The 144,179-nt window shown below is 39.0% G+C and overlaps 1 protein-coding gene and 1 long non-coding RNA gene across 2 annotated transcripts; one reads left to right on the top strand and one right to left on the bottom strand.

Moving 5' to 3' along the window:
* The first annotated feature begins 37,259 nt into the window (after nt 1-37,259).
* On the top strand, nt 37,260-48,386 carry LOC120852497. Its single transcript, XR_005718575.1, has 2 exons — nt 37,260-37,503; nt 48,142-48,386. It is a non-coding gene; the product is annotated as an uncharacterized LOC120852497 (long non-coding RNA).
* A 16,777-nt stretch (nt 48,387-65,163) lies between these two features.
* CEP128 (centrosomal protein 128) lies at nt 65,164-138,796 on the bottom strand. Its single transcript, XM_040227570.1, has 5 exons — nt 138,758-138,796; nt 96,308-96,385; nt 91,906-92,019; nt 72,769-72,877; nt 65,164-66,312 (listed from the first exon to the last, which is right to left on the bottom strand). Exons 1-5 carry the CDS (start codon nt 138,794-138,796, stop codon nt 66,185-66,187), a joined length of 468 nt encoding a protein of 155 aa, XP_040083504.1. The 3' UTR covers nt 65,164-66,184.
* Nucleotides 138,797-144,179: the final 5,383 nt, after the last annotated feature.

The raw sequence follows: 144,179 nt of genomic DNA, 5'->3' as shown, positions 1-144,179 counted from the left end.
GAAAATGATTCATTAAATCAGAAACTTCAAGTATGCAGGAAGTGAGGTTTTGAAAAGATGGATCATCAATGTAAAGAACAGTTAATAAGATGGGCAGGACTTGTCAGGGATGTCAAACAGGGGTCTACTGGCACTTCCCTGTAGTCCAGTAGCTAGGACTCCATGCTCTGGGGCCCAGGTTCAATCCCTGGTCAGGGAACTAGGTCCCACAAGCCCCAACTAAGACCTGTAACAGTCAAATAAATAAATATTTTAAAGATAATAACATCAGCATTCTACTGTGGTGGCCCAGGCAGAGGTAGGTAATAACCGTACCAGCCATGAGAATACAGATCAAGGCTCTTGGAATCCAGGAATCAAGGTCACAGTGGAAGCTACACTCCAACAGTTGGTTACTTTGATAGCATCTTTCTCAGCACCCTTTTGGTCCATCATTCTTACCACATCATTCCCAAACTGATACAAGGAGTGCTCCAAGATACAAAGACAGCACCAGCCCTGGAGGAGGAGGGCGGCCTCTTTCGAGGGTCTTGGGATGCACAGCTTTGAGCCTTTTTTTCCATTATGTTCCCTCCACACACAGGTTTTATAGCATCCTACTGTCCCCTTAAAATCTTCCTTTCTTTCCGCTAAACCTGGGGAATGCTTATCCTTCCTGCTTTCTGATTTGATGGAAAACAAAGGGGCACTGAAGATCCTAGCTGATCCCTTCATGTTTTCTTCTCAAACCCCCAACTCATCTAAAACATCTGGCTCTTTGCACAATAGAATATATCTTTGTTTCACCTGACTTTTTTAGACACCAGCCTCCTAGCTCTCCCAAAGCACCTCCACGTATTTTATAGGTTCTCAATGTTTTGGTTTGGTCTTGGTCTTAAGCAGTTTGGTTATATACAACTGAACTCAACTGGAATGTAAGTAAACAAGCTAATCTTTTGCATGTTTACGTCTCTTGCTAAAGAGCTGCAGATGCTAATGTCGATGTCTTGATAAGAAACTAGGATTTCTAAACTTTAAAAGGCATGAATTTTGCTAACAGGTGAGTAAAATTTCATGAGAGTGTCTTTTTCTTTAATATATGCTAAAAGATAAATTGCATCTAGGCACAAACCCTCAGGATTTGAAATGTCACTTTTAAAAAAGGCTCCTACAGTAGTGCTTGGAAAATAACTTTAAAATAAAACAGAACCCAACCCGGACTGTTTCTTTCTTTTTTATACGTCATTTGTTCTCTAGCACAACAATCCCAAAACAGTAATTTATAATATTGTACATTCTAGCAGCATAAAAACTCAGACTATTCACAGTTAGTAAACCATTAGCTTTTCCTGTTTGATCACCAGCCACAGATTTTCATGAATTTTCTTTCCTATTCTTTCAGATGGTGCCTCCCCTCCTATTCTTTAAGCCAGTTTGCTCCTCACAGGATCCTACTTCTGAAAAATTTCTACAAAACACACCCAATTTCTCAATCTGTGTGCTTCTAGTTGCAAAATTGTATTGTTACCACCTGTGATGATTATTTAGACAAGCAAAAGATATTCATTCAATCTGGCTATAGACTTACAAGAAACTAAACTTTTTTACCAACTACGTTTGCTTACCAACCCTGCACTACTTAAACAATATATTCTCAAGAGCCCAGTTCCTGATACCCACCCTTCCCTGCCTGGATTAGAAAGTGGAAAAAAAAAAAAAAAAAGATTGCTTGAAATATCTTTGATAATTAGACACCATGGAAGTAATAAATGTAAAGTTGGATAAGAAGAATATACAAAAAATGTTATTGAAAGGTATGTGTGTGTGTAGTATTTTATATAATAAAGGCATATAAAAAGAAAACAAGTGAAACATCTTAGGTACAGCAGGAAAGTTTAAGAATAAATCATTTGTTGCAAAGAGATATCTAGTCATTTAAATATTTTCCTTAACCACCTTCAGGCAAATGCTCCTGTGTAGGTATCCTGGGTAGCCTATGGAGATAGTCAGAAGAAAAAACAGGCTCTTATCTAAAATAATCTGACAATTCAGTTGGAGAGAAAACACAAGTAGAATAAATACTAAACTAAATTATAAAAAATCTATCACAGGTGCATGCCTTATGACCCAGATATGCTACTTCTCAGATTTCAACCCCAAAACAATCATGAATATAACCATACAGATTTATAGGATAATTTTTAGAATAATTCATCTTGGATAAATGGCAAGATAATTCAGTTTTTAAAGTGCAATACAATGGCATGTAGCCATTACAGTGATATACAAAAAACAGATTAATGACAGAACTGTTTGCGGTATGTTGGGTAGAAAACTAGGCTAAAATTTGCAAACTTGATATGATCCCCTTGGTGTGAAAAACATACAAATAATCATCCACATAAAGTTTACAGTTAATACATTTATAGGAGTGCTCAGTCGTATCCAACTCTTTGTGACCCCATGGACTATAGCGAACCAGGTTCCTCTATCCATGGGATTTTCTAGGCAAGAATACTGGAGTGGATTGCCATACCCTACTCCAGCGAATCTTCCCAACCTAGGGAATGAACCTACCTCTCTTGTGTCTCCTGCATACAACTTAGCAACTGAACAACAAATGAAAAATATCATATTAATGGTGTGAATGAAAACTAGAAACTAAACAATGGTGTCTTCTCTTTCCACTCGTATGCAACATTATAGTGGAGGTCCTAGCCAAGACAATTACACAAGAAAATTAAATAAAAGACTCCAGATTGGAAAGGAAGTAATAAAACTGTTTCTACTTGCCAGTGACATAATCTTGCATATAGAAAATTCTGTAGGAATCCACTAAAAATCTATTAGAGCTAATCAATGAGTTCAGCAAAGTTGCAAGATATATATCAGAATGTGAAAATTAACTGAATTTCTATACAGTGCGTGTGTGCTAACTCACTTCAGTCTTGTCCATCTCTACGACCCTCTGGCCTGTAGCCCTCTAGGCTCCTCTGTTCATGGGATTCTCCAGGCAAGAATACTGGAGTGGATTACCAATAACTTCTCCAGGGGATTTTTCCAACACAGTAGCAATGATCAAATAAAAAATGAAGTCAAGAAAATAATTCCATTTAAAATAGCATCAAAAAGAATAAAATACTTAGGAATATATTTAACAAAGGAAGGGTAAAACTTATACTCTAAAAGCTACAAAACATCACTGAAAGAAATTTAAGACCATAATCAACAGGAAAACATTTGCTTTCATGGAAAATATGTATTGCTACAATGCCAATATTCCCAAATTGATCTACAAATTCCATGCAATCTCTATCAAAATACCAGCTAACTTTTCTGCAGAAATGGTCATGCTGATTCTAAAATTCATATGGAGATGCAAGGTATGCAGAATAGTTAAAACAATCTTGAGAAAGAAAACCAAAATTAGAAGATTCACACTTCCCAATTTCAAAACCTGCTATGAACATATAGTAGTCAGGACAATGTGGTACTGTTATAAACACAGACAAATAGGCAAAAGGAATAGAATCGAGGATCCTGAAATATACCCTTATATTTATGATCAATTATTTTTAATAAGAGTGCCAAGTGTTGGATCACATACACACATACATCACACCATACACAAAAATTAGCTCAAAATGGATCAAAATATCTAAATGTAAAAACTTAAACTATAAGACTCTAGAAGAAATGATATAAGTAAATCTTCATGAACTTAGAGTAGGCAATGGTCTCCTAAATATGACATCAAAACAAGAACAAAAATAAATAAACTGGACACTGCCATTTTTTGGTTAGTTTTCTGTTTGTCCTGTTTTTTATTTCTGTTTTCTTTTTCTAGTCTTTTTATTGGTTTTCTGTAACAGTTTTTAGAATCGTGCTTTTGAACTGTGGTGTTGGAGAAGACTCTTGAGAGTCCCTTAGACTGCAAGGAGATCCAACCAGTCCATCCTAAAGGAGATCAGTCCTGGGTGTTCATTGGAACAACTGATGCTGAGGCTGAAACTCCAACACTTTGGCCACCTGATGCAAAGGGTTGACTCACTGGAAAAGACCCTGATGCTGGGAGGGACTGGGGGCAGGAGGAGAAGGGGATGACAGAGGATGAAATGGCTGGATGGCATCACCGACTCAATGCACATGAGTTTGGTGAACTGGGAGTTGGTGATGGAAACAGGGAGGCCTGGTGTGCTGCGATTCATGGGGCTGCAAAGAGTCGGACACAATTGAGCAACTGAAGTGAACTGTTAGCATTTCTTAGTTTCCTTGTTTAGTGTTGTTAGGGGTTGTTCTAAATACTACATTGTATACACATAACTTATTACTATTTGGCATTGTCATTGGACTAACTTAAATGGTACATAGAAACCTTACCTGGCTTTACATTCTTTCACTCTCCTCCGCTTATAAATGTAATAAATGTTTCTACATATGTTCAGAGCCACATCGGACAGTGTTACAATTTTAGCTCAATTGTCAAGCAATTTTCTGTTTAGAAAACTTCCTTTGGCCGTTCATTTAGGGTAGATTTGCTGGCAACAAATCTCTTAATTTTCCTTCATTTTAAAATGTCTTTATGCCTCCTTTCAGCCCAGAAGTATGTCTTCTCTAGGTACGCAATTTGGGGTTGACAATTCAGACTCCTAAACCCTAAGTGCATGGAACAGAGCATCTGCACCTCTGAACTTGAAAGGATCATGGACTCTTCAATGGTAACCAGTGAAGCCTACATCTCTGAAAAGTCTAGCTGGCCAAAGATTCCTTGCATAATCCATTAAAATATAGAGAGAGTCCCAATAAATTTACAGTCTGTGGTATTGAAGCTTACAGATTTAATTTGGTTTGATTTAAAGGAAATAGATATTATGTTCTTGCACATTTAGCTTTGTAAAATACAATATAAATCTCTTATATAGCTTTTGCTGCTGTTGTTTAGCCACTCAGTTGTGTCCAACTCTTTGCCACCCCATGGACCATAGCCCATCAGGCTCCTCTGCTCATGGGATTTCCCCGGCAAGAATACTGGAGTGGGTTACCATTTCCTTCTTCAGGGGATCTTCCCAACCCAGAGATCGAACACACATCTCCTGCATTGCAGGTAGATTCTTTACCACTGAGCCACCAGGGAAGCCTTTTTGCTTTTTCCAATTTGTGTGTTTAATTTCTAGATCACTGTAGCCTTCTGCAATACCTATAATGTTCTTGGTTTTTAAAAAAGAAACACCTAAAATAAGTCAGATTTTCTTACAGAGCTAGCATTTCACACTGTAGAACTACCTTAGCCTGGGCCCCAGTGTTCAAAGGAAATTTATCAAAGGGAACACAGGTTTCAAGTGTGATGTTTCTCTCACCTTGCACTGGAATGTCATCTGGGACTTTAAAGGTAAAAATTCCTCCTGTGGTCCTCTCTATCCCCTCTGTGGTCCGGGAAATGCAGACTGTGAGTAGACAGTGTGAGTATACGTTTGTAGTAGACAGATTGGACATTATTGGTTTTCCCTGAGATTTCTGATGTACTATATTCTCCTCCCAAGGCTACATTCTTTATTGCTTTTTTCTGAGTTCTCCCGAGAGTTCCATCCTCCTCTTCTGCTTAAAACCTTTTTAGAGCTATTCTTGTATCCCATTTTTTTTCTAATTATTTTCTCAATTACTAATTTTTTTTAATGTGGGTGTCCCAAAGATGCTAGAATTGTAAATATACTCTTTACTATGAGATATTTATCTCAAGGCTCAGTCTTTACTCCAGGTGGCACAGTGGTAAAGAATCTGCCTGCCAATACAGGAAACACAAGATAGATTCAATCCCTGGGTTGGGATGATCACCTAGAGTAGGAAACAGCAACCCACTTGAGTACTCTTGCCTGGGAAATCCCATGGACAGAGGAGCCTGGCAGGCTACAGTCCATGGGGTCTTAAAGAGTCAGACATGAGTGAGTCTGTCTCTGTCTCCCTAATGCCAGAACTCTCCAGCTACATATGGAAATCTCACTGGGGATATTGCAAATGTATCTCAAACTCATTACTTTCACAACCAGACTCTAACTTTCCCATTAAAGTCAGCACCTCTGTGATCAGCCTGTGATCCTCATCTCAGGAAACAGCACGATTGCTTAGCTAGCCAGTTATCCAAGCTATCTTCTCACCCACTTCTAAGTCAAACTGTTACTGAGAATTAAAGCCTAAACATCATATAAAATTCCTCCTGCATGGCTCCGACCCCTGTTGCCACTCCCTTGGCTTAGCTTCCATTCATTTCTCGTCTAAAATCAATAGCAGCTCTACTGCTACTTCTAGCACTCCTCTCTGTGCTACCACTGCCGCTGCACCTGCTAATAACAGTACTAACCAAACAGTAATAAAAGCCAGCATTTACTGGGCCCTTTCTATAAGCCAATGCCTGACATAATTTGATTAAGGCTCCTCACACAACCTTTGAGAGTAAGTTCCACTTTCATCCCCATCGTATAGACAAGGAAACTGAGGGCTCTGGGAAGTTAAATATTTCATGCTAAGTGAAATAGCTAGCTAAGAGGAAATTCAGGAATTCAAGCCCAGGAAATCAGGCTCCAGAGCCAGGAGAGTTAACCTACACCATCGACTCCAAAATCACCTCCACTCTCACTCTCTTCCGACCTCACTTCTGAACACGGCAACCGTGATGACGTTAAAATGGATATCTAATCATGCTACTCACCTCCATAAAATCCCTGGGGCTTGAGGACAGCATCAAATGGCTTCCTGTGTCACTTAAAAACGTTCGTCCCCTGCACCATGCAAGTTCGTACCCCAGAGGAATCAGGATCTTTTGCACAGATTTCCCTGACTTCACTGCTTCCGCCATTTTCTTCCCCTGGGTGGAGTCTGTTCTTACTCCAAGAATTAACTGGGTAGGTCGTAACTTCTCAGTAATCTCCAGGGCAGGTGGCTTTCATTCATTCTTTTTTCCCTCCAAAAGGTGGCAGGTGTATGGCTTTAGTTTAGCCTTGGCAGCAGCTGAGGAAAAGGTTTACCAGCCAAGGAGTGGATATATGGCAACAGTCGCGTCTCCCACAGCCTCTTTCATGCTTATTGCTCTAATGCAATTGTCTTTTTCCTTGTCTTCACTCCTACACAAGGAATTTCCTGAACACAAGGATCGCAGATTTTCCCCTCTGGATCTTATTTGCAAACAGATTGTCCAGTAAACTGATGAATGAATGGGTTAAAGATAATTCAGTGCATAAGGAAATCCCATCGTAAGTGGAAAGTGAAAGTGTTAGTCGCTCCCTCTTGTCTGACCTTTGCAACCCCATGGACTGTAGCCCACCAGATTCCTCTGTCCGTGGGATTCTTCAGGCAATACTGGAGTGGATAGCCATTCTCTTCTCCAGGGAATCGTCCCAATCCAGGGACTGAACCCAAGTCTTCTGCTATGCAGGTAGATTCTTTACCATCTAAGCCACCAGGGAAGCTCAGTCATAAATGGGTAGATATACAAACAAATTCTTATAAAATAAAAGTGTGTAGTATAAAAGAAATAGAAAGGAGTGACTTAGCCTTAGGTTCAAGAGCAGCCTCATGAGAGGAGAGTTTCTGATAGGCCTATTCTCCAATGTATCCCTGGAGATTGATAAGAGTGACTAGCCTTTACCTGGCACTCAGTAAATACCTGTGATCAAATAAGAGAACTTCTGTGAACTGAATTTCTGAAATCCAACTGATTAAAATTAATTTCTTGTACTAGCTTGTACACATCACAAGTCAGTGACTTCCAAAACAATTCTCAAAGGGAGGTTCCAACATAAGCATCACCTGGATAACTTTTATAAATGCAAATTATGGAGTACCATTCCAGACCTAGCAGAGTAATGCTCAAAATTCTCCTAGCTAGTCTTCAACAGTACATGAACCAAGAACTTCCAGATGTTCAAGCTGGATTTAGAAAAGGCAGAGGAACCAGAGATCAAATTGCCAACATCCATTGGATCATAGAAAAACCAAGAGAATTCCAGAAAAAACATCTACTTATGCTTTACTGACTATGCCAAAGCCGTTGACTGTGTGGATCACAACAAACTGTGGAAAATTCTTAAAACGATGGGAATACCAGACCGCCACCACTATCTGCCTCCTATGAAACTTGTATGCAGGTCAAGAAGCAACAGTTGGAACCGGACATGGAACAATGGACTGGTTCCAAATTGGGAAAGGAGTATGTCAAGACTGTATATTATCATCCTGCTTATTTAACTTATATGCAGAGAACATCATGCAAAATGCTGGGCTGGATGAAACACAAGCTCAACCAAGATTACAGAGAGAAATATCAATAACCTCAGATAAGCAAATGATACCACCCTTATGACAGAGAGCAAAGAGGAACTAAAGAGCCTCTTGATGAAGGTGAAAGAGGAGAGTGAAAAAGCTTCCTTAAAACTCAACATTCAAAAAACTAAGATCATGGCATCGAGTCCCATCACTTCATGGCAAATAGGTGGGGAAACAATGGAAACAATGACAGACTTTTTTTCCCTGGGCTCCAAAATCACTGCAGATGCTGACTTCAGCCATGAAATTAAAAGACACTCACTCCTTGGAAGAAAAGTTCTGACCAACCTAAACAGCATATTAAAAAGCAGAGACATTACTTCGCCAACAAAGGTCTGCCTAGTCAAAGCTATGGTTTTTTCAGTAGTCATGTATGGATGTGAGAGTTGAACTATAAAGAAGGCTGAGCACCAAAGAATTGATGCTTTTGAGCTGTGGTGTTGGAGAAGACTCTTAAGAGTCTCTTGGACTGCAAGAAGATCCAACCAGTCCATCCTAAAGGAAATCAGTCCTGAATACTCATTGGAAGGACTGATGCTGATGCTGAAACTCCAATACTTTGGCCACCTGATGCAAAGAGTCGACTCATTGGAAAAGACTCTGATGCTGGGAAAGATTGAAGGCTGGAGGAGAAGGGGATGACGGAGGATGAGATGGTTGAATGGCATCACCGACTCAATGGACATGAGTTTGAGTAAGCTCTGGGAGATGGTGAAAGACAGAGAAGCCTAGTGTGCTGCAGTCCATGGGTCATGACTGACTGAATGATGATTCCAGACCTAGAGAGTTAGAGACTCAGGGGTGGTGCCTATATATATATATATAATATATATATGTATTTATTAGCAAGTTCTTCAGATGGTTCTGACATATGAGAAAGTTTGAAAGCAATTGTTCTGAAGCAATGATTTTCAAACCTGCCTGCACATTCGAATCACCTGCTGTGTTTGTGTCTGTGTGTGTATCATAGACTGAATATTTGTATCCCCCTAGTATTTATTTATATCCTCCTAAAATCCACCCATAGGGTCACAAAGAGCCAGATATGATTGAAGCAACTTAGCATGCATGTGTGTGTGTATCTATAAATGTACACGTATGTGTATATGTATGTGTCTGTGCATATATGTACACACCTACCAAGTTGGTTTCCTTGGCCGCTGTAACAAAGAACACTGGGTGACTTAAATGAGAATTTATTTTTCACTGTTCTGGAGGATGGAAGTCAAAGATAAGGATGCTGGCAGGGCCGCTGCTAGTGAGGATCCTCTCCTTGGCTTGCCAATAGCCGCCTTCTCTCTTGTGTTTTCACCTGGTGGTGGGTGTGGAGAGGGAGCGGTGAAGGGACCAGGGAGAAAGAGCTGGAAAGGAGGAGAGGGAGAGGGAGAGGGGGCTCTAGTCTTTGTCCTTCTTATAAGGATGCTAACGCCATCAGGAGGATGAGCTGCCCCCTCATGAATTCAACCTGAAACCAGTTTATCGCCCAAAGACTCCTCCTCCAAATATCGCATTGGAAATTAGGGCCTGAGCATATGGGGACCTTCCCAACTCAGGGATCGCACCCGGATTTCCTGCATTGACAGGCGGATTCTTTACCACTAGTGCCACCTGGGAAGCGCACGCATTTATTCAATCCTTGCTTTATCCTCAAGGATCTTGATTTAATTTGCATTTGCAAAAGCACTGGTGTTTCCTGGGGCTCCCAGTGCTTGGGGCTAAGTCTCAGAAGTCCCAGGTTTGTTCTAAGAATCAAGCATGTGTTCTGATGCTCACAGATTTTTACTGTTCCCTACAGCAGGGCATTTTCTTGTTCTTGGCCCCTCACCCTTCACTTCCTAATTCTTGGACACTGTGAGCTGGTAGAAAGAACGTGGAGTTTGAAGCCAGAGATACAGATCCTGTTTATCCAGTTCTACTACTGTGAGCCAGAGCAAGTCACTTAGTCTTTCTGAGCCTCAGTTTCTCATCCCCACCAAAAGTAGAGGGGGGATAATGGGATAACACCTACTCTCTGAACAGTGTAAAGATTAAATTAAGATCATATATAAAATTCTAATCTAACATTTAATGTAAAGCAAATATCAGTTATCACATAAATAGCAGTCTTCTTAAAGATCATATTATAAATTTAAAGACTTTCCCAAATTTCATAATCATAACAAAAAATAAAAGGTGTATTTTTGTCATTTCTGACGTGTATATTGAAACAATAGAATACAGAGCACTTTTATTTTAGAAAATATGTTTTCTTTAATGAACATTATTATATTTGCATATTTACTAATAAATAGAATTCATCTTGGTATTCCAATTATTAAAATATCAAGCGATAACAAAGCTTTAAGCACTAATTTTAATAAGGGATTTTAATAAAGAATCTGAGACATGTTCCAACAACCTTCGAGAGAGTCTTTACCGTAGTCTTACTCCCTTGGTGAATTAACACAGGAAATTGCATTTTACAGTTATCCTCCCCTAAGCTTAGAGAAATTTTCAGTTTCATTTTCTTACACTCATCTTCTTACTTTCTCACCTCAGAAACTGACCAGAGGCATTAGGTAACAACCCTAGAAAAAGGGTGAGTTATTCTTACTTCCATGAAAAATAATTTAGTTTTCTTTTGCAGTTTTTTTTTTTTAATTTAGCTTACTGAAGCATAATTTACATACAATAACATTCACCAATCTAAATCAGCAATTTGATGAGATTGGATAAATGTACCCAGTTGTAGAAATACTACACAATCATGATATAGAATATTTCCATCACATCAAAAAGTTCTTTTTATTTTTGAGGTTGATTCTCCCCCACCCCTCAAACTTTAGACTTTAAACCCTAAGGGTCTGCTTTATATCACTGCAGTTTTGACTTCCCTAGAATTTCGTATAAATGGAATCACATAGTCTTCTGTATTTGACTTCTTTTATTTTAGCATTATGTTTTTGAGGACATTGGATTTGTTTCCAGTTCTTGGCTATTATGGATGAAGTTTCAGTGAATATTCCTGTACAATTTATTATGTGGACATGAATGTGTTTTCATTTCCCTGGATCCTTAGAGTGGAATTTCTGGGTCATATGGTGGCTATATGTTTTGGCTCATAATAAACTGCAAAATTGCCAAAGTGGCTGTACCATTTTATATGTACATAGGCAATGTGAGAGTTTTGTTATTTCCACACCATACCAGTAGTACAATGTGTGAGAGTTTTGTTATTTCCACACCTTACCAGTACTTTGTATTGTTATTTTTATTTTAGCCATTACATTGTAACTGCAGAGCATCTACTGTGGTTTAATTTTATATTCCTCTGATAAAATAAGTTTTATGAGAGATTAATTTTATATTAATACAATTTTAAAATATTTTAATATTAATTGTATTAATTTCACATTATTTTAATTTAATGTCTTAATTTCATAATATAACTCATTTGACATTAATGCTATATTTAACTTATTTCAGCAAATATTCATCCTATTTACAGTCTAAAGTGGGCTTCCCCAGTGGCTCAGTGGTAAAGAATCCACCTGCTATGCAGGAACGGCAGGAGACTCGGGTCCAAGCCCTGAGTCAGGAGGATGGGTCCCCTGGAGGAGGGAAGGGACAGAGGAGCCTGGTGAGCTAAAGTCCATAATGTTGCAAGGAGTCAGACACGAATGAAGTGGCTTGTGCATGCATGCACAGCTTTAAGTATATAGGTCTTACGTATATTTTATAAACTCCTTCCTAAGTGTTTTATGTTATTCCAAATTATACTCATTACATATTACTTTCCAATTTATCATTTCTCATATATGGAAATACAACTGACTTTTGTTCATTGGCCAGGCATCCTGCAACTCTGCTAAATTTATATCAGTCAGTAATATTGTACAATATTTCTTAAGATTTTCAGCATAAATTTGTGGTCTGAAAATAAAAGCAGGTACACTTTTTCTTTCCCAAAAGCTCTGAAACCACAAGTGAAGTTTTATCTCAGGTAATAACTATATTCATTTAGCAATGCTTCATCATTTTAGCTCCTGAAAAATTGCATCACATTTTGAACTTTTTTTCAGAATAATATATTTTTTCACCCACAGTCACACTAAATAAATACACAATGAAATGTGATATTTTGACATTATACTCTGACTTATTTTCTTGGTACCATGGTTTCTAGCCAAGGAATATTCTATGGAAACAAACATAAATTGTGTGCCCATTTGGATGACCCCAAAATATTTTGTTTATATAAATACATGTGCAGGTGTACAGATGTTTTGCTTTTACACACAAACACAGAGCAAGAGGGCTGAAAAAGTAGCATCTACCACGTTTCTGGCTAAGTTGGATGTGTGCTAGTTTCACTCGTTTTTAAGAATTCAGTCTTTATTTTGTCCTAACAGGAACTTTCTGTGCTATAACTTCAAAGTGTAGTCTGATTGTAAGATAAGAATGAGCCCCAAAGTACTGTAAATTTATTTGCTATAGAATTCCCATTTGCTTCCTTCCTGTTCTTGCTACTGTAAGCATCTGCTTAACAACGCTTTTTACCTTGGAAGCAGCAGTCGCTTTCAAACACAGCAGCTGAATCCAGTTTTCAATTTTTCTAATATTGGTAGAACCATCTTCATCATCCACCCCGCCCCACCACCCACATCCCAGCCCAACACAAGAAGATATCCGCAATAGCTAAGCAGAGTCTCTTTGTCATTGAAAGTCTGACTTTCAGCATCACAGGCCTCTCTTCCAGCTTCTAGGACTTAAAATTTCCAACCTCTCCCCCTTGCCCCCCAACCCCAGCCCTAAGAGTGGTGGCTGCTTCCTTCAATAGCTACCTCTGTGACACAACTTCATGCTTTGTCCCTCTTTCTCTTGCTCTCACTCTTTTCATTTTTCTATTCCATAAAATAAAACTTTAAACACAGTGACTAATTCATTCAATGAAATCACTTCATTCCAAAAAAAAAAAAAAAAAGGTTGATATGCTTTGTTTTTGAGGAACCCTGAGTGATAAAGATATTGGCACGAGGCATAGTCCCAGACCATCAAACATTGTCCATTAGAGTTAATTTGGTCATTTTGTAGGCTGCAGTGAGTGTTGAACTGTTTGTTAATGTGAAATGGCTAGTTAGTGATCCATGATAGGAACTGGCATATGACCAATCAAGGCATTGCTGGTGATTGATGGTGAAATGCCAGGGGAAGCAGGTCCGTAGAAAACCAAATGGTTACCCTCCTTCAGCATTGTGGCAATGAAGGTAACAAGGACTATGGTGAGGGGCAGATTTTGAGTGTGTTGGAGCATTTACAGAGAGGAAATGAAGAATACTGTGAATAGATCCTAAGGGTGTTTGACCAAAGAGGATGGAACAGGATTCCAGAAAGATCCAAGCGTCTTGATACTGATGGTTTTCTGAGTGTTTCTGGATGGAAAATGTCCATTGGAAGTGGTTCTGATAGTCTGTTTTGATTGAGTGGCATTTGACTGATAGCCTGCCTGTAACAAGACTGAGATGCCAGAATATCCCTGGGAAAATGTAGAAAACCAGGTCTAAAGGGCTTAGGGTAGGGGCAAGACTGTTCAGGAGATTTATCACCTTTGACCTACATTCCCACCCCCCCACCCCCACTACCTTTACCCCACAGCACATTCACCAGAGGGCTCCAAGGTCACTCTGTTTACACTGCTGAGGGGAGACCTGAACCTTGGAAAAGCTCTCTGGTCGCTGTCATTTATAGCAGCGAGAGCAAGAGCTGCTGCCATTGAAATGGGTTCTCTGGTTTTCAATAGGAAACTGCACTGAAGTGGCTTAACTGACGTTTAACCAAGTGTCTGTGCTTAACTGACAAAGACAACATGGATGCATTTACCATAATGAGCAGAAGGAATAAACTGGTAATCAGTTTGTTTTGACTTGCAAATATATCTGGCAGTGGAAAACTGATTAGAATGTCTCTAGGGAAAAGACCCTGATGCTGGGAGGGATTGGGGGCAGGAGAAGAAGGGGACGACAGAGGATGAGATGGCTGGACGGCATCACCGACAAGATGCACATGAGTTTGGGTAAACTCCGGGAGTTAGTGATGGACAGGGAGTCTGGCGTGCTGCGATTCATGGGGTCGCAAAGAGTCAGACACGACTGAGCGACTGAACTGAACTGAACTGAACTGAAGGATGACAGAGACAGGTTACTAAAATGCTACTTGATCTATAAAATACGAATAATTCAAATGTCTGATACAAACTAGGCAGGGACTGATAAAATGCAGCATCAAAACCTCCCACCTAGTTTCTGTACACAAGACTGGAACCCCTTGATTAAAGGGGAGAGCCTAAGTTTGCTTGAAATTAGAGCCTGCTACCCTGCCATACATATATACTTATGAACCTTCCTTCAAGCCTTTTCCAAAGGAAACTGTAGGCATTTATGAGTATGATTGTGCTATGGCAAAAAGAAATATCTGGATCTTTCAGGAGCTATGAGGCACTGGCTTTGAACTGGCTCTGAATTCTAGGAATCTTAAATGCCACTTGGTCCACCAGTCATATTGAGGGTTTACAGGGGCCATGTAGCAAACAGAGTCGGTGCTGGAGAAACACGTGAGATGGAGATATAATTTTGGAGTTATTAGAACACAGACAAATATTTAGAACTATGAAACAGGATGATATCACCAAACAGTGGTGTGGATAGAGAAATGAAGTCCAAGGGTTAAGTCATGGTCACACTTCAAATTTTAGATATTGATAATATGAGAAGGAACTATCAAAAAAGATTGAGAGGCAGCAGCCAGAAATAGTTAGGGGTAGCAGTGTGGTGTGCTGGAATCCAAGGGAAGAAAAGAGAAGAAGCAAGTGTTAAATGCTGGTAATCAGGCAAATAAGAAAAGGACCGAGAAACTGCAACTAGGTTTTAGCAACACTGATAGCCTGGAGTAAAGGAGATTCAGAGCAATGGTTGGTGCAGAAGTTCAAGGAAAAAAATAAGAGGATACACTGGAAACAGCAAGTACAGACAGCTTTTTCAAGGAATCGTGCTATAGAGAAAAGGAGAGAAATAGGGCGACATCTGGAAGTAATGAGGTCAGAAGAACACTGATGTTGTTGTTGCAAATTGAAGAAGTAATAGCATATTTTATGTTGAGGGAAATGTTCCAGTAATAAGGGGGGGACTGTGATGATGCAGGAAAAGAAATGAGAATTGTCAGACCAGTGTTCTGAGTAGGAGAAAGGAATGAAGTTTAATGTACAAATGATGGGGTTAGACTTTGCTTTGAGTGCAGAGAGTCTGTCCACAATAATAGGAGAGAAGGTAAAAATTATTAGTACAGATTTAGGACCTACATAAAATAGAAATGATCTGCAAATTTAAAAGGTTCTTATGAAATTCTTATAGATTTATAAGCCATTTACATATTTAAAAGTTCTTATAAACTTACAAAATTGACAAAACAATCGCAAGATTTATCAGGAAAACAGATAATGCTTTCATAGGCAAAATTAGGAATAAAACAGAAGTCATAACTAGAGATGCTGAAGATATTTCAAATATAATAAAAGAATATCACGACCAACTTTATGGCAATGGATATGAAAACAAATTCTAGGAAAATGTAACTTAGTAAAATTGACTAAGGAAGAGAAAATTGATCGTCCTATAATTGTCTTAAAAACTGAATCAGTGCTATAAAATTGTCCTACAAAGTTTTATTTAATGACGAAGTATTGAAATTATTTTCTTTAGGATGAGGGTAAGAAAAATTAATCTATTGCCATTTATATTCATGACCGTATTGGAGAACCTATCCAAAGGAGTAAGACAAGAAAAAGAAATAAAAGCTTTGAGGGGGCTTCCCCCGTGTCTAGTGGTTAAGAATCTGCTTGTCAAGGCAAGGGACACAGTTTTGATCCCTGGTCTGGGACGATCCCACATGCCGCAGGGCAACTAGGTCCATCTGTCAGAACTATTGAGCCAGCACTTCAGAGCCTGTGAGCTGCAACTACTGAGCCCACGTACCTCAGCTACTAAAGCCAGGACACCTGGGGCCCATGCCCCGAAACGAGAGAAGCCACTACGATGAGAAGCCAGTGTACTGCAACGCAGACCCGCCCCTGCTCACCACAACGAAAGAAAGGCTGCACGCAACAACAGAGATCCAATGCAGCCAAAAATAAATAAGAAAACAAGTCTTAAAAAAGAAAGCTTTGAGACTCAGAAAGGAAGTAAAAATAATTCTTGATATTTGCAGATGCCATCATTGTCTACATAAAATAATCTCAAAGAATCAATAAAATCTAAAAGAATTATTAAAAGGCACCTGGATTAAAACCAGTATTTAAAAATCAATTGCATTTTAATACACTGTCAACAGAAAAACTATTTTTGGAAAAACAATATCATTTCAATAGTAAAATCATAAATACTTAGAAATGTACAAGACCTACATAAAGAAAATTCTAAAACTCTTGACATTAAAGAAGACCTACGCAAATGGAGATATACCATACTCGTGGTTCATAATTATCAATGTCATAAAAATGTCTTTTGTTCCAAAATTAATGTATAGCATCAGTGCAGTTTATCCAAATCTTAACAGGTTTTTTGGTATGTGTATCTGTGTGTGTCAGGGTGCAACCATACATGTGTAAATGAATAAGTTAAACCTGAAAGCTAATTCTAACTTCAATAAAGAAGTTCAAGTTTATAAGAAAATCTAAAATTATCTTAAAGAATAAGTAAGAATTGACAATAGATTTGAAGGGAAAAATGATAAAATTTATCATTTATAAAAATTTCTAAAGAATCCTGTGAAAGTTTTAAAAATAGTGTTATTGAGGTAAAATCAAGTACAATAAACTGCACATGTATTAAGTGTACAGCTGAATAAGCTTTGTCATATGTATACCTGTGAAACCATCACCCTCCGAAAGTTCCTGTATATTCCTTTGTGATGCTTCCCTCGACATCCCCGCTCCATTTCCAGGCAACCAGTGATCTACTTTACGTCACTATGGATTGTTTCTTTTTCCTAGAATTTTATATAAATGGAGTCATACAGAATGTCCTGTTGGTCTGGCTTTCACTGGGCATAATTATTTTAAAACTCATTCACATGGTACCATGAATCAGTAGGTCATTCCTTCTCGTTGCTGAGTGATATCCCCAAAGTGAAAGCGAAAGTTGCTCAGTCGTGTCCGACTCTTTGTGACCCTGTGGATTGTGGAATTCTCCAGGCCAGAATACTGGAGTGGGCAGTCTTTCCCTTCTCCAGGGGATCTTCCCAACCCACGCTTCAAACCCAGGTCTCCCACATTGCAGACGGATTCTTTACCAGCTGAGCCACAAGGGAAGCCCAAGAACACTGGAGTGGGTAGCCTATCCCTTCTCCAGGGGATCCTCCCGACCCAGGAATCGGACTGGGGTCTCCTGCATTGCAGGTGGATTTTTTTACCAACTGAGCTATCAGGGAAGTCCTCACGTTAGATTTAAAATGGCAGCTTCCTGAAAACATGGGCAAGTGGAGACCAAGTGGATGACCTCACATTCTAGAAATCCTCATACCAATGGACCTTTACAAATTTTCTTATGTTGGCCCTAATTTGGCTGCTGCACTTTAAGAAGCTGTGGTTTTAAGGAACCAGATTCTCAAAAGAGCCTGTTTCTGAACATCATCTTTCCTTTTCACAAACTTTATTTAGCTGAATACAGTTTATTACAAATTTGTCACTATGAATGTGGTTTCCCTATGGGCCATTTAGGCTTTACTTTATTCTGTTTCTATAAACTGTAGCCCTGTGCTACAGTTTATTGTTAGCTGTTGATCCCAAGAAATGGTTTATGGAGAGGTCAGCCGTGTTCAAGCGACTGCAAGAAAAGCAGTTCAAAGAGCAAGCTGACTGATTATCAGGAGAGAATTCTCGTACAAGAATTCTAATGGATACGTCATTTATTCTAAAGCAGTCATGCAACCAGCATTTACTTGAGTATGTTCTATGTACTTGCATCGTTATCAGAGTTTTACATTGCATTGTCTCCTTTAATCCTTAATTCCCAAAGAGATTGATGCAATTAGCTCTCTTACTGTCCGGTGCCTTAAACTGAGGCACCGGACAGTAGGGTCACAGAGGAAACGGCAGAATGCAGAACATAGCGTCCAGAGACAGATATACTCTGCTATATTCCAGCCCTGATATTTTAGAAGCAACCAGCTTCCTTGGTTAAACAGACTCCTGTAAAATATATACTATAAAATAATAGTACCAGCTTATAAGGTTGTTGTTTGGCTTAAATGATACAATACTTGCAAAATGTTTGGCAGAGTGTTTGGCACCACGTAAGTAATAAATGGTAGCTATAGTAATTATTTTATTACCACTATTATTATCATGACCAAGAATAATACTTTCAACCATTATCACCGGGAGCCAATCACTCAAAAGTAAAATGTTTCCAAACCTCCTAATCAAAAAGGAGATTGTGTCACATCTAAATACTGGACATTTAAGAACCATGGGAGATTAACGTTAATTAAAAACATTATGATCTTCCACAAAACGTGTTGATTTATACTGTGTCACTAATCATGTTTTCTTAGTTGGAGACAACTAATTAAAAAAAAAAAAAAAAACCACATCCAGAGAGAAACACACCTGATATTTTAATCCTGTGACAATGGTCTTCACCACGTAGGTATTACCTGAAAGTTAGCAGTTTGCCTCCGCAATCAACAATCCCTGCTTTACTTTGTTCATTTCAGGCAACTCCCATTTCTTTTACATTTCTCAGCACATAACGTGATGAGTGTCCCAGCTGCAATCTGATTCACAGGGGACGTGTGAGGTTGTTGAGGCACAGATACAAAGTCTCCCTGGGAGATGAGGAGGGTAATGTACCCAGGCTGCCATGGCATTCTGGGGTTCTTCTTGACTGGGAAAAGCTTGAGAGCTTTCTCTGAAAGACAGGTAACCTCGTGGTACTTGGGAGTATAAATGTTTTCTTCTCCTACATCCGATCACAGCCAAGGACTCTGGGCTCCTAGCTTAGAAAAGTAGGAGACCATTAGCCTGCCACTTGCCCTTGCATGCCACATGACAAAATTAGCCTTGCCAGTTACATCTCTCTCTACCCTCATTCCAGCTCAGGATTAGTGCAATGACCTTTTCTAATTGGATGACACAGATTCTTGTCTGGAGTCTTGCTCTGAATTGTAGCTACCAATCATATGACTGTAATAAAATACTCTAAGCTGTTAGCACCCGGCAGCTGGAGACGGAAACCTAGGTAGGAATCCTTGTTCTACAAAGCTGGCCTTGGCGCTTCCTTTAGAACAGAACAGAACTGGAAATGCTGTCTAGTCTTGTGGGAAAATAAAGACAAGCATTTGGCTATTGTCACTCAGAGCCATCAAGTCCTTCTCTAATTTCAGCCTCTGTTGGAAACAAGAAAGTTGGAAGTGACCTTAGCCTAAACCCACCACCTCCTCAGCTTAGGTCTATCTATTGCCCCAGTCATTGGCTTTCAGGTTCCATCACATTGCATGGTTATGTCTCCCTCATTAGCAGCCCCTCCTGGAACTTCCCTGGTGGTCTAGTGGTTAAGAGTCTGCTTGCCAGTGCAGGGGACATGGGTTCGATCCCTGGTCAGGGAACTAATATCCCACCTGCCACTGAGCAACTAAGCAATGCAACTACTGAGCCTGTGCTGCAAGTGCTGAAGCCCAGATGTCGAGAGCCCGTGTTGCACAACCAGAAACGTCACAGAAGGGAGCAGCTGATGCACCACAATGAGAGAGTAGCCCCCACTCGCTGCAACTGGATAAAGTCTGCATGCAGCAACAAAGACCCAACAAGCCAAAAAGAAATAAATAATTTTTTTAAAAAAAATTAGCTCCTCCTGAAAATCCCATGGATGGAGGAGCCTGGTAGGCTGCAGTTCATGGGGTCACGAAGAGTCGGACACGACTGAGCGACTTCACTTTGACTTTTCACTTTCATGCAGTGGAGAAGGAAATGGCAACCTACTCCAGTGATCTTGCCTGGAGAATCCCAGGGACGGGGGAGCCTGGTGGGCTGCCATCTATGGGGTCACACAGAGCCGGACACGACTGAAGTGACTTAGCAGCAGCTGTGGCCTCTTTGCCATCAACATTTAAACATTCTTAAATTTGTCTTCTCATTAAAAAAAAAAAATTTCTTCAACTATATTCCGCCCACCAGCTAGATCCTCAGAATCTTGTTTTCTATTCTACCACAATCCCCTGAAACAGTTCTTGTGAAGGTCACCAAAGACCTTGATGTCCTCAAATTTAATTGGTCGAGCTCTGTTTCCGGGCTTCCTAGGGACTCAGTGGTAAAGAACCTGTACGCTAATGCGAGAGATGCTGGAGATGTGGGTGTGATCCCTGGGTTGGGAAGAGCCTTCAGAGGAGTAAAATGGCACCCCACTTCAGTATACTTGCCTGGAAAAATCCCACAGACAGAGGAGCCTGGGGGCTACAGTCCAAAGGGTTTCTAAAGAGTCAGACATGAGTGAGCACTCAGGCAAGCTCTGTTTTCCCGATGTCTCCCTGGTATCTGACACACTCCCTTCCTGCTGGAGACATTCTTTACTCTTGACTTCAGGACACAGCAATCTCTTGTTTCCTCCCATAATTGCTACCTCGACCTTTTCTCAGCTTTCCCAGCTCATCCTGCTCTACCCCACCAGTCAATGATGAAATTTCCCAAAACTTCGTTCTAGACTCTCTTCTCATGTAAAACTATAAATTCTCCCTAGATGATTCCAGCTGTTCTACACATTTTAATTTATCATTAATATGCTAATTAGGCCAAATTAACTTTGCTGCTAGCCTTCTATGAAGTCCATTTCTAAACTCTTAATTATTTATTCATCCTTGTTCACACATTTCAAAGGCCTCTTAAAGGTAACTTGTTCAAACCAATCTCACTATATTTTCCCAGAAATGGGTCTATAGAACATTTCCCCATCTAATAGCAGTATAGTCTATTCAATTGCTCTCACAAGAAACTGTGGAATTATTCTTGTTACTTTCTTCTCCTCAACTGTCATATCTAGTCAATCATCGGGTTCTCTGCCAGCAAGAACCTCTATTTTCCTCTGGTCATGTCACCTGAAAGGAACTTCTTAGTCCTAGGAAATTGGATAGTTGAATAATACTACCAGTTCTTGTCCCATCCTGCCTCCTCCAAGGATGTTCATCTTAACTCTAATGACTAAAACGTAGAAAAATCCTAAAAATCCAAATAAAAGAAAATCAATGTAAGACTCCACATAAACAGTCAAGTGATGTTCTAGAAATACTAAAATGTTCATAAAGAGTTTTTAGTTGCATTATACCATAGACATTTTCTCATTTATTATGTTCTAGGCCAGGGCCTGGCAAGCTATGTTAACCCATGGGCCAAACATATTCTGCCACTTGTCTATGTATGGCCAATAAGGTAAGAAATCATTTTTACCTTTTCATGACTGAGAAACAGATCTAAAGATTTTACTATACAGGAAAAATAGATGAAATTCAAATTTAAGCCCCATAAATAAAGTTTTATTGGGAACACAGCCAAGCTCGTACAGTTATGTATTGTTCATGGTTTATTAGACACAACTGTAGAGTTGAATAGATGTGAAAGAAATTTTGTGGTTCACAAAGCCTAAAACATTTATTATGTGGCCCTTTACAATGAAATTGTTGCCAAACTCTGTTCTAAGAATCAGTGCTATTTCAGGTTGATCTGCTTCCAGAGCTCCTTCCTCCACGCCTTGCTGCTCCCTAATGTGCCTATGGGGTCCATATAGTAGCAGGAGAAAATTACCCTCGTCAGAACGGCGTCTGGCCCATGATAGACACTCAATATTTTTTGCATGAATAAATGTGTGTATGGATACTGATGGACACAGAAGGATTGACATGGAGTAAGTGTTCTTGAGTAGACCTATGTCAGTCTGTCTCTTGGCATCATCTTCAGAGAAGTGGACTTCCCTGGTAGCTCAGACAGTAAAGAATCTGCCTACAATACAGGAGACCTGGGCGTTCCATCCCTAGGTTGGGAAGATCCCCTGGAGAAGGAAATGGCAATCCATTCCAGTTATTCTTGCCTAAAGAATCCCATGGACAGGGGAGCCTGGTGGGCTACAGTCCATGGGGTTGTGAAGATTCAGACCTGACTAAGCGACTTACACTCACTCACTAAGAGAATTAGCTGCTCAGTGAAGAAGCCAACAATTGCTCAAAGGAGTCTTTGGGTTCCTTATGATAGTCAAAGTGTCGGTTGCTCAGTCATGTCTGACTTTTGTGACTCCATGGGTTGTAGCCTACCAGGCTCTTCTGTCCAAGGGATTCTCCAGGCAAGAATACTGGAGTGGGTTGCCATTTCCTTGTCCAGGGGATCTTCCCAACCTAGAGATTGAACTTGGGTCTCTTGAATTGAAGGCAAACTCTTTACCATCTAAGCCACTAGGTAAGCCCTATTGTGAGATGATGCCCTGTCTAAAGATCTTCTAGAGTCATGGAATAATGGGCGAAAAGTCTTCTCCCACTGAAGTCTGATTTCCAGGAGGGCCCGTCTGACCCTCCTGAGTTCAGCAAGCCAGCATAGCCATTGGAATTAATGCTGCTTAGTCCAGAGGCAATGAAATAGAAACTTCTGGTACAAGTTGTCTCTATACCTAGGCCACTAGCAACATGTGGCTCTTGAAATTTCTATACAAATTAACTAAAATTAAATAAGATTAGTATTTTAGTTCCTCAGGCACACGTCACCGTTCACTTGCTGATTCACAGCTCGTGGCTTTTGTTTTGGGTGGTTCAGAATAGAACATTCCCATCATCACAGAAAGTTCCACTGAACAGTACTGCTCTAGAAAACAGAACTGCTCTTTCATGCGATTGATAGTACTGTGTAGGGTTGAGCATTTTTGCCCTAAGTCATCTGTGTAATTTGTTAAGCTTCTGTTCCCAGTATTCTCCACGATGACACATCTCTAAATTTAGAAATCATAGGGAGAGGAGATTTGCTTTCCAAAATTCTGTTTTCCAAATATCAAGAATCTCTGTATATCTCTCTTACTTTATGCTTGAGATCCAGAGATTAGACATGGCTCTCCATCTCACATTAGGGACACAAAGGCGGACTTTGTCTTAATTCTTAATTCTTCCCATGCAATTATGATACAGGAAAGTCTGTGGATACACATTGGCAATCACTTCTTTCCTTTCTGTACTTCTCTATTATGTGTTCAAATCCTTGTGGACTATAAATCAAGTAATTGTTGAATGTGTCCTGGCTTGCAACTTTACTTAACACTTTTCTCTAATCCCAAGGCCTTTTATCCAAACTGAGAGTACTTTATATTTCTGTACTCACTAGAACATCTCATTCTCCTGGGTAGATGATAGAGATTAAAATCTGCTCACAGATGGAAAGTCAAGGGAAAGAGAACTAGATGGTCACTTTATGACACTCACCATTCTGAGAACTGAATTCACTAAACCAACAATAACTGATCCAGTGCTAAAATTGATGACTTGAACTCTAAAGAACATTCCTCATCCAAAAATTTTCTGCAGGTATTTTTAATTTCTGGAACTACTTTCTACATCTGTGGAAAAGGGCAAGCAAGTCTTTTTTCTCTCATTTCCTTCTTTTTAGGAATTGCAAAAATAATGAATACTCTTTTTTTTTTTAATTTAAGCAAGAATGAAGGAGAAAAAAATCTAAAAATCACTTGCTAATTAATTTACTTTTTCATTCAAGGAAATGAAAGCATTTATTAAATGCTTATTACATGTCAAAGACCTTTTCACTTAGAGACAATTTTCCACTTGACCTGTTTGTGTTTACTCTTCCCTTTGTATATGTTTGGAAGATAGCATGATATGGTGGAGACAGCATGAGCTTCAGCATCAGACCAATGTGTGTGTCTAAATCCTGACTCCAACACTGTGTGAAGTTGGGTAAGTCATTTAAACACTCTGAGTTCCATTTCCTTACATGTAAAATCAGTGTGTTAATAGAGCATGCAGGCTTTCTAAGGATTTGAATAATTTCTGCTCTGCTGGGCAGTAGCTAGGCTGTGCCCATCACAAACCCACTAGCCCCACCCAGATCTTTGTTCTCCACCAACCTGGAGCAACACAATTAAGCAGGATCTTTTTTTTTTCTTTTAATCATAAAAAGATGACTGGAGTAGGGAATCAGGGAATATGAGCCACTGGGATAGTGGCCAAGTTTTTCCAAGATTCCGAGAGGGAGGACAGATTTCTTTTTCCCAGGCCAAACTTGCAAATTCCCAAGTGTATCACCAACTACAAAGCCCTCCACGTCAACACACCATTCAAGGCTATTAATGTTAGGTTCTCAAGCAAGTTGTAGACTCAACACAGAGGAGGATGTATGCAGGGCAAGTAGGGCTGTGTAATCTTAAATTATAGTGAGTTAAATGGGAGCCTTTGAGAAATGATTAGGTTTATCCATAGTATTTGCAGGTCTCTCTTGCCAGCTCACATACTGCGGCCACAATGAGAACGAAGGAATCATGGAACCTTCCATACAGCCTTGCCAATTCTCTTTTTTAGTAGGAAGCTGATTATTCAGTTTGGAAATTAACCCAGATTCCTCGTTTCTCTTTCTGCCTACTTTCCTCCACTGTTTTCTGATCAGTTGGCTTATTAGAAGCTCTGCCAGAGGGTAGAAAGGAACACGTTCAGGAAGCACTGAGTCAGTGTTTCATTGTTTTCTGGTAACACAGATAAAAGTTATTTGGAAGACTATACTCTAAGATTGTCCTTTACTCCTGATTATGCAAATGACAGACCAATCAAAGCCCTGGTAGGATTATCTGGTTTTCTACACTAATACTCCATTCTTTAGAACTAGACATTCAGGAGTTACCATCTCCTTTTCCCCTCATTACCACGGACAAATTAAAATCTGGGTGTACCAAAACTCTCCCAGAGGTTTTATATTTATTTTTAGCTCTATGCATTGATCTGAAACTAGTTTAGGAAAACAACAAAAAAAGTGAATTTCATCTTTGAACTGATGAGAACAATTTACAACATATTGAATAACTTAGAGAGTTTCCAATGTGTAATAAGCCAACAGTTGATATAGTTTAGTTTCCTGCCTTATAACTTGATTTGATGAAAAGTATAGCTGGCTTCTCAGAAAACGTTAAAGGACATTATTTTCTAACCACCTAGCCACCATGCAATATTTATTGTTACTGCAGAGACTTTTTTTTTCCCCCTTAGCCTCAGCCTGAGATCATTTTATGCCCTAAAGCACATCACAGTATGCCCTGAAGCATTCCTGGGAATCAGAAGTGAATCTTTAAATCATCTAATTTCACATCCCAGCAGCTATGGTTTGGTCAATATCTGTGCAGAGTAGACACTGAGTCAAAGGTTAAAAACACAAAGACAAAAACCCCAAACTGAGTGGAATAAATAACTTGACTTCAGGTGGAAAGAGTCTGTATTTTTGTCAACTTTGCTTCCATAATACCCATTTCTAGAAACATTAGCATCTCAACATCCACAGAACAACCCTCCTGAAGTACTTTTAGAATAATTAGGCACTGGCTTTATTACACGTGAGTTGTCAAATAGAAAGAGACATGGCTCTGGAGTCTGCTTCTAGGTGATCTACCACTTTTGATCTTTATTTGTTCAAATTTGAAGATTATTGCTTTTCATATTGCCTGCGAGCCCTTGGAAGCTAAAAATGAGATCCAGCTATCAAGATCTAGGCAAGCTATTGATTCAGAATCCTTTAAAAGTGCTCAAATGTGTAGACTTAACTGTAGCCATACATATAATTGTATTTTATTCTTAAAATGATAGAATATACATGGATTTTGGAGAATGGCAAAAATTGTTGTGTGACTTTCATCAATTTAATTAGGCCCAGTCTTTTGTTTTGCATAAAGGATCTAGAAATACTTATTTTGTAAGATGTTTGTGAAGTATAACACAGTTCTCATTGTAAACTTTCCAGAATATTACCTATTATATGCGAGACAGGCAAATTTTCCCTCTCTTTATAAGCAAACTTGAAAAGTTAGTTGAATATCTTTTTCTTACATTATGGGCTAACAGGACAACACAATTTGGAAAAATAAATTTTTTGGAGTGTTTTTGAAGTATCCAAAGGAGGAAGATTACTTTGTTTGGGTTTGGTTTATTACTTCTGTGTGAGGTCCTGCTATGTAAACATGGTAGGCTTGCTGTGGTTGTTGTTTGGTTCCTAAGTTGTATCCAACTCTTTTCGAGCCCATGGACTGTAGCCTGCCAGTCTCCTTTGTCTATAGGATTTCCCAGGCAAGAATACTGGTGTGGGTTGCCATTTCCTTCTCCAGGGGATCTTCCAGACTCAGGGATCGAACCTGTGTCTTCTGCATTGCAGGAGGAATTTTTTTTACCGCTGAGCCACCGGGGAAGCCCACACACAGTAGGCTAGCCATTCAATATTTATCTCTATCTGGACTAGAGCACGGAGAAGGCAATGGCACCCCACTCCAGTACTCTTGCCTGGAAAATCCCATGGGTGGAGGAGCCTGGTAGGCTGCAGTCCATGGGGTCGCTAAGAGTCGACACGACTGAGCGACTTCACTTTGACTTTTCACTTTCATGCATTGGAGAAGGAAATGGCAACCCACTCCAGTGTTCTTGCCTGGAGAATCCCAGGGGTGGGGGAGCCTGGTGGGCTGCCATCTCTGGGGTCGCACAGAGTCGGACACGACTGAAGCGACTTAGCAGCAGCAGGACTAGAGCAATAGGAGCTGACTCCCTATCATCCACTCCATCCCCAAAGTATTCACTCAAGTAAATACTAATAAATTCATAACTTCTGTCAGTGATGGGGTCAGGAGTAACCAATCCTGAACAAAGAGATACTGGGGCAGGGACTTCCCTGGTGGTCCAGTGGCTAAGACTCCATGCTCCCAATGCAGGGGACTCGGGTCCCATCCCTGGTCAGGGAGCTAGACCCCACATGCTGCAACTAAGAGTTCTCATGCCCCAACTAAAAATCCTGCAGGCTTGCAGCTAAGGCCTGCCGCACCCAAACAAATACATTAAATACATTTTTAGAAACAGATTTGGGGCATATTTAGAAGAGAGGACACTTGCTAAGAGATTGCCACATGATATAATAACTTCTCTCCTACCTCTGGATTTGGTGATTTGGGGGCATCACTCTCAGAGTTATAGCAACTATTTTGATTTGGGGGCATCACTCTCAGAGTTATAGCAACTATTTCGTGACTAGCATAAGAATAACACAAAATCCAGGGGTGGCAGAGAGGTCTCCTTGATGACATGACGGAGTTGCTGAAACAACCAATCCTGGAGGCCACCCTGCTACTGGACTTTTTATATATGAAATGAAACGTGTCCTTTTGTAAGTCAGTCTGAGTAACTTGGATTTAACAAAACAAAACATCTTTCTAACTAAAAAGAGTAGCCTCCAACTGATCCCCTTGCTTCCAATGTTTCCCCTCACAGTTTATTCTCAACACACCAGCCAAAGTCATTTCTTAAACATAGATCTCCTTTTCTGGCTTAAAATCACCTGGTGGGCTCCTGTGACCTTTAGAATAAAATTCAAAATCAGTACCAAGGCTTCTGTAAGTCACCTTCTGTAAGTAACTCCATAGGGGCCTCCAGTAAGGTGGACGCCAGCGTCCTGGGTGCCCTGGCCCTTGTCCACTTCTCCACCATCAGCTCCTGTCCACCTTATCCTCTTTAGCTCAGCTACAGCCAAAGTGGCCTTCTTTATATTCCTTAAACAGCTCTTTCTCATCTCAAGGACTTTAGTCTTGCTGTTCCCTCTGCCTGGAATTCTCTTTTCCCAGTTCTTATGTCATTCTCTTCTCAGCTCAAAGTCACCTTCTAGAGGAGCCTTAATCATCCTATTAAGAATGAGAATTCCAGAAAGAAGAGCTTACCTACTCAACTAAACCTAGCTCTCTACCTCATTAGGCTACCTTATTTTCTTTACAGCATATATCATGATTTGAAATCATATTATTCATTTGATTTCCACACTAAAATGAAAACTCCATAAGAGCAGAGATCCTGGCTGCCATCTGTGCCCTTGTATCTCCAAATCCTTGATTAGTGTCAAGGATATAGTGTTAGTAGCTCAGTCGTGTCCAGCTCTTTGTGGCCCTACGGACTGGAACCTGCCAGGCTCCTCTGTCCATGGGACTTACCAGGCAAGAATATTGGAGTGGGTTGCCATTTCTTTCTCCAGTCGAGGATATAGTAGGCATTCAATAAATATCTGTGGAATAAACGAATGGAAGGACTAGTGTTGGTACAGGAACAACTCAACCTGAGACAAATAGACAATGCATAAAGATGAATCAAATGAGACAGGGAGAAAATATTCAAGAAAAGTCTTCACAGAGTAATTACAATGTAATAAGTATAAACAGAAACATGCATTACAAAAGAAATAGCTATAAATATCAATGGCTAAAAGCCTAGCTCTGAGAGAAGAAAAATAAATGGATGCTGTTTTAATACAACAACAAATCTTAATTTGAAGAGGAAGACATGGTACCCAGATTCCAAGAGGAAGTTCCCAGGGAGGAGTAAGCCCCATCAGCCCAAGAAGTCAAAAGGACATGAAATCTAAATTGAAAGGCCCACAAGTGTGAATTTAATTGTAACTGATCAAAGACAAAAAATTGGAATTATATAGTCCCTCTCTTCTTTATGGGGAAAAAAAATTAAAAAAGATTGGAAAGAGATATGAGCTCTGTCTCTAGGAAACTGCTGTAAATTTAGAACAGTATGTAAATATGGGGGGCACACTATTTTAAAAATACCCTTTTAAATAGTATTAGGATGACATGCTCTTTGAAAGAAACATACTATAAGTTAGGGAATTAGGAAAATGAACACAAAGTACAGGGAAAGAGATAAGGAGCCCAGTGAAATATTAACAGTTATCTCCTCCATTCATACAACAGTATACTCAAAAATCAGTTATACAACCAAAAGGAAAAGTGTGAGATGTGCCAGGAAGCAGTGAAAACACACTTGAGAGGAAGATCAAGATGCAAGCACTTTTTAACATATATTTTAAAATGCATCAATAAAGAGTTAAATTCAAAAGTTTAAAACACTGAGAGATCCCCATCCACATAAGTGGCTGGAAAGAAGGACAAAAAAAGCACTTTTCATGGACTTCAAGGAACATATAAAAATAACAATTGGTTTAGGAAAATGTACAGTGGTCTTTCTGAACAGCTGGTTCCCAACCAGAGCTCAGCACCTATGACTCTATGGTTACTTAAAAGATAGCCATTAAGTTAAGGACAGCACTGCCACTATAAATAAACCAAAGGGAAAATAATATTAAAACAGTAGTCTTCAAAAACAAACAAAAACCTTAGAAAAATGATGCTCACCTAGCAGACACAAGAAAAGGGGAAAATAATGAAGTCATCTGTCAACTTCCCTGGTATGTCCAGTGGCTATGACTCCATGTTCCCAACACAGGAGGCTGAAATTTGATCCCTGCCCAGGAAACTAGATCTTTCTGTTACTCAACTGTGTTAGCCTCTAGACTCTTCTCCCAGTAGTCTCTCCCACTGAGAGCTATCCCTCCTCGTAGCTTCAACTATTAGTTCCAGGCAGACAAAAGTCAATATTATGGATCTTACCTCTCCTCCGGAAGTTGGTGTTGGACAAGGAGGCCTGGCATGCTGCAGTCCAAGGGGTCACAAAGAGTCCGACACGACTGAGCAACTGAACGGAACTGACCTCTCAGTCAGTAGATAATATTGATAGTTGAGAGTACTGGTTCTGAGCTGTTGGCCTGAGGGAAACTTTATACTCTACTGCCCTACTACCCCACTACCTCTTAATTATACTACAGACAAGTGAGAAGAGGTCTACTCCTAATGACTGGAGGAGGCCTATGGACACCTTATCTTTGACAAAGGAGGCAAGAATATACAATGGAGAAAAGACAATCTCGAACAAGTGGTGCTGGGAAAACTGGACAACGACCTGTAAAAGAATGAAACTAGAACACTTTCTAACACCATACACAAACATAAACACAAAATGGATTAAAGATCTAAGTGTAAGACCAGAAACTATAAAACCCCTGGAGGAAGACACAGGCAAAACACTCTCTGATATAAATCACAGCAGGGTCCTCTATGACTCTATGACCCAGAGTAATGGAAATAAAAGCAAAAATAAACAAATGGGATCTAATTAAACTCAAAAGCTTTTGCACAATGAAGGAAACTATAAGCAAGGTGAAAAGACAGCCTTCAGAATGGGAGAAAATAAAAGCAAATGAAGCAACTGACAAAGAATTAATCTCAAAAATATACAAGCAGCTCATGCAGCTTGTACCAGAAAAATAAACGAGCCAATCAAAAAACGGGCCCAGGAACAGAACAGACATTTCTCCAAAGAAGACATACAGATAGCTAACAACACATGAAAAGATGCTCAACATCACTCATTATCAGATAAATGCAAATCAAAACCACAATGAGGTACCATTTCACGCCAGTCAGAAAGGCTGTTATCCAAAAGTCTACAAGCAATAAATGCTGGAGAGGGTGTGGAGAAAAGGGAACTCTCTTACACTGTTGGTGGGAATGCAAACTAGTACAGCCACTATGGAGAACAGTGTGGAGATTCCTTTAAAAATTGCAAATAGAAATGCCATACAACCCAGCAATCCCACTGCTGGGCATACACACCGAGGAAACCAGAATTGAAAGAGACACGTGTACCCCAATGTTCTCACGGCACTGTTTATAATAGCCAGGACATGGAAGCAACCTAGATGTCCATCAGCAGATAAATGGATAAGAAAGCTGTGGTACATATACACAATGGAGTATTACTCAGCTATTAAAAAGAACGCATTTGAATCAGCTCTAATGAGGTGGATGAAACTGGAGCCGATTATACAGAGTGAAGTAAGCCAGAAAGAAAAACACCAATACAGTATACTAACACATATATACGGAATTTAGAAAGATGGCAACAATGACCCTATATGCAAGATAGCAAAAGAGACACAGATGTAAAGAACAGACTTTTGGACTCTGTGGGAGAAGGTGAGGGTGGGATGATTTGAGAGAATAGCATTGAAACATGTATATTACCATATGTGAAACAGATCACCAGTCCAGGTTTGATGCATGGGACAGGGAGCTCAGGGCCTGTGCACTGGGATGACCCTGAGGGAGGGGGTGGGGAAGGAGGTGGGAGGCGGGTTCAGGATGGGGGACACATGTACACCCATGGCTGATTCACGTCAATGTATGGCAAAAACCACCACAATACCGTAAAGTAATTAGCCTCCAATTAAAATAAATATATTAATTTTTAAAAAAAAGAATACTGGAGTGGGTTGCCATTTCCTTCTCCAGAGGATCTTCCCAACCCAGGAATCAAACCCAGGTCTCCAGCATATCTCCAAGACCATTTCCAAATATCATATACATGTGATTTTCTAGAGAACCAGTATTTGGACACCTACTGTATATTTGGACACCTATAGTACAGCAGTAGGCCAGTTGCGTTGGCCGGAGAAGCAAAGACAATCTACAGAAAGAGAACAACCTGGGCAGGTTGAGTCAAGAGACACCTGCCATTCTTTCCCTGTTTTCCCTGACCCTCCCTCAACACTAGAGTTCATCCACCTTGAAAAGAGAATGAGAGAACCAGATCATGACCCTAATTACCAACCCCAATATACCCACACACAGTGCCAGGCCAGGAGTGGGTGAGGAGTAAGGATAAATCACCACTTTCTCCCTTCAGGTCTCTTGAATCCTGGATGTAGCTGTTGATCTGGGAAGGAAAGGTCTTACTCTAGTAAGACTGGAGTTGTAAATTGATTCATCTTTTAACACCAAAAGTGACTGTAAGTTATAATTCTGCTCAAGACATGGCTAAGGAATTTATAACTAGGAAAGGAAGGGGGCTGCAAGATAAGACACTGAGGAAAGTGTTTAATCAAAAATAAGTCCTGTTTCATCTTTAAGCTGACCTAGTTGAAACTGGTCAATAAATTGGGTTCTGCCTGCAGTGCAGGAGACCTGGGTCTGATCCCTGTATTGGGAAGATCCCCTGGAGAAGGAAATGGCAAACCACTCCAGTGTTCTTGCCTGGAAAATGCCATGGACAGAGAGCCTGGAGGGCTACAGTCCATGGGATCACAAGGGTCGGATATAACTTAGCAACTAAAGCACCAATAAACTGGAAGTTTCAAATTCTGGACTGTCCACTGGCAGCTGTTGACCTTAGGCAAGTTACTTAACTTACTTTTGTCTTATCCATGAAATGGGAATTCATGAGACAAGACATATAAAGCACTTAGGGAAAGGGATGAACCCATAATGTGTTCAATTCACACCAGCTTTCATCATTAGAATTCACATTATCTCATATTCACCTTAAAATCAATGTGCCCGGCAATAAGTGGTGATGGGGTTAATAGGGGACATAAAGTCAAACGCACTGCAAGGCAGTGGTTCAGTTGCTAAGTCGTGTCTGACTCTTGTGACCCCATGGACTATATCCTGCCAAGCTCTCTGTCCATGTGATTTTCCAGGCAAGAATACCGGAGTGGTTTGCCATTTCCTTCTCCAGAGGATCTTCCTGACCCAGGGATTGAAACTAGGTCTCTTGCACTGCAGGCAGATTCTTTACCTAGTGAGTAAAGCCTACCAGCAAAGCCCATTCTAAGGTATGGAGTGTCAAAAAGAAAATGTAGGGAAGCTAAGGAGCTGGAGAGTCAATGACCCACCTAATAGATTCAAATTCAAATTTTTAAAAATCTAAAGGGCCAAACAAAACTACTCTACAGACAAATTCTGCCTTGGAGACTGCAGTTTCCAGCGTAATTTCAAGATCTCACTCAACTTTAACCTGGACTGACCACCCAGCCAGCTTTGACCGTCTTCTCCATTTGTTGCCTCTTTACCCTGTCAATTCCCACATCCTATTCCTGCCTCCATTCAATGAATCCCTCGCCTTGTTTCCAAAATAAATTCTGAATACTTTCTCTCTCTGCCCACTTCCACACCTGTACTGGTCAGCTATTCCTGCAAACCCAGAGTCTTCAAAGATATATTTTTCTTGTTCACTGCCCTGATGGTCAGCAGAAGCAGATTTGCTTCCATCTAAGTTGGCTGGGCTCCAGGCTTTAGATCAGGAACAAATTTACATCATATATCCCTCATCATTCTTAGGCCAGCAGTTATTTGTGGCATGTACTTCCTGTGGCAAAGGGCAGGAGCACAAGAGATCATACAGGGAAAGCACAATTTCTCACATGGTCTTAGCCCCAAACTGACCAACTGTGACTTCTGCCCACATTTCATAGGCCAAAGCCAACCATGCAGCCAGTCTCAACATCACCGAGGGTGGGAAGTGTTGCAAAATCATATGACAAAGGATGTAAATATATAATTCTAGCAAAGGGAGGGTTCGTTTGTGGATTCTAGCAAAGGGAGGGTTCATTGTGCCAATGAACGAATCAGTTGGCAAAATCCCATCCTTTGGACACAATTATTCATGTACTTATCATGCTCAAATTACATTTAAATCCTGCCCTGATAACACTTCCCAGATGGCACAGTGGTAAATAATCCATCTGTCAATACAGGAGATGCAAGAAATGTGGGTTTGATTCCTGGGTCGGGAAGATCCCCTGGAGAAGGAATGGCAACCCACTCCAGTATTCTTCCCTGGAAAATCCCATGGACAGAGGAGCCTGGCAGGCTATAAGTCCATGGGATCGCACAGAGTAGGACATGACTTAGCAACTGAACATGCACACACACAAATAACACAAGGATGGCGACATGTGGAGCAGAATGGCACCCAACCACAGTCTAACGGCAACTCCAGCTGACTTAAGTGACCCGCAGCCTTTCACAGAGCTACTTGACTAATCCAGCTTTAATCAGCAGACCCGTAAGTGTGAAAACAAGTGCTCATATTAGACACTGAGTTTGGGAGTTATTAGGCAGTATTATGTGGCCTTGATGATTAATAGAATGAACTTTCTCATAACTTTTCTATGTCCTTGACATAACTTCAACACTTTCTCAATCTTTTTACATCCTCCCTGTGTCTCAGATTGACCCAAAGCTTCTCTCAGTTCCTATATCTTCATCTCATCTCCAATAATGTCTACAGAGGCTAAGCTACTTTGTACTTTAAATATAGTCATTCTGTGTATTTTTGAAAACTTATTATTCACTCACATTTCAACAGAGGTTTTTGAATCCTCACTATATGAACAATGACAAGAACTGGGAATACAAGGATGAAAACAGAATCCAGCAGCTTGGACTATACAGTCTAGCAGAAATAAAACAGTAACAATTAAGAAGGTACATGAAAGCTCTAATTCCAATACATCAGTCTTAGCTCCTTAATTAAATTTTAAGCTAAAGCAAAGAGTTAAAGGTGAGGATTATTTTATTCTTTCCTGATCCCCTTATAGTACTAAGAAACAGAGTTTAGGGTAAGTTTTCAATAAGCCGTTGATTTTTTTGTTATTAAATGACCCCTGTATCCCAGCTGCCTTTGTGCTGTGTCTAGCAGCTGAGTCTTTCATCCACTGTCCCCAGTCAAACATTTGCTAAATGGTTATTATGTGCCAGACATTGTGCAAGGCCCAGGTGGTCCTGGCTGTCAAGAAGAGTAGAGTCTGGCGGAGGCAGACATGTATACACATAAATATGATAGTACTTAAGACACACAAGATACTGGGAGAGCAAAAGAGAGTGCCAACGTTCATTCAGGAAACTACTTTCATAATTTTATACTTGGATCTTTTCCATGTAGAACTTTTCAGGCAGAAAAAGAAAAATGGGAGAGGCTACTTTAGGTCACAAGAACATCCTGTACAAAAGCACATAGGCATGAAAAAGCAGATGGGTTTGGAGATTAGCAAAGCACTAAGTATGGATAGAATTTAGGTTAGGTGGGAGCTGAGTGATGAGAGATGAGGCCACAGCTGAGTTGAGAAGAGCTTTATATGCCAAAGTAATAAACTGAGAAATTATTCTATGGAGATCCAGCCAGAAAGCAACTTTTTAAGAATGAAAGAATTGTGATTGTTTTGTCTACTTGAGGCCAACTACCTCACGACAATAGGGAGATTGGAAGAAAGATAACTTGATCATAGAAGGAACAGTTAGGAAACAGCTCCAGGCCCAAAGTGATAATGGCTCATCTAGACTGGGGGCTGGACTGGAGAGGTGTTTCTGGAAGAGTCGACAGGATGTATGAGACAGTAGATGGGAAATACAGAGAACAAGAGGGTAAAGCAGGTCGGCATTGTGTCAAAGCTTTGGGGACTTCAAAGACCATACAATAGGAGGAATGGCACGTTCTGAGCAGAAAGAGCCATCTAATTGTAAATCCTGGCCTACCCATTTCTTTGCCATTTAGGTATTTTACTTATCTGAACTACAGATGTATCATCTTTAAGTGGAAAAACAGCATCTACTTTATGGGATTGTCATGAGGTTAAACAGGAGCAAAAGATAAAAACATTGAGCATACTGCATGGAGAGAAAGGTCTTTGATAAATATATGTTGAATGAAGGAAACTGACAGAAGTATTGTAGAAGGAATAGTGAGATCAGGGTTTTACTTGGGGCTTCTTGATGTGACCTTGAGCACAGTACCTAACCTCCCTGACACTCACTTTCCTCACATGCCAAACAGGGAAAATCTGTCCTACCTCACCGGCTTGTTGGGAAGAGTAAATCTGAAATACTATGCAGAGTCTGATGTCATCACTGGCACATAATTGGTGCCAAATAAATGTGCATTGCATGAAGGTATAACCAACCTAGACAGCATATTCAAAAGCAGAGACATTACTTTGCCAACAAAGGTCCGTCTAGTCAAGGCTATGGTTTTTCCAGTGGTCATGTATGGATGTGAGAGTTGGACTGTAAAGAAAGCTAAGCACCGAAGCATTGATGCTTTAGAACTGTGGTGTTGGAGAAGACTCTTGAGAGTCCCTTGGACTGCAAAGAGATCCAACCAGTCCATTCTAAAGGAGATCAGTCCTGGGTGTTCTTTGGAAGGACTGATGCTAAAGCTGAAACTCCAATACTTTGGCCACCTGATGCAAAGAGCTGACTCATTTGAAAAGCTCCTGATGCTGGGAGGGACTGGGGGCAGGAGGAGAAAGGGATGACAGAGGATGAGATGGCTGGATGGCATCACTGACTCAATGGACATGAGTTTGGGTAAACTCTGGGAGTTGGTGATGGACAGGGAGGCTTGGCGTGCTGCAATTCTTGGGGTCACAAAGAGTCAGATATGACTGAGCAACTGAACTGAACTGATAAATTCATTCAGCTGTTATCTGGCTTAAGGAAGTAAATGGAAAACTACCTCAGTTTAGTAAATATTTACATTCACACTCAGACACATACACAAAAGAGAATCATATGTGTTTTACATTAAAAATGGCAAGCTTCCATTATTTGGAAAGTTAACTTAGAAAGGTTTATTCTTCAATAATGTTCAAAAAAATGGCATGCCTCTCTAATATGCTTGTGTTATATATTAATAAAAACTAGAAACTACCTTCATATCTTCTCATTAGAGACAAAGCCATGGACACAGCTAAATCTTTGTTCAAAAGGTAGTGATGGGTAATTTTACGCCAAATAAGTCATACTAGATTGAGAAAATTTGAGAGTCACTACTTTTAAATAACACAAGCACTCAGTTCAGTTCCGTCACTCAGTCGTGTCCATCTCTTTATGACCCCATGGACTGCAGCACACCAGGCTTCCTGTCCATCACCAACTCCCAGAGCCTACTCAAAATCTTTTTAAAAAATGGTCTCCCAGTCACAGACTACATTTCCCAGAATCCCTTGAAGCTAAGTAAGTTCATGTGCTAAAGCTCTGGGCAATGACAGAGGAGTAGAAGGATATCTTTCATTTCTGGATCAGCTCCTTAAAGACACTTGCCCTGGACTCTCTCCTATTCCCTTCTTCTATGGGCTGTAGCACAGACGTGGTAGAGACTCAGCTTTCGGTCATGCTGGTGAGCACATCAGGGAACGGTAATGCAGCAGAAAGGAAGGAAGAGACCTGTGTATTTTAATGACCTTCACCCCCTGGACCGGCAGGACTGTAATGTGAGAAATACACTTCTATCTATGTAAGCCACTACATTGGGTTTTGTTTGTTTTGTAAAAAAAAATTGGGGGGGGGGCGCAAGTTAGAGCATCTTAACTTCTACCCCAGGTAATGTAGGGTTTTACCTTGTTTTATAAGAAAAAACTTGTTTCAATTGTGAAAATTGCCCTTGGGACATTATGGGAGGAACAGATTTTTACATAGGACAAGTCTGAAGGGTCAGGCTGACCTTTCTGAATACTTATCATGCCAAGGTTACTATAAGGACTTCTTGACTGCTTCTTATATGTTAAGAGTATTTTGAATTCTAAGGGAGAATGTGTTTGTCAACTGGGTTGGTTTTGAATATGAGTATGCTGTTTTCTAATGAAATAGCAGTTTCCCATTTTTTTGACTAATCCTGCCAGCAAGTACCGGTTGAATAAACTAAAGACCTTTCAATTTGCCTGTCGCTATTAAGCTTAACCATAAATTAAAATGAATGGGTATCTCCAAAAAGAATGTCTAAAAAAATGGTTAATCAAATTTTAACCTTGCAAAAACTATAAATTTTGTAATACCATAATCTCTGATTTCTATTAAAAGTTTTTTGTTGACTAAAGGACAGTATTGGAAATAGACTTATCATATGATTTAAGGTTCTAGTTTTGTATACCTTCATTAATAGGATATCTTGCATCAGTATTTTCATTACTAGTGTAATGAATAGCAGCTATGTGATGTTTGTCAAAAATAAAGTTAATAAAAAGATAGTTAACATAAAAGAATTAGAGCAGCATCGCATAATATAGACAGAACACATCAAAGTTATCATACATGGTCCTTTACATAACTCACTCACACACCGGACCGTCTTAGATCATCTGGCTTTGGAAAATAACGGCGCTGATGATATTTCAGTCACTATCAATAATGCTCAACTTCAGAGAAGTTAAATCAGTTTCTTCCCCTCAGCTTCCCAATAACCAGTGACAACTGTTCCAGTGGAAAGAACTCTTGGCCAGCAATCAGGAAACTTCCTTGCTAGCCCTGGCTTTCTTAGTTACCAAGTGTGAAATTGGGCAGGTCATTTAACCTTTGCGCAGGTTAATTATGGAGTGCAGTAAAAGATCATCTATAAAAAGCCTTTTGCAAAATAAAAATCTTTATACCAATACACAGTGGTACATACATATATATATATATACACATGTATCCCTGGTAAAGGGAATGGCAACCCACTCCAGTATTCTTGCCTGAAAAATCTCATGGACATAGGAGCCTGGTGCATTACAGTTCATTGGGGTGGCAAGGAGTCGGACACAACTTAGCAACTGAGCATGTACATATGTTTAAGGAAAACATCATTAACAATATAAAGCCACTTATAAATGTATTTGTTCATATACATACAAACACATATATACATGTGTGTTTATAAAGATATACACATTAGCTAAATTTAAAAATTTTACTATTTAGGATTTATTTCCTGGCTGCTTCTAAAATGAGTTAAGGCATTTATGGGTTAACACACAATGCAAAAGTGCAATGAGAAGCTTTAAAACAAACCAAAGTCTATGCAGATGCCATTTAAGAAGCATTTTTTAGTGGAGTCCTCCTGTTCCCCCTTGATGGCTAAAAACAAATCAGATAAGGGGACTTCTGTAATAATAATAACAACAGATTACTAATAGTTTGTTTAACAGTTGTTAACTGTCCCCTACAAATAAAAGAATCTTAACAATGGCCTACATCTAACCGCACAGAGTCACCCATATGTCATTCCTCTATTGCAGTCTCCCTGGGTGATAAAGTTCATAAGCCAGATTTGCCAGAGTTTTCTGGAAGTAACAATTCAGAGTGTCAAATTCCCACAGTGGAGTCCAAGGCACACATTAGGCTTGTACCCTAAATTCAATAGGACTGTAACATTCCTTTGAACTTTCTTCCTTAGTGATCACCTTTAATCATGAGATTAAAGAATCGTGAGATGATAAGAATGAGAATGACTAATCTTTTCTTTTCCTAGACCCATGCCACCTGTTAGTATTAAGTGAGCTACATTCCTTTTTATATACAGGTAAATAAATTAGTGATTAAATTCATTGTGAGGTAGAGGGTAATATTGACACAAACAACTTTGATTCACCAGCTCAGGTAATACCATTCTATTTGAAACCATCCATCAGTTTCCTTGATCTTTATTTTAAAACTAACAGCAAAGCATTCCATTTTATGGCCTTAGTCCTTAACATGAACAATAAATATATTAGACTGTATTTTTATTAATAGGTTAGTATTGAGGGTCATCTAACTCAAACTGGAAGTCTCAGAGTAAAATCACTAGGTTAGCATTGGAGATTCTCCCCCAGGTGCCTGTCTTTTAAGAAATGACAAAATATAATGAAATGGGTTATAAACCTCTGTGCAGATGTCATGGAAAGAATAAAGCAAGAGCTGGTCATTGAATATCACTTTCATACTTAATCCTAATGGTATACTTGGCCTTATCGCTTAACCAAAGCATCACTCCAGAAGGGTCTTTGGGCATTAAAAAATGCTCACAGCTGGGACACAGGTCTTTCAGAAGTTGGAATTTCTGGGTGAGATGAATTGGGAGATTGGGGTTGACATATACATACTACTATGTTTAAAGTGACTAATTAGAGCCTACTGTATATAGCACAGGGACCTCTACTCAATGCTCCGTGGTAACCTAAATGGGAAGGAAATCTGAAAAAGAGGGGATATACGCATACACATAACTCACTCACTTCACTGTATAGTGGAAACTAACACAACATTGGAAAGTAACTATCCTCCAGTAAAAATGAGCTAAAAAAAAAACACAAAACTCCCCTACCCAAGTCTTGCAACTGATGCCTGAAATTCCATATTACAGGCTCCTTTCATCACTTCAGAACATTTGATCACTGAGTAAATAAAAATGCATACTAGACTAAAAATATTTTAAGCAATTATAAAAAAAAGAAGTTGGAATTTCTTCTCCAGACTAATATTTCTACTTTCTGACACTTAAAAGAAAGCAGTTCCTAAAGAAGAAATCTGCAGCAATATATTCAAAGTTTGCCACCCTAGAACCAAATCGTAACATGCCTTTCTTCCAAATGCAGCCTCATTTTGTATCACAGTGTACCAGCCAAATAGGCCGCAGACCATGCCAGCCCCATCTGACAAATGGAGGCCTGAGCGTCATCCCAGCCTCTCCTGATGCAGAGAAAATGAAAGGAAGCTGTGACGGCCATGTATTCTACTCATTTCTTGAAAATGCATTTGTGAGCTCACATGTCAATGGCCAACTCCTTTAAGCAGGTTCAGAGTAAACAAGTAGAATACACTGGAAAGGCTGGTCCTTATGATTCAGATTTAACAGTCTCGCAGAGCAACTGCAGAGGGACAAAATGCATGTAAGTCTAGTTGATCCCAGACTCACCTGACTCCTTTTGTCCTCTTGGAGCTGTAGAAATACCTGCCCAGATTGGCAGGCGTTGACTAGAACAGAGACAGTGCAGCAAGAGAGAGGAGCCCCAAACCCTAAGTCTTTATATACACTCTCTCTTTCGGTCCAAACATCCTCTTCACTCTGATTGGCTTCCGGTTCCCTCACTGCCCCTTGCCTTTGAAGCGTTCTGGACTCAGCAGCACCCAAGGTTAATGTCTCCAACTTGCCCACAGCACCTACGCATGTCCTGGGCATGCACGTGTTATTTCCAGTGACCCAGAGTGACAGTGGGAAGTAGCTTCTTGTAACTCCTTTTCCTGGAGACTTGTCTCTCCTTTGCACTGCTTGTCTTGGCTCTGCTAAAAGGCTAAGGGAGGATATCTATTCTTTTCACCCACAGGTTATAAAACACAACACAGTTCAGTTTTAGAAGGATGGTCGACCCGTCATATCACTGCCAGGAAGAAACCTCAGGTTCCGTATTTGAACCCCCTACCTTGTATTCCAAATCAAGCACCTCCGAAAAAATTATGCACCCATTACTGCCTTTTCCTTTGTCATCCCTCCTCCAACTAACAACATTTTCCTTTCCTAATATTATTTTTTCATTTTTCTTCTTTATAAAGTTTTCTTTATAAAGTTTCTTCACACCTCATTGTAGAATGAACACATGTGATTTCCAGAGAACAATAATTGGAATAATTCTGTTTGTCATTCTATCTTCATTTTTTAACTACGAAAATGAATATTCAGGTCAAATTCTGTTGTAATGGGGCAAGGAGTTTGCAAGCTCCTTCCTTAGGATGAAGTTTTATTATACACTTTATTGAGTGAAAGCAAAAGGGAAGCTTAGGAATGAGCTTCTTAGCTATGAGCTGTCTTTGCTCTTACAATGGTATTTGCTGAAATGGCAAATATCCAATATACCATTGTTGAATTTCAAGATGACTGTTTTCTGATAACCAGAATGTGATAGCACGATCACCTACATGGAATTGAATTTTACAGTTTTGGTCTACACAGTGACTGCAAAAACATTTTTTTAAAAAAATCATGTTTAATTGAATTTAACTGATTTCTGCCAACTAGATAAATATCAGCTTTCCCTGAAGTCTTTATTTTAGTGAAACTCAATTACTAATGAGATTTAACACTTCCAACAATAAATTTATAATGTACTAAATTTAATCTCTTGAAATTCTGGAACAAACTAACACATCCCTCCCTCCCAATTATTCTAGATGGAGATATACTGGATGTCCTCTCAGAATTCTCAAACGTGGAGTTATTTTTGATTCAGAACATTTCCACTGGTTGCCCTTGAGTAGACATGCCATATTATCACGTTACCTTTGGAATCTCTTTAGACTGTGACTGACATTCTCAGCAAGGCAACTAGATATGAACACCTTCTCTACCGACTATTTTTTTTCTTAATGACATCTCCCTTGAGGAAATGGTCACTTTGCATGGCCTCAATCTAGAGTTGAGAACATGTGTTACATATTCCAATGAACCATAGGAATTGTTTTTCTGTTGTTGTTGTTCAACTTAGAAGTAAAGAGAACTTTGTTAATATCTCCCCACATATATGAGTTGTGAAGTTTACAATATTATCCTAAAGAATTACATTCCTCAATATTTCTTGTACATTCTTTCTTGCATCCCAACTGTACACACACAAGTATCATTCACTTTTGGAAAGTTTGCTTTATGAAACTCTCCTTTTACAAAAGACCTACGTTAGTATTTGTTTTCTCTAACCAGAAGAAATCCAAAAAGGATTTTTGCTTATATTTACACACACACACACACACACACATATATATATTAGTATTTAACTATTTCTTTGCTTTATGTCATTTCAACTTATTATGAAATTCTCCAGGCAAGAACATTGGAGTGGGAAGCCATTCCCCTTTCCAGGGTATCAAACCCAGGTCTCTTGCATTGCAGACAGATTCTTTACTGTTTGAGCCATGAGGGAAGCCCCAAAGGTGTCATCAGTTCAGTTCAGTTCAGTTCAGTTCAGTCACTCAGTCGTGTCCGACTCTTTGGGACCCCATGAATCACAGCACGCCAGGCCTCCCTGTCCATCACCAACTCCCAGAGTTCACTCAGACTCATGCCCATCGAGTCAGTGATGCCATCCAGCCATCTCATCCTCTGTCATCCCCTTCTCCTCCTGCCCCCAATCCCTCCCAGCATCAGTCTTTTCCAATGAGTCAACTCTTCACGTGAGGTGGCCAAAGTACTGGAGTTTCAGCTTTAGCATCAGTCCTTCCAAAGAAATCCCAGGGCTGATCTCCTTCAGAATGGACTGGTTGGATCTCCTTGCAGTCCAAGGGACTCTCAAGAGTCTTCTCCAACGCCACAGCATCTCAAAAGCATCAATTCTCTGGCACTCACCTTTCTTCACAGTCCAACTCTCACATCCATACATGACTACTGGAAAAACCATAGCCTTGACTAGACAGACCTTAGTTGGCAAAGTAACGTCTCTGCTTTTTAATATGCCATCTAGGTTGGTCATAACTTTCCTTCCAAGGAGTAAGCATCTTTTAATTTCATGGCTGCAGTCACCATCTACAGTGATTTTGGAGCCCAAAAAATAAAATCTGACACTGTTTCCACTGTTTCCCCATCTATTTGCCATGAAGTGATGGGACCAGATGCCATGATCTTCGTTTTCTGAATGTTGAGCTTTAAGCCAACTTCTTCACTCTCCACTTTCATCAAGAGGCTTTTTAGTTCCTCTTCACTTTCTGCCATGAGGGTGGTATCATCTGCATATCTGAGGTTATTGATATTTCTCCCGGCAATCTTGATTCCAGCTTGTGCTTCTTCTAGCCCAAGGAAAACAATTTGTGTAATTATATATGGGGAATACTGGTCATCTCGCAAGGTCAGGTGGAGACAGATGTGGTGACAGACAGGTGTGTTGTACACTTGAAATGAATATAATGTTATATGTCACTTATACTGCAATAAACAGTAAAAATTTTCACTAAAAAATGAAAATTTTTATGAAGCTCTTAATATTGCTCTCTGCGGATACAGATCAGGTATGCTATCTTTCATAATCATCTTTCTCATATGGTCTATCTGAAAAAATATGTGAAGTCCCTTTCTCCTGTCTGCATCTCCCCCTCCTGTGTACCCATACTAGTCTTCAGGAGTATCTTTAACTAACAAAGACTTCAAAGGATTTGCCTTCTCCCGAGATTCCTTCATTTCAATCAAGGATGAATCTTACTGAATTTCTAAACAGGAGGTTTCTGGATACCCTTGATAGGGTAAGGGGGGACTGGGGTGGAAACATTGTAAGTGCTCTGAAAGGAAAGGACACAAAAAGAAAAGTGGCAAAATGCATAACCTGAGTGTGATTTTAAGGAACAAAAGTGTACCAACTAATGATAGTGTTTTGATACATTATTTCTGATCTGTACCCTGCACAGTGGGCATTATTATTAGCACCATGTTTACAAATAAGGAAGCTAAGGCCCCCAGTTTTCATATGATTGGCCCCAAGTCAGGTAGCAGAGAAATGGCAGAGCCAGGATTCACACCTAGTCTCTGGGTGGCCCACTCACGTGTGCCTGCTCCTCTCAGAAGGCTTCGGGGAAGGAAAGATGAGAGCTTGCGCTTGTAAGGTGGCGCTAGTGGTAAAGAACCCACCTGCCAACGCAGGAGACATAAGAGACGTGGGTTCGATCCCTAGGTTGGGAAGATACCTTGGAGAAGGGCATGGCAACCCACTCCACTATTCTTGTCTAGAGAATCCTGTGGACAGAGGAGCCTGATGTGCTACAGCCCATAGGGTTGCAAAGGGTCGGACCCGACTGAAGTGACTTCACACAGCACACCACAGGTGAGAGCTCAGAATCTCCAAGTATCAGCTACAAATGTAGAATTTGTACATAAGAGAGACTGGACCAGAAAATATATATGGAGAACCAAAAAATGCCCCTCCCACCATCTTTTTAAAAAGTCAAGGAAAGAATAGGAAAAAAATAGAATGAACATGGACTTAGCAGGCACTGGATCAAATTCAGTTACTGCCAGTTATTATACTAGCTCTTACCTTGGGTAAAATTACTTACTTTTTTGGTGCCAAACTCTTTTATACAAAAAAATGAATATAGCAATATCTATTTGATCAAGCTATTGTGAGGATTAAATGAAATGACTTACATGAAAGTCTCAAGATGAGTGCCCCACTCATTATAGGATTTCAATAAATGGTCCTTCCTAATCCTTTCATTCATTGTTATAGTTTATTTAAATAGATGCAAAGGAAGTGGCTTTTAAATCTGTAACAGCCTATTCTTATGAGCACTGGACCACAACTGTGCCATCACGCCTAAGAGAATGAATTCTAAATCCTAACCTCTGGCTCAAATCCTGGCTCTAATTTTTAAAACTTGTGTAATCTAAGCACATTTGCTCCAGACTCAGTTTCTTTATCTGGAAAAGAGAGTTAATAATGGGATTTACCCTGTGACGTTTTATAAGGTTTGATTTCATTAATGGAAGTGAAGTGCTTATTACAGTGACTGGCATTTAGTAAGTGCTCCATAAACACTACTACTATTAACCAAGTAAACAATAGAGTTAGAACACAATTCTCCATCAGGGATGATTTTGTTTCCCCTGAAAATATTTGGTAATGTCTGCAGACATTCTTGGTTGTTACAACTCATCAAGGAAATGGCATTTAGAGGGTAGAAGGCGGGGATGCTGCTATACATTTTAATATACACAAGACAACCACCATGACAAAGAATTATCCAGTGTAAAATATCACTAGTGCCAAGGCTGAGGAATACTGAGTTGAGAAAAGTCATCCCAACTCAGTAGGGATCCTGAGATATTTTCCTCATGAGGGCATAAGAGGTCACCAACCAAATACTGCTAGAAAACCAAATACCCCTACACCCCATTTAATATACAATGGGCTTCCCTGGTGGCTCAGATGGTAAAGAATCCACCTGCAATGCAGGAGAGCCGGGTTCCATCCCGGGGTTGGGAAGATTCCCTGGAAGAGGGCATGGCAACCCACTCCAGTACTCTTGCCTGGAGAATCCAGTGGACAGAGGAGCCTGAAAAGCTACTCTCCATGGAGTTGCAAAGAGTCAGACACAACTGAGGAACTGACACTTAAACTAACATTGGAAAAAGCAAAAATAATTATTGAGCATATGGAACTATAACAATATGTCTTAGAGTTATGGTAAAAATGCTCTTTTAAAAGGGTAATATTTCTTATTAGAATTGCCATTCTAAAATTCACTAAGAATTTGAGAATAGGTGAACAACGATACACAAGGGCTTTAGAGACCACTCCATAAAAAGTAATGCTTGCAAATACATCTGGATTCCCTCTGCTGCAGGAGTGAGCAAATGAAAATGGTCTGCCAATAATGGATATGGTAGGAAAGTGGGCACAAATTTTCATGCTCCTTGTTCATATTTTATCCCTCCTCATCCTCACCCAGATGCTTCATGGGTGATGGGATTACCTAGAGAAAGGTAAATGTGAAGGGCTCAGAGCATCTCTTTCTCGCAGGCTTAGTATCTCAGGTGAATTTAGCAGGATCTCTAGCTGAGAGCATTCCTTATTGATTCTGTGTGCTTTTGTACATCTCCTGCAGCTTGAATTGATAAGGGTACATTGGCAACTTGAACCAGAAACTAATAAGCCGAGGGGCTAGTTCTTCCTTACTGGGAAAAAATACAAACTTTCAAGTCTGAGGAGGAAAATAGGGAGCACTCCATGAGGAACACACACTTAATCCCGAACCTTGTTATTTAGGATTAATAGTTGGTACTCAGGGAACTGGAAAGTGACAACGAGTTCCTTTTTCCTTTTTTCAGTCATTAGCAGGGAGGGATTGCTCACACACAGAACACTGTTCCAGTGAACACCAGGCACATGAAGAGGTACCATTCCTTTCTCAAGCTTGCAAGTGAGATCCACCAGAGAGGCTCCAGTGTGTTCAGGATGGACGCAACGTTGTCTACCATACGTCAACGAAGGAGTCTTTGTAATATTCTGATTTTGGTGGCTGGATAATGGTGCCCAAATATGTTAGGTCCCAATCCCTGGAACCTGTAAATATTACCGTATTTGGAAAAAGGGTTTTTGTAGACATGATTAAGGATCTTGAGTTGGGGAGATTACCCTGGATTATTTAAATGGACCTTAAATGTAATCATGAGTGTCACTACCTTTTTTCCTGATGCACAGTGATTTACAATATTATATTAGTTTCAGGTGTACAACATAGTGATTCAATATTTTTGTAGATTATATTCCATTTATAGCTATTATTTTTTTAAAAGTTATATCTCCCTGTGCTGTACAATATATCTTTGTTGCTTATCTATTTTATACATAGTAGTTTGTGTCTCTTAATCCCATGCCCCATCTTGTCCCTCCCTTCTTCCCTCTCCCTACTGGTAACCACTAGTTTGTTCTCTATAACTGTGAATCTGTTTCTGTTTTTATACCTTCATTTATTTTTAGATCCCACATACAAGTGATAACAGAATATTTGTCTTTTTCTGATTTATTTATCTAAACTTAATACTCTCTAGGTCTATCCATGTTGTTGCAAATGGCAGAATTTCATACTTTTTATGACTAATATTCTTGTGTGCATGTATGTGTGCATGTGCGTGTGTGCGTGCGTGTGTGTGGATGCACACGTGTGTGTGTGTGTGTGCGTGCGTGTGTGTGTGGAGTGTCAGATCTTTATCCATTCATCTGCTGATGGTACTTAGGCTGCTTTCATGCCTTGACTATTATAAACAATGCTGTTAGGAACACTGAGGTGCATGTATCTTTTCAAACTAGTGTTTTCATTTTCATAGATGAGTGTTCTTGTAAGAGAGAGGCAGAGGAAAATCTGACATACAGAGAAGAGGAGGTCATGTGACCATGAGATGGAGATTAGAGGGATGTGGCCACAAGCCAAGGAATGCTGGCAGCCTCCAGAACTTGGAAGGGTCGAAGAATGGATTCTCCCTAAGAGCTCCTGAAACAAGTGCAGCCCTTGACTGCTGTCCAGTGAAAATGATTTTGGACTTCCAGCTTCAGGAACTCTGAGAGTATACATTTCTATAGTTTTAAGTCACCAGTTTCTGGTAATTTGTTTCAGCGACAACAGGAAACTAATACACCGGTCATAACTGTGGATTCTCTTCTCACAGACCTCTGTTGGCCTACTGAAGGGAAAGAGGAAGAAAAAAAAGTTAAGAAGCATGATCCAAGCAAGAGACAAAAGAAAGAAGGAAGAGGAGAAGGAAGAAGAATCAGGGGAAAGTGGAGGAGAAATAACTCACTGAATGGTTTAGGTCATGTGTGAATTACACTGGGGAGAAGTGCCCATGACCCCTAAAATCCACTTCTGTCAATTCGGTGGATATTAGGCTATGCTTAAGCCTGGGTCAGAAGAGGAATTTGTCTTTAAAACTTATGATTCATCCAATAGTTGTAATGTGGCTTACTGAAATTTTTCTCATCAAGATCACCACTGACCTCCTTTTGGTTAAAAAACAGTAACTACTTAGTCATCAAGTTCTTTAACCTGACTTGCCAACTTTCAAGATCCTGCTCATAACCCACTTCCTCTACAAAATCACCCTTGATCTGTGTTATTTTTCCACTTTCTGAATTCCTATTACACTCACAGGAAGTATGTCTGTTATTTTTGCCCCTCTAAAAAGAGGCCAGAAATGCTTACTGCTAAATACCCCAAAATGTATAAAACAACCCCCTACAGCAAAGAATTATGGTATTTCTTTACCCCTTCAACAATCTGCACAGGGCTGGTCTGTAATAGAGTCCTGTGGTGACTGGCTACCCACTATTTTGAGTCCAACAATATAGATGGTCTCACCTCCTTCATTTATATCTATTTATTATATCATACAATGATGACTGATATTAGAATTATGTCCCTGGCATGCTAGATCTAAATCATAAAAAATACACTGACAAAATTCATTGTCTTTCTAGTTAAGAAAAATTCCCAATTGGAAGAGTTGAGGCCAAAATCATTTCTTATTTGTCCTAATTTAACCCCCCAAATGCAATTAGCAGCAACCTCTCAAGTCTCTAATATTCAAAACATGTGAAGATTTACTTTATTACTTGAAGAGTTACAGGTTTGTGCTAGGGCACACCTGAAGGTACCTGCTTTCTGCTATATATTTCCCAATATGTGCCAAGTCTCATAGAATATAAGCTTATTTTTTAATTGACGTGTGTTCCTGGCTTAAAAGCTTCAAAAGGAAAGTCTGCATTTTGGGCCTATTTATACTTTAATATTGCTCACTTGCATCCTCTGTAACTGAAACTGAAGCTCAGTTCAGTAGACTATCCCACAGTAAGTGATCAGATAATTGCCCACGTGAAAACCGTTACGTACACACATGGCTAAAGAATCCAGTCAAGGACATACACCTGTTGGTGATCAGTCCTTGTGTTTTCACTTTTTTTATTTTTTAAGCATAAAAACAGCAAAGGCACATGGTGGCATTCCCCTCACTTAAAAGCAGTGGATATAAACCACACCATACAATTCAGAATCACCACACAGGCAGGATGGCAATAAATTAAACAAAACAAGTGAACTAATTAACATACTTCCAAAACAGAAGAAAACAAGTTTTAAAACACTGTATACCTCAGTGAAGTAGCAGCTGCTCTTATCAAGAACCATATATTTTCTTAGTACAGTATTTTGCAATTTATTGCCTTTCCCACCTTGGAAAAATTATGTAACAGCTATACTGCCCATATTAACATTTTTTGGCCTTTTATAAGTAACAGCTTTTGAAACTAGACATTCAGATATCCATTAAGTTAGCTACTTGAAAAAAGTTTTCAGTTTTTTTTTTATCTTTCAGAATGCTCCAAAAGAGGGATTCAGATAAAGTCATAAAAGGATTAATTCATTAACGATGAAAAGATGAACTTCATAAAATATAAATGTCCTCCTCCACCTAAGGTGTTATCTATGATTGTAAAGCATGATGCAGTCAGAACATCCACATGTTCAGTTCAGTTCAGTTCAGTTGCTCAGTTGTGTCTGACTCTTTGTGACCCCATGGACTGCAGTACACTAGGTTTCCCTGTCCATCACCAACTCCTGAAGTTGGCGCAAACTCATGTCCATCAAGTCAGTGATCATCCAACCATCTTATCCTCTGTCGTCCCCTTCTCCTCCAGCCTTCAATCTTTCCCAGCATCAGGGTCTTTTTTAAGGAGTCAGTTCTTTGCATTAGGTGGATGCAAAGTACCGGAGCTTCAGTTTCAGCATCAGTTCTTCTAGTGAATATTCAGGACTGATTTCCTTTAGGATGGATTAATTTGATCTCCTTGCTGTCCAAGGGACTCTCAAGAGTCTTCTCCAACACCACAGTTCAAAAGCATCAATTCTTCAGTGCTCAGCTTTTTTTATACTCCAACTCTCACATCCATACATGACTACTGGAAAAGCCATAGCTTTGACTAGACGGATGTTTGTCAGCAAAGTAATGCCTTTGCTTTTAATATACTGTCTAGGTTTGTTATAGCTTTTCTTCCAAGGAGCAAGCTTCTTTTAATTTCATGGCTGCCGTCACCATCTGCAGTGATTTTGGAGCCCAAGAAAAAAAAGTCTGTCACTGTTTTCATTGTTTCCCCATCTATTTGCCATGAAGTGATGGGACCAGATGCCATGATCTTAGTTTTCTGAATGTTGAGTTTTAAGCCAACTTTTTCACTCTCCTCTTTCACTTTCATCAAGAGGCACTTTAGTTCCTCTTTGCTCTCTGCCATCAGGGTGGTGTCATCTGCATATCTGAGGTTACTGATATTTCTCCTGGCAATTTGGATACATGTATCAGATTTCTATTTTGATGACCTTGGTACAGAATGATGATTAGGGTCAAAAGGCCCATGCATCCTGGAAAGCTTAGAGGGTTTTAAGTAGGGAAAAGGGTCCTTGAGTAGGGTGATATGACCAGGTTCCTTTTTCAACTTACCAAAGATGATTCCAGAGACTGTAGCTCGTTTTCCTGTTTGCTTATGATAAAATGCTTGGTCTTCGATTATCACTTTCTGACACTCAAACTTCACTGTCATCCTGAGAGAACTCTGTCCTGAAAAAGGAAAATTCTTTTCTTCACCCAAGGTCTTTTCCCCTTGTATTAATATCCCATGAGATTATTAGCTCTGGAGGAAAGAATTCAGTGGCAAAATTCCATATTTGCTCATGAAATTCACTCCCAGCTTCCACTCACACATCAATAGGGCGGTTAGAAGAGAAGCTCCTCACTCCCTCTAACCTCTCTGCATGTTTCCCCTCAGCTGCTTCTGACACTTACACTGTTTTTTTTTTTTTCTACTGAATCAAAAGTCCCTTTTATTAGCAGAGGCTCTTCTTTAGGCAGACTATATATATATATATATATATATATACACTCTGCCTAGTGAAGAGGAACTAAAAAGCCTCTTGATGAAAGTGAAAGAGGAGAGTGAAAAAGTTGGCTTAAAGCTCAACATTCAGAAAACGAAGATCATGGCATCCGGTCCCATCACTTCATGGGAAATAGATGGGGAAACAGTGGAAATGGAAACAGTGTCAGACTTTATTTTGGGGGGCTCCAAAATCACTGCAGATGGTGACTGCAGCCATGAAATTAAAAGACGCTTACTCCTTGGAAGAAAAGTTATGACCAACCTAGATAGCATATTCAAAAGCAGAGACATTACTTTGTCAACAAAGGTTCGTCTAGTCAAGGCTATGGTTTTTCCAGTAGTCATGTATGGATGTGAGAGTTGGACTGTGAAGAAGGCTGAGCGCTGAAGAATTGATGCTTTTGAAATGTGGTGTTGGAGAAGACTCTTGAGAGTCCCTTGGACTGCAAGGAGATCCAACCAGTCCATTCTGAAGGAGATCAGCCCTGGGATTTCTTTGGAAGGAATGATGCTAAAGCTGAAACTCCAGTACTTTGGCCACCTCATGCGAAGAGTTGACTCATTGGAAGAGACTCTGATGCTGGGAGGGATTGGGGGTAGGAGGAGAAGGGGACGACAGAGGATGAGATGGCTGGATGGCATCACTGACTCGATGGGCGTGAGTCTGAGTGAACTCCGGGAGTTGGTGATGGACAGGGAGGCCTGGAGTGCTGCGATTCATGGGGTCGCAAAGAGTCAGACATGACTGAGCGACTGAACTGAACTGATACACTTCATGCTTGTTAGGACAGACAAGTATTTAAGTTTACAAAAAGTGCATGGTACTGGCTAGTCCATAGAGACAGGAAATGGAGTCTGCTCAGTCCTCTAGGTGCTAACCCCACCTGATGCTCTTTCACTCCTCCTGTGGGCTATAGGAAGGATGTATCAAAACCTAATGCGTTATCAAGCCTTAGTGAAATTTAAGCAAGGTCAGCAGAGTTGACAGCTGTTTTGCCTCTCTTTCTTTTCCTAGAAATGTTGTGTAAATCTTTTTGGAAAAAACAAACAAAACCACCACCACCAACAAAACACAACAGCAACAAAACAGGACAACCCCCCCCAAACTTCTTAGTGCCATTGATTCCTTTGCATTTTAAACATTTCACTTTTGCATTTTTAAATAAAAGTGAATAAAATGGCTGTTTGCAAAGGTGACCAAGTGTCCAAGGGCATGCATTCATTCAACTGTTGGCTCCATACTTACAAATGCATGCCCTTGGGTATGGCAGTCAACCTCTCTGTGCCTCAGTTTCCTCATTTCAGATAGATTATTGAAGGAAAATGATAAATACTTACCTTATAGGGTTGTCAGGAGTAAATGAGTTAAACTATGGAAATTATTTCAGAATAGAGTTGGCACTCAGTAAATATTTGATTAATTAATGCAATTTAACAGAATAAATATGTTCTAGAGTAGTTTCAACTTTGATTTTTGTGCAGTTAGACACATTGCTCTTTAGTAAGTGGAGACAAGAATCTGAGCTCATGGGAGATTTTTACAAATGAAGTGGATCAGGCATTGATGTTAAAGAAAAGTAAGAAAACTTCATGGAGAATGATTGAATGCCACATTCTGAGCCTGGCATTTTTCAAGTACCATTGCATATAAATCTCCTAAGAGTTCTTCTGAAGTAGACACAATCAATTCCACTGTGCAGATGAGATAAAAGAGCTCAGAAATGTTGATTACCTCAAATCACACTTACCCCAGCACCAGTCAGGGGTAGAGGTAGGATTCTAACCCTATATCATTTAAAAACCAAACATAACATGGAAAAAGGAGGAAGGTAGATTGTGCAAGTGAAGTGATTTTATTAAAAGGTGGTTACTGAATGGCTCATTGACAAGGTTTATGATCCAAAGCTTCCCAGGTGGCACAGTGGTAAAGAACCTGCCTGCCAATGCAGGAGATGTGGGTTCAATCCCTGGGTCAGGAAGATCCCCTGGAGAAGAAAAGGGAACCCACTCCCTTTTGTATTCTTGCCTGGAGAATCCCATGGACAGAGGAACCTAGGGGGCTACACTCTATGGGTCACAAAAAATCAGACATGACTGAACCCAGCACAGTTACAATGATCCAAATATGGTTTGACAGCTCTTAGAACTAGCTTTGAGGTAGAGATTCAGACTACGCATGATACTTTTAGTCTAGTGGAGAATGCCATTGCACATAACAACAACACACTCACAAACCATCAGAGATAGAAAGCGACCCAGAAAACCATTTAGTCCAACCTCCTCCGTTAACAGCTAAGAGACAGAAGTGAAATGGCGAGCTCAGTGTCATATAGGTGATTAGTGGCTGAAGTAGCCAGGATTCCTCTGGTCCCAACACTCCTTCCCTTGGCAGCATGTGGGATAGCCAACTGGATCACCATGTTTTTAAACCCACCCATTTGGATGCATGTAAATTCTTGTTCATTTTAAATACCCCAACCCCTACTTTGGCATTTAAATCTAAAACAAGTATTAGAGTGATTCTTAAAATTCATTGGGAATATATAACAAATAATAAGAATATTCTCTAGTGAAAATAAAGTTTCTATGATCTAGAACCTTCTTTTTAAAAACTGACTAAAATTCTGGGATTGTTGTATTTTGTCAAACAAAAATAAAAATTAAATATTGTCTGAGTAGGAAAGCCCTTTAAAGGAAAATATTGCTCTTCTTCACACAGAGAGGCATTAAAAAGTTCCTAAACTTTTTTGTTGTTATTGTTATATTACATTCATTCACCAAATATTTACTGAACAGCTAAAATACCAGGAGTCCTACCTTCCTTGCATATTTCACAGCACCCATTACAGTGCTAAGCTTTCGGTAGTCATCGATTGATTGGTACTATCTTCTCCCACGTTCAATATATTAGAAGGCTTCAGGACAAAAGTCACTGAGGTTATGTCAGCTACTATTGATGTCCTGGAGGTGATGGGTATACAGGTTAAGGATATGGAAGTGAAGGAAGGAGACAGCTCTTGACTATTCAATGATTGTGTTGTCCTGAACCATGCAGAATAATATGCACTTTCTTAGTTATAATCAGTAATGCAAAGTCCAAAGTTTCATAATTTCTTTCATTGTGCATGCATCAAAAGTGTATAATCAATTGTACTACTTCTTAGGCTGGCAAGCATCAGGCTGTCTGATGGTAGCCATATTGAACAAAACGGCATTATCTAATTATGTCATAGTACACAGTTCTATCATAGGGCCAAATCTTGTTCATGCAGGTTATAAAAGACAGATAAAAACCACATTATCCACTGCTTCAGCAATACTACATTGTTATAAACATAAGGAAGCTAAAAGTGCTAAATCTTGGGCCACTCAAGCTTTTTGACCTAAACTTCAAAGCACACAAAACCTAACTATGGTAGGAAGGGTTTTGGATTGCTGGAATGTGGAGAGAAAGAAAGTACTAAAGGGAAAGATGAAGAAGAATGGAAGCACACAACTTTCAGTGATTTTTATAGTAGACACTTAGCTGGTCAGCAAATAAACTGGTAACTGACAAGAAATTGGCATATGAACTAAGTGAGTTTTTCAAGCAAAACATCCTGGAATAAAGGAATGCTAGTAGGCTGAATAGGCAATGAAACCACAATTAGCCACAGACTGGCTGGATATCAGCGGACCTATAAAACCTAGCAAAGATTTACCTGCCTTACTGTGTAGAGGGTGAAGCACAAGTTCCGGCAGATGATATTGAAAAGTCAATAATCATGGAGCAATTGATCTTAATTCATCACATGGGTCTCTCCACTTTCCTTCAAGTACCATAGCAAAATTAACTTGTGGTTTAAGGGACCAATGTTACAATCTCAAGGATCTTTGTTCTACATTAGCCATTCAGTGGAAGAGGCTTGGCGTGGCATCTCTAAAAAGATCCACAAAGGTGATATCAGGCCAACACACACTCAGGCCTCAATTATACACTTACAAACACAAGAGATGATACATGCCATGATAATGTAGATATCAATATTTAATGGATATTCACTATGGTAAATTCAGCAAATTTCACACTCAGTAAGTTAGTCACCAATACTGGTGATGCATGGTGCTAGCTAATTGGTTCTGTTTTCCTGCCATCACAGCTTTGAAGACATAGTTTAAACCCTTAGGAAATTCCAAGGACATTATGATTTGAATTTTCATGAATACACTCTGGCAACTGGTCTGTTAAGTGCTGAACAGTTCTGCAAATCTGGCTATCCAGATTAGTTAGTAAACACTGTCTGCTCACTGTCATAGGGAAGGATGGTTGACGGTGTACATGTGATTAGTTCAAATACATTCTGAAGACTGAAAATATGCCCATCCACTGTGCTAGACCAAACATGCTGCCTTTATTTAAAGAGCTTACTGTCTATTGAAGCATCCTGTAATTTAGAAATACAGTATAATTATATTTAAAGCAAATATACATAATTCATCAATTAAAGATGTTTTCTAGGTACCATTGATTGCATTCAGCAATTTTCTATGTAATTTTCAAAGATTCTGATTCTCAGTATAATATTGATTGTAAGAGTTAAGATGCTGTTTGATCTATTATGATATCAAAACAATAATAAAAACCTAATACTTGGTTCCTACTATCCACATTTTTCTCTATTCTAGACCTTTGGCTCATGATGACAAAATGCACTACAAATATTAAAGCAGTGATGAATTACTTTGGTCTGACCTTCCCAACACCTACATGGATTCCAAATATTAACAAATGTCTCTTCACATAAGTTATGGATAACTTGGGAATTAGCTCCCAGGATGCTACGAGCAAAAGGTAAGTCATTCTGTTGGTAACAGTGTCACTTTTGTAAATTGATCAAACATTGCTTTCTACAGTTAATAGACAAGTTACAGACCCCAGAAGATTTTAACGTTTTCTTCTTTCTTCTGTAGATGCCTACTTTGTTCCCAGTTCACTTATAATCACTGTCTGAGAAGAGAAATCAACACTAAATATTTAAGGATAATGAAAATTTAGCCTGAACATCTACTTGCATGAACATTGCATGGGAAAGTTTTCCTTTAGCTGCTCTGCAGTACCAGTATCTGAGCCCGTACATCCCACTGAGAAATATAAAAGAGTCCCAAAGGGCAAAATTAAGGGTAGACAACATCTGACCTCAATCATGGGCGTCAGGATAAGAAATGCATAACACATGGTCACAACTCAAAAGCAGTGATGTCAAGGTTACTGCAGAGGATGGCAGCTGTTCAGTTGGACATCTGGATCTCGGTGGCTCCAGAACCGATTGTTCTCACATGAGATCTGTCCATGAGAAGCTCAGCCCATCTTTAGTAACAGTTCTCAGAATTTTAATGAAATTTTCATGTAATGCCCAGCGAATAATACAATTTTCACATGTACAAAATATTCTTGTTTCTGGAAAGTAAACGTTGCCCAAAAGCAAAATATTAAAACAAGAAGGATTATTTTGGGTTGTATGGCTGTGCCAAACTGACTCTTCACCTTTAGTGTTTACAGTGGGAAGACATCAAGGACAATGGAAGGGTTTGGCTGTCTTCCTATATTATTTGATACTATCTAAATATGCACAACTTTGTACTTACCTTTTGAAAGTTCACTTTCCTTCTCTTTTCTGAGAACAATAATCAGCAAAATGTTGATAGACATGACAGGTTTAGCACGTGCAAGTCTGCTATATCAATTTCAAATGGTGTATAACTATTACAATTGGTATGCAGGAATTAAGAAGTATGAGCACATTTAAACATACATATCCAGCTAATCAAATATATCAGCACATTAAGTGAAGAAATTATATTTAAATTCTTTAAAATTATAAGGTTAAGATTGGTAATATGTACAGAAAACCTTTTTTAGCCAATTAAACAAGACACACTAGATTCACACTAATTAATGAATGGTATGGAAATGTGATAGACAGAAATTAATGGAAAAAATGCTTTCTTGGATAGAAGGTCACTAGTCCTGAGTAACTTATGAACATAACTATGTGGTTGGCACAGTCCCTGATCAACAATGGGAAGATTTTCCAAAGCGTATAGCAGCAGGTGTAATACATTTGTACATTCAAAAGGCTTTTATAAAAAAATTATCTATATATCTACCTGGTATGAATTTCAAACCCTAAAATTACTGAAGACATTTCAAACACAGTTGAGGTGTTATGCTATCTGCAACTTATTTGGTTTTGTTATTTATGCAAGACCTGTAAATTGCAGTAATTTTAGTGCTGCTGTTGGTTAGCTGGCGGTATAAGTTCCTCAGCAAAGTCTCTGGATGGGTCCTGTCATAGTGTGGTTGCTCAAAAAACAAGCACTCTTCCAAAAACCATACTTCCTTTGATGGATGGCATAGTGTAATATTTAATTCAAGTGTTCAGAATCTGAAAGAAGTGCTTGAAAAGCTTTAGTTAAGAGAACTGGAGACTTCTGGATAGATTTTGATTTAGTCCATTTCTAAGTATATACAGGGATGGGGAAGCAACCTGATTTGAAACCAGTCAAATGATCAATAATACATAATGGAGGGTAAAAAAATGTAAGATAAAAAGCCAAGACAAATTCTATTTAGCAATTAATTATCAGAGGATAAAGAGATGGAACAATGTAATAAATCTCTGGTCTCAGTTACAGACAATGAGGAAAAGCTGGATGAGACTTAAACATTCAACAGTCATTAAATCAAAATCTTTCTTAAAGTGACAATGTCAGTCTGGAAATGTTACTCTGACACACAATGGATGACTGTGAGCCATTGGTATAGACAGGAAAAATTGAAATCACATGTAAAATGACAATATAGAACAAATGCCCCAAATCTCTCAAGTTCCTGGGAGGAAACAGGATAAAAATTCAGCCCCAAAGAAGTTCACATCCTTTTGATAATCAAATATTAGTATGCATTTCACCAGAGAGAAGAGCTATACCTGATTTAATTAGATGTCCTGATGATGATTCTGAATGGTTGACAAGCTCTTGTTAATAGAAGCTTGTTAGGTGAAGCAAAGGAGAAGTGACCTCTAATAGTAAATCAAGCACCTTTGGAAGCTGCTTTATCTCCTTAACCTAGGTGACCTGAGGGAGTCATAGTTTGGATACTTGGGAGAATATATATTAGGAACTGGAAAATGATTGTTTTGTTGTTGTTGTTTTGGGATAGACTAAAACTCAGAGATGGCTGCAATCAAATGAACTTTTAAGTTCATATGACTCTTGAACTTTAGCATTCATCAGTATCACCTAGAAGACTGATTAGAACCTAGACTGCTGGCACTTCCCCAGTTTCTGAATCCTTAGGTCTGGAGATGAGAAATTTGTAGTTCTTACAAGCTCCTAGGTGCTTGCTATTGGTGCCACTGGTTTGGGGACCACACTTTGAAAACCAGTGCTGTAAGGAATACTGAATAAAAAGATATGTATTTTCCTCAGAAAACTATGATTTGTCCTCAGTGGAATCTAATCAGTAGGTTTACGCACAGTTAAAATTTTAAAAATGAGCAATGACCCACCACTGTTGATTTGGAACAGTCAAACTAACCTCACCAAAGGCTGCTCCAATGGAAAAAGCGGGAAACTCTTTCCACGGTACACACTGGCTTTACTGGCTGTGGTCTTAAGTCAAAGCACAGAATGAACCTTGGCCAGCAGCATGAGGTCTCGCAAGTTTGCAGCTGTTGGGAGGAGACTGCTCTGCCAGTGACTCTGGGCAGGAAGTTCCTCCTTAGAACTGATGCATCTATTTTATTCAGCTTGGAGTGAAAATAAATAAATAAATAATAAAAAAGAGGTCAAAGTCTCTGGCTTCTCTGAACTTCTTTCAACTGCCTGACCTCCCCAAAGCCACCATGTTAGATGGCTTTGCCGCCACGGCTGCTTTACTTCCGGTAACCGACGGCTCGAGGTTCCGCGGGATGGGAAGTTTTCAAAATGGCCGTCATAAATCACACCTGTGGAATAAATAAGATGAAAATCCCAAATGACAGACAAACACAGGGCACTTAGACTGAAAAAAATATCTGCAATAAGGCCACTCTGCATCCCAGTCCACACGGCCAGCGAGCAGGCCGTCAAGAACATTAAGGAACAGTGTCATTTTCATCAGAAATGGGCCTTTATGGTGCACAAGTTCAACAGCACTTCTCACAACGCTGCTTTCCAGGATCTTGCATCAGATAAAGGTTGGAGGGCTACCGAATTTTCTTCTTTCAAGTAAACACTTTAAGATATTGTTGTTGAAGGCGACACAGCTTCCTCTGTGTTCATATCATTTTACAGAACTCCTGCCACTCTCCATTCCCTTATTCAGCTAAGTGCTCAGCAATAACGGACAAACAAAATCTAAACTAGCGTTACCACTACCCTAGGGATAACACTGAGTAAGAGTTATGCAGTATGATCTGATAATAGCTGGCTTTGGGAGCTGAAAAAAAAATATCTTGTAAGGGGATGTATTAAGACATTTAGATTTTAAATCCTAAGTCCAACATGACGCATAATTTGGGAATTGCTCTGTTGGCTTTAAGGTTAAAAAAAAGGGATAGAAATAAGTCCTGATATATAAAATACATATTTTTGTTCAGTCGCTAAGTTGTGTTTGACTCTGTGACCCTATGCTGGACTGCAGCACGCCAGGCTTCCCTGACCTTCACTAGCTCTTGGAGTTTGTTCAAACTCATGTCCATTGAGTCAATGAAGCCACCCAACCATCTCATCCTCTGTCACCCTCTTCTCTTGCCCTCAATCTTTCCCAGCATCAGGGTCTTTCCCAATGAGTCAGCTCCTCTCATCAGATGGCCAAACTGCTTAAAAAACAGCTGTGTATCATCACACAAAGATGAAGAGAAACAATCTTGTCTTACCAAGAGAAGTCTTTCACACCTAGTTAACCGACCAGCCAGATCATTAAAAACAACTTGTGTTTCATGTGTTAATCTCACGAACGCTTTATGGTTGCATTGTCTTGGTATCTTGAAATGCATGCCCAGGCACGTGAGCATGACTCCGGTCTACAAGCTGGCCCAAATCAAGGACACAATTGGCTTCCAAAGATCCTTGAGGAAATGACTATGGATCCCATGGGAAGAAATGAGAGGAACTTGAAGGGAAAAAATATTTCCATTTGAAATATATTAAGTCAAGAACAAAGAGAGATGCACTATCTTGAGGTACAAGTTTTCATGCTATTGGCCAAGTTGGGGCTTTTAAAAGCCATTTGAACCCTTGGTGGCTTCAAATGATTCAGAGATAAATTGAAATATTTGCAAGAGGGGAAAAAAAAAGACTGTAATTTGATGGAAAACATATAAAAATAAGATGTGCCCCATTGTCACAGGCAAAGCCCATAAAAATTTCACAGGAAATAAAAATAGAATATGGGTAATAAAATAAAATCTAACTTTTTTCCCCTTGGTCCTTAGTCTAGTTCCACTTGCTTATGGTCCTCAGTCTAGTTCCACTTGCTTATAGCATGCAGAGGCCTCCAATCTGGCCTTTCCGACCAGAGTTCCCAGGGCCAAATGGCCATTCTGGACAGAGCTCTGATGGGCTATGCCGAAGGCAACTCACAACACTGATTCAAGATGATGGTAGTGGGCCGTGCGAAGAGACACCGCACCCAACACTGTGATCCGGGGTCTCAGCGGCCCAGCTGTGCCCCCCTCACCAGACCCCAGCGCCCTCCTCTCCCTGCTGCTGGGACCCCTATAAAGCAGCCCCACCCAGGGCCAGTCCAGGAGACTGTGTCCTCCAGAGCTCATACCTCTTCATTCTCTGATCAAAGAATAAAGCTCCTCTTTGCTTCTCATTCTATTGGCTTGATCAACACTGGGCAGAAGGACCCTTGCTGGGGGACCAACTCTGGAGGCTTGGTAACACTTTCAAATAAAGCATGATTTTATAAAAACATGAAGTCAGAATCTAAAGGAGATTGTCCAACTAGTTACAAATGAACATGTTATCCTTCTTTCCCTCAAAATAAGATATTTTCTCTTATGACATCTGAACTGGTGGTGGTTTAATATCCACTAATTTTGTTTAAAAAATACTGCTTCAAGCCAGTATTCTGATCTTTTATTTTCAGTCGAGTATACGGATGACACAGAGCTCCTATATTTAAGGATAAATGGTAATTTTTGCTTTTTACTTAAAATAATGCCAGTCAAAATGCTTTACCAAAGGATGAAAAATGAGAGTGTATCAACTCGTGAGGATCTATGGAGAGATGATAGAAGACAGTCTGGGCATAAATGTCCACCATCTGCCAGTTTGAGGAAAACAGCATTCATTCCAGGGAATGTATGCAACCAATGCTGAAGAACAGCAAGTTACTGTTACAATTACAGGTTATAAATGTATGGCTCTAATTTGACTACTGCAGCACTTTTTTCATGCCACCACCTATATGCTCAAAAGCATAAGGTTTTACATTCTGAAAGGTGGTATGTGCATGCTAAGTCGCTTCAGTTGTGTATTTTTGTGACCTTATGGACTGTAGCCTGCCAGGCTTCACTGTCCATGGGATTCTCCAGGGGATCTTCCCTCCTCCAGGGGATCTTCCCAACCCAGGGGTGGAAGCCACTTCTCTTATGTCTCCTGCATTGGCAGGCAGGTTCTTTACCAGTAGTGCCACCTGGGAAGCCCCTGAAAATCGGAGGTCATCAGATTATATGTTTGTTGTTTTTACTGTCCTCCTGAACAAGAACCAACCTGCTTCTATGTTTAGAAATATCACATATTCCTGCAGAGAGCAAGGCAGCAAGTTCAAGCCGATGACTGTCTCATGGCTTTGGACTATGTCAGAGTTAAGCTGTATTATGGAGGAAAAGATACCAGCCACAGAAGTATTCCTGGGTTTTCAACCAGGAGGACAGTCAAAGACACGTGACATTCAAATCCTTTTAATTGGCTGGTCCTTAAAGACATGAAGGTGTTACAAACAGCAGTCAGCCAGCCCCTTCACTGTAGGCTACAGAGACGTATCAGACTCCAGAGGTGAATACAAGAGGCTGACTTGGCAAAACTCCGAGTGACTTGGTTTGGGTTTGGATTTGGGTGGGACGTGGGCATGGGGTGGATAGAAGCACAGAGGCTAAGATGGGGACAGATGAGATTAGAACTTGAAGGTTCAGCTGGTTTTACCAGAGCACAGCAAATTCGTTTACTTTGTTACTGATCAAAAGCAAGGGAGACTTCCTTGAAATTTATTTGGGGGCTTAGAATCCAAAGTTCTGCTTCTAGATGTAAGCACTTCTCCTAGCCTTAAATGAGATGTGTTGTGTTTTGTACGGAAGTGAAACTAAATGGAATCTTTCATGGTTTAAATTTCTTTCCTCAAATAGGGAATAAGCTGATATGTTTTTACTGCTAAACTTTCGGGAACTTAAAAGTTGAAAGATGTGACTATTTTCGTATCATACTTCAGAGCATGAAATGCCTTTAAATACAAACTTTCCCAAACTTACTTTCCAGCTGAAGGTTCATGGTCTACTTTTGATCCAAGAAAACCAGATGCTTTCATGAGAACAGCTTCCACATTTGAAGGCCATGAAAATCACATTTTCTGTTTTGTTTTAAATTGAGAGAAAACACTGGGACAGTTTGTTTGGGGAGGGGTATAAGACTTTTGGAAAAGGAATAGCTTCCTCAGTGATCATTCCCATTCTTGGCCTTCACCATATAATGTGTAGTTGGGCTTATAGTACAAATTCTCAGTAAAACAATTTGAGATATTTACCCCTTCCTAAAAGGGGGTTGTAAAGTAAATACAACACCTAATTATATGGAAGATTTAAGTCCTACACAAAACAATTATTTGTTTTTTAATGAAAAGATTCGATATAGATTAAGGAACATGTAATCACTGTGATTATAAGAATGCTTTAATACCTCTGACCTGGGCTTTATGCATTTGCCACAGTTGAAAGGAGGAAAATGAAGAAAAAGAGACTTAACTGCATTCTTAGCTAAGCAGGGAGGTGCTTTTTATCCACATAACGTTTAAATTCAAACACCTTACATGCACGGTTTTGTTCAGCTATAGTAAAAATAGTAAATATATCTATTAGTAAAAAATATGTAAACTGTAACAAGAAGGAAGCTTCAGGATTCTGGTAAGCTGGATGCATAAGATGTTATATAACCAACTGGTTTCCAGCCTTCAAATCAGACATTAGTCAAGGAAATAGTAATAACCTTAGCCAATGGGAAAAACATCAAGCCAGATTTCTCCCAGCTGTGTTTCTCCCATCTGCGGCCTTCAGTAACTTCAGTGGAAGTTTAGTGTGTTTAGGGAGAAAGATGGCCAGAAGAATCAAAATTATTAAACTGGAAAGGTCAATCTTCAAATTAAGTCTGGGATCACGATCATTTCCAGAATAAGGTTTATCCTGTCCAGTGTCCTAGTGCTACAAGCAACATGGCTGACCAGCCTCAGCTCAATGGGGCTGATATCACACGTTATCCTGCCAAAGGGGTGAGTAAAGGGAAAACCATTCTGGCTTCTGAAATGTACAAACCAAACTATTAGTGTTTCCTTAGCATTCCTTTTAAATTTCCAACTCAAGCTTATGGTGCCTGCAAGAGATAGGAAAAATCTTCAGAGAAGATAGGTCCTTGGATTTAACTCCACATAAACAGAGGGCCAAGGTATTTCAACAAAACTGTTGCTCACAAAAAGTTGACTTTGCCTTTGAAGTTCTTGTGTGTTCCATACTTAAAGTCAGACACCTTCATTCATCCAACCATTGTATAGGGACTTCAGTAATATACAATGCTTTTTTTTCCAGATTAAAGAAAAAAAAGGCCTTTTATAAGATCCTTTTCTGTTATAAAATCATCACCTAACTTGCTTTCAAGGATGTGCCAAGTACATAATCTGAGCTACCTCCACTTTTCAGGCTTAACTGGCCTGATGTAACTTTTTTTAATGACCACAGATTTTTAAAAAATGCTAATAATGCTTTTTTCCCCCCATGAAAAGCTAATAATGTTTTAGATCAGTTTCTATTAAAGAGAATGGACCACATGAAGTTCCTAATAATGCAGTAAATGAAAAGCTATCTAACATCTACCTGTAGGATTTAAGTAAAACCTGTTAATTTCTCCCTTGTTTTCTTCCCAGTCATTTAGATCCACGTAGATAAATATGGTATTAGTTAAAACATCAATGAAAATACTGACATAATTTCTCAATATCCCAGATATTACCAAAGAGTAATAATTCCACTTGCACTGAAACCTCTGGTGCTCATTAGCACATTAGCAGCTCCAAGTCTCAAGGTTAAGGTTAGACACAACTAAACCAAGCCTGCTTAGTGGTATCTACTCCAGAATTTCTCCAGCCAGCATGAGCACATCACTCCTTTTTCATGTAACTCCTAATGCCAAATAAAGTTTGGGACACGCACACCTGTTTTGGGGTCTCATTTTCCTTCGTAACCCCATTATTAGCCTATAGCAACAACTCAGCAAAAGGTTTTTGGAATGAACAAATGATAAAATGCATGGCTGCATTATCAGAGGTTGTATACGTTGTAAATTGTGAAGTAAAACATTCTGTTTTCTGTAGTAACCGTTGCATTTGAGTTCATGGAGAATTCCATTTCTTCTGTACATTTAAATACGGAAAATTAGGAAAACATATCTTGAGTAGAACAAGAAACATCTTTATGAAATGTGAGAGCTCTAAACAGCAAGTAGATTTTAACAAACACAAAATGTAATGCACATTATGAAGACACTGCTTTATTGTCCTTGTCTCTATTCAGAATCTTTCCATCATGACCCAGTGGGATTTAGTTCCTGGCTATTTACTCTTATTTAGCATTTAATAAAAATCTTTCTTCACTGGTAAATCAGCATGTAAAGAGAATAGGTTCTTAAAAACACTTTGATGTTGAGAAAGGCTCTTAAGATACTCAAAGAATTCAGACAGATAGTAACAGATTATACTAGAACTCTTGGAAAGTAAATCTCATGGACACAGGAGTTTGGTGCTATGATTCTGGTCAAGTAAACCAAAGAAGGTCCAGGATATGACCGGAGTGATCACAGTGGGATATTTGGCCACAAAAAGACAAATAAATAAAATATGCTACAAATTCTTTATAACTCTAACAATTCAGATTTCATTTGTAAATTCTTCATTGTTACAAAAATGGATGATTGGAAATAATTTTAAGATACTGCACGTAGTAACAGACTGCTGAGATGATAGATGTTAACAATCCTGAGCGTTTGTTTATAAAGTGGACTGTCTAATATTATATATGCATATCTCCATGACATGTTATAACACATGATAATTTATGAGGGAGAAAGCATCAAAATAAAATCACTTGTATACAAATGCTCCCTGAATTCAAAGTGCCGGCAATTTCTGCCTCAAGGAGAACTCATTTTCCTCTTTTTCAGCCAGTCATTTTTGAAAGACCTCAATTATAAATCTAAATTTTGGTCAGAAGAATATGACTGACTACACTTGAAAATGGAAAATGCAAGGTGAAAAATATTCTTCTTTCTCTGCTGGTGTAAGTTGCCAGTAAGTTAGCTGTATGTCATTCACGAGCTGATATTATTTGGATTGGTTTAACTTATATCATCCACAAAGACCAGCTGCACTGTCTTTCAGTCAGTGTTTGGCAATGCTGAAGAGCAGAAGCTGCAGACATGTCTGCTAGATTATCTGGGCCAAACTGTGGCAAGGATACATATACTATTATTTGTAAAACACTCAGGTAAAGTAACTAATTACATTTTGCTGTTTTTGCTTTCGTATTCCTCCTTTCTGGGTTGTGGACTTCTTCCATCCATCAGTAAACTTGGGGCATCTTCCTTGATTGAAGGTGAGTCTGGAGCAACTGTTCTTTGAGTAAATGCTGGCAGGGTAAGAGAAAAGAGAAAAATACACCTGGATGAATATAATCCCTGGCTTGACAAAGCTATAAGTAATCATTGCATTTGATTACTAGTTTTCTGTAAGCTTTACATAGACTACCAAATCTTCAATTGAGGAATAAAATAATTTACTATATTAAAAAAAACCCCACATATTCATGTCATTTGTTTGTTTTGGACTTGAAGAGTGAGGGTAGAAGGTGGGTGTTGATCAGTATATAGTGACATTAAAGCACACAGACTTTTAGAAGAAGAAATCTGAAGGGCTTCCTTTTTATAGAAACCTCTGTTTTACACAAAAGGAAACTGAGACTGGATGTGGAATCTAGGTTTGTTTTTCTACCACCTCTTACCTCTCTCTGAGCTCCAGACGCCTATATCCAAATACATCGGTCAGTCCTCCCACTTGGTTTCTTCATCTCTGCTGCCTGCCTATCCCCTTGGTCTTCATCATCTTAGAAAATGATATACTCATCCACCCAGTTTCTGAAACTTTGGTTCCTTCCTTCCTGTGGCCTGCCTGCTGGGCCCGTCCCATTTAAGGGTAAGTTCCAAGGAGTCTGCCATCCATTTCACCCGAGTCCTTCTGCTTCACACCATCTCTATTATTAATACCATCACCCCAGCCCAAGCCACCATTTTCTCTCCTATTTTCATCTTGCCCCATTTTCCACACACCGGAATTACCTTTCTAAAATGTTCATCAGACTATGTCACTCTGCTGCGTTATCCTTTCCCTCCCCACCCGCCATGGCCTCCCAGTGAAATCAGAATAAAACCTGCACATCTGATGGTGGCTGAAAAGGCTGCCGCGGGACCTCATGTCCTGCCGCACTCTCCCCCAATCACTCTCTCCCTCACTCATTCTCCTCCCTCTTTTTCTCCCCCTGGGGGAGAAAAAGTTCTGCCCCTGGACCAGGAAGATGCATCCCACCCAATTTTAACTCAGCTGGTTCTTCTTGCCATTCAGGTTTCAGCTCAGGTATAACCTCCCAACCACTAATATAAAGTCCTGGTCCAGGTATGTTCTATCATTTCACCTTTAACACATATTAACTACACGAACTTTTCTTTTTAGAGCAGCATGATCTGAAGTAAGCAAGTGAAAAAAAAAGTTTTTTTATTAACTTTCATTGATTTTCTTTTCTAAGAATTTCAAGTTAAATTAATATGTTAAGATTCACTTACAACTCCTAAAGTAACCCCATGAAATACCACAGTCCGTCCTTTCTGGGATTATTTATTTATATATTCATTTATGGTGGTATGGTGAAGTCGCTCGGTCGTGTCCAACTCTTTGCAACCCCGTGGACTGTAACCTACTAGGCTTCTCCGTCCATGGGATTCTCCAAGGCAAGAATACTGGAGTGGATTGCCATTTACTTCTCCAGGGGATCTTCCTGACCCAGGGATCGAACCCGGGTCTCCCGCATTGGAGGCAGACGCTTTACCCTCTGAGCCAATATTCATTTAAATAAACATTATTTACAACAATGCTAGAATTATAGAAAAACTGAAATCTGCACTTATGTTTAAAATTGAGTTTATAGATACCAACTCCACCAACATTTAGCATTTGAATTTCAAAGCACTCGAGATGTGGAGAAGTCATCGGTTTGCTCCAGACTTCACTCAAATCCAGTCTGGTCTGGGCCCTGGGAGTGAAAGCCCTGTCCAGAAATTGTGTCCTTAGCCTACAAGGAGCTATACATGGAGACCCAGTCACTACTTATAAAAAAGTAAAAATGACAGTTTCCAAAGCTGGCATTATGAGTCTCCCTCACTAAGCCCCCACTGTCTACAGGCTACAGGTAATGGAATCCAAGCCTTCTAAAAGAGTGTCCTGAATAACGGCCATAGCTTCCAGCCAGCCAGGATAAATTTGGTAGTAATCATGGCTTTAAATAATGGATTTCTGTGTTCCTATTTCCAATGGTTGTATAAACTTACAATTTATACATTTCTCCCTGTCTTCCTGGCAGGGAAGCATCTACCTTTTCTTGAAGTGACCTGAACTACACAAAGCTGACATAAATTACTACTGAAAACAAACTTCCATTAAGGCTGGGTCATTTCAGAGACCACAAATTATGCAGTATTTTCCCATTTCCTTTGTTTTTTTCCGTGGTCAGTGATTCTGCGCTTTTGTTGGGTCACAGTTTTGACGGGGCACCGAAGTCAGCAGGATGAGTGCCTTAGCGTCTTCAGCACAGACAAAAGAGCCTCATCCAGGGCAAATCCCAACCTGAGTCAGAAGGAGCCTGTTCTGCAGGCTCAGAAACTCGTGTCAACCTCAGCACCTCAGTTACCCCCTTGTCTTCACGCAGGCCAGCTGCTCTAACCGCCCCCCTCCCCGACAGCTTTCATGGTGCATTCGGAAGTTAACAACAAAATCCAGCACATGCTAGTCAGACATAAAAGCTGGAGTTAGTAGCATTTTATTTTTATAAGATTCCTTTTTAGCCAGAGTTTCCATACATACACATATCAAACAGCACCAAAGGACTACACAGAAAGACTGCGGCCTCTTGCCCTATCCCTCCCAACCCCACACTTGCTCCCAAGAGTCAACCACAATCAACTCTTTTAGCTTTATTTTCCGTATTTACTTCAATTTTTGAAAGAAAAAGCAGCTTATATTGCTATTTTCTGAGTTATCATTTTTAGACGCAGCCACACCCGTCCACTTCCCTTCACCCTGTCCTCCCTCTGTAGTTACGTCTGGACTCCTAGTTATGTCAGGAGTGAGTATTTACATTGACTGTAAATATGGCTCATACAAACCTAACAGGACTACTCTGACACTGTTTCATTTTTTTCCTGGAGTTATTAACTGACCTGTGTGTGTGTTGTTTTTTTTTTTAATTTACTCTTTCTCCATAACCATCCTCAATTGTTTCTAATAGCTCAATTAGACCTGTCATGTACCTACTAGTAGTTTTTCTAAGTGCTCAAGTGAATCCAATAATCTATCCAGCTTTTTTTTGAAATTTATTTCCTAAAGCTTTTCCTGGTAGAATTTTTATTTCTTCCTTCCCTATGAGAGAATTGAAGAATATGAATGTCCAGATTAAAAAAAAAACCCAGAGCAAATAGGTAGAAAATTCAGTGAAACAAGACTCATGGGGAGACATACCATCACAAAACTCATGGAGGTTAAAGAGACAGTCCTAAAAGTTGCCGGGCCAGGGTGCAGGGGGATAGCAATGGTGAAAACGATCATGTCAGAGGAATGGGAGTCAAATGGAAAAGATAGGAGGTTTTTCAATAGCAACACTAGATTTTGGAAGATAATTGTGTGATGACTTCAGAAGGAAAGTCTTTTTTAACTGAGAATTTTATAGCCAGCCAAAGTCTCAGTCAAGTGTGAATGGAAGAAACTCATTCTCAGATACAAAAATGAAAATATTTACCTCCCTTTCTTGGATGTGCTCCCGCAAAAGAACTGAAACCAGCAGAGGAAGGCCGGGGGTGACCAAAGGAACATGGGCATCCACCATACAGGAGGAAGGGGAAGAAAAAAACCTCAGGGTGACAAGTGCGCAATAGCCATTTATTGGTGGGCCGTGTCGTCTGCCCACTTCTGGCCTTTGTTCTGTTTTCTTTATTCTCTCTTTCCAGGACTCTCACTAATCACGGTCTGTCCTTCCTATATTGGTTTTTCGGAATAGCTCATCTCTTCTATTGCCCTTTTTCCTTATCTTCTGCTTTCTTTGAGGTTTCTCAACTTTGTTGTTTCCCACCTTTCTAGTTTATCATATTTAAAATTTCCGAGACCTCCTGGCTCGTGCTCCTTTTTCATAGCATCTTGCTCTTATTTTTACTGGATGCACTATCTCCTCATATCTCTGAGGGCATTCATGATATTTTTAAGATGTCTTCTGTTCCCTGCATTATCAGCTTACTGCAGGCTCCATTTTTCTCTTTGTTGATTTTGACAAATGTCCTTTTTAATTTTGTAGTGTCAAGAAAATGTTCACAACAGGACAATTTCTATAACTAAACTGAAATTGTGTGTACCACAAAAAATGGAGAAGTATTTAGGGTGATCATAATTCAGTTCCAAAAGCCATCATGAAAAACATACAGAAAATTCAAAGTTCATCAGAAAAGTAAGTTAGGATAAATATTATTTCTAGAAATGTTTATTAAATCACCTAAAATGAGTAACAATAGGTACCTATGATTAAACTTTTTAAAGTACCCTTAAAAACATGGGGGAGGTAGGTATGGGAGGAAAGTCATAAAACTTGTTAAAAAGAAGAATAGCAAAATATATGGTTATGTATAAATAATCAATAAATTAATAAAGGGGTTTACTTTTTAAGCTAAATTTCTCAGATTATATAATATAGACTAATAAAGTATTTTCTTATCCAAATAATGTTCTCAATGATATTTTTTCTTATTCTTACCTGATTTTCTGTGTCAGTGTATTTATATAGAAGCCTACAGCAGCCTGAGTACTACATCTTAGGAAATGACCAGTGTTAGTCATGAAATGCTACTGAGTACAAAGCCAAATACAGTTTCTTCTACTGCGTGTCATAATATTAAATAAAATTCTAAAAACTGTGATGTTTTCCCCTTAATGTCTTCAAAGGAATCTTTCTAGAAGCCTTTCTAAGGAGGAACCTTTCTAAGGAGACTTCTGCAAGTTATAAAGGCAAAATTAAATGCCAGTAGAACAAAACCCTCTGTGCCCACATCCTGGCGCTGCTTATTTCCAGGCTCTTGGATGTCTTCATGGATGGGGTACCATGTTGGGTTTTGGTGCTCAGTCCCCACCCTCCTCCTCTTCCATGTTTTCATACATCAAACAGACCTGAGGAAATTTTTCCACTGCTTAATATGAAAAATAATAATTTTGTATAACTACATATATATCATATTCTGAGGTACCAGAACCAACCTGAGATATGATCCAAATTGAAGGGTGACTGCCAGATGAGAATAGCAGAGGGTTTATGAAAACATATAAAATCACTTGGCAAAATGGTTAGGTCAGGAAAGGGAAAATGCTTAGCTGTTGGAATAAAATTAATCATGATATAATGGAAGCCAAACCATTTGTCAGAAACTGATAAATATTTACTCAATGAATCCATGAATATAAATCAGAAAAAATGAGTTATTATTTTCTGTTTGGCCTACTTTGTGGCTAATTTTGATATTTTATTTTATGGAAACCTAGCTTTTTAAAATGACAGCATTGTCCAACTGAATGTACAAACTCTATGTCCATGGGAAACTGAAGAGCTAAATGATGATCTAAATAAGAATCTATTAACATTTGAATGCCAAATGGCTTGGATAAAAGTGGACTTGAAATAAAAATATTCATATACTCATTCATCTTACATTAACTGAGCATTTATTATGTGCCAAGCTCCATATAGGATGCTGAGGAGACAGTGGTGTATAAACATCACTCCTATCATGGAGTTCACGCTTGGGTGAAGAGAAGAATCAGCAAATAAAATGTTACTTGAGTAGCAAATAATTCCATAATTATTCCAAGAAAGGTTTCAAAGGAAATTTGTAATGCATTGTGAGCACTCACAACAGCTGCTGCTGCTGCTGCTAAGTCGCTTCAGTCGTGTCTGACTCTGCGACCCCAGAGACGGCAGCCCACCAGGCTCCCCCGTCCCTGGGATTCTCCAGGCAAGAACACTGGAGTGGGTTGCCATTTCCTTCTCCAATGCATGAAAGTGAAAAGTAAAAGTGAAGTCGCTCAGTCATGTCCAACTCCTATCGACCCCATGGACTGCAGCCTACCAGGCTCCTCCATCCATGGGATTTTCCAGGCAAGAGTACTGCAGTGGGGTGCCATTGCCTTCTCCGACTCATAACAGCAACCATACTTAAAACCATGAGTTCTGAAGGGTTTTTTTAAGGACACCGCGTCCAAGGTGAAGTATAAGTGGTGGGAGAAGGTATTCTGGGTCAACAGACTCACACTTTGTTAACGTTATAACCTTTTATTAATATCTACAGTGTATTATTCATAGAATGAAACCTACACAATAATCGCTTTCATATCCTTATTCTTTGTACAAAATTAGATATTTCTGAATAGTTTTTCTACTTTTTGAAGACTTGGATTTTATTTCAATACAATCTAACTTCCTTACTCACTCATCCACAGTTACTAGCAATCTCCATGCCAAAAACATTGCTTAATTAAAATTTGGTGATTTAGTTTTAAGTTTTTGTGAGAAGTGTAAAGTCTAAAAAGAATGGATTCCATATATTTTTAGTAAGTTGGTTAATATTATACATGTACTTGGGCATTATTTGTATGATTCACAATGAAAACTTTTTCAAAATTACAACATGAATATTACTATCATGTTCTGGTTTTTCACTTTAATCTTTCCATGAACTGAATTTTCTTAAATCCAATTTAAAAGCTAGTACTGGGCATCATTACTTACAGTTCAAGTGGGAAAATCGTGGACTAGACAGGAAGCGACTGTGATCCTGCCAACAAGATGACTGATCTAACCCATAAGCATGGGAGCTTTCAGCAAAGTTTCTGTCATCCTAAAAAAAGAGAGCACAGGCATTTCAGTTCAAATATGTAAGGCTCAGGATTCACTTAAATGTACTGAAAATAAAAGCTGAATCTCAAGATACAAGCTATGTTATATCATAATTTAATATTATAATCCATATAAAGAGACAGAGAAGGAAATCACCTAAAGCCATAACAGTATGACATACTTCTTTCCAGACTTTTTTTTTCCCCTGTGGATAAGATTTGTAAATTTTACTGTAAAACTCTGCTTTCTTCATTTATTTGTATTTAATAATATAAATGGGCTTCCCTGGTGACTCAGTGGTAAAGAATCTGCCTGTCAATTCAGGAGACAAGGGTTTGATCCCTGGGTCAGACAGATCTCCTGGAGAAGGAAATGGCAACCTATTCCAGTATTCTTGCCTGGGAAATCCCACGGACAGAGGAGCCTGGTGAGCTACAGTCCATGGGGTCACAAAAGAATCAGACATGACTTAGCGACTAAACAACAACAACAGTAGCACTAACATAAAGTTTTAGAAAATCATTATGTTTAGCTTATGTTACTTTTACCTTTAGCTTATGTTACTCACATAAGGGGCTACCCTGGTGGCACAGATGGTATGGAATTTGCCTGTAATGCCGGAGTCTTAGGTATGATCCCTGGGTCAGGAAGATCCCCTCAAGAAGGAAATGGCAACCCACTCCAGTATTCTTGTCTGGGGAATTCCATGGACAGAAGAACATGGCAGGCTACAGCCCACGGGTTTGCAAAGAGTTGAATGTGATTGACTAGCACTTTCACTTGCCCTGCCCCCGACTCATATACTATCTAGTGAATATACTATGCTTTACTCAGGTATTACTTTTCTGGGCATTTAGGTGGTTTTTCAATGTTTTACTCCTATAAATAACACTGTGAAAAATATATTTAAATATATAAACTTTCCCATGTTTAGCAATATTCTTTATGACAAATTCTTGGGTGGAAATACTGTGTCAATAAAAACAATTTGATGATTTTAAATACATTTACCTAGACTGCTTTCCATGATTATAAATATTGTTACTCATTCAACAATATTTAATATGTAAACAAAAATGAACCCTTGTGGGTTGTATGAAATTTTCCTTTTCCTCAAATCTTAGCTGAAAAAGGGAATTATATCTTTGAATAATTTTACTAGCTAAATAGGTGAGAAAACAGATGTTAATATACCTTTCATTGATAAATAGTAAAAATTGCATATTTTCCCTCTTAAATGTTTTCTAATTATTTGCTACACTTCATTTTTCTTCCTCATACTCATTCATTCATTCAGTAATGACTTATTTGGCACTTACTATGTGCTGGTCAAAGAGCAAATATAAAATATCAATGTAAATGATCCTGAAAGCTTCAGGATGGCAGAAGAGAAAAACATTAAACTATACATAACACAATTCAGTTAAAAACTCTGGTAAGAACTATAAGAAGAAGAGTAAATAACAGGAAGAACTACATTTAGATTTGAGGTCCAGAGAAGTTACCTCTGGAGATGATATTGAAGGTGATACTTGAGTGCTGAGTACAAATCAATGAATCAGCCAGATGAAAACTCATAGGTGGAGGATGGAAAAAGTAGGAGGTGAGGGGTCCCAGTGAGGTGGTGAGAGAGCGGTATTCTAGACTCATGTGCAGGTGCTGAGGTAAGAGAGTTCAGTGTGTTTGAAGAACTGAGGGAAAGCCCATGGCTTAGGCACACTGAGCCTGGGGAAGTGACTGTAGTGAGATCCAGAGGTGGGATTTGGCCTGCGGATTTTTTTCCTTAGGTACGATCAGAAGGTAATGAACGGTTTTGAGGAGAGGAATGATATGTTTTGATGTGTATTTCGCAAAGGTTATTCTGGCCTCTGTGGAAAACAGGCTGGAGTACCACAAACATAGAAGTGGGAATACCAGTTAAAAGGCAGGAACTGGGGATGACTGTGGGGTCAAGGGAGATGAATGGATTGAGAATGGTGCCGAAGACGCTGGATTAAACAGCTGCAGGGAGTCCATGGGGTCACGAAGAGTCGGATGTGGCTGAGGGACTGACCTGGACTGAGGTGGCCCAGACAGGTTCCTCAAAACTCACACACAGTAAGGCCTCACGTAGCATGACTATCTGATGACTTAGCTGTCGTTCTCTGCACTATGTACCAAGTTTATATTTTATTTCTTTGTCACGTTTATATGTATGAAATGCAAAAGAAAGGTTAAAAGACTAAATATGCGTGTGTATGTGTGTATATGTATATATATATGCATGCATGGGTTTCCCTGGTAGCTCAGCTGGTAAAGAATCCCCCTGCAATGCAGGAGACCCCAGTTCAACTCTTGGGTCAGGAAGATCCCCTGGAGATGGGATAGGCTACCCACTCCAGTATTTTTGGGCTTCCCTGGTGGCTCAGCTGGTAAAGAAACTGCCTGTAACGCAGGAGATCTGGGTTCAATCCCTGGGTAAGAAAGATCCCCTGGAGAAGGAAATGGCTACCCACTCTAGTATTCTGATCCAGAGAATTTCCATGGGGGTGCAAAAGAGTCAGCCACGATTGAGCGACTTTCACTTCACATATGCATGCATACACACACACACATTTATAAAAATCCATTTATTCTGAGCTAAATGCATGAACATAATCCTAAAATGACTTAAGAGCATCATTTTCATGTACCAAAAGGGAGTTCAGTTTCATTTAAGATGAAAGCGGGAGGTTTTAAGCAAGTGATAGACAGTTTTCATTAATCATGAAAATTTCATAAGAAACTGGAAGTCATTCATTATAGGTTTGCTGGAAAGGAAAGGCTATACTGTTGACCCCTGAACAACACAGGGGTTAGGGGTGTTGATCCTCCGTACAGTCAAAAATCCTTATATAACTTGTAGTTGGCCCTCTGTATCCATAGTTTGCATTTATGAATTCAATCAACTGCAGATTGTGTAGTACTTCAGTATTTACTATTGATAAAAATCTGCATGTAAGCAGACATAAGCGGTTGAAACCCATGTTGTTCAAGGGTCAACCGTATTAACTTCCTCATTTTCTACATACGAAAATAGAAACATGAGTTGTTGAATAAGTAAAAAAAAAATTGAAAGAAAAGGGATAACAGTGCTAAATTGTATGTATACATTAACCCAGTGTCAAAATACATGAAGCAAAACTGGTAGAACTATAAGGAAGAAGTAGGCAAATCTATAATTATAGTTATTGGGCTTCCTCTGTGGCTCAGCAATAAAGAATCTGCTTGCAGTACAGCAGAGGCAAAGGACATAGGTTTGATTCCTGGGCTGGGAAGACTCCTTGGAGAAGGAAATGGCACCCCACTCCAGTATTCTTGCCTGGAAAATCCCATGGACGGAGGAGCCTGGCCGGCTACAGTCCACGGGGCCGCTGAGTCAACACGACTGAGTGCAAGCACACACATAATTATAGTCAGATATTTCGACATTCCTCTCTCAGCAACTCATTTAACTCAGTAACTCTCTCACGAAACATTTAGATAAAGAATTGAGTTGAACAATGCTACTGACCAACTAGACCTATTTGGTATTTATAGAATACTCTATCTCAAAACAGCTGATTACAAGTATTTTTTCAAGTGCACATCCAACATTCTGCAAAATACACTATATGCTTGGTGGCAAAACAAATCTCAATAAATTTAAGATGACTGAAATTATACAGAAGATGCTGTCTGACCACAGGGAATGACAGAAGAAATCAACAACAGATGGATATCTGAAAATTCTCAAATATTTAGAAATTAAAGAACATACTTCTACTTAACTCATGAGTAGAGATCAAAAGAAAAATAAAAAAAAATTTTACTTGTATGAAAATAAAAGCACAACTTAGAGTTTGTGAGAAGGCATTAAAAGTGTATTTGGAGGGATATGTATAACATTAAAATGTGTATATTACAAAAGAAGAAGTCTCAAATTGATAATCCAAGTTTCCACTTTAAGAAATTAGAACATGAACAGCAAATTAAACATAAATTAAGTAAAAGGAGGGAAATAATAAAGAGCAAAGGTCAATTAAATAGAAAGCAGAAAAACAATGAAAATATGAAACCCATAGTGGGTTTCTGTTTTTTTTAAAAGAGCAATAAAATCTAAAAATCTCTTCATAGACTGATTAGGGAAAAAAAGAGGGAAGATATATGTAGAATGAAAGGAGGATATACTATTATGCCTATAGACATTAAGAAGGTAATTAGGAAATATGAACAACTCTGTCAATAAATCAGACAACTTAGACAAAATGGGTATAAATAAACAGCCTTAAAATGTGTCATCCAGTACTTCTACTTCTAGGCATCTAGATTAGGTTAATAAATTCAAGATACGGACAAAGATTTTTATACCAGGATATTAATCAACTGATTATAGTAGAAAAAAGCTGAAATTAACCTTCAATTTTCAACAACATGAGATTAGGAAATAAACTATGGCAGGACCATAATGATAATAATGATGATCATAGAGAAAATTCATATATTATATAATTCATTTTTATATATAAAGTATTAAATAAAGAGGAAATAAAATTGTCAACAAATGATTTCAATGTAAAAAGGTATTTATAAGTAAGAATTGGGAAACATACACCTTTAAATTAAGCAAATAGGTTTTAAAAAATATTTGCTATTTATTTTCTTTTCAATATTTTTCTGCATTTTCCAAATTGTGCCATATTTTTAACTGTGATATGCCAAGAAGCTGGTTGCATCATTAAAAATATAAGAGGTCCTTTTTCTGTAAACAGAAAAGATATAATCTATGCTTTGATGCCAGTTGGTTTTGTTTCAGAAATTTAAAACCCTACCTTGGCAAGAATGAATAGGATTTGACGACCCTTGTGGACTTCCTCCTTCCTCTGGGAGGCACACTCTGAGGCTGTCATTACACCAGCTGGTTCATTCAGCAAGATGCCCAGATCTACACCTCCACTCTTGTCCTTTCTCACTGTCTTTCTCAGTCCAAGCATCAGTGGGCAAATATGAATGTGTCTGCTTTCCCTTGAGTTTTCCTTTCTCTTATTGGCCCATAATCATCTAAGCATCTTTTTAGTGGGAAACCTTTTATTATGCTTTTCTCTTTCACATTTTATATAGAAAGCATGATTAAGTGAAGATTTCCAGCACTGATTGAGAACATAACTCTCCTTTCTATCTGTGCATCTTCCAACTCCCCGAGGCCTTTACAATTTCACATCTGAACATAATAGTCAGATCTATGGTTTTGGCTCGAGTTACCCCATGTCAGCTCATTCTAAAGTAGCTGTTGGCATACAGCTGGGACTCAATGAACAGTTGACCCTTGAACAACACATGTTTGAATTGCGTGTGTCCACTTACACACAGATTTTTTTTTGCAATAGTATATACTGTAGTACGATATGATTTACTGTTGGTTGAATCTAAGAATGAGGAATAATACCTTGGATGCAGAGGGCTAACTACAATTTACAAATGGCTTTTCAAGTGCACTGAGGGTCAGTGCCCTTAACTCCTGAGGTGTCCAAGGGTCAGCTGTATGTCTTTAAGTTTAAACATTTTACAAGTCTTCAAAAGACTGCCAGAATCCCCAGGGTTACCTAGAAATAAATAATGAAATGATCCCTAGAAGAACACTCTAAAAGAAAAATATTTCATGATCCTTTTGAACAAATCAACATTCAGAATATGAGAACAATATCTTCAAATCCTCCAATTATAACTTTTTATTTAATTTGTGGGCTTTCTATGCAAGTAAAGTTTACAGGGTCACCATAAGATGGCTATTTCTAATTTCTATCTTTTTTCAATTAAATACTTATATATTAAAAAGGAAGTATTGGTTAAAAAGGAAGATTCTTTGCAAGCTTTTGCTTTTTGCCAACTCTTACATCCTTAGCACAGGGACCTATTTTTATTACTGTCTTAAGTCTCAACAAGCTATTTAGCCATAATTCCCTGCAAAAATTCCACTGGGTGAAGGAACTTGCAATTTCTAATATTTTCCCTGGGTTTCTTCCACTTCTCTTTCATAACACACATTGTAATTGGTTTCTTAAAAGTTGTTCCAACCCGACTAAATCTTTTGCTAAACTGATTTCTAATGATTAATATTTAATGAGGCCCACCAAGTATTTTTCTCACAGAAATATTGTAAGTTCAAAGTTTAAAAGACAAATTCTGCATTTAATTTTTAAAAAATTTCTAATTTATCCAACTCTGCCCCTAGAGAAAAGGAAAAGACACTATGTGTTTCTGAATCTGTCACAGAAATGTTTTCTTGAATTTGTCCCTAGCCTAACAATGCACTGTTCCTCTGTTTGTTCCCTACTTTTAATTCCCAATTCTCCATTAGTGCTTGAAAAAGCTTAACCTCTTCCTCAGTAAACTTTATTCCTATTTGAAAGTTCTAACTGGACAGTTTACTTAAAGTTAGCCTTCCATAACTCAATCTGCATGGCTGCCATTATATAGCTTTTAACTTCCATGAGGCTTTGATCACCTCTTTCTGTATTTCCACCTACCTGTCCTAGTCTGCACAGTTCAGGACAGTGCGATATGCAGTAGGGAACTCAATAATGATCATATTCTTGTCTGCTCTGTGGAAGTCGGAAGTAGGAGATTGTCACTCTCACATTCTCAGTTTCTTCATGGAAGACAATGACCAAGCTGGACAAGATCATCTCCTAAGATTTCTCAGCCCTGACATTTTGAAATTCTAATCTACCCAAGCAGAACCACTGAACAATCGAACATCTAACTACGCAAACCATCTTTTCCAAAGTTAAATCATAATACAATAAACATGAAGCCACATTCAGCCACAGAGGAACAGACTCATGAAAAACACTGTGTTGGATCGGGCCATTTGATAAATTTACCTATATTCAATTGCTATTTTATGGTGTAAAAATTTAATATTCTTAGTGACTCACTAAAAAAAAAAGGAGTATATTCCGCTTTTGTTTTGTGTGTGTGTGTGTGTGTGTGTGTGTGTGTGTGTGTTTTACCCATTTCAGACTTGGCTCTATATGATTTTAATCCATTTTGAAAAACCAAACATATTCACAGTGGGTAAAAATTTCCCATAAACAAAGATACTCAAAAAAATGTGTCACTGACTTAAGAAACAAAGGAAGAGATGCAAAGATATTTTATAATGATGGTTCCTGGAACCAATGTTTATTCCCTGAAAGTGACTATTTAAAAGGAAACAAGGGTTGTTTGGATAAATATGTTATGGTATATTTACTACAAACTAACAAAACAATTAACTATTATCACTCACCTAGAGCCAGACATCCTGGAATGCAAAGTTAGGTGGGCCTTAGGAAGCATCACTACAAACAAAGCTAGTGGAAGTGATGGAATTCCAGTTGAGCTCTTTCAAAACCTAAAAGATGATGCTGTGAAAGTGCTGCACTCAATATGCCAGCAAATGTGGAAAACTCAGCAGTGGCCATAGGACTGGAAAAGGTCAACTTCATTCCAATCCCAAAGAAAGGCAATGCCAAAGAATGCTCAAACTACCACACAATTGCACTCATCTCACACGCTAGTAAAGTAATGCTCAAAATTCTTTAAAGCCAGGCTTCAGCAATACGTGAACTGTGAACTTCCAGATGTTCAAGCTGGTTTTCGAAAAGGCAGAGGAACCAGAGATCAAATTGCCAACATCTGCTGGATCATCGAAAAAGCAAGGGAGTTACAGAAAATATTTATTTCTGCTTTATTGACAACACCAAAGCCTTTGACTGTGTGGATCACAACAAACTCTAGAAAATTCTGAAAGAGATGGGAATACCAGACCACCTGACCTGCCTCTTGAGAAACCTGTATGCAGGTCAGAGGGCAACAGTTAGAACTAGACATGGAACAACAGACTGTTTCCAAATAGCAAAAGGAGTACGTTAAGGCTGTATACTATCACCTTGCTTATTTAACTTATATGCAGTGTACATCATCAGAAATGCCGGGCTGGATGAAGCACAATCTGTAATCAAGATTGCAGGGAGAAATATCAATAAGTCAGATATGCAGATGACACCACCGTTATGGCAGAAAGTGAAGAAGAACTGAAGAACTTCTTAACGACAGTGAAAGAGGAGAGTGAAAAAGTTGGCTTAAAGCTCAACATTCCGAAAACGAAGATCATGGCATCCAGTCCCATCACTTCATGGCAAATAGATGGGGAAATAGTGAAAACAGTTACTGACTTTATTTTGGGGGGCTCCAAAATCACTGCAGATGGTGATTGCAGCCATGAAATTAAAAGACACTTACTCCTTGGAAAGAAAGTTATGACCAACCTAGATAGCATATTAAAAAGTAGAGACATTACTTTGCCAAAAAAGGTCAGTCTAGTCAAGGCTATGATTTTTCCAGCAGTCATGTATGGCTGCGAAAGTTGGATTATAAAGAAAGCTGAGTGCCAAAGAATTGATGCTTTTGAACTGTGGTGTTGGAGAAGACTCTTGAGAGTTCCTTGGACTGCAAGGAGAGCCAATCAGTCCATCCTAAAGGAGATCAGGCCTGGGTGCTCATTGGAAGGACTGATGTTGAAACTGAAACTCCAATACTTTGGCCACCTGATGCAAAGAACTGACTCATTTGAAAAGTCCCTGATGCTCCTGATTGAAGGCAGGAGGAGAAGGGGATGACAGAGGATGAGATGGTTGGATGGCATCACCGACTCAATGGTCATGAGTTTGGGTAAGGTCTGGGATTTGATAACGGGCAGGGAGACCTGGCGTGCTGCAGATTATGGGGTCGCAAAGATATGGACATGACGGAGTAACTGAACTGAACGGATATACCTAATATATTTAGAATTTTGAATTCAATATGATTAACAATTATATCTTTACAGTTAAATTTCTTCATAATCTTTCCTTTCTTAATGCTCTTACTGAGCAAATTATTGCGAACACTGAAGAAAGCATGTGGTTTGTCAGGGGAATTGGGTTTGGTAGGGTTAAAAAAAAATAAAAACCCTAATGAATGCAGAGTTCCAGAGAACAGCAAGGAGAGATAAGAAGTCTTTCTTAAGTGAACAACGCAAGGAAATAGAGGAAAACAGTATGATGGGAAAGATTAGAGATCTCATCAAGAAATTTGGAGGTATCAGGGGAACATTTCATGAAAGGATGGGCACAATAAACGACAGAGACAGTAAGGACCTAAGAGAAGCAGAAGAGTTTAAGAAATGGCAAGAATGCATAGAACTATACAAAACAGGTATTAATGACAGGATAATGATGATGGTATGGTCCATCATTTAGGGCCAAACATCCTGGAGACAAGTGGGCTTTAGGAAGCATTACTACAAACAAGGCTACTGCAGGTGATGGAATTCTAGCTGAGTTATTTAAAATCCTAAAATATAATGCTGTTAAAATGCTGCTCTCAATATGTCAGCAAATTTGGAAAACTCAGCCAGCAGCCTAGGGCTAGAAAAGGTCCAATTTTCATTCCAATCCCAAAGAAAGGCAGTGCCAAAGAATGTTCAAACTACTGGACAACTGTGTTCATTTCACATGCCAGCAAGGTCATGCTCATAATACTTAAAGCTAGGCTTCAGCAGTATCTGAGCTAAGAAATTCCAGATGTACAAGATGGGTTTAGAAAAGGTAGGGGAACCAGAGATCAAACTGCCAACATTCATTGGATCACAGAGAAAGTAATTCCAGAAAAACCATCTACTTCTGCTTTGTTGACTATGCTTAAACCTTTGTGTGGTTTCCACAATAAACTATGGAAAATTCTTAGAGACGGGCATACCAGACCACCTTACCTGTCTCCTGAGAAACCTGTATGTGCGTTAAGAAGCAACAGTTAGAACCGGATATGGAACAATGGACTAGTTTAAAATTCAGTTCAGTTCAGTCGCTGAAGTAGATGTTTGGAGAATTTTGATGAAGAGATGAAGTCGCTGAAGTCTGGCTTGGAGAATTTTGAACATTACTTTACTAGCGTGTGAGATGAGTGCAATTGTCCGGTAGTTTGAGTATTATTTGGCATTGCCTTTCTTTGAGATTGGAATGAAAACTGACCTTTTCCAGTCCTGTGGCCACTGCTGAGTTTTCCACATTTGCTGGCATATTGAGTGCAGCACTTTCACAGCATCATCTTTTAGGTTTTGAAAGAGCTCAACTGGAATTCCATCACCTCCACTAGCTTTGTTTGTAGTGATGCTTCCTAAGGCCCACTTGACTTTGCATTCCAGGATGTCTGGCTCTAGGTGAGTGACCACACCATCATGATTATCTGGGTCATGAAGATCTTTTTTGTATAGTTCTTCTGTGTATTCTTGCCACCTCTTCTTAAGATCTTCGGCTTCTGTTAGGTCCATACCATTTCTGTCCTTTATTGAGCCCATCTTTGTATGAAATGTTCCCTTGGTATCTCTAATTTTCTTGAAGAGATTCTATTTTTTCCCATTTTATTGTTTTCCTCTATTGCTTTGCACTGATCACTGAGTAAGGCTTTCTTATCTCTCCTTGCTATTCTTTGGAACTCTGCATTCAAATGGGTATATCTTTCCTTTTCTCCTTTGCCTTTTGCTTCTCTTCTTTTCACAGCTATTTGAAAGGCCTCCTCAGACAACTATTTTGCCTTTCTTTTTCTTGGGGATGGTCTTGATGATCACTGCCTCTTATACAATATCACGAACCTCCATCCATAGTTCTTCAGGCACTTGGTCTATCAGATAATTCCTTGAATCTATTTGTCACTTCCAGTGTATAATCCTAAGGGATTTGATTTAGGTCATACCTGAATGGTCTAGTGGTTTTGCCCACTTTCTTCAATTTAAGTCTGAATTTGGTAATAAGTAGTTCATATCTGAGGCATAGTCAGCTCCCAGTCATGCTTTTGCTGACTGTATAGAGCTTTGCCATCTTTGGCTGTAAAGAATATAATCAATCTGATTTCTGTATTGACCATCTGGTGATGTCCATGTGTAAAGTTTTCTCTTGTGTTGTTGGAAGAGGGTGTTTGCTATGACCAGTGCGTTCTCTTGGCAAAACCATGTTAGCCTTTGCCCTGCTTCATTCTGTATTCCAAGGCCAAATTTGCCCATTATTCTAGGTATTTAAATTTAGGAAAAATTAGTTTAAAATTAGTAAAAGTGAAGTGAAGTTGCTCAGTCATGTCCGACTCTTTGCGACCCCATGGGGTGTAGCCTACCAGGCTCCTCTGTCCATGGGATTTTTCCAGGCAATAGTACTGGAGTGGATTGCCATTTCCTTCTCCAGGGGATCTTCCCGACCCAGGGATCGAACCCGGGTCTCCTGCATTGTAGACAGACACTTTACTGTCTGAGCCACCAGGGAAGTCTGTCAAAGCTGTATATTGTCACCCTGCTTATTTAACTTAAATGCAGAGTAAATCATGTTACATGCCAGGCTGGATGAATTACAAGTTGGAATCAAGATTGCTGGAAGAAATATCAACAACTTCAGATATGCAGATGACACCACCCTTATGGCAGAAAAAGAAGAGGAACTAAAGAGCTTCTTGATGAAAGTGAAAGAGGAGAGTGAAAAAGCTGGCTTAAAACTCAACATTCAAAAAACTAAGATCATGGCATCTGGTCCCATCACTTCATGGCAAATAGAAGACGAAAAAGTGGAAGCAGTGACAGACTTTATTTTTCTGGGCTCCAAAATCATTGTGGATGGTGACTGCAGCCATGAAATTAAAAGATGCTTGCTCCTTGGAAGGAAAGCTATCTCCAACCTAGACAGTGTATTAAAAACCAGAGACATTACTTTTGCCAACAAAGGTCCATATAGTCAAAGTTATGGTTTTTCCAATAGCCATGTATGGATGTGAAAGTTGAACCATAAGAAAGCTGAGCACTGAAGAATTGATGCTTTCAAACTGTGGTGCTGGAGAAGACTTTTTAGAGTCCCCTGGACTGCAAGGAGATCAAGGCAGTCAACTGAGGAAATCAGTCCTGAATATTCATCAGAAGGACTGATGCTGAAGCTGAAGCTTCAATACTTTGGCCACCTGATTGGAAGAACTGACTCATTGGAAAAGACCCTGATGTTGGGAAAGATTGAGGGCAGGAGGAGAAGGGGGTGACAGAGGATGAAATGGTTAGATAGCATCACCAACTCAATGGATGTGAATTTGATCAAACTTTGAGAGATAGTGAAGGACAGAGAATCCTGGTGTGATGCAGTCCAGTTTGGGGTCACAAAGAATCGGACATGTCTTAGCAACTGCACAATAATAGCAAAACATATGCTCATACAAGTACTCATTTTGACTCCTAAATAATCACTTTTGCTCCTTTGCTATTTTCAGGTTTTATAGAAAAGATATCTCAACTTATTTGGCAATCTTTTGTTTAACTTTTAAAATGGCAAGATGCAATCAACTAGTTAAATATTATGGCTGGAAAGTTAGTCTTAATCAGTTCAAAAGAACAAAATTGCTTCAGAGTTCAGCATGATTCAATTGCCTATGAAGTTTCAGATGTGTCATCTAACAATTACTGGAAAAATAACAATGAAATCTGTTAGAATTCCGTAAAAGGCTGAAGTTAGGGAAAAAAAGTTTAATCATCAAATTAGCATGCACTGTGTATTCTGGAGTCAAAGATAAGGCAGACAGTGTCTGCCCTCAAAAGTCATATAATCCACAGAATAGCATTTCCCAAATTTCAGTATTTACCTTTAGCTATATTTATTATTTCTTTGATGGTAACTTAAAGATTAGACTTGCACCTCAAATCATCAGTTCCCCGCTCCGCTCCCGATGGCTCAGATGGTAAAGAATCTGCCTGCAATATGGGAGACCCGGGTTCAGTCCCTGGGTAGGGAAGATCCCCTGGAGGAGGGCATGGCAACCCACTCCAGTATTCTTGCCTGGAGAATCCCACGGACAGAGGAGCCTCGCAGGCTGCATGTCCATAGGGTCACAAAGAGTGACCCTTTACTTTAAAGGGTCACTTTACTTTAAAAAGTCATACCCTTTACTTTAAAAGTCACTTAAAGTGACTTACTTTACTTTTTTTTTCTTTTTTAAGATTAGTCTTGCACCTTAAATCATCAGTCCTCAACCTCTTTGGCACCAGGGACCAATATTGTCGAAGACAATTTTTCCAAAGATGGGGGGAGGGAGTTTGGGTTGATTCAAGCGCAGTAGGCTTCAAGCTCTTAAGAGAATCTAATGCCACTGCTGATTTGATAGGAGGTGGAGCTCAGGCCTTAATCTGAGTGATGGGGAAAGGCTGTAAAGACAGGCAAAGCATTGCTTGCCTGCCACTCATCCCCTGCTATGTAGCCAGATTCCTAACTCAGGCCAGGGACCATTTCTGGTCTGTGGCACAAACGTTGGGGACCCTTGCCCTAAATCTCTATATAGGGCTTCCCAGGTGGTGCGATGATAATGAGTCTGCCTGCCAATGCAGGAGTCACAAGAGACAAGGGTTCGATCCCTGGGTCAGGAAGATCCCCTGGAGTAGGAAATGGCTATTCTTGCCTGGAGAATCCCTTGGATGGAGGAGCCTGGCAGGCTACAGTCCACAGGGTCGCAAGAGTCGGACAAGATTGAACGAGTTCGCTTTCTTTCTTTCCAGGAGAGGTTTAAATGATGGCAAATTGCTTGGGGCTGGCAGAAGCATAGAGCTACATTTACATAGCAATTTATACACAACTTGTTTATAAAGCATGGAGAGAGATGGTTATAAGCCAGATAATTGGGGTATTATGAGGTTAAAGCTCCCTCAGTTTCCACCGTGATTGCCACTACTATTCCCAAGCAATATCTATAAAATTATGTAAGTAATACACTGGTGATATATTTTAATAGTCATTAAGTGAAAATCACCTCCAATTGTGAACTGCACCAGGAGTTACATAGTGCATGCTTCAGAAGCTAACAATTGTAGACGATTTAAGATATGGACAGAAATAGCTGACCTTAGAGAGAAAATGCAAACAGTCATTAATTGCTATGAGCAAAGCATAAACAAACCACGGAACAATTCAAGCAGGGAGAAACAGCTTCTAGGAGCAGCACACACGTGCTTACACTGAGCAAATATGATAATGGGCTTTGTCAGACTCTGCCTTCATAACCTGTGCTGAAAGCCATGATCATTGCTTCCTTACCCACCTCTTCTTATCCTGTAAAACATCTGCTTTTAAAGAGAAGTTGCCTACTAGCTCTTCTGCTAAAAACTGAAAATCATGATTTTCTTTTCAGGAGGAGGAAGGATGGGAACAAAACATGCCTTTTGTGATTTTACCAAAAATTCCACTGCTAATTAAAGCCATATACTGAACATGGGTAGAGAGCAAAAAGGGCAGGTAGCAAATGGGAATATCTTGGACAAAACCACGCTCCTCTGTGAATTCTGATTAGCAACGCTATGTTATTGCTTGACTGTTGAACATTCTGTTCTATTCGAAACAGCTGGGACAGCAAAGAAGTCTGTTGTCTTACAGAAACCCAGTTAGGCCTGATGAAATGAGCTACAGAATGTTTTGTTGTGTATACAACCCTGTGTCCGATTCAGCAGTGAAGTGACATCTCCATATATACTTTGAGATCAGGCTTCGTCCAGTTAACTTAGGAAGCTCAGTACAACATTACATTATGCTCTCAACAATTGTTGACACTGGTCCTGCTGAAAATCTTGATGGGTTTCTAGAAACCTCATCCTTTTGAGCCTGGTGATGGCCTTGGGAGTAAACAGTGGGCGATGAGTCTCCTTCTGGATTAAAAGGGAATCTGACTTGCACACTTCCTACCATACCTCCCCCTCCACCAGCAGCAGTGCAGTCATACTGGATGTCTCACTGCCTTCTGACATCAGCGAAAACATGAGTGAAGCCAGCTGCCAACATGGTTCTCCTGTTCCAACAGCTATTTGTCTGTCAACAGTAATACAGTCAGGGTTCTATGACTGTAATGCTAACAGTGATTCTTCTCTAAACAGATGAGGATAAAACACTTCCATGTACCTTGTCATCACGAGCTTCTTTTCAAAAGACTTGAGAGCAGCTTTCTTCTCTGAACTTCCACTGCTGTTTATTGGGATCGATTTTAAAATAATTTTTTTTGGCTGTGCTGGGCCTTACGGCAGCCCACTGGCTTTCTCTAGTTGCGGTGTAGAGTGGAGCCCAGGCTCTAGAGTGCAGGGGTTCCGTAGTTGTGGTGTGTGGGCTTATCTCCCCGGTGACTTGTGGGATCTTAGTTCCCCCACCAGGGATCGAACCTGTATCCCCTGCATTGGAAGGTGGATTCTTAACTACTGGCTCATCAGGGAAGTCCCCTAATGGGGTCGTCTTTACAGCATTTATCCCTTTCTCCTTTGTACTACAGTTATTTGAATTCCTAAGGATTGGTAATGATTTTTCTTATGAAAATGCCATCATTCTCCACCTTCTACCGCTGCATCCTGTGCACAGTGGAAATTCAGTGTATGTTTGCTGGATGCTATAGTCAGCAACAACAGACTTGAAGATCTTACCTTAAGAACGGAAGCTCTCAAAGGGAGAGATCTTTGTTTTGTTCACTGATGTGATTCCCATGCACCTAGAAAGTTCCTGGCACATGGCTGAAACTCAACAAATATTTGTCAAATGAATGAATAGTATTATGACTTTACAAAGAACTTGCGTAGTATGTATTTGGCTGATAAACGAAGAAAAGAGAATACTTCACCTAACATGTAAAGGAAGTAAGAATAGTTTGGTAAAAGTCTCCTTTCTCTAGACCAGGAGTTGGCAAAACTTTCCCACAGAGGGCCTGATGATAAATCTATGAGGCTTTGTGGGCCATACAGTTTCTGTTGCAACTACTCAACTCTGCCATTGAGCATGAAAGCTACCACAGACAACACATGAATAAGTGTTTTTACTTACAAAAGCAGTCAGCAGGCAAGATTTGGCCCGTGGCTGGCAGTCTGCCAAACTGTGCTCTAAAACAGCTGTACAGAAATTATCTATAAGGATTAAGATGACAGATAACTATTCTCTACTTGAAGACCTGCCTTCTGTATGCTTATACGTGCTGCCACCCCCATCTCCGACAGGTAATGCAGTGCTTTGGCAATATAGTCTGTACAGAATTTGAGCAAACTCTGAGAGATAGTGAAGGACAGGAAGGCCTGACATGCTGCAGTCCACGGTGTTGCAAAGAGTTGGACATAACTGAGTGACTGAACACCAACAAATCAGAGGCAGCTTCTCTGATTATCCAGGAAGCTAAGAAATTAACAATTTTTTCACTGCCCATATGAACTTATTTCTTTTGAAGCTGCCTCCCCTTTCATTCTTAATAAGTTATTTTTATAAAAAGCATAGAAGAAAATGATCATTGGTATTTATGATTTGCAAAAATGTGCTCTCACATTTTTCACGATTATGACTACAAAAAATGTGACAGTCTCATGAGTTTTGCGTTAGATCACGGCATTATTTCAGGCCAGACATCTGCTACACAGGATAATAATCTACATATTCATCACTGAAATGGATCAACATTTAAAAATGTTTAAGAAGTATCAATGTGGAACAATGTCATCATACAATGTGCTTTGTGGCTCTTTCCTGTATTTGTACCGCCTATTTGCAAAATTTTCAAACTTATTTCTCATTTTGATAAGTGTTGGCCTCACAAAACCAGGCTTGATTTCCTCTTCAGCTGCAAATGTAATTTTAAAGAGAACTCCAATGAGATTACTTGCTGAACATGTTAAACATTCATAGCTTTGCCATATGCTGTTATAGAAATTGCATTGATTTATAGCACTTTGGGTGCCACTAGATAGCACTGATTCACCTGATACTGAATCTAACTGTATTGGGAAGCAATGTCTTAAATGTTTCATCTCCTTTTAGACCTCTGTTGAACTAAGAGCCATACACTGTGTTTCTGTACTTTTGGAGAAAACAGACTTTTATTTATTAAAGATATTGTCCTGCATTTGGTGACTTCTAAAAAAAATCAAGCGACAGCAGATCCAAATTTACACCATAATAGCCTGGTGGTCAAGGATATAGATTCTTGTAACCAGGCAGATTTAGGTTTTAACCATTTAATTGCTTTAACCATTAAGCAATTAATCACTTAATTGCTCTATAACCTGCTTTTCTTCAGTGGTTAAAAAAAAAAAAGAGGCTTGCTGTGAGGATTAAATGAAATCAGGCACATAAAGCATAAGACACATAAAAAAAAGAGCAATTTCATGTAGTTTGTTCTAATATGTACTCAATAATGAATAGTTATTATTATTAGCTATTGTTGTCTAAGCCTTGTTCTTCTGCTTAAGTCAGTGGCACTCTAAGTGGCGAAGAAATGCTTGAGTATATGGGACCTGATGAGAATGTTGGAAGACAATTTAGTGAACTTAAAATTTGCCATATATGATAACATGATCACTGCTATAATCAATAATACCAATATAAAGAGCAAAGGTATAAAAAAGCACAAAGTCACAGGCCGCCCTCTTCGCAGTAAGGGCATAAATAACACGGCATATTGTGTTAAGTTTCTGTTTGAGATGGGGGAAGTAAAGAGCTCATTTTAAGCATGCCAGGGAGGGCTTATGTAAATGAATACTGTCTTTACATCCACTGAGCATTCTGGCCAATTACATTCAGAGGAGGGAAGATGCACCTTAAAAATAATTACACTTGGCTGAAATAAGTGAATATATACAGTGTAATGAATATGCATACATATTGAACTTTGTAAGAATATAAAAGAGCTGAAACTTTAGCTTTATTTTCTAAATTGACTTGGAGTGCACTATGGATGGATCCTCTCTAACTCAGTGTTCTTGTGAGAGGGAAAGGGCAGCTTTGCCCTCCAGGGGATGCCTAGCAACATCCAGAGACACTTTTGGATGCCACAACTTGGGATGGGGAATGCGACTGGTATCCAGTGCGTAGATTCTTAGGGATGCTTCTTAACATTCTACAATGCCTAGGACAGCCTCTGCAACAAAGAGTTACCTGGCATACATGTCACTAATGCTGGGGTTAAGAAGTTCAGCTCTAGGCTGACAACTGTTAAAGGTCAAATGAGTTTCAAGTCACTCATAACCCACATGGGTCTTGGACAGCTTCTATGGAATGGTAATTTAGGTCAAATCTTCCCAGTCTCTTATATGGTCCCCCACTAGTGAATCACAGACAGAAGTAGTAATATGGGGCTCTTATCCTCATGAAATGATCTATTATAAACGTTGATCCTAGGAAATACTATAGGCTATTTCACCTACTGAGGATTTTAGCGCAGAGAGAGGAATAGACAGACTTACACAATGAGGAGGGTGGCCATCCACACTACGCCACTGACCAATCGAGAGGCCAAGGGGTTCTTGGCTCAGGATTTCTTGTTGTTGTTTAGTCACTAAATCATGTCCATCTCTTTGCAACACCATGGACTGTAGCCAACCAGGCTCCTCTACCCGTGGGATTTCCCAGGCAAGAATACTGGAGTAGGCTGTCATTTCCTTCTCCAGGGGATCTTCCCAACCCAGGGATTGAACCCACATCTCCTGAATTAGCAGGCAGATTCTCTTCCACTGAGCCATCTGGGAAGCCCACCAGGATTTCCTAAGTAGCATCAATTCCCACAGACAAACATATTAAGCAACAATGAAAGTGAAAGGAAAGAAAGCTAAAGTCACTTAGTCCTGTCCTACTCTTTGAGACCCCGTGGACTGTACCTAGGTCAGAATACTGGAGGGGGTAGCCCTTCCCTTCTCCAGGGGATCTTCCCAATCCAGGGATTGAACCCAGGTCTTCCACACTGCAGGCACATTCTTTACCAGCTGAGCCACAATGGCGTACACTTAAAGATTAGTTCTCAGATAAAAAGTTATAAACACAATCCCTGAATTTTTATTTTCTACTTCTACAATATTGAAGGTCTATCTCTTACATCAAGACATTTCTTTCATAAGTACCCTTACGCAAATGCCGCAGGGCCTGCTTAGAAAGCTATAGTCATAACCATGGGTAACACCCAAAGTCTGAAAATGTATATAAAGGACATTACTTTGAAGCTTTGGATTCTGAACTTGGTGTCATCCCGGCACTGCTGAAGAGAATCTCTGTGAACTCGGTATTTCGAATATCTCCCGTCAATTCTGTCAGATAAACTGCGGGAACCCTGCAAAAACAAGAAAGGGTCTAAATTGGTAGATGAAAGAGAAACCAGAGCTTGAAATTAAGCTGAGAAAGTTTTGATATCTAGATAATAAACTATTAGAGGCATTTAGAGAGATATACAGACAAATCATAGGCTCCCTTTACTGTCCTTTAGAACTGCACTTAGCAAAAAAAAAATTCTCTTTCTTTAACACACTACCTTCTAACTATTATTTCATGTAGATTTTTAAACGTAAGGATAGCTCATCTTGGGACTTCCGTGGTGGTCCAGTGGTTAAGACTTTGCATTCCAATGCAGAGGGTATGGGTTCGATCCCTGACTGGGGAACCCAGATCCCAAATGCTTCAGGGCCAAAAGACCAAAACCATAAAACAGAAGCAACCTTGTAACAAATTCAATAAAGACTTTAAAAATGGTCCACATCAAAAATATCTTAAAGGAAGAAAAAAAGGAATAGCTCACTAGCCCTCAAAAGCATGAAAAGATTCAGGTAATAAATTAAGACAGAAAAAATTACCAGGGCCTGCCTGCCTTTCTATTTTTCCTTCTTTCTGGGGAGAGAGGATAGAACACAGCAAGCAGTCACTGCAGCCTGATACTTAGACTTTTTTTTTTTTTTTCCTGCACTGCAGGGCATATCAGATCTTAGCTCCCCAACCAGGGATCTAAACTGGGCAACCCCTGCATTGGAAACCTGGAATCTTAACCACTGTACTGCCAGGGAAGTCCCCTATGTAGACTCTTCTAGTATGAATTAGGGAGAAATTAAACAGAATTAGGGCAACTGATTTTCATATATAAGAAAAATCATCTGTGGAATTTAGCTCCCCAAATAGCCCCAAATAACTTTTTAAATATTCAGACCAGAAGGGGTATTAGAATTCCAAAGTTATCATTTTTATTACACACACAAAAAAAGTTACATCCCAGGTAATTTAAGAATGACCTGTCCAAGGCTAGGCAATTTGTGGCAGAGTGACCTTGGAACCCAAAGCTGTTCCCTCTCCTCCATATCAAATATGTAATGTTTAAATGTAGGATTGTGGTGCTGAACCATTTCTTTCAAAATAAGGATTAAAAATTAAAAAATGAAGTGGGACAGGGAGGGAGGGACAGAGAGAAACAGAGAGACAGAGACTATGACACCTTTAAATAAGAATAAAGTCAAGATCATCTAAGTAAGATGACATTTGTATTCACATTTAGTTGTCAGAGACTACAGTGTTGTCCAAAAACATGTGAAATGCATTTTCACATATATGCTAGTGATGCCAGTGTGAGTAGGAACAACAGAGATAATATTGTTCAAGTCTCTCATTTTATGGATGAGGAAAAAAGCTCTAAGATATTAACTGATTTTGTCTGGGGCAGGAGCATGAACCAGAACTTAGGTTTTTAAACTTGTTAACCGCATATTGAATTTTAGAAAGTTTTAAGGATTTGAAAAATATAATCTACATCTAATAATCTAAAAGCTTTATATATTTTTATTTAAGGCAATGTTTTCATTAATTGATTACATGACCTCTTTTCATCATGTAGATGGCTTTAGAATATATATGGAATGGGTTTCAGGCTAGAGGCAGTAAGCAAAACAGATGGGCTTCCTATAAACAGGCAGAATTATATCATAGTTTTACATAATCTACACACTCCAAGCTTCAGTTTGAGTAGTAAAAGGAGCGAAAATAATGCCAATCTATAATGTGTCTCTGAGGATTTGAAGAAATATAAAATGCTTAGCTTTTGCCTGCCATATATAGTGTGTAATACTTGCTAACGAATATCTTTCCATTTTAAAGGTAGATGTTTCAATTTGAATGACTAAAAGTACAATTCTAAATTTTGAAAAACATTCTGTCTCTAAAAATTTCACCATCTTTCTATGTGAGTGTGCATACACATAAGCTAAATTTGTAGATAATTAATAGCCCATATGGGGCTTCCCTGGTGGCTCAGATGGTAAAGCGTCTGCCAGCAATGTGGGAGACCCGGGTTCAATCCCTGGGTTGGGAAGATCCCCTGGAGAAGGAAATGGCAACCCAGCCCAGTACTCTTGCCTGGAAAATTCCATGGACTGAGGAGCCTGGTAGGCTACAGTCCATGGGGTCACAAAGAGTAGGACACGACTGAGTGACTTCACAATAGCCCATATGATGACAAATAATAAAGAAATTTGGCAATAGTAGAGAACCACTTTTATATTGTACTTGGAAACATTCTGGTTAATGCAGACCACTGAGGAAAAATGAGCTGTTACCGGAGGTTAAATTTTACATTTTTATACTGTGGTCATGAATGGATGTGAGAGTTGGACTGTGAAGAAGGCTGAGTGCAGAAAAATTGATGCTTTTGAACTGTGGTGTTGGAGAAGACTCCTGAGAGTCCCTTGGACTGCAAGGAGATCCAGCCAGTCCATTCTGAAGGAGATCAACCCTGGGATTTCTTTGGAAGGAATGATGCTAAAGCTGAAGCTCCAGTACTTTGGCCACTTCATGCGAAGAGTTGACTCATTGGAGAAGACTCTGAGGCTGGGAGGGATTGGGGGCAGGAGGAGAAGGGGACGACCGAGGATGAGATGGCTGGATGGCATCACGGACTCGATGGACATGAGTCTGAGTGAACTCCGGGAGATGGTGATGGACAGGGAGGCCTGGTGTGCTGCGATTCATGGGGTTGCAAGGAGTCAGACACGACTGAGTGACTGAATTGAACTGAACTGATACTGGTATAAGACAGGCATCCTCATGCGAAGAGTTGACTCATTGGAAAAGACTCTGATGCTGGGAGGGATTGGGGGCAGGAGGAGAAGGGGACGACAGAGGATGAGATGGCTGGATGGCATCACTGACTCGATGGACGTGAGTCTGAGTGAACTCCGGGAGTTGGTGATGGACAGGGAGGCCTGGCGTGCTGCGATTCATGGGGTCGCAAAGAGTTGGACACGACTGAGCGACTGAACTGAACTGAAGACAGGCATCCGTTTCTCAGGTGACAAATGCCCACTGTTTCTAATACTTTCTCTCTTGCCTGCCCTTCATTCACTGTGGTAACTTCTATTATCTAAAGAGAAAAAAGTGGAAAGGACATGGGTGTAACATATTGTTTCCTTTCTGCATTGGGTCATATAAGGGTGAACAGAAATTATATCTTCTTGTACATTTTTCATAATTCTTTGATAGAGACTGAGATTTAGACTACAGATATAAAATCAAATGATGAGAAAGAATTGAAACTTTAATAAAGTATACTAGAAATGCTTGATTTTATTCTATACGTGATATTCTAGATTTCCACATGTGTCAGCTCAACCTTAGATCCCACTCAAAAATGTTCAGTTACTCAACTAGCAAAATACACAGTGAAATTTTAAAATAGTGTAGACTTTGAAAGCTGAATCGCATTAATACCTCCGAGAAATCAATATGGCATGATCTGCCTTATATTTTTTACTTACTACATTCTCAAGTATGTTAGAGTTAAGCAGAACCTAAATATAAGTTATATTTTAAAGGCAATGTGCAATGAACGGTTAATGGTTTTCAAAAAGAGACTCTCACATCTGTTTGTTCATACAGGGTCAAAAAATTACAGACCATGAAAACTGTCCACTACACATGCATCCCCAAGGGGACATGTGAAGATGCTATCTGGGCTGGACCTTGTTTGGCATGACTGGGCAGCAGGGTTATTTGCTTTGCCTCTCTCCTCTACGAGCAACTTATATAAAAAGATTATAGTAGGCAAACCCACATATGTAATTAACTGACTTCATAAGGAAATCCTTTGTGGTTAGAGTTCTATCAATAAATAGCATTAGATACAAAATCTAAAATTCTATGTGGATTTGAATAATTATATTGTCATATAGGGATAACCTGTGTACTACTATATCTCTAAGACAAACAGTACTCTGGAAATTAAACGATTTAATACAAGAAGGTAATTCACAAATGAAAATTGCTCATCAAAAAGTTATATATTACCAATGTAATATATTTTAATTCTTAGATTTTTCTAAATTATAATTAAAGCTTTAGGGAGCCAAATGAGCTTCTGGTAATAGGGTAAAAGTCTCTATTTTCCTTTATTCTGCTAACATATAAATTCCATTATTTTCAATACTGGCTTCACAAATGTCAATAAACTCGGATAAGATTGAGAGCTAAGAGTCTCCAAGCTCTTTGGTTTTTCCTCCCTCCCTACAATTTTCTTTGCATATCAGGAAGATGTCACTTGTTCTTACTCAGATAAAAATACTGAAAGAGACAAGCCAACTCTTTCTTACTCGGAAGCCTTTGAAATCTTCTAGTAGGCTCAGTTTCTCAGGCACAGACTCCAGATGGTCCAAAGCCACTCGGGTACTCTAGAAAAGAAAACAAGGCAAGAAAACATTATAAAAAATTGATCAATACTCTCAGAATCCAACTACTAAAAATCGTCTGTACCACTGGCATAAGCAGTTCAAGCTGTAGATTGAGAGAGTCAACTTAGAAGAAATAGTATTTCTAAGATAAATGTATGTTTTCAAATCAGAAAATAAAAGTTTCAAAGAAGTATATGAGATACATTTGCAAACTGCCTCAGATACAAAGCTCTTCCTAGATAACTGCTTTCAACTGATACACTATGAAACTTTCTATAGAGAATTTCATATTAATTTACAAACCTGCTTCAGTGCACATCAGAAATAAATCACAAGGTAACAATGAGAAACAGATAAATTTGCATTTACTTATCTACAGAGCCCATTAGAGATTCTTACATGTTGCCATTGTAAAGAAGAAAAGAGCTTTCAACAATTAATTTGAGTTAAAAAGAAAAAGTGAAGTTCTCAAAAGACTTGGAAGAAATATCTGAAATTAAAGATTTTGCCACAGGGACAAAAGGTCCTGTTGATTACAAATCAATAACTTCTACTCTCTTTGATTAGCTAGTCACTGATTTATACATACCAATATAACCACTAAGAGGGAACGACCTGAAAATTATTTCAAAGCCAATACTGAATTAAGAGGTTAAATGTAGAATAACCTTGAGACTAGCGACTGTACCATACACACCTCTGTATTCTAACTGTCACAGGGCAGGCACATAGATAGCTTTTACATTCAAAACAAACTGTAAATATTCAATGAAATTAAAAACAACCCCCACGGCTGTAACATGGAAAGAAAGAGGCCTGCAAGGACCTGTAGGTAAGTTTGCACAAAGCTGTTGAGAAGTTAGTGACCACCCAATGTTCCAAGTGTTCCTCCATGTCTCCCACATGAACGGATCTGCACAACAGATTATGAATGAAAGTGACAAGTGTCCCTTCTGGACCGACAGAGTTGAGTCTGCGTGCTCCCTCTTCCATCTTAGATCCTGCTATAAGGACCCTGGAGACCACATGTTCCAGGGGGCAGAACTACAAGACAGAGGAGAGCCACCCACTGTATTGGAACGTAATGGGCATGAAAAAGCAAACTGCACAGTGCTAAGCTGTAAGATTTCATGGTTTGTTAGTTACCAATGCATAGCACATAACTTGTTGCAAAAATACCTGAGCTTATATAATCAAACTGTAGGCTACTCAGGTGGTCAGATGGCTTTTTTTTTTTTTTTTAAACTGGGAGGAGGCTCCATATTATATGTACAAGAGGGTTTTTTCTCAGGGGGAGTTCAATTTCTTTTGGGAACTAGACAGGGTTAGGAACTGGTGTTCTCATCATCTGATAGAGCCACTTTTATTTTTGTTTGGATCCTTGTCTCACACTGCTGCCGCTCTCTGCCTTCACCTCGAATTCAGCGCTTCTCCAGAGTATACCCTTATGGCTCCCTGAAAGGTGTGTGGAGAGGTACGGATGGAGACAGTTTGGAGGCTCTAACTCTTCCTTGAAGACACTTCCAATGTCCTTATTTCCACTCTTTCCTTCTGCAATAAAAAAGTACCACCAGCTCAAAAACCTTTCTGAAATTCTACAGGCTGAATAAAATCTGCCTTCCAAAGCTCTCCCCTTGACAGGCATGTTAAGAGTCATTTTTACCCTCTTTATTGTTATGAGTCATTTTGCCCTATCTTCTTTGGAGTTATAGATGTCTTCTAGTTATCAATGTGTAATCTACTGCTTCTGTGTCTTCATATTTGCATTTTTCTAATGTGATTTTTGAGAGAAGAGTGGAAACATCCTTACTTCGCTTTTTCGAAATTGTTAAGTTGTAAATGCTGTTTTGTCACTTTCTTAACTTTTCAAGTTCTACTTAAACTTCCTTTCCAAGTTCCACTTAAAGGACTTAAGTATTTTGTTCCTTCCCCTTAACTTGTACTATTGTTAGTCTTTTTGTAGCACGTGCTCAACTTAAACCACCATGCATTTTAAACGGCTTCATTTAATGTTTTCATGTGTAGGACGGATTCATCAAAACATGTTTCTTAGACTCACAGACAACAGACAACAGTCTTCTTGTTGCCAGGGGAGGGAGCAGAAAGGGATGGCCTGTAAGTCTGAAGTTAGTAGATGTGGACTATTACACCTGGAATTCATAAACAAGGTCCTATTGGACAGCACGGAGAACTCTATTCAATATCCTGAGATAAATTATAATGGAAAAAATATAAAAAAGACTGTACATACATTTATAGCTGGATCACAGTATGTTGTACATAAGAAATCAACACAGCATTGCTAATGAACTGTATTTCACTAAAAAAAAAAAAAAAAAAATGACACGTTTCTTAGCGTAGTCCCTCACATGTAGATTTAGGAGAACTAGTAGTTTTAGCCACCATATATGCTACATTCATTTAAATAGTAAAATTATAGCTTTCTTCAAGAATTATATTGGCCCTTGAATAGTAAAATACAAATCAATGCCATGGTGATTTTAAAGCAGAATTTTATGCAATGGATAAACTCTTCTTCATAAATAATAGCTTTAGTACAACTTGTTGTTTAAAAACTTTCATTTTTTCATCTCATAATTTTTCTCACTCAAAAGTGATGCTCTAAACTTGGGTTAAATATTAATATGTTAAACTCATTGTGATCTTAAAATAAGCAAATAATCTTTTCCCTACTGTAAAACCAGTAGGTTATGTAAATATTTTTGCTTAGAATTTTCAATCAACCAAGTGATGCATGAAAAAGATTTTTTTTGTTGCATGTTTACACGTACTAGTTTATTTTGACTATTTGATTATGTTTGGGGGTACTTATTCAAATGGTGACTTTTTTTGAGTAAACCTTCAATCTTAAAAAAATTGCTTGGCTCCTTCTTACATACAGTTATTTTTCTACTTCCATCCCCAACCTCCTGTGTCTCAGTTAACATCTTCATACTTTCTCTTCATCTTTTTCAGTTGTGATTATTTTATATTCCATTTATGGGTTGTTTTGCAATATCTCATTCAATATCAGAAATATTTTCTGGTACACACGTCTTTCTCTTTATCTCTTTCTAGTCAATCGATTAACACCAAATGTATTATCTAGGTAACAGAAAAATTCATAAGACGTAGACAGCACACTTTCTGTTCTGCAGGAACTTTTAATTTTCTGGAAGGAGAATATGCATATGCAAAAGATGTAAGAACAAATAAAAAAAATAACTGCATTTATTTTAAGGAAATTACACGTACAGATGCTGAGATTTTTAAGTCATCTGCAACAATAAGATATGAAGTAATGAAGATAATGAGACCAGGCCTGCAGGCATCTCAGGTCTCATAATTTTACGACTGAGTGGTACTGGGGAGCACATTTATTTTTTGTCCTTCTCTCTCTCTATGCATGTAAGTGTGCTTAAACCTACCACTTTCAAATACAGACTTAAGAGTATTCACATTCACATTCGAACTCTATATTTTGTTTTGTTTTTTAACGTGAGGCTGGCTGGGACTCTGTGATTAGGGTCTTGTCACATTACATGGCATTTCAAGTTCACCTTCCCCCAAAAGTTTACTGTGCTAGAGAGACAAGAAGTCATAGCAGATGGGAAGTCTAACCAGGGTTTGTTGGATTTTAGAGATACTATGAGGGCCTACAGCCTGCTAGCTCTTAGGGCAAAACACCTCACGGAGAGTCAGGGAAGCTTTTTATTTTTTAAGTTGGTTAATTATTTCTGCCTTACATAGTTGAATGCTTTAAAGGGCACAGATAAGTCTTTTCTGGTAGGATTAAGGAAACAACTTCTCAAGTTCTAATGATGGCACTAGCAAATGACAGGTCCTTAACCCGTCTTTTAATTTCCTGAAACCAATTTCCCAGAAAAACTAAATCAGACAATCATAGAGGGGTTTAAAGATTATTTCTCTTTTTAAAATGTTACAAGATACTAAATTTCGTATCAAATTTGAAAACAAACAGAAATTCAGAACTAAGACTCCATTTCGTACAGATCAATACAACACAAGGAATATAGTATGTGGTTTATCTCAGAGGTTTAAGAAGCTGGACTTCCACTGGCCTAGGAAGCAAATGATCAGTTTACCTACTTCTATGTAGTAGGACAATTAAAAACTGAACTATACAAATGTAATTCAGTTTTACAATACAATTCTTGATCCTCATACCACCATATAATGTAGATACTGTTTTCCCCACTTTGCAGATGAAGCAACTGAGGAGCAAAGTGTAAGTAACCCTACAGTCACTCACACAGTGGCAAAATTGTTATGTAAACCCAAGTAGTCTATTTTCATGGTAAATCACCAATTGAAAAGGAGAACAGCCCAAAGCTGTTAACAGTATGTGCTTTAAGTAAATTCCTAATCCCGTGCTAGCCATCAACTCTTAGCAGCTAGAATTCTGAAGATATGTCCTTGGAGAACTTGAACCCAGGAAGAATTTCATTTTGTCAGTTCTGAAGCGTCTGTGCTTAAAACCATGCATCCAATACATACACACACACACAAGGGGTCGGGACATTTTTTCTGTTGATTAAAGTATGTTAGGTATGAGATTGAGTTTTATGATACTAACATTTCCTTTTCTTTTTTGTAACATCTAATACTAGTATAACACACAAACTGCCCACAAGAGATGTTTTAATAAATGTTGGCCGCCTGAAGACAAAGGCAGAGTTACCATGTTCTAATCAACCTACTGAATCCTGGCCTCTACATTAAAAACCTAGAAGCAAAAGTCTGCTGTTTCATTTATTTTTTTCTAGACTAAGGGTAAGATCCAGTGGTAGAAACAACAGTGAAATTCAGAAATCCTGTCTGTTACGTCTTCTGGCTTTTGCACCTACAGGCTTGTTTAGATATCTGTTGGAAAGGGCCATGAATCAGCTGGCAATTGTACTATTCCAAAAGCTTCAACACACACCAAACTGCTATGGAGCTGAACGGTTTGTACTGGTGCAGAGAATATTTTTCTTCAGGCATTCCTCTGCTTCAGACTTCAGGGAAATTGGATAATACAGCATGACAACATAAGTAGCAGTTATTAGAAACTAGACAGGAGCTTCACTGCAATTCTTAAGATTCCTGTCTCCCGTAGACAAAGCTTACAAAACAGATTTAATAGGTATATTTTAGCAAATATACTTTTCTTCGTAAAACTCCATGTGTCTATTTTCTTATTAACATATAACAACCACAATTTTCTTATAGGGCTATTGAAATCACACGTTTTGAGGTTCAGATGATAAAGGATATAGTATCTATATTTTTACTTTAAAAATGTGTGTGCACTTCTGGCACTATACAGATATTAAGTAAAAGAGGTTATGAAGCAGTTTATTGGGGTTCAAAAATGCAATGAAGTTTCATTTGGAAAGAGACCCACTGAAAAACTTTTCTTGACAAACGGCTGAAAGTGGTAAAAGGACCTGCGTAAACAAGTTGGAAGGAGAGGAAGACTGAGATCATGAAGAGAAGAGACTGTCTGCCTTTTTCACTTGCGGGACTCAACCCAGCACAGCTGTATCTGCTTCACAGGGTCCTCTTTTCACCCAAACTGTAGGACACTTGTTGGAACCAAGCGAAAAAGTAGCAGAAAACAGGCTGGTAAAGTCATTTTGTAGATATATGTCCTTCAAAGAGCCCCAATGCTCAAAGTTGTGCGGATTCTTTGGAATATCAGAGGAGTCCTTTATTTCTAGATTGTGTACTTTTGATACCAAGTGGAACCCTGTGGGACTCCTGAGCACAAGAGCCTCTGAGTCGCCCCCATTTCTTAATTATAGAAGATAGGCTTTATTCAGCCTCCATGAGGCTTCCCCTGTAGCTTAGTCAGTAAAGAATCTGTCTGCAATGCAGGAATCCGCTTGTGATGCAGGAGACCCAGGTTCAATTCCTGGGTCTGGAAGATCCCTTGGAGAAGGAAAGAGCAAACCCATTCTGGTACTTTTCCCTGGAAAATCCCATGAACACCAGAGCCTGGCGGGCTAGAGTCCATGAGGTCGCAAGAGTCAGGGGTGACTTAGCAACTTAAACTACCAAACTACTATAACCTTCTCAGTGTCCTAAGGAGCAGGTTCAAACAGTTGCTAATTAGGGAAGGAAGGGGATGCTAAGACATGAAAGTCAAAAAAAAAAAAAAAAACCCCAAACAGTAGGGCAGCCTTGGGCAAAGTCCAGTTTCCCTCACAAGGGATACACAACAGTGGAGCTGTTTTGCAGATACTGAACTCCCCACAAGGCAGTCTGCTACCCAGACCACTGGGAACCAGAAGGTTGATGGTGCTGACTCCCACCTACCTCACCACCAACCAATCAGAAGAATGTCCACGAGCTGACCATGTCCTCTTGAACCATTACTGTAAAACTTTTTTACTATACCTCCAGGTTGGGATACACAGCTTCGAGGGCATTAGCCCGCTGTGGCTTTTCTGGGCCGGGTAAAGCAATAAAGCTCTTCTTTTCTACTTCAGCCAAAACTGTGTGTCTAAGATTTAATTTGGTGCCTGGGTACAGAGGCCGGATTCGGCTTCACTTTAACAGGATTTCAAAATTGGACACCCACTTAGAAATGTTTACATGTGTCTTGGGATTAGAGGGTACACAGGCTTGGTAAAACAAAACATCAGCTTAATGTGGCAATTTAACATCAGTTATTATATTTGATTTAAAACCCAGAACTTTTGTCAGTAACAAATTCTATTTGTCTTCATATAATATCATTCTAATCAAACGTGGTAGATTTCCTTTAAAAGCACAAATTTATGAAATAGGAGAATAGGTAGCATATCTTTACTGGAAAATTTGAAAAGAAGATGGTCTAGGTATTTTCCAAATCTCATCCACAATAATTTTTTTCAGTGAAGACCAATAAAAAACTGTCATTCTAGATTATTGATTTCTAGATATAACCAAATTATGAGTTATAGTCAACACATGATCTTATTGTTATCTTAATTCGGGGATTTTTTTTTTCCCAATAAGAGAACATCAAGAATGAGTCAAAGGAGAAAGGAAGTCAGAAGGAATAAACATCTCTCTTTTGCTCCAGAGCCCCTCTTTAAATATTTTTTCCTGCCACTCTTGATATAAAAGAACAAGATACAAAGAATAAAGAGGACAAGTTTAGTGTTCTCTGTAGGCTAGGTGATGAATCAGGCTCTCACAACCAGTCTATAACGAGGAGGGTCTTGCAGTCCACATTTTCATTTATGAAGTCACTTTATTCCTTAAAACTAAAACTAAATGTACTCAACAAAGGAAAGAAATTTGAGAATGTTTGCCCCCAAAATGTGATTGCATGTTAATAATGGGCAAATAGTATAAGCAAGGGTTTCCTGAAAGAGACTGAGTTTAGCAATTTCTACTTAAGCTGGCAGGTTAAGAAACTGTGCTTATGGATGTACTGGTCCCAGTCATGTGTTTGGAGGACAGTGGTGAGGTGGAAGGGATGCTGCATCAGAAGTCAGTCTGCCTTATTTGTGGAGCAGCATAGTTTCAATAACATTACCTGTATTTTGTGGTCTGAGGAGTATCACTTTCCCCTGCCCTTCTTTTTCAGTTTTCTTTTTTTTGCCACGCCGTGCACCTTGTGGATCTTAGTTGTCCCACCAGGGATCGAATCCACACCCTCAGTAGTGAAAGCTCGGAGCCCTAACCATTGGACCACCAGAGAATTCCTGCCCTGCCCTTCTAACCTTCAATCTTTTATTTGCAAAATGGGCATACACAATGATGATCTCTATTATCCCACACTCAGAGGGTAACTGTGACTATTAAGGAAGCATGAATGTGAAAGTGCATTGAAAACTATCAGTTCAGTTCAGTTCATTTCAGTTCAGTTCAGTCGCTCAGTTGTGTCCGACTCTTTGCAACCACATGAATCGCAGCACACCAGGCCTCCCTGTCCATCACCAACTCCCAGAGTTTACCCAAACTCATGTCCATGGAGTCGGTGATGCCATCAAGCCATCTCATCCTCTGTTGTCCCCTTCTCCTCCTGCCCCCAATCCCTCCCAGCATCAGGATCTTTTCCAATGAGTCAACTCTTTGCATGAGATAGCCAAAGTATTGGAGTTTCAGCTTCACTGTCAGTCCTTCCAATGAACACCCAGGACTGATCTCCTTTAGGATGGACTGGTTGCATCTCCTTGTAGTCCAAGGCACTTTCAAGAGTCTTCTCCAGCACCACAGTTCAAAAGCATCAATTCTTCAGCACTCAGCTTTCTTCACAGTCCAACTCTCACAGCCATATATGACTACTGGAAAAACCAAAGCCTTGACTAGATGGACCTTTGTTGGCAAAGTAATGTCTCTGCTTTTGAATATGCTATCTAGGTTGGTCATAACTTTCCTTCCAAGGAGTAAGTGTCTTTTAATTTCATGGCAGCAATCACCATTTGCAGTGATTTTGGAGCCCCCCCAAATAAAGTCAGTCACTGTTTCCACTGTTTCCCCATCTATTTCTCATGAAGTGATGGGACCAGATGCCATGATCTTTGTTTTCTGAATGTTGAGCTTTAAGCCAACTTTTTCACTCTCCTCTTTCATTTTCATCAAGAGGCTCTTTAGTTCCTCTTCACTTTCTGCCATAAGGGTGGTGTCATATGCATATCTGAGGTTATTGATATTTCTCCCAACAATCTTGATTCTAGCTTGTGTTTCTTCTAGCCCAGTGTTTCTCATGATGTACTCTGCATATAAGCTAAATAAGCAGGGTGACACTATACAGCCTTGACGTACTCCTTTTCCTATTTGGAACCAGTCTGTTGTTCCATGTCCAGTTCTAACTGTTGTTTCCTGATTTGCATATAGGTTTCTCAAGAGGCAGGTCAGGTGGTCTGGTATTCCCATCTCTTTCAGAATTTTCCAGTTTATTGTGATCCACACTGTCAAAGGCTTTGGCATAGTCAATAAAGCAGAAATAGATGTTTTCCTGGAACTCTCTTGCTTTTTCCATGATCCAGCAGATGTTGGCAATTTGATCTTTGGTTCCTCTGCCTTTTCTAAAATCAGCTTGAACATCTGGAAGTTCACAGTTCATGTATTGCTGAAGCTTGGTTTGGAGAATTTTGAGCATTACTTTACTAGCGTGTGAGATGAGTGCAATTGTGAGGTAGTTTGAGTATTCTTTGGCATTGTCTTTCTTTGGGATTGGAATGAAAACTGACCTTTTCCAGTCCTGTGGCCACTGCTCAGTTTTCCAATTTTGCTGGAAAATAAGAGTCTGAAATGCAATACTTGGATGCAATCTCAAAAACTACAGAAGGATCTCTGTTCATTTCCAAGGCAAACCATTCAATATCATTGTAATCCAACCCTATGCCCCAACCAGTAACGCTGAAGAAGCTGAAGTTGAACAGTTCTATGAAGACCTACAAGACCTTGTAGAACTAACACCTAAAAAACATGTCCTTTTCATTATAGGGGACTGGAATGCAAAAGTAGGAAGTCAAGAAACACCTGGAGTAACAGGCAAATTTGGCCTTGGAGTACGGAATGAAGCAGGGCAAAGGCTAATAGAGTTTTGCCAAGAGAACGCACTGGTCATAGCAAACACCCTCTTCCAACAACACAGGAGAAGACTCTACACATGGACATCACCAGATGGTCAACACTGAAATCAGATTGATTATATTCTTTGCAGCCAAAGATAGAGAAGCTCTATACAGCCAATAAAAACAAGACTGGGAGCTGACTGTGGCTCAGATCTTGAACTCCTTATTGCCAAATTCAGACTTATATTGAAGAAAATAAGGAAAACCACTAGACCATTCAGGTATGACCTAAATCAAATCCCTTATGATTATACAGTGGAAGTGAGAAATAGATTTAAGGGACTAGATCTGATAGACAGAGTGCCTGATGAACTATGGATGGAGGTTCCTGACATTGCACAGGAGACAGGGATCAAGACCATCCCCATGGAAAAGACATGCAAAAAAGCAAAATGGCTGTCTGAGGAGGCCTTACAAATAGCTGTGGAAAGAAGAGAAGTGAAAAGCAAAGAAGAAAAGGAAAGATATAAGCATCTGAATGCAGAGTTCGAAAGAATAGCAGGGAGAGATAAGAAAGCCTTCCTCAGTGATCAATGCAAAGAAATAGAGGAAAAGAACAGAATGGGAAAGACTAGAGATCTCTTCAAGAAAATTAGAGATAACAAGGGAAAACTGTCAAGGACTTTCTAAATAGCAAGTATTAAAACAACAACCAAAAAAAGTGATTCTGTGAAGTACTGTCAGCTGCAGCATTCTCAAATGGAGAAAAGGAGGTCAGTGACAATCTAATATTACAGCTAATAAAAATCAGTCAACAGAGTACAAAGCAGAAACAAGGCAAACTTAATTAATTAAAACTACATCCAATATTTAGAAAGATATTTACTGTTCTACAGACATCATCCAAAACACAAAAGTAATGGAAGTGTAATGGTACGTAAGTGACATTTGTATATACTGTGCCCTCGGGGCCGGGACGGGGTGAGGGGGGTGGGGGGTGGGGTGGGATGTTCCCTCCAGTCTCCTTATCTGGTTAATCCTTTTCCCCCCAACAATATGAGCATTTTCAAGCATATAGGAAATCTGAAAGAAATTTACAGGGATCACCCAAATACCGATCACCTAGATTCTATTGTTAACACTGTTATATTTGCCTTATTATTAATCCATCTATCCTTCCCAACATCTATCCATTAACCCAATTTTTTTTTTGTACACATTACGGAGTAAATTGTGCACATTATTACCCTTTACTCTAAAGCCTTCAGCATGCATATCGTTAACTCCACTTGAATACGTTTAATGTAAAATTTACATTATTTAGTAATGAAGAGTATAAATCTTAAGTGAACAGGTTAACTGTGATTATCTTTCATCCCTTGCTCAGGGAAGGTGCCCATGCCTTCACTGATTTCATCAAACAAGCTCTCTGGTACGTCATGAACGTTTCCTTTGCAGCACTCCTCTGAGTGAGTACTAACGTTATACCTGTTTGTGTGGTTAGCTGACCAAGGTTTGCATGGACACTGGGCAGTCAGCATCACAGGTCGGGGATACCTTGCCATTGTTCCCCACCGTTCCCCAGTAACTCACCCAGTGTTTCCACAGAAAAGTATTCAGAAGGCATTTGTATTTGAAGGGATGAATGCCTCTTATGCAATGAAGGGGAGGGTTATAACCTTTATTCTAGCTGCATTTACTAAAGGCTAGTCTATAGTGGACTCTGTTCTACAGGTGAGCTGAGTGAGAGCCTAAGACGAGGCCAAAGAAGCCTGTGGCAAGATCTAAGAGTCTACGAGGCACAGTGAAGTCTTTCCTTTTAATTCTGAACGAGACAGAAGGTCTTCTGAGGGTTTGGAGCAGAGGGGTGTGTGTGTTAGCTACTCAGTCGTGTCTGACTCTTTGTGACCCCATGGACTGTAGCCCTCCAGGCTCTTCTGTCTGAGATTCTCCAGGAAAGAATGCTGGAGTGGGCTGCCATTTCCTTCTCCGAGCAGAGGGGTAACATGCTCCAAACGGAACCTCTGATGCTGTTTGCAAAGTGCGGGCTCCTCAGCCCCGAGCAAGGGAAGAACAAGTAGAGTCTGGGAGCATCGTGAGAAGGGGCTGAGGCACCTCACTCCCCGGCTCAGGGACCTGCTAGGCAGTGGAAACTCTCAGACCTCCTCAGGGGTGCAATGTGGGTGGAGGTGCCTGAGAAATTTACTAGAATGCACTGAATCACCAGAAGGCCATACCAAAGGCTCTCGATTTATCCCAAACACTCTTACATCTCAAAAACATGTACTCTGAACATAAACTTCTGAAAATGTCCTAAGTTCGCAAAATGGTTTCTGTTGTAATGCTAGGTTATTTAGACGAATTAGATAATATTTTTATTTCTAGTAGCCTTCTACTTGAGGACAGCCAGGCACAGTGGAAAAGATCACTGATAAGCAATGAGATAAAAGCTCTATCTCAGGTTTGCCACTATAGGTTATATGAACCTGGGAAAACTGTTTAACCCGTGGGCCTCAGTTTTCAAGTCATGAAAATGGGAAAGTGGGATCTAACAATCTCAAGAACTTTTCTAGCTCTAGATTTAGTCTGCTATTGCTTTCCCTTCTTCCCATAGTAGGTGGAGAGCTTAAAAGGTTAGAAAGAGTGTGAAGAATAGTTTTATATAAAGAGAAAGTAAAATAAGGAGAAAACCATATAGGGATTACTGTTTCCCTAAGAATATCTGTGGGGTGGAAAAATTTTCACTCTTCTGTGGCAGAAAGAAAAGCTAATGATTGCATGAGGAAAACAGGAAGAAAGACATCTTTGTGTTCTTGTGTGTTTGCCCCATCAAATTATCACTCCACATATTTGTCATTTTATATTTTTAGAACAGATACTACCAAAAGCAGGCAAAGAACTTGCTTTTTTTCTTTGTTCATTTTGTAACTGTCCTAACTAAAAAAATAAAAATAAAAATAAAACAGAAAAAAGACTTTACAGTTTTTTCCTCATCTGTATGTGAAGTCACTCAGTCATATCCGACCCTTTGCGACCCCGTGGACGACTGTAGCTTACCAAGCTCCTCCGTCCGTGGGATTCTCCAGGCAAGAATACTGGAGTGGGTTGCCATTTCCTTCTCCATCTAGATGCTGTTAATTAGCTTCTGGTTCTATTATCATAAATATTATTCCATATTTTTCCATCTGTCAAAGTTTCTGTGTGATTACTGCCATTGCGGTAAATAACGAATGCAATCTGCCATCAGCCACTGCAACCAGCTCCAATGGAGTGCCCTGAAGGGAATTCAGGATGGAGAGAAACAGGATACTGGCCCTAGACAGCTAAGACACATGTCTAAGGAATAACTTCAATGAACCCACACTCATGCCTCTTCCCATACATAGAAAATCACTAAAATAATTAACTTTTGATGTTTGACTACATTTCTTTTTTTTCAGCAAAAATTTCTATATGTCAATATCCTGGCTTCCTCAGAGCGGACGGTCTATATTCCGATTATATAGTTCCCAGTTCAGTTCAGTCGCTCAGTCGTGTCCGACTCTTTGCGACCACATGAATAGCAGCATGCCAGGCCTCCCTATCCCTCACCAACTCCCGGAGTCCACCAAAACTCATGTCCATTGAGATGGTGATGCCATCCAACCATCTCATCTTCTGTCATCCCCTTCTCCTCCTGCCCTCAATCTTTCCCAACATCAGGGTCTTTTCAAATGAGTCAGCTCTTTGCATCAGGTTGCCAAAATACTGGAGTTTCAGCCTCAACATTAGTCCTTCCAATGAACACCCAGGACTGACCTCCTTTAGGATGGACTCGTTGGATCTCCTTGCAGTCCAAGGGACTCTCAAGAGTCTTCTCCAACACCACAGTTCAAAAGCATCAATTCTTTGGCGCTCAGCTTTCTTCACAGTCCAACTCTCACATCCATACATGACCAGTGGAAAAACCATAGCCTTTACTAGATGGACCTTTGTTGACAAAGTAATGTCTCTGTTTTTTAATAAGATCACCAAAGAAAACATATTTCTCAACTTTTGGGTTGTGCGCTTTGTTTTTGCTTTTTCCAGTTGACAAAAGGAAGACCCATCTGTCTGGAATATTCTCTACACACTGCTGAAGTTAGGTCACGGATTCTCCTGCAAGACTTGACTTGGTCAGCTTCTCTAGCATGGCAGTTAGAAGAATGGGCTCTCAAGCAGTCTGAGTTGAAACCCTGGTTTAGTTTCTTACTGGCCACGGGTGCCTATGGAAGTTCCTGACCCATGTGCACTGGAACTGTTTCTTCATCTATCAACAGGTATAATAAGAACCCTCATAGTGCAGGACTATTTTAAGGGTCAAATATATTAACACATGCGAAGTACTTAGAATGGGGAGAGGCACTAGTGGCAGCGGGGGTGGGAGATCTGGAGAGGTAGGGCCCTGGGCAGAGAAGCCTCTTGTCTCCCACAATTCTTGTTGGCAAGACTCCAGCTTCCAGGACCTTCCCTGCACATCCTTAATCCTGTCAGCTACTCCACCCTTGAAGTACTGTTTTCAAGGTCCTCATCAGATGCTCCCAGGCAGAGACACAGATTTGGGGGGCATGAACCTGCTATGCCACCTTTTGCCTGGCAAAACAATAAAGCTATCTTTTCCTACCTCACCTGAAACTCCATGTCTGAGATTTGATTTGGCACTGGCACAGAGAGGCCGCCCTTTCAGCATCAATCAGCTCAGTTCAGTTCAGTCACTCAGTCACGTCTGGCTCTTTGCGACCCCATGAACTGTAGCACACCAGGCTTCCCTGTTCATCACCAACTGCCGCAGTTTATCCAAACTCATGTCCATTGAGTCAGTGATGCCATCCAACCATCTCGTCCTCTGTTGTCCCCTTCTCCTCCCACCTTCAATCTTTCCCAGCATCAGGGTCTTTACAAATGAGTCGGCTCTTCGCATCAGGTGGCCAAAGTATCGGATATCAAGTATTGGCCAAAGTATCAGCATCAATGGTAAGCACTCAGGGAGCTCTCTGATGACCTAGATGGGTGGGGTGGGGGTGGATATGAGGGAGGAAGGTCCAAGAGGGAAGGGCTATATGTATACAGACTGATTCACTTCAGGGGACAGCAGAGACTAATGCAACATTGTGAAGCAATTATATTTCAATAAAAAAAAAATACTAGTTATTGTTACAATGATAATACTAGTTATTATTCTGTGGACATCTCCTCTAACGTGTGGGTTAGGTGCTCATCCTCAGTGCTTCCTATACACACACATGCCTCCTATCACCTGTCCAATTCTTTCCTGAGTGTTTATTTGTTCTTTTCAGTAGACAGCAAGTTTCTTAAAGGCTTATATTCTTCTCTTGAGAGTCCCTTGGACAGCAAGGAGATCAAACCAGTCAATCCTAAAGGAAATCATCCTGAATATTCATTGGAAGGACTGATGTTGAAGCTGAAACTCCAATACTTTGGCCACCTGATGTGAAGAACTGACTCAATGGAAAAGACCCTGATGCTGGGAATGACTGAAGGTGGGTGGAGAAGGTGACAACAGGGGATGAGATGGTTGGATGGCATCACTGACTCAATGCACATGAGTTTAAGCAAGCTCTGGGAGATGGTGAAGAACAGGGAAGCCTGGAATATTGCAGTTCGTGGGGTTGCAAAGAGTTGTACATGACTTAGCAACTGTACAACAACAAATATTCTTCCCTATATTTCCAGTGCTGAATATTTGCTATTGTATACAACAGATTTTAGTTTTATGGGGGGAGGGGTGGACATCTCAGCACAAAGATTAATATAGACTCATTCATAACTTATAAATGGAAATATATTTATAGTGCACATTATTTTTTTAAATACAACTTAAAATGTGAGTTTGTGAAGGACAGAGACTCTTTTTACACAGACTCAAAATTAAAAAAAAAAAGAAAAAGAAGAAAAATGATGTACAGTAGAGTTGAGTTAAATGGTCCAGACAGTTAAAGAGAAGAAGATGAGAATAAAATCCTCTGTGGACCTAGTAAGATCTTAATAAGGAAATGTAGGAGAATGCATTGGCACCCCACTCCAGTACTCTTGCCTGGAAAATCCCACGGATGGAGGAGCCTGGTAGGCTGCAGTCCATGGGGTCGCTAAGTCGGACATGACTGAGCAACTTCACTTTCCCTTTTCACTTTCATGCATTGGAGAAGGAAATGGCACCCCACTCCAGTACTCTTGCCTGGAAAATCCCATGGACAGAGGAGCCTGGTAGGCTGCAGTCCATGGGCTCGCTACTAGTCGGACACGACTGAGCGACTTCACTTTCACATTTCACTTTCACGCATTGGAGAAGGAAATGGCAACCCACTCCAGTGTTCTTGCCTGGAGAATCCCAGGGACGGGGGAGCCTGGTGGGCTGCTGTCTATGTGGTCACACAGAATCGGACACGACTGAAGCGACTTAGCAGCAGCAGCAGCAGGATGTCAACAGCAACCTGTCTCCCCTGGATGAGCTGACAGGGCTTGTCTCAGGAGGCCATGATGACCCTGAATGCCGGCAGATTCTAAGAAAAGCTAATCATTTCCCTGACCGATACCAAGCCCTCACCCCAAGGCCTCAACACATGCTAAGGCAGGCAATCACATTTGCTTCTTCCATATTTAACACAGAGCAGAGGGTCTGGATAGGGAACACTGATAAGGGATGATAACTGTTCTGGCTGAGGTAGGGTCCAGGCTAATTTACTTAAAAGCTCCTTGGTGAGGTGAACATAATTAATCTTCTCTGTTCTCAAATTAAAGGGTTATTTTCTTTCAAAGAGATGTGTCCCCCACTCCCCCAACCTGGTGCTCTAAAGAAGAATGACAAAACAAATTAATCATTTTCCATTAGTCCCCACACAGCACTTGGATGTTGAAAGTGCATGTGAACAGTTAATCCTCCTATATGGATGAGTTTCTGGTGACAGACAGATCAGATCTAAATAGAAATCAGGCAAAGTATTTTATTTTTATCATTGTGGCTTTGCGACTTAATTCAAAAGTAACTGAGATCAACTCTGCCTATACTTTTTAAAGTTTGCTTTCATAATTAATCCTTTTCTGAACACTTAGAAATACTCTTTTGAATCTTGTACAAAGCACTTTCCCTGGCCAACTGCTGCCAAAGCAGACAGAAGCACAGACTATCTAGAATATTTTAAAACTATCGAAAATTCAACAGAGCTCTCTCTTAAGGAGACCCAACTGCCAGGCCACACTTAAGTACCAATAATTCGAAGTGACAGCAATACATTTTGGCAGACAGCTCACCTAAACCAGTAACGTTAAAGGTGAATTCTAAGTATGTTTGAGAAGCTCTGTGAAGGTATGGCCTGAATGGCTGAACAGAAGAAGGACAAGAGAGGAGGACAGTATACGTGAACAAAAGCATACATTTTTAAACAAATTCTTCTAGTTTCTGAATTTTCAAACCTGAGCTAAGATGGACCATGAAAGCCAGGGGGCATAACAGGTGATAATATTATTTGATGAGAAAATTCATCTGACATTTGCCACAAACAATTGTTTTCCTGAAACTTCAATTGCTAGAAAGTTTTTTTTTTTTCCTTTTTTCCCAATGAAAGCCATGCATTCATTCAACTGGACAACAATGAAGCTTTGTGGCCTGGTGGTTAGTATGAAAAGGAGTTGGTCCTGCCAAAACAATTTGAAATTTTGAACTTGGGCTCCTTCCCCTCACTTCTTTTTTAACAGACTCAACTAAAATGAACGAGTTCTGCAACCTTTACTAGACACATTAAAAAAACAAGACAAAACAAAACAAAAAAACAGCAAAAAAAAAAAAAAAGCCAGGAAACAAAGTAGGCAAAACCACATGACTTGGACATTTAAAGTAAGTTGTAAAAACTTAGAAAACATGCAATAATCTGGAAATTAAGCAGGATTTCACAACATTTATTTATACAGCAATTTGAAAGAATATCCAGTCTTCCCTTTATCTAACAGTGTTTACTAAGTATTGGGCTGGCCAAAAAGTTTGTTTGGGTTTTTCCATAAGGTGTTATAGAAAACGCCGAATGGAGTTTTGGCCAGCCCAACCACGTACAACTCGAACTGTAACAGACTTCACTACATCAGACTTCATTCTGCTAAAGGTGACTAGATTTAGTTCAAGAATATTCTTTTGGTTCCTGAATGAAAATAAATGAGAGCAATAGAGAGAAAATATTTATGATTTTTCATTAACTGCCTTTTTCCTTTAAATTGGAAAATTTTAAGTATAGGGATTCTACCTTATTTACTATTCTTTAAATCTACATAGTAGCTACACAGTAAATATTTATTCAATTTGGTGTTGTAATTGCTTCTCAGACATCCAGTAACTACATATATGCAATGATACTTTTAAAAGTTGCTAGTGTGGAAGATTAGATAATTTATATTTGATTTGGGAATGACTCCATATCCTGTCAAGCATATATGAGTGTGTGAGGAGTTTTGGAACACACATTCCAGTGTTCTTGCCTGGAGAATCCCAGGGACAGGAGAGCCTGGTGGGCTGCTGTTTATGGGGTCACATACAGTCAGACACGACTGAAGTGACTTAGCAGCAGCAGCAGTGTGAAAGATTAGATAATTTATATTTGATTTGGGAATGATTCCATATCCTGTCACATGTATTTGGGTGTGTCAGGAGTTCTGGAACACACTCTTCTTATAATTATGAAGTGGTAACAGTAACATCAATTACATGAGATGGAACCCCTGCTTTGGGAGAGAGGAGTCTTAGCCAATGGGCCACCAGGGAAGCCCCTGGAGCTCTACTTATAGAGGTAGGGTCTCTCCCTCTTAAACTTACAGGGGTCCACTGCTTTAAAGGAATGTTCTGGAGATGCAAACAAGGTGTCTACTGACAGTGAAACTGGGTGTATTAAATTTAAGGTAATATCGCTTGAAGTCAGCTGCAATTTGCACACTGTGGGAACCACAGGAGATTCACTTTTAACAAAAACAAGCAAACAGAAAACAAAGAAACAGGAAGATGGGAATATAGAATGGCAGCTTGTTCCCAGATCCCAGAACACAGCAATGTACTTGAGCTTAATCTTTAGCTTATTAGTAATAATTAGTCATCACCAAGTACAATTCAATCCCCACAGATGAAGTTTAAAAAAATAATTTAGCTACTTGATAAATAATTTAGAGAACCAAACAGTAAAAAATGTTATAGAAACTTCAGTAAGATGTTAAGCATGTTACATGTTCTCTTGATTTTGAAGGTATGAATGCAATGGACTACTGAATAAATGTCATTCATGATTCTAAAAAATAACCATCTTGTAAATACTGATTCCAAATTTCAAATATACTTCTAATGAGTTCTATTTTACCATTACTTCTGGTTTGCTCTCTTATACTTTCTTCTTCAAAACAAAATACTTCTGAAAATATGATTTTCTAATTTTTAGAAAGTTGATAAAGCATTCTTTACTAGATAACTCTAGATTTTTTCATTTTTTAGATTTATAAGCATCAGTTAGAATGATCAATCCAACAATGATTTTCATTTCTATATTATCTTTTTCCTTCTCATCACATGTCTATACAACCTGCTTTCAGTATTTGCCCATTTATGAGCCATAGGAAGTAAATTATGTTGCACAAACATAATTAAAGACGAAAGTGTACTGTCACACATTCTTTCAGCAAATGTTCTTGTTACAAAATACTGCATGATGAAGTCCATTCTGTTGAATAACTAACTGGATTAAGAGTACCCTATTTCCTTTTTGTCCTTAAAAACTATACTGTTCATGCACTGATTCCTAAGTTTGCAAAACAAAATCATATAGCATATTATCATTTGAAGACTCACAATCTGACTTTTGTTTATACAGTCAATTTCACCATCATCATTAGGATCTAGAATGCTGCTGTCTGTCCCTTTATATTAATCGTCTGATTCATCTAATAGCTGTGAAATGTCTTCCTCTGTCAGTTTCTTCATTTGCTCTTTTTGGAGGAAATAAATTCTGAATTCTCTATCTGCATCCAATAAAAGTGATAATAATCATAATGAAAAAGACTATGAAACTTCTTATTGAAAGATAATACAGTATTTTGATGGAAGGTACTTCTCTATGACATTGCTACAGATCTTATGATGGCTTTTGTCCCAGAATAGCTTTTCAAGAATGTTTGTATAGCAAACAGACTTGGAAAATGAGACAGTATCTTCCTCTTAGACAAAGGTTGGGTAGAACTTCTTTTTGTTCAGTCACTAATTCGTGTCCAACTCTTTGTGATCCCATGGACTGCAGCCTGCTAGGCTCCTCTGTCCATGGGATTCTCTAGGCAAGAATACTGGAGTCAGTTGCTACTTCCTTCTCTGAGAATTTCTTGTAGCTCCTTTTATAAGACTGGGGTCACATAAGCTCAGGGTTCCTCAGCTATAACACAAGTTCACTGCATGAGCAAGCCCATTGGACCCGTCTGAGGGACTGGAGAGGCAAAGGGATGTGATTCAAACATGCAGCTCATGGGCCAGCTGTGCTGTAATTAAGTCCTTAGTCTCGTGTCTACTTCTAGCATCTATGAAAGTGCAGCCGGCTAAGGTGGTACCTGGTGAGAAGGGTAAGATTCTCACACTCTTCAATTCATGATATACTTTTGACAACAAAATAAGAAAACTGACTTGTCATGCAATAGTGCCAATTTAGGTCACCTATTGCAACATCCTTCTACATGATCCTATTATTCCTCCATCTTCATATGATTTTGGTCTCTTCTAGCAAAGTGGGGAACAACTGAGAAGTAACAATAAAATAATTTCTAGGATGATGAGAAAGGAAAATGTTTCAAGAAAATAAGACCATCAAGATTCATTATGTATCTTAAATTTATATTTAAGTGACCCCATGGACGGTAGCCCACCAGGTTCCTCTGTCCATGGAACTTCCTAGGCAAAAATGCTGTTGTCGCTATGCCCTCCTTCAAGGAATCTTCCTGATTCAGGAGTCAAACCCGTGTCTCCTGTGTCTCCTGCATTGTAGGCAGATTCATTACTGCTGAGCCACTGGGGAAGCCTTCTTAGATTTATAATAGGCTCCAACAGACCCATATGGTATTTGCAAGAGAGAATGAAGGTTTTCTATTTAAAAATAAGGAAAATTTGTCTTTGTGCTTTGTAAGATATTTTAAAAGAAAAAACTCAGTTCTTACCAAAAGAAATCAATAGACCAAGATTAGATCCAACTGACCCTAACAGGATTACCAAAGATTAATCTGCCCTTGGTGAGTTCTTTGCCTTTTACCATCACCTCTCAGAATCCTCTTCATTCCTTTAGTGCCAAATTTCTCCTTCCTGAGATGGGAGCCTTTGTAAACCACTTATGTGGAGTCTGATAGGAAGTCTGGTAGTTCATGAAATACTTGTCTTACGCTGCCTTGTAAGATAAACCATGCTTTATACTCAGTCCTTTACATGGGTTAGTTGATGGTCATTTATTGAATGGAGAAATGAGTGACTGGCCAAATGAATGTGATGTTATAGAGCGGGGACTAACCCAAAGGTAGGAAAGAGGAGAAACAAGAAGAGAGATGAGGGAGGAAGGCAATTTACATGTTAGTCAATAAGCCAAAAGCAAACTGATTGAATAGACAATTTGCTCAACATACTGTTTACAAAACAACATATTTGCTTTTAAACTTTTTATATAGTTTCCAAACATACTGTTTTGCAAATTGGATGATTTATTAACATTTATTAAAATTAGAGAATTAATCATTTGGTAAACTCATGACTGGGCAAATGTGTCCCTAAAGTTAGGCCCAAGAAAGTTATTCTTTAGTAAGAAGCTAAAAGTAAGCACCTTATATTCTTGGAAAATTAAAAAAAAATAATGTTTGAGAAATAACCTCACAACTATTGTTTTAGTAGACTGGAAATAATATGTGGTAGGCAAAGAATTGGATGAAGCACAAGCTGGAATCAAGATTGCTGGGAGAAATATTAAAAACCTCAGATATGCAGATGATACTACCTTAACGGCAGAAAGTCAAGAGAAATTAAAGAGCCTCTTGATGAAGGTGAAAGAGGAGAGTGAAAAAGCTGGCTTAAAACTCAACAGTCAAAAAACTAACATCATGGCATTCAGTCCCATCACTTCATGGCAAAAAGAAGGGGAAACAATGGAAACAGTGACAAATTTTATTTTCTTGGGCTCCAGAATCACTGTGGATGGTGACTGTAGCCATGAAATTAAAAGATGCTTGCGCTTTGGAAGAAAAGCTATGACCAACCTAGACAGCATATTAAAAAGCAGAGACATTAATTTGCCTACAAAGGCCTGTCTATTCAAAGCTATGCTTTTTCCAGTAGTCACGTATGGGTGTGAGAGCTGGACAATAGAAAAGGCTGACCGCCAAAGAATTGATGCCTTTGGATTGTGGTGTTGGAGAAGACTCTTGAGAGTCCCTCTGACAGCAAGGAGATCAAACCAGTCAATCTTAAAGGAAATCAACCCTGAAAATACACTGAAAGGACTGATGCTGAAGCTGAAGTTCCAATGTTTTGGCCACCTAATGCGAAGAGCCGACTCACTGGTAAAGACCCTGATGCTGGGAAAGACTGAAAGCAGGAGGAGAAGGGATGACAGAGGATGAGGTGGTTGGATGCCATTACCGACTCTGTGGACATGAGTTTGAGCAAGCTCCAGGAAATGGAAAAGGACAGGGAAGCCTGGAGTGCTGCAGTCCATGCGGCTGTAAAGAGTGAGCGACTGAACAACAGCAAAGGCACAGAATACATGACGGTATGGGCAGAAAAGACATGGAATTAACTCAGTGGAAATTAACAGGACTACATCCAACAGATGTGAGGGCAGAAGACCAGACTTAAAGAGCACGTGGCAGATGGCTCAGGTCAGTACTTCTCACCTATGACTGCCCACTGGAATCATCTGAGGAACTTTAAAAACTACTGGGTCCTATCCCAGGCCAACAGAATCTGGAGGCAGGAATGAGTTGAACTAAAATTATTAAATAAGAACTATAAATCTAAATTTCTCAGATGCTAAACTTGAAATAATTACACTGAATTTTGGAAGTAAAATGTATATAACACACAGTGCCAAGACACATAGCCTATGTGACAAAACTAGGACTAGAATGCAAATGTCTCAATTAATGAGCCAAATATTTCTAGCCTGTATATTGCTCTTGTGACTGGTAAAGGTAGTGCACACATAAAGGAGGAATAATTGTTTTAAATTAGACAAGGACTTTCCCATCCTTTACCTCATCTGATCGTCTCAGCAAATCTGTGACACAACAGGGTAAGTATTGGGCCCATTTCATGGATCATAGAAATTAGGATAAGAGGGGTTATGTGAGTTGTCCATGTGAAAGCGCCAGGACTCACAAACAGGTCCTTTAACTCTCAGGGCACCAAATCGTAATCATTCTCTGAGAAATCTGGATGGAGATCACTCTTTTCAGTCAACTCCTTCATATCTGGGAACAAACACACTCTTCTTCAAGGAACAAATAATGTCTAACGTAACAGGGTATTACAAAGCAAAACAAGTTCTGAATTCGAAGTGACAGGGAAAGCCAAAACCAGTTTAAGTTCTCTAAAAGGACAGAAAGGAAGTACTCCATGGAATCCAGGTGCTTTAAGTCAGAGAGTCCATCTTTAATGTGTTTCAAACCATCTTGTTAACGTCTGATGACAATGAAACAAACAAGTCAAGGATGTGTTTTATTGACGTCTGCTATGGATTTAGGTAGACAGCGAGGTGCTAATAGAGAAAAACATTGAAGAAGCTCCAGAAAATCACTGATGGAACACCAACTACGCAAAATAATTAGGAACAGAGCCTAAAGAGAATAATGAGGGAAGGGCTATTTTGATGGTTTGGTCTTTTACTGTTTGATGTTCAAATATAATGCATTTGGGGCAATGAGAGGATAAAATCATTCACTAATGTTAAATAATTAACACAAGACTACTTTGAATATTTATATTAATGGTGCTAATAGTGACAGTTTATACTCTCTCCAGCCTTTCATCTGAGATCAAAGTTTGTTAAAAGCCCTAAACAAACTTTACAAACAGTTGTGTAAGTGGAATTAGAGTATAAAATAAAAACCGTGGACGGAGGCATTTAATATCACTGGGCAAGCTCAAGACAGAACCAGTAATGCAACCTGGGGCATGCCAACTCTCTTCTTCAACATTCACAAGGCAGAAAACTAGATCAAAGCTGGTTTATTAGACCCCACTTACCATCAGGTTGAGAGCATATTTCGACAGTTTTAAATCTGGTTCAAGAATGTCAGTGTTGTATTTGTGACTCTCTACTTCTTGACGCGTTCAAGGTAAATACAGGATCTGGTCGTTAATTCTCTTCCTCTTCACTTTGTATCATTCACTAGATATTTACTTAAAAAGCATTCCTCACTCATGTCATTACTCTCAATAGTCACAAGTGGAGTATATGGAATGGAAAGAACATGGAGCCACTAATCAGGATGCTTGAATTCTATCTAGCCCTAGTTTTGCCACACTTGGCTATTCATAAACTCCTATGGCCTCAGACTTCTTATTTACAGGTGGAGTGGTTTTGATGAGGGTCTCTAAGCATCCTTTCACTTGTAATAGTCCCTAAAATATGAGATCCAGGGCAGCAGGGACCTAATCTGCTATACGTCCCAGGACACAACTGAATAGTATGGATTCAACAGGCATCTATAAAATACATTTACATGATTCAGTTCAGTTCAGTCGCTCAGTCGTGTCCAACTCTTTGCGACCCCATGAACCGCAGCACACCAGGCCTCCCTGTCCATCACCAATTCCCGCAGTTCACGCAAACCCATGTCCATTGAGTTGGTGATGTCATCCAGCCATCTCATCCTCTGTCGTCCCCTTCTCCTCCAGCCCTCAATCTTTCCCAGCATCAGGGTCTTTTCAAATGAGTCAGCTCTTCACATCAGGTGGCCAAATTACTCGAGTTTCAGCTTCAACATCAGTCCTTCCAATGAACACCCAGGACTGATCTCCTTTAAGATGGACTGGCTGAGTTGCTTATATATTTTTGAGATTAGTTGTTTGTCAGTTGCTTCATTTGCTATTATTTTCTCCCATTCGGAAGGCTGTCTTTTCACTTTGCTTATATTTTCCTTTGTTGTGCAGAAGCTTTTAATTTTAATTAGGTCCCATTTGTTTATTTTTGCTTTTATTTCCAGAATTCTGGGAGGTGGATCATAGAGGATCCTGCTGTGGTTTATGTCGGAGAGTGTTTTGCCTATGTTCTCCTCTAGGAGTTTTATAGTTTCTGGTCTTACATTTAGATCTTTAATCCATTTTGAGTTTATCTTTGTGTGCGGTGTTAGAAAGTGATCTAGTTTCATTCTTTTACAAGTGGTTGACCAGTTTTCCCAGCACCACTTGTTAAAGAGATTGTCTTTACTCCATTGTATATTCTTGCCTCCTTTGTCAAAGATAAGGTGTCCATATGTGTGTGGATTTATCTCTGGGCTTTCTATTATGTTCCATTGATCTATATGTCTGTCTTTGTGCCAATACCATACTGTCTTGATGACTGTGGCTTTGTAGTAGAGCCTAAAGTCAGGCAAGTTGATTCCTCCAGTTCCATTCTTCTTTCTCAAGATTGCTTTGGCTATTCGAGGTTTTTTGTATTTCCATACAAATCTTGAAATTATTTGTTCTAGTTCTGAGAAAAATATCGCCGGTAGCTTGATAGGGACTGCATTGAATTTGTAAATTGCTTTGGGTAGTATACTCATTTTCACTATATTGATTCTTCTGATCCATGAACATGGTATATTTCTCCATCTATTAGTGTCCTCTTTGATTTCTTTCATCAGTGTTTTATAGTTTTCTATATATAGGTCTTTAGTTTCTTTAGGTAGATATATTCCTAAGTATTTTATTCTTTTCGTTGCAATGGTGAATGGAATTGTTTCCTTAATTTCTTTTTCTACTTTCTCATTGTTAGTGTATAGGAATGCAAGGGATTTCTGTGTGTTGATTTTATATCCTGCAACTTTACTATATTCATTAATTAGCTCTAGTAATTTTCTGGTAGAGTCTTTAGGGTTTTCTATGTAGAGGATCATGTCATCTGCAAATAGTGAGAGTTTTAAATATACAAGCAACTTATGCAGCTCAATTCCAGAAAAATAAATGACCCAATCAAAAAATGGGCCAAAGAACTAAATAGACATTTCTCCAAAGAAGACATACGGATGGCTAACAAACACATGAAAAGATGCTCAACATCACTCATCATTAGAGAAATGCAAATCAAAACCACAATGAGGTACCACTTCATACCAGTCAGAATGTCTGCGATCCGAAAATCTGCAAGCAATAAATGCTGGAGAGGGTGTGGAGAGAAGGGAACCCTCCTACACTGTTGGTGGGAATGCAAACTAGTACAGCCACTATGGAGAACAGTGTGGAGATTCCTTAAAAAATTGCAAATAGAACTGCCTTATGACCCAGCAATCCCACTGCTGGGCATACACACTGAGGAAACCAGAATTGAAAGAGACACATGTACCCCAATGTTCATCACAGCACTGTTTATAATAGCCAGGACATGGAAACAACCTAGATGTCCATCAGCAGATGAATGGATAAGAAAGCTGTGGTACATATACACAATGGAGTATTACTCAGCTGTTAAAAAGAATACCTTTGAATCAGTTCTGATGAGATGGATGAAACTGGAGCCAATTATACAGAGTGAAGTAAGCCAGAAAGAAAAACACCAATACAGTATACTAACACATATATATGGAATTTAGAAAGATGGCAATGATGACCCTGTATGCGAGACAGCAAAAAAGACACAGATGTGTATAGCGGACTTTTGGACTCAGAGGGAGAGGGAGAGGGTGAGATGACTTGGGAGAATGGCATTGAAACGTATAATATCATGTAAGAATCGAATCGCCAGTCTATGTCTGATGCAGGATACGGCATGCTTGGGGCTGGTACACGGGGATGACCCAGAGAGATGTTGTGAGGAGGGGGGTGGGAGGGGGGTTCATGTTTGGGAACGCATGTACACCCGTGGTGGATTCATGTCAATGTATGGCAAAACCAATACAGAACTGTAAAGTAAAATAATAAATAAATAAATAAATAAATAAATAAAAAGGATATAATCCCATTGAGCACTCATGAAAAAAACACTAGTCACCTTATTGTTCCTTCTGGGTAGGTTTGATTCTCCATGGATATCACCCTGTGTAATGAGGAAATTCATGACGATTGCCATGGGACCTGAGGCTGAGTAATAAGTGGCACAGTTACAATGAATCAAGCACATGGGCACCACTTTAGAAAAAGATAAAGAAGTCAAGGATTACCAAAGGAAGAGTGTAAAAAGAAGTTTATCATTATCATAGACTCTGTTAATTTTTATCAGCTCTCCTTAATTCAGTGCTTTCAAAATCATTTTTAAAGAAACAGTCTCTTCCGGGTCACATGAGGTGTTGATACTCAAATTTAAAGCCATACTATTATCTAAGGAAAAGAAATAAATATAGAGTTGACCAAAAGGTCCGTTGGTAAAAAAAAAACAAAAACAAAAGATGGACTGGCTGGATCTCCTTGCAGTCCAAGGGACTCTCAAGAGTCTTCTTCAACACCACAGTTTAAAAGCATCAATTCTTTGGCGCTCAGCTTTCCTCACAGTCCAACTCTCATATCCTTACATGACTACTGGAAAAACCATAGCCTTGACTAGACGGACCTTAGTCAGCAAAGTAATGTCTCTGCTTTTTAACATGCTATCTAGGTTGGTCATAACTTTTCTTCCAAGGAGTAAGCATCTTTTAATTTCATGGCTGCAGTCACCATCTGCAGTGATTTTGGAGCCCCCCAAAATAAAGTCTGACACTGTTTCCACTGTTTCCCCATCTATCTCCCATGAAGTGATGGGACCGGATGCCATGATCTTAGTTTTCTGAATGTTGAGCTTTAAGCCAACTTTTTCACTCTCCTCTTTCACTTTCATCAAGAGGTTTTTGAGTTCCTCTTCACTTTCTGCTATAAGGGTGGTGTCATCTGCATCTGAGGTTATTGATATTTCTCCCAGCAATCTTGATTCTAGTTTGTGCTTCATCCAGCCCAGCATTTCTCACGATGTACTCTGCATATAAGTTAAATAAGCAGGGTGACACTATACAGCCTTGACGTACTCCTTTTCCTATTTGGAACAAGTCTGTTGTTCCATGTCCAATTCTAACTGTTGCTTCCTGACCTGCATACAGATTTCCCAAGAGGCAGGTAGTAAATTGTTTGAAAGCAACTTTTCATAGGGTAGATTTGTGAAGATTAATTTTTTAATTCCTCCTAGATTAGACCTCCCTTGTAGCTCAGTCGGTAAAGAGTCTGTATGCAATGCAGGAGATCCAGGTTCAATCCCTGGGTCAGGAAGATCCCCTGGAGAATGAAATGGCAACCCACTCCAGTATTCTTGCCTGGGAAATCCCATGGACAGAGGAGTTTGGCAGTCCACAGTCCACGGGGTTGCAAGAGTCAGACACAAGTGAGCGACTAAGCGCAACAACACAGACTAGACTAGGTAAAAGACTTTTTAAAATACCACCTAATGCAACACACTCATTAAAAGAAAGAGAGAAAGAAAGAAATGTAGAGGGTTAAACAACTTGCCCAGAGTTATGTGCCTGATTATCAGGAAGGAAATGACCAGAACCCACCGTTTTTGACTCTAAATCAGATACTGTCTTACTGTATCCCTTTCTATCATTTTAAACTAGGCATATAACAAGTTTAAGCTGAAATCTGTATGCAATTGGTTAAAATTAGATATACAAAATGAAAAATGCCCAAATCAGCTTTTCATGTAAAGGTTGCTTCCTAAATGTATGTGACAGACACCACTCCCACAAACTATACATTAAGGGTATAATACCAATATTTCATTTTATAGTTAGGATGGATCTTAAAAAAATGTAATACACTATTATTCTGAGATTTCACCCAGATATGCTCTCTTAAAGAGAATAGAAGACATTTCATATATGCATTATGTTTTTCAGAAAGATAGTTCAGAAAAGTGTTTTATATTATACACTCTTAGTATCTTCACAATACAAAGCAAGAGCTTTCACTCAGAGAATGCACTGTTATTGGCAGTGTTTTTAACAGGACTATAAAACACATTACCAAGCAAGCAGTTGGGCATCCTGACTACTTCTCAGCACCAACTATGAAGCTGTCAGTCTGACTTCTAAACACTGAGCAATTCAATAATCCTAAATTCATCTGCTGGTGAAGGTGCATTCATTATGTGATTTCTCAATGATACTTTTCCTATGTCACTGCATTTATGAAAAGTTTGACAGGGCTATGAGAAACCATTTCTGCAGACTGAAGGAAGTCTTAGACTTTTAAACTGGTCATCACCTTTTGTCACAAGGTTTGCAACTCTGTATAAAACAGCCCGCTTGTTTCAGCAGCACTTTCATTTGAACATAAGCACAGTCATGTTTTTGAAATTTAACCCTTTGATGCTGACCCCATTATTGGAAAACATACACATTTTAATACTAATGCAGAATACGGGCTCTGTGTTTGGGGACAAGGTGGTGAAAGGAGAATGTCTAGATTGTTTCAACCAAGATCCCTCATGAGAGATTCATGAGGATATTTCCGTTTGCCCTCGATGCGAATATACAGAAGGTAGACGAACATTAGAGCAGTGGGAAACTTGGCAGAACAGGCTAGGACAGGGTTTGTGCAAAACCTTTTTCCGGTTTCAGTTTGAATGGGTTCCCAGGAAGTGTCAAGTTCGAACAAATCCAAAATTTTACAATGTAGCTCGGCCAAAACTGCTGAGATTCACCTGATTCTGGGTCAAAACCGTACAGAGCACACTGCGTTTTATTTGGGGTAAAGCCAATTTGACTGAACCTTTCAGGCAACTTCAATGACAGGCTTATAGCCTTGGCAAAACCAAAAATTGAACCTAGCTTGATCTTTGGTTCTGAAACAGCAAGTTCTGGCTTTATAAAGAGATAAAGGCAAGTCCTACTCAGCTTCAAGATTCTGACAAATACTTAGAAGAGGCACTGCAGATAATTAACCATTATTTGGCCACATTTACATACTCAAGTCAGTTATTTCCTGAGCTAAACCGGGACACTTCGGTCAGTACATTAACTCTATTGGGCCCATATACTCCTAAGTGCCTGAGAGCTGAATCTGGTGTCCTAACAGAGAATAATGGTTCTTCTTCAGCAACTTATGTGCCTGTAGAGTAGCTTGAAGCACAGTTAGCGCTGGACCCATAGTGTGAAGGCTTCCCAGGTGGCGCTAGTGGTCAAGTATCCGCCTGCCAATGCAGGAGACGCAAGAGATGTGGTTCCATCCCTGGTTGGGAAATCCCCTGGAACAGGAAACGGCAACACTCTCCAGCTTTCTTGCCTACAGTGTATGGGGTCTCAAAGAGTCAGACACGACCAAGTGAGCACACACACACCACAGTGTGAAGGAAAGAAAATTGAAAGTGAATACCCAACAACAGTAGACGAGTGAAGTCAGAGTGCACAGCATCACTTAGTCATCTCCAGAGACATGCTGGCAAAGTCTCACACTCATGACCACCAAGATCTTGAAGATCAACTGGTGTACATAGTTCAAGTCTGGTATCATTAAAACTGGCTGAATGAATCCTTTGGAGATGTGCAGAAGGCTCTAATAGATTTTTAAAAGTAGAAATCATATTTCTAAGAGATTTCCTGTGTCTTGTATTTTTTTCAGATAGGCAAATTTGTGCATGTTTTTCTCTATAGAAGCTATAGGTTAGGATGTATGCTATAAATCATCCTATCTCTGTGTAAATATATCCTAAAAATATAGGAAATTTCAGTTGTTTTAAGTACCTTTGATTTAAGAAGTTGATTAAACACTGATAATTGCAATTACACAATTACACATTTGCTCTAAGTCAGTGCTTTTCAAAGTTTGATGATATCCTCCCTAAATAATTATTTAAACTGTGTATATGCCTTATTTGTCCCCCCTTTCTTACATAAGTTTTTAAGCTGTCAAAATGTTTTTATCATAAGTTTAGGAAGTCGTAAGCATGAAAATTCTGGAATGTAGTAAATACTGTCATTTTCAAATAAAACTTTTATATTACTCAATTAACTTGTCCAGTGAACTTTATTTTTATTAAAAAAAAACACTTATTAATTTATTTGGCTGTGCTGGGTCTTAGATGAGGCCTGTGGGATCTAGTTCCCTAACAAGAGGTCGAACCTGGGCCCCTGCACCAGGAGCGCTGAAGAGTTATCACAGGACCAGCAGAGAAGTTCCTCCAGTGAACTTCAAATCTCATTAATTTCTTACCACCACTTATCCATTTACAAAATAACTTAATAGTATCCTCTTTAAAAGACAGATTTTATATGATTTCTTTTCACTTTGATTTCAACTCTGTTTTTCCTCACAGATATTTATCCTAACATATACCTTTTTCCTTCCAGGCCTTTGGGTTATCCTACACACTTCATCCTTCTCTGTAACAGAAACACACATATACAGAAAGAAGAACTGATTTGTAAAACTCTCTGTGACCAAAATGCTCAAAGTGTTTCACATTATCATGGATTCAATTATCATACATTTGACATTATGTATATTAAAATTTCTTAGAAAAAATTAAATGTGAAATGTTAAAAAACCCTAAGGCTTCCAAATGTATATCTCTTACTGGGATAACTCCTCCTTCTGTACTCAATTAGCCTATGTATCTAAGGGTAAATGCTAATTTTGTTTTCAATAAGACAAGGTTTCATTTCTATTTCTGTTTTTTGTTCCTATAGGTTTACTCACAGAGAAATCTTGTTCACGTAAAAAAGGACATGAGAATGAAAGCAGCTGTGTTCTAACAATGTTACTCAATTTCTTGAAAGCCTTCGTAGTTCTATGGCAAAGATTACATAGCAATCTGTCATCAAAAATTAATTTTAATGATCTACCATCTCGATTAGGTCTTCTTTCAATGTGTTGAAAGCAAAGAATTAGAAACACTTGATTTGCCAAAGAATTGTAATGTAGTTATTAGAGTCATTCGCTTTCTGTTTCTGGAAAGTATATCTAAAAGGCTTTATTTACCAAGACTAGTCAAATGACTATAACTGTTCTTTTACATCTAGATATTTCATTGAACTTAACATACGCAAAAAAAAAAAATCTTGTCAATTTCAATACCATTCTGTCAGTACAACATTTTAATATAGTCATTTCAACTCAGTATTAAATATATTTGCATCCAAACCTTACCGCTGCAGACCGGCAAAGCCAGTTCTCACTGTCAAACCAATCAGCCAAATCAGCCTTACTTTCTGGCAGAAAAAAAAATTTGACTTCATTTTTCAATTCTACATATTGTGTTAATGTGTCCTTGTGACAACCATCTCACTTTTCAATCATAATTCTAAGATAGATAGACAGATAAGGAATGGAGCCAGGCCAGAGTTTGTCACCTGGATGAAATAAGACACTGGCTTTCAACGATTTCTTTTCAACACTTCTTAACTTTGTTTTCTGGAGCTATACATTCTCTGATTATACCAGGGTGGTGGAAGAGGTGAGGTCATTAAATAAAATTGTCTTTACTCCGCCTCAACATCAATCAAAGATACACGTCAATTTCAGAACAATTCATTCTCAACAGCCCATATATCTAATACAACTCTTTGTTCTTATCAAAAATGTATGCATGACCAAGAAGGACAAGTGAAGAAGGAAATGGCAACCCACTCCAGTATTCTTGCCTGGAAAAGCCCATGGACAGGGAGCCTGGCAGGCTACAGTCCATGGGGTTGCAAGGAGTTGGACACGACTGAGTGACTTCACTTCACTTCAAGAAGGACAAGAAGCTTTACTCTAGTGATTTGATTAAAGGAGGACATGAAGGCATCCAAATCATAAGTTGTCCCTTCTCTGGCACCCTAAAGAGCCTGGGGCATTTGCCATCAAGGGAGAAGGAAGCCTTTCTTTGGTGAAGTGGGAGGAGGTGGGTTATGAAAGGTAAGAGGGCCTCCTCAAGCAGAGCTATTTTAAGAGTGCAGGTAGAAGCTGAGGATACAACTGATTCTCTTAAACATTCTTGTGTCTTATGTCTGACTACCCCTTCAAAGATCTTTGTGTACTCCTGGGAGTGAGCCACTGGAAGACCATGCTCTAACTCACCAGCTCTCTTTGAAATTACTGTCAAGAACAGCGTTAATCATTTTGCTATAAAAAGAAAAGAAAAAGAAAAGGACTGCTAACGTGTTTCTGTTTTCTTTGCTTTTTGGTGAAATGTCATAGATACAAATGAGTACATAAAACATATACATAAAGGAAAATGACAATTTTTGTGGCTTTAATTAGTATTTCTTTGATTACGAATGAAGCTGAATATATTCTTACATGATTCTTTTTCAACTGAAATGCTTGCTCATGCCTTTTACCCTTTTTCTTTAAATCTGAGTTGTTTATTCTTTTCTAATTGCTTTGTTGAGCAGTAAGATTTGTATACAAATTGGTTTGGACATACACTGCTTGTCAGTTATATCTTCTGCTACAAATAAATTCTAAGCGTGGATTGCTTTTAATTCTTTTTACGTTGTCTTTCTGATTTATGGAAGTTCTTAATTTTGATGTGGTCACTTCAGTTGTTTCCTTTCTCATCTCTATTTTCAGCAACTCTCTTCTCCTAGAAATCTTCCAAAGTCCTAAGATCATGAAGATAGCAAACTATACTGTGTTTCAAAGTTTTACAGTTTCATCATAGGCTTTCAACCACTTTTGCATCTGAGATAGGGGTTCAATTTCATTTGTTTCATATCATCTATTAAAAAGTCCACCCTTACTCCCCTGATAGTGATGAGCAGTGTGTCAGACATCAAGTTTCTGTGTACAAAATTTGTTTTTGGATTCTCTGTATGATAACATTGACCTATTTATATATTCCTGTGTCAAGACTATACTATCATAATTTCAGTAGCTTTAATAAGGTTTTATATAAATATATTCATTGCAAGGACTGATGCTGAAACTAAAACTCCAATACTTTTGCTACCTGATGCAAATAACTGACTCATTTGAAAAGACCCTGATGCTGGGAAAGATTGAAGGTAGGAGAAGGGGACGACAGAGGATGAGATGGTAGGATGGCATCATCAACTCAATGGACATGAGTCTGAGTCAGCTCTGGGAGCTGGTGATGGACAGGGACACCTGGTGTGCTGCAGTCCATGGGGTCGCAAAGAGTCAGACATGACTGAGCAACTGGACTAAACTGATACATACATGGGAAACAGTGGAAACAGTGTCAGATTTTATTTTTTGGGCTCCAAAATCACTGCAGATGGTGACTGCAGCCATGAAATTAAAAGACGCTTACTCCTTGGAAGAAAAGTTATGACCAACCTAGATAGCATATTAAAAAGCAGAGACATTACTTTGCTGACTAAGGTCTGTCTAGTCAAGGCTATGGTTTTTCCAGCGGTCATGTATGGATGTGAGAGTTGGACTGTGAAGAAAGCTGAGTGCCGAAGAATTGATGCTTTTGAACTGTGGTGTTGGAGAACACTCTTGAGAGTCCCTTGGACTACAAGGAGATCCAGCCAGTCCATTCTGAGGGAGATCAACCCTGGGATTTCTTTGGAAGGACTGATGCTAAAGCTGAAACTCCAGTACTTTGGCACCTCATGCAAAGAGTTGACTCATTGGAAAAGACTCTGATGCTGGGAGGGATTGGGAGCAGGAGGAGAAGGGGACGACAGAGGATGAGATGGCTGGATGGCATCACGGACTCGATGGACATGAGTCTGAGTGAACTCTGGGAGTTGGTGATGGACAGGGAGGCCTGGCGTGCTGCGATTCACAGGGTTGCAAAGAGTCGGACACGACTGAGCGACTGAACTGAACTGAATATATGTTTATATATGATCGTATAAACTGATATATTTTAAATATATATATCACTTCCCTTGTGGCTCACTCGGTAAAGAATCTGCCTGCAATGCAAGAGACCCTGGTTCGATTTCTGGGTTTGGAACATCCCCGGAGAAAGGAAAGGCTACCCACTCTAGTATTCTGGCCTGGAGGATTCCATGGACTGTATAGAACATGGGGTCACAAAGAGTTGGACACAACTGAGCACCTTTCACTTTCATATATGTTAGGAAAACACTCCCACCTTGTTCTTTTTCAGAAGTATCTATTCTAGAGTGTCCTCCTATAAAGGACTGAATTTTTGGTTACATATTTTCCTGCATATTTTGCATTCTTTGTTATTTTTGTATTGATATATTGCTTTTAACTACCTTTTCTTAGGAATTTTTGCTGGAGTTGGAAGTAAAATGGGCTTTCATATAGTTGTTTTTATCAAACTTGTTAAACTCTATTTCTCATAATTTAACTACAAATTCCTAGAGCTTTTTACATGAACAATACTATTATTTGCAAACAATGATAGTTTTACAGCTCTGGCTAATACCACCAAGACAGTGTATAATACAAACTGCACAATGGGGCACCCTTTGCTTATTCCTGGTCTTAAAGAGGAAATTTTAAAATGTAAGGTGAGGTTTGCCATGGAATTTTTTTTTCACATGGCCTTTATCAGATTAAGGAAGTTCCCTTCTATTCTTAGTTTGCTAAATGGCTTATGAAGATGATAATGATATCAAAGGAATGCATGCTAAGTCGCTTTAGTGTCTGACTCTTTGCAACTCTAAGGACTGTAGCCCAGCAGGCTCCTCTGTCCTTGGGATTCTCCAGGCAAGAGTGCTGGAGTAGGTTGCCATCTCCTCCTCCCAAGGAGCTTCCTGACCTAGGGATCAAAGCTGCATCTCTTATGTCTCCTGCATTGGCAGGTCAGTTCTTCACCATTAGCACCATCTGGGAAGCCCAATTACAGGAATAAATGCTTCTTATTCATCTGCTGAGATGACCTTAATTTCCCCTTAATCTGTTTGAATTATAATTTTTTTTTTTAATATTAAACCAACTCAAGTCCTGGAATAAACTCAATTGATAAAGTGGTAATTTGTCAGTGTTTTATGATTAATTATCCTTTTCATACATTCCAGGATTTATTCTGCTACTATTTTGTGTATAATATTTTTGTATCCATGCTAATTTGTGAATAGTTTGTTAATTTCCATATTTATACATTCTGTCTGATTTTAACTCAAGGGTTATACCCATTCCTACTGAGTTGAGCATGTTTCTTTTCTACTATAATTTATTTTTTGACCTTTGAGTTGTTTAGAATTTTACTTTGAAATTTCCAAAAGTTGATGGCTTATTTGGTTCTTTATGAATCTTAAAACTACTTATAATCATGTCACTAAATTCTGCTGCACAGAAATGATACGTGCAAATTCTAGTTTTCAGTAAAGGCAAGCTACATACATGCTTTCCCTTTCTTTCATCTAGTTACAACACAAATCTAAGGACTGGAGCTGAACCAGAAATCTTAGATTAGGAGGGTAAAGGAATATACTGAAGATGGCAGAGCAAAACAGCAAAAGAAGCCTGAGTTTCTGACACCCTACCTGCCTGGACGCAGTCTATTTGGACTGTTAACACAAGAGCGAAACTAATTTCTCTCTTACTTTACCCATAATTATTTTTGGATTTCTTTTAACTGAGGTCATGAAAACTCTAACTAATACAAAAGTATGAGAATCTAAATTATCATGGCATTTATGGAAATGAAAATAAAGACAGATTTGAGGGGTGATATGAAAAACAGACTTTATATATCCAAGTTTGCTTCCCCCTTCCCTTTCATTTCCCAAAAGTGAGTCTTAACTGTACTGCCTATACCTCTTCTTTGCCCTCAACCTCCCGCTTACCAAGTGTGCTAGTTCCTTTCTAGAAATAAGGGTACTCACTTTAACTCTGCCTTTCTGGCACCACACTGCCCCAATTCCTGATTTTCCAAGCACATCCCTAAAGCTCTATGATCTCCACATACACTTTCCCTTTCCCTACTTGCAGCCTGTCACTACTGCACTCCAGCTGTATGCCTGTGCACACATTCACCATGCCACAATCCCTGATTAAAAAGCATTAACACTCCCTATAGCTTTAATAGCTGTGTTACCAACTCTCACCTCCAGACCTTGTAATGCCAATGACAGAGAATGAACAGCAATCACAGTAATTCTTTCCAAAGGGGTAGACCAGAATCCTTCCCAACAGAAAGTTTCAATAGTCAGTACTATGCCCATCAATAGGAACTGGCACTCAGGTAGAAACCTGCTTGTATGCCTGATCAGTTCAGTCACTCAGTTGTGTCCGACTCTTTGCGACTCCATGGACTGCAGCATGACAAGCTTCCCTATCCATCATCAACTCTCGGAGCTTACTCAAACTCATGTCCATCAAGTTGTTGACGCCATCCAACCATCTCATCCTCTGTAGTCCCCTTCTCCTCCCACCCTCAATCTTTCCCAGCATCAGGGTCTTTTCCAATGAGTCAGTTCTTCACATGAGATGGCCAAGGTATTGGAGTTTCAGCTTCAGCATCAGTCCTTCCAATGAACATTCAGGACTGATTTCCTTTAGGATGGACTGGTTGGATCTCCTTGCTGTCCAAGGGACTCTCAAGAGTCTTCTCCAACACACTGAACTTCTCCAACTTCTTGAATACAGTTCAAAAGCATCAATTCTTCGGTGCTCAGCTTTCTTGATAGTCCAACTCTCACATCCATACATGACCACTGGAAAAACCGTAGCTTTGACTAGACGGACCTTTCTTGGCAAAGTAATGTCTCTGCTTTTTAATATGCTGTCTAGGTTGGTCATAACTTTTCTTCCAAGGAGTAAGCATCTTTTAATTTCATGGCTGCAGTCACCAACTGCAGTGATTTTGGAGCCCCCCAAAATAAAGTCTGACACTGTTTCCCCATCTGTTTCCTATGATGGGACCAGATGCTATGATCTTCATTTACTAAAAGTTGAGTTTTAAGCCAGTTTTTTCACTCTTCTCTTTCACTTTCATCAAGGGGCTCTTTAGTTTTTTCGCTCTCTGCCATAAGGGTGGTGTCATCTGCATATCTGAGGTTACTGATATTTCTCCCGGCAATCTTGATTCCAGCTTGTGCTTCATTCAGCTTGGCATTTCTCATGATGTACTCTGCATATAAGTTAAATAAGCAGGGTGACAATATACAGCCTTGATGTACTCCTTTCCTGACTTGGAACACGTCTGTTATTCCATGTCCAGTTCTAACTGTTGCTTCTTGACCTCCATACAGATTTCTCAGGAGGCAGGTCAGGTGGTCTGCTTTTTGCATCTCTTTCAGAATTTTCCACAGTTTATTGTGATCCACACAGTCAAAGGCTTTGGCATAGTCAAAGAGTCAGACACGACTGAGTGACTGAACTGAACTGAACTATTTTTCTGGAACTCTCCTGCTTTTTCGCTGATCCAACGGATGTTGGCAATTTGATCTCTAGGTCCTCTGCCTTTTCTAAATCCAGCTTGAACATCTGGAAGTTTATGGTTCAGGTACTGTTGAAGCCTGGCTTGGATAATTTTGAGCATTACTTTGCTAACGTGTGAGATGACTGCAATTGTACAGTAGTTTGAACATTCTTTGGCATTGCCTTTCTTTGGGATTAGAATGAAAACTGACCTTTTCTAGTCCTGTGGCCATTGCTGAGTGTTCCAAATTTGCTGGCATATTGAGTGCAGCATCTTAACTCCATCATCTTTGAGGATTTGAAATATCCTGTATGCCTGATATCAAATCTAAACTCCTCGGTTTGTATCTCAAAACTCCAAAATGTCTATCATTGTCTTAAAGTTTTATAGCTAATGTGTCTATAAGAAAAAAAATCTGTGAAAGCCTTTGAAATGGAACAAAAAGTAACTGCTTATCTTCAATGAAAAACTAGTTTTTGCCTAGCAGATCCTTCTGGGTTTTTGATTCAGTGGGATCTCTATATCAGTCATTGTTTGATATATTTATAATTTGCTATGCAAATGATTCCTGTAGACAGACATGAAATAAATTTTATCTGCAGGGAGGTTCAATTGATTTCCTTCCTCCACCATGGAAGAAGCCAGTTTTGCTTCTATTTTAAATTCACTGCAGTAGTCTAGTGCTCTTTGAATGTTCCTTTACATGAGTAACATCTAGCTCATTCTCTCATTTAAATTAGTGAGTTAGACTCATTTGTCATGAGTTCATTTTATATTTCTATGAGTCATGATTTCATGATTTTGCCTTTAAATTTTTTTTAAATATCCTTCTAACAAACTCTTGTTTTTATTATTGCCTTTAAACTTTGATTTCATCCCCAATACACAATTTGTTCTCTGGCTTTCTTCCTGACACTACTGATTCTTTCCATTTCAGGGATGAATCTAATCTCCACCATGACCTCAAACTACAAAAGCTATGCTTTTCCATGAAGAACCTAGACTGCAATGATGTCAATTTATTTTACAATTATAGTTTTTTGTAATGCCTTCTACAAAATGCACTGTTTCATTGACATGTTGTAGACACTGCATATTTATCTTACATCATTAATTTATATGTAAGTAACTTCTCTCCTTAATTAGAGTGCAAGTTCCTTGAGAGAACTGATCACAATTCATTTTCCTTTTCTCCTCTTCACTTTCTACCATAGAACGTGCCCAAGAAATATCCACTAGTGAGTCCCATCCATGGCTCAAGGCTCTCAACCACGATTTCTTTCAGGTTAACCACTTAACTTTATTTAGGTAACCAACCAACTATGCTTTGGCTGAAGGTGGTTCCTTCCTAGAAAAAATCATGCTAAACTTTAATGAAGATCATTGGAGCTTCGTGAAAACATCAAATAAAGTGTGGTGCTAATCAGAAAGTCTAGAGAAAAAATAATAAATTGATATGCTTCTAGGTACTTTTCCCCTCAATTATCAGTATTGTGTATACCTATATTCTTAAGAACAGTCCATGTGAGGGTTATGCACATTCAGTTCAACATTCATTCTCTGATTCTATAAATGTTTATTGATTTTCAACTATATGTTAGAAATTTTTTGCAGGCCTTGGTGATTCATTTGTAAATCAAATTTCATTTGTAATCCAAGACGCTTACTTGCTAGTGAAGAAGGAAGAGGGAAGGATAAGAAAACAGGAGGGAAATAGAAACAACTGTGACCTAAGCATATAGATAACTGGTGACAAGCCAAATTAAGTTGCTCTTATTTTCAGGAATTATATATATTGAACCTTTAAAATTAATTTAATATAAGTACAATAATGGAATAATGAAATTCAAATTTTGCCAACCTGTATCACCAGAATACATATCCTACATTCAATGTCTTACATACCCTAATACCAACTAAACCAAATGAGAGACCACCAACATTCTTCTACTGCTTAACTGCTGAGTTGTGAGAGAATAATAAATGGTCTTGAGACTGCTGCCAGCATATTTGATTTTATGAACTATAAAATATTTTACCAGTTGAATAGTCTACCAAGTATATTAAATCTGCTCCTTATAATGCTATATGAAGTCAAAGGATTTCATAACATTTGAGCATTAATGTTATTACTGAGCATTTTCATTTTTATGGTTTTACTTATGATAATTATTTCAAATTAAAATCATCTTGAGAAAACTGCCACTGTTTAAAAAAAAAAAAAACCTAGTTAATTTAACCAGTTTTATTTTTCTCATGATGACTTTTTATTCTTACCTTTATTCCTAGAGGAACCCTTAGAATAAAGCATTTAAGATTTTATACCATAGCACTCTGTTAGTAAAGAGATTATGGAAATAAAAAAGACCAGCAAATACTAATAAATTTTACAGGCTTTATGTTGTATGTTGACATATTGGTATAATTAAAACGATTCAAAAAGAAATAAAAAGCAATCATATAATGATAACCTAACAGTTGTTTGTTCCTAAATATTTTCACATATATTTTTCTCTTAATTCTCCCAATAATCTGATAAAACAAGTTTAATTATATTCACTTTTACAGATGAAGGAATCAAGAAACAAGTGGTTCACTAAATGTGTAAGTGGCATTTTGTATGTTACACCCAGGTCCTCAGACTTTCTGCTTTTGTTCATACTTTTATAAACAACATTTGATTTATAAGCCAAATCCTATTGGCAAGACACTTTCAAAGGGTAAGCAAAATATATGTAGAGGAACACTAAACATTTTATTCACTTACAGTGTCATCATACTAAAACTGAAAAAATCAAGTGTACTTTCCAAATGGCCCAGTTAAAAGTAAGGAATAGATTATTTACTCACTACGGTCTAGACGCTGTCTATCAAAATCACTTGCTTACATAGGACTAAAATGTGCTCTATTAGCACCTTTCCTTTCCTCATACAAATTAAATATTTTATTCTTTATTAGGAGAAGGCACCGGCGACCCACTCCAGTACTCTTGCCTGGAAAATCCCATGGATGGAGGAGCCTGGTAGGTACAGTCCATGGGGTCGCTAAGAGTCAGACACGACTGAGCGACTTCACTTTCACCTTTCACTTTTATGCATTGGAGAAGGAAATGGCAACCCGCTCCAGTGTTTTTGCCTGGAGAATCCCAGGGACGGAGGAGCCTGGTGGGCTGCCGTCTATGGGGTTGCACAGAGTTGGACATGACTGACGCGACTTAGCAGCAGCAGCATTGTTTATTAACCTTATGGTTTAAAAGCTTATGTTTTGCCTTCTCATGGAAAACATTAAAAGAATGACTAGTCCCAAGTCACTCAATATTTTGTGTGTTTTCAAAGTTTTTAAGACGAAATATACATTTTCAAGTATTTACATCACATTCTGTATATAGCTTTAAATATATCCCTCTGTATGTATTTACTTTTGAACATATGATACTTTATGGCTGAACAATGTTTCATCATAGATGGTACCATAATTTACTCTACCATTCTTTCAATTCGTGTGGCTTTATCATGCAAATGTTTATTTATAAAACCGTGTTTTTTTTAAAAAAATTGCAGAATCAAGTGATATCACAGCCCTAGTTCTTCTCCAACAAGTCACCATGATGAGATTCACTTGCTTCTGTTCCTTTTTCAGACACCTATCACCACATGTTATAAAAGTACACGTCATTTTATATCTTAAATTTGCTTCCATTTAACATTATATAATAAGCCTTTTCCATAATCATTGTGTCATGTTGGGCAGAATTTTGCACTTTATCTAACCATTACTTTATTGCTAAACAATAAGTTTTCTCCTCTTTTTTTCTTTTTAAAAATATGTAAATCATTTTCCAATAAATGTTGCAAGCATATAACCTTTACATATGTGCCCTTAAAAAAATGATTTACTAACACCAGATTCCTGCAAGTAAGATTATTTAAAAAAAATAAGGCTAACCAGCTTTTATCATTATTTGAATATGGAAAAAAATATTGATGGCCTACATTTCAAAAGTTCAAAGGATAAAATGGCATCCTAATATCAGTATCTTATCAACTAGTCCTTTTAGTGATTGGGAAATATAGAAACAAATAAATATAATTACATTTAAGCTAATTGTGTTTTCCATAAATTAGTATATATTGGCACCATCTGTCTTAAGACAGCAGTGACCACTTGGACACGTTTTTCTTAATGCTTTTTTCACTATAAAAGTTGTATCTACATACCTTTCAGGTATAGTTTAGCTTATTGATCCCTTTGAATCTTAGATGAAGTTTTAGAAATGCTTTCTGGAACTGCTTCCTTTGGGGAGTACTCTGAAATCCACAACAGGACCCAGCAGTAATTCTGACAGAAGGAGAAAGAAAATGACCCAACTTACCGTTTCTAAGGCATTTACACGGTCCTGCAAATAAAGCATAATATATAATTATAAAAACAAAGCCATCAAAATATCATTTCAAGTTTAGTTTTTAGATTTTTCCATTTATCTTCTATTAACATTTTTAACATGTAAAAGATGAAAACTCCTACTCAGGATTATCTCTCTAAGAGAAAAATAGTCATGAAACAATTACTTTTCTCATCTTGACTAGCGTTAGGACTACAAGGTTTAATTTAGCCGTAAACACCATAAATTCAGGCTTAGTTACTAAGTGAAATAGATTTTAAGACTTCTGCATTGGTAAAATTATGTCTATTTAATAAAATATAGCTATTAGATAGACCTGAACATATGAGTCACAACAGGAAAATAGTAGTGATATAAAAAAAGGAATTTAGCACATATACTTGCTCTCAGTTAGATATACAGCACAAAGTGTGCTGTCACAGGAGGTCAAGTTCAGACATAAGAATGACATCACCAACTAAAATTAGTAAGTACATGGTTAACTGAAACAAGGCAGGAAAAATAAGAACGATAAGCTACATGCAGGCAGTCCTGAGCCCAGGTGGGTATTCTTTACTGATAGTATCTTAGAAGGATTCACAGACACATTGGTCATTGATAATATTGCTTTAAAAGCTAAATGACTAAGAATGGTTTCATTCTCAGTCCAACAGCTGTGTCTTCAACTCTTCCCAGAGCTAAACAGCTATATACAAAATGTTTTTTTAAAAGCTGAATTTGAGAGGAGAGTCTGAAAATTCAAGAAATTGTAAAGCCATCCTTTTTATGAAGATGAAGGCCATTTTTCTATTCTTTCATTTTAAGCAGTTGGATATATAAAATCTGGATCTCTCTTTTGTTTAATTAAATTAATCATTTGTGCTAGAGGGTAAGGAGGGAAAATGGTGCAGACAGCCACTGAGCTCAGATCTCTGAGACCCTGCAGACACTAACAGGGACCCATGACCCTTAGAAGCTTAACCTTGCCCTCCCCTGCCCCAGATTCTCCCAGCCTCACCTACCACAGAGGCCTTGCCTTTGAGGATTTCTGTAACCCAGCCTCCAACATTCAAACTGGGAAACTAGGTTGGACATTTCTGCCCCTTTAAACATCTGGCTGTGTGGGCACAAGTTAAATGAATATATTAATATTATGCAAAAGCAGCCCAAAGCAGGCTGTTTTTAGCAGTATAATCTGTTTAATTGCATTTTGCTGGCATACTTGAGAGAACCTCACCGTCGCCCCCACAATTTTCATAAAATAATGGTTATTTTATTGGTGACTTGGGTAGTCACATTTGAGTAGCTCGTAATAAATGCATATAGTGCCTCTAGGGGGCTTTGATCTGTTGTTACCAGGCATCTTATTCACATTACATCTGGGACAAAACCATTCAGCAAAGCTTTATCATCCTTTGCAGATTGAACAGAACCTCATTAGACAGTCTTTGGATAGTGCTCCATTTATATGAACCATCTTGGAAGGCTGAAAATATTTACAGCCACTATTTGGGCCTGAAGTTTTCCCCACACCATGTATTTATGGGGCTCATGTTACTTAGAATTAGCATATTTTAAAACCACATATACAGCTGGTTTGCAATCAGTGATTTCATATGATGCCAAAATAGTACAACTGAATTAAATTCTGTTTTAATTCATAGCTCAGTGTTCAGGAAAGATAAAACTCATATGATTTATGTATTAGTACCTTCATTTTATTTAAATATTTGTTACAGGATTTTAAAAGGAATGTGTACTGTCATGCACTATGTGTTTGTGTCTTCAAAATTCACATGCTGAAAACCCCAATCCCTAAAGTGATGGCCTCTGGATATATAGCCTCTGGGAGGTAATCAGGTCAGGAGGAGACAGCCCTCAGGAGATTAGTGCCCTTCTAAGAAGAGACACAAGAATGCGGGCTTCTCTTTCTGCCCTCTGCCAAACTAAGGCATAATGGGAACATGGCCATCTACAAGCCAAGAAGAGGTCCTTCACCAAGAACTGAAACTGCCAGCACCCTGATCTTGGAACTGCCAGCCTCTGCAACTGTGAGAAATGAATGCTTGCTGCTTTAGACACCCAGGCTACAGTCATTTGGTACAGCAGTCTAAGCTGACATGTGCCTAGTCTGTAAGGCTAAAACACAAATGGTGGGGAGACAAAAAAAAATCTCAATTTCATTAAAATATAAAGATCAATAAATAATCTATTTCAATGCAATTTAGTTACATCTGTTTGTCTATAACCTACTCCATTCTAGAATGGTACTGAAATAGCTTTCAAAGAAAGAATATATATTGAAAAAAATGAGAAAATTAGAGAAACAGGAAATACAGTTCATTAACCTGAATTTAAATAATTTAATATGCTAATCAACAACAGCTAATAGGATATTGGTCATTGTTGCCAATTAGTGAGCTTCCTCTAAACTGCAGTTTGGGGCTTTAATTATAGCCTATATAAAAAAAGAAACTACTCCTAATCTTTATGAACTTATTACCTTGCTTTTAAAATTTAAGAAATGTATTTTGAAATTTAAATGGCTGAAGTTGACTTCTTTTTTGGCAGCCAAGATTAGTTACTATAATTCTGCATATAAAAGAATTAGCCTATTGCAAATCCCTGCTCTCAAACAAAATATCTGCATACTTCTCATGTTCTTATCATTAGAACAGAGGTAATTTAAGCCAGTCTATGAAGAAATTCTCAAACAAAATATCTGCATACTTCTCATGTTCTTATCATTAGAACAGAGGTAATTTAAGCCAGTCTATGAAGAAATACTAGTGTATGTCCTGGAATGAATATGCAATTATACCAAAATTGATTTATATTCTCCCTATCCTCTCTTACTCTCACTAGAACTGGACTTGTAGTGTTCTATTGTTGCTGTTTAATCTCCCGTTTTCATTTCAACAAATCTTATCTTAAAGCTCAGTCCACAGGTTCAATACTCTGCCTTCTCTCCCACCACACACACTCTCAAGCTTAGATCCTGAAAAGAATTGCTTAAGATACTGAAAGGGGAGTTGGTAGGTGAGACGAGCAGAGAGAGAAGAAAGCCTCCAGAAGTAATAAAGACACTCTCACTATAATGCAATTTCAGGTGGTTTTAATAAATCAGCGGTTCTTATTTTTGTAGTCTTGGACTTTGAGAACTTTTTCCCCAGGAAAATGAACACTATACAAGACACACATAATTTTGCATATACTTTTAGGGGAACTGCAGACTCTCAAAGCCCACTCATAGCTGTCCAAGTATTTTTACTTAAAATAAAGATACTTGAAATAGGATGTAAGGATTAATTTATTAGACCAAATAAATTATTGTATTAGAACAAATCTATTCCTCCTGTATGATATATTTCTTAACAAGTAAAAAAACCATTGCGAGTGGAAGGTTAAAAATCAGAGGAGAAATTTCCTTCAAATATTTTGAAGGAAAAGTTCTAAGGGGAAAAATAGGTTTTATTGTTATCAGGTTTTTTGGTGACTGAAGATTCCCTTTCCCACTATTTTTTAGTGCTATTTTAGAAGGGGAAAGTCTAAGAAAATCACAATCTTGTCGTGGAGAAGGGGCTTGCATAACTCAATAAAGCTATGAGCCACACCATGCGGGCCACCCAAGACAGATGGGTCACATTGGAAAATTCTGACAAAACATGGTCCACTGGAGGAGGGAATGGCAAACTACTCCAATATTCTTGCTGCAAGAACCACATGAACAGAAACAGTATGAAAAGGCAAAAAGATATGATACCAGAAGATGAGCTCCCCCATTGGAAGGTGCCAATATGTTACTGTGGAAGAGTGGAGGGCAATTACTAATAGCTCCAGAAAAAATGAAGTGGCTGGGCTAAAGCAGAAATGACTCTCAGCTGTGGATGTGTCTGGTTGTGAAAGTAAAGTCTGACACTGTAAAGAACAATATCGCATAGGAACCTGGAACGTTAGGTCCATGAATTAAGGTAAATTGGAAGTGGCCAAACAGGAGATGGCAAGAGTGAACATCAACATTTTAGGAATCAATGAATTAAAATGGACTGGAATGGGCAAATTTAATTAGATGACCATTATATCTACTACTGTGGGCAAGAATCCCTTAGAAGAGATGGAATAGCCCTAATAGTTAATAAGAGTTCAAAATGCAATGCTCAGGTACAATCTCAAAAACAACAGAATGATCTCTGTCTGTTTCCAAGGCAAACCATTCAATATCACAGTATTCCAAGTCTACACCTTAACCACTGATGCCAAAGAAGCTGAAGTTGACTGGTTCTATGAAGACCTAATAGGCCTTCTAGAATTAACACCAACAAAAGATGTCCTTTTCATCAAAGAGGACTGGAATGCAAAAGTAGGAAGTCAAGAGATACCTGGAGTAATAGGCAAGTTTGGCCTTGGAGTACAAAATGACACAGGGCAAATGCTAACAGAGTTCTGTCAAGAGAACACACTGGTCGTAGCAAACAACCTCTTCCAACAACACAAGAGATGACTCTACACATGGACATCACCAGATGGTCAATACTAAAATCATATTGATTATATTCTTTGCAGCCGAAGATGAAGAATCTCTATACAGTCCACAAAAACAAGACTGGCAGCCGACTGTGGCTCAGATCATCAGCTCCTTATTGAAAAATTCAGGCTTAAATTGAAGAAAGCAGGGAAAACCACTAGGCTACTCATGTATGCCCTAAGTCAAATCCCTTATGATGATACAGTGAAGGTAACGAATAGATTCAAGGGATTAGATCTGGTAGACAAGAGTGCCTGAGGAACTACGGACACAGGTCCGTGACACTGCAGGAGGCAGTGATCAAAACCATCTCAAAGAAAAAGATGCAAGAAGGCAAAGTGATTGTTTGAGGAAGCTTTACAAATAGCTGAGGAAAGAAGAGAAGCGAAAAGCAAGGGAGCAAGGGAAAGATGTACTCAGCTGAATGCAGAGTTCCAGAGAATAGCAAGGAGACACAAGGCCTTAAGTGACTAATGCAAAGAAACAGGAAAACAATAGAATGCAGAAGACTAGATATCTCTTCAAGGAAATTGGAGAAATGAAGGGGATATTTCATGCAAAGATGGGCACAATAAAGGACAGAAACAGTATGGATCTAACAGAAGCAGAAGAGATTATAAGAGGTAGCAAGAATACACAGAACTGTACAAAAAAGGTCTCATGACCAGGATAACCATGACGGTGTGGTCACTCACCTAGAACCAGACATCCTGGAATGTGAAGTCAAGTGGGCCTTAGGAAGCAACACTACAAACAAAGACAGAGGAGGTGATGGAATTCCAGTTCAGCTATTTCAAATCCTAAAAGATGATGATGCTATGAAAGTGCACTCAATATGCCAGCAAATGGAAAACTCAACAGTGGCCACAGGACTGGAAAAGGTCAGTT

The sequence above is a fragment of the Oryx dammah genome, unplaced genomic scaffold (genome assembly GCF_014754425.2).
Source record: "Oryx dammah isolate SB20612 unplaced genomic scaffold, SCBI_Odam_1.1 HiC_scaffold_26, whole genome shotgun sequence".
Lineage (NCBI taxonomy): Eukaryota > Metazoa > Chordata > Mammalia > Artiodactyla > Bovidae > Oryx > Oryx dammah.
This window is presented reverse-complemented; position numbering and strand designations above follow the sequence as displayed.

Bases quoted from the DNA above. Each gene is read 5' to 3' on its own strand.
- CEP128 (XM_040227570.1), bottom strand. From the start codon at position 138,796: ATGCTTTATTTGCAGGACCGTGTAAATGCCTTAGAAACG. The intron at 96,386-138,757 runs GTAAGTTGGGTC...TTTCTTTTCTAG, and splicing joins GTGTAAATGCCTTAGAAACG to AGTACCCGAGTGGCTTTGGA. The intron at 92,020-96,307 runs GTAAGAAAGAGT...TTGTTTTTGCAG, and splicing joins AAGATTTCAAAGGCTTCCGA to GGTTCCCGCAGTTTATCTGA.